This window comes from Megalops cyprinoides, chromosome 17 (genome assembly GCF_013368585.1).
Source record: "Megalops cyprinoides isolate fMegCyp1 chromosome 17, fMegCyp1.pri, whole genome shotgun sequence".
Taxonomy (NCBI): domain Eukaryota; kingdom Metazoa; phylum Chordata; class Actinopteri; order Elopiformes; family Megalopidae; genus Megalops; species Megalops cyprinoides.
Window position 1 is genome coordinate 5,973,413 of NC_050599.1, and position 144,179 is coordinate 6,117,591.

At 40.5% G+C, this 144,179-nt stretch overlaps 2 protein-coding genes across 2 annotated transcripts in view; both read right to left on the reverse strand.

Moving 5' to 3' along the window:
* The window catches only part of LOC118792375 (1-phosphatidylinositol 4,5-bisphosphate phosphodiesterase beta-1-like), a 72,681-nt gene extending 37,619 nt beyond the window's left edge, over positions 1–35,062 (reverse strand). The window contains exons 1-13 of the mRNA XM_036550212.1: positions 35,021–35,062; positions 24,457–24,597; positions 21,317–21,396; positions 19,096–19,149; positions 18,073–18,148; positions 15,082–15,182; positions 13,812–13,978; positions 10,606–10,752; positions 7,304–7,461; positions 5,339–5,421; positions 4,692–4,776; positions 2,218–2,392; positions 1,265–1,351 (exon numbers count right to left, since the gene is read on the reverse strand). Of these exons, the coding sequence (XP_036406105.1) occupies positions 1,265–1,351; positions 2,218–2,392; positions 4,692–4,776; positions 5,339–5,421; positions 7,304–7,461; positions 10,606–10,752; positions 13,812–13,978; positions 15,082–15,182; positions 18,073–18,148; positions 19,096–19,149; positions 21,317–21,396; positions 24,457–24,597; positions 35,021–35,062 (1,396 nt within the window). The remainder of the gene's footprint in view (positions 1–1,264; positions 1,352–2,217; positions 2,393–4,691; positions 4,777–5,338; positions 5,422–7,303; positions 7,462–10,605; positions 10,753–13,811; positions 13,979–15,081; positions 15,183–18,072; positions 18,149–19,095; positions 19,150–21,316; positions 21,397–24,456; positions 24,598–35,020) is intronic.
* Positions 35,063–57,966: 22,904 nt separating this feature from the next.
* On the reverse strand, positions 57,967–115,527 carry LOC118792376 (1-phosphatidylinositol 4,5-bisphosphate phosphodiesterase beta-1-like). Its single transcript, XM_036550213.1, has 4 exons — positions 115,167–115,527; positions 111,095–111,172; positions 62,175–62,243; positions 57,967–58,005 (listed from the first exon to the last, which is right to left on the reverse strand). Exons 1-4 carry the CDS (start codon positions 115,263–115,265, stop codon positions 57,967–57,969), a joined length of 285 nt encoding a protein of 94 aa, XP_036406106.1. The 5' UTR covers positions 115,266–115,527.
* Between the last annotated feature and the right edge of the window lie 28,652 nt (positions 115,528–144,179).

The window sequence follows — 144,179 nt, forward strand, 5'->3', positions numbered from 1 at the left end:
CTAAACACACCACAATAACAAACCACACAAATAGTTGACAGCATCAGAGCAGTGAGCAGCACAGCTAAGATGAATGAACAACAACCACTGGTAGAGGGGATTACATTAGCCTATGGGTTATGGGTTATTGAGTGGAGAATAAGCTGAAAAAACAAACTTGTCTTTGTGGTGTTCTAGGTAGAACCACTGCTTCACTTAACTTCACTTAAAAACAGGGGGATTGTAATTACCTTTGTCTATGATGGATGGAAGTTCATTTCACTTCACAAACGTCATAAATATGAATACACCCCACGTGTATTGCAGAAAGAACACCTATTTAAATTCTGCAGCTGTTCTAATATGTACCACAAAAAAGATGAGAACAGAAACAAAAACCGGATACATCTGAAATTGAAATTAATTCCCAGATGCCATTCATTGAAATGGCTAAAAGATTGATCTCAGGGAAAAACAAAACAAAAAACCACAACGTTATGCACACCGCTTGACAATTTTCCCCCAAAGCAATTCATCAATGGAGCCATTTTCCTGCATCCTGATTGGCTGTGCCCAGACAGTCAATCAATCTCATGTATAAATATTCTCACACCTGAACTTTCTAGCTAACGGCACAACGATATGAAAATCATTACATGCTGTAGTGCAGATTAATGAATCATCTGTCTCAACACCGGCATTTGATTTTTTATTGATTGTGTCATGACTGCTTATATAAATGAAAGGAGAATGTTATCACTTATTTGAGTATGGATTGATTCTTATTTTTGACAATCAATTTCAGCACCTCTTTGATGCAGTGCAATATGAAAGGAAGCACAGGACCTGAGACCAATTGGTCCTGGTTTATTTGTTTTGCATGTATGCTTTTTGATAATCTTTTATACACAATCATAAGTTCTACATTTAGTCACTACAATACCGTGCACAGAAAAGGATGCAGATGAACACAAATTAAATCCAAACAGAGAAACAAATAATGATGGAAAAAAGCAGTTTCTTAAGAGGTTTAGGAGAAATTATTCAAAAGTGAGTCCAACCAGCTGAGTTTACAACTATATAAGGATTACGACCCAGCTAACACAACGGTGTCCCTTTAACTGCAGACACTACTAGTCAAAACATTGTTCATTAAAAATGTATTAACCACCATAAATCATTAAATCAAACATAATAAAATGCTTCAGACAGATTTACTTTATGTTTTTGATAAATGTTTTTAAATGGACGGTTTATATTGATTGGTTTATAAGGTCTGTCTCACCTATAGACTTGCGTCCATGGGGTTTGAGGTCATTGCCCTCCTGAGAAGACTGTTGTGGGGCATCTGGGATCTCCAGATTGGCGGATCCTGTGTGATGTAAGAAACAACCCCGCCCCCCATTGCCATTCAGCTCCACCCACTCCTCATTCATGGAGTTCATGTCCCAAACATTCTGAAAGCACATCACCATCTGAAACCATCATGAGTCTACATATGGCCAGGCACAGGCATCACATGAGGGGATTATTGCTACAACTTGTGCAATCTAACTGCAAGATCCTTTGCCCTGAACAACAGTTTTAGGTACAAAATTTGTTCATTTGTTAAAAAATCATACATGTGATCTTGACTGTCGTTAAAATGAAAAGCTATCAAAGACAAAACAACAGCAAGACAAGCTGCAATGAGTAAGAGAATGGGAAACAGTAGAACAATATTAAATAGTGGTTATAGACAACTCTTCAGAACCCACAGTAGACATGTATAAATGAACATCAACACCAGGGGGCACTGTAAAATAAAGAACAGTCACAGCTCTGTGATGACTGAACCATTTACTTCTGCTCCAGTGATTGATGGTCTGGTAATTCTGTGTGAAGGCACACGCTAAAAGTATTGATTATATGCCCTTCTGTCATTTAGCTGGAAACGCTATGAAAGAAAATGGCTGATGACAGAAAAAAAACAGACTGCTTCATTCATTACCTAAAAATATTTAATCACAGGTATGTTATTTCTGTCATGATCATACATCTATTGTTCACTAGTATACTGTATTGAATGCCGTACACACCTACATTTATGGTTGCAAAGACTGTGCAGTGTACACGTTCAATTCTTTTGATCATAATCAAAATCAATATCTCACGATTGTACACACACACACACACACATACAATGTGCAGACAATCTCACACACTGACTGAATACATTTGTAGCACCCTGTCATGTACCTGCACTGGGGGAGGAGGGCTCGAAGACGCTGGAGGTGTCGCTGCAGGTGTTGGATGCTTGCTCCGAGAGCTTCTTCTTCGTGCTGCCATCTGACTTGGGTGACTTCTTCTTGTTTTTGATAAGGATTTTCCCCATCAGGTCCTGGGGACTGGGTAACGGCACGCCGGCCTCCAGCTGGCGGGGGACAAAAAAGGGTGACTGTGTGAGTGTGTGTGTGAGAGAGAGAGAGAGAGAGAGAGAGAGAGAGAGAGGAATAAAAAGCGAGAGAGAGAGAGAGATGGAGAGAAGAGAGAGAGAGAAAGCGATAGAGAGAGGAGAGAAAGAGGAGAGAGAGAGAGGGGGGAATAAAAAGTGTGTGAGAGAGAGAGAAAGAGAGAGAGAGAAAGAGAGATGGAGAGAGGAGAAAAAAGGGAGAGATGGAGAGAAGAGAGAGGGAAAGCGATAGAGAGAGAGGAGAGAGAGAAAGAGGAGAGAGAGAGAGAGAGAGAGAGATGGAGAGAAGAGAGAGAGAGAAAGCAATAGAGAGAGAGGAGAGAGAGAGAGAGGAGAGAGAGAGAGAGAGAGAGATGGAGAGAAGAGAGAGAGAGAAAGCAATAGAGAGAGAGGAGAGAGAGAGAGAGGAATAAAAAGCGAGAGAGAGAGATGGAGAGAGAGAGAGAGAGAGAGAGAGAGAGGAGTAAAAGGCGAGAGAGAGAGGGAGAGATGGAGAGAAGAGAGGGAGAGAAAGCGATAGAGAGAGAGGAGAGAGAAAGAGGAGAGAGAGAGAGAGAGAGAGAGAGGGGAATAAAAAGTGTGTGAGAGAGAGAGAAAGAGAGAGAGAGAAAGAGAGATGGAGAGAGGAGAAAAAAGGGAGAGATGGAGAGAAGAGAGAGGGAGAGAAAGCGAGAGAGAGGAGAGAGAGAAGGAGGAGAGAGAGAGGGGGCAGAGAGAGGAGAGAGAGTGCGAGAGAGAGATGGAGAGAGTAGGGAGAGAGGAGAGAGAGAGATTGTGTGTGTGTGTGTGTGTGTGTGTGTGTGTGTGTGTGTGTGTGCGTATGTGTCTGTGTCCCTTGGACAGCCAAATGGGCCAAATGGACTTATTTCCCTAAATAACTTCTGACTACCTTCAATCCCACTGATACTTGATTACAGTACAGATTTCCCTGATAAACATTTTCCAAAACTGGAGCGCAGACAAAGTGTTAACAGCTTTGCATGAGGGAAACACTTAATCAGGTTGGCAATTTCCACAAGCAAGTGTCTGGATTGCAATTCACAGTTAAAACACAAAGACCATCAGTGAGACCGAACAGGGGAATACCCCTCGGGAACCTCGCATGACCCTTCGGTTCAAATCTACAAGATACACTCCACACTCTACAGAAAATGTCACTGCGTACACTATGCATGAACATGTCTTTATACCAAAAGGGCCTGCGAGCACTTCCAGTCAGGCAAAGCCTTCTGGTAATGCCCGCTCACTCTCCTCTCAGCAGCGGATATTGAATTTCTCAGAATATTTCTTCTCTTGAGGCGGGGCTGATAAGAATCCGACTTCAAAGGACAAACGAGTGAATTAAACTCTGGCTCGTTCTGGCAGCCTCCGTACTCTTAACTTTACTACTTGCTTACACTGCGATAATCCGGGCGTCAGAGAGCGCTGAGAGAGCGTTCCATTACAAAGGTAAACAGGTTCCAGTCCGAGATTAGGGCGTCTGACGCAAGAAGTGAGAGGCAGAAATGCGGAAACGGGGTGAAATAATAAAGTCCCTCAAACACAAGAAGGCCCTGCTGCTCCAAGCGGGCAGCTCGGAAAAGTTCCTTCACTCGGACACAATGCGAGCTTTTCACTGGTAGCCATGGAAACTAGGAAGCCAGATAAAGGCTTGCCAAGAAGTGGCGTTTAGATTACTCTGTACCAAATTTCCATTTAATTTGACATAGGAGACTGCCCTGCTGTAATTTATGGAGATAAACATATGACGGGTAAAACATTTTTTCCCACGAAGCTGGAAAGTGAGTGTGGTGAAAGGTGAAATGGTTACAAGGGCAGAGTAAGGAAATGTCATAAATTACTGCAGGCTAAGCAGTTCAAACAGACATGAGGGAGTGACTGATGGGCTCTGATGAATGACGGACACATTTCATTTTTTTGACTGTACACGCGTGTATGTCCATATGTGTACATTCATATGTGTATGCCTGGCTTGTGTGTATGTGCACGAGCGTGTATGTGTATCAGTGTGCTCGTGTGTATGTGAATGGGTGTGATTATGTTTGCATGTGTATGAGTGTGCTTGTGCCTGTATGTGCATGTGTTTACATTTGTACGAGTGTGCTTGCGTCTGTATGTATATGTTTATGAGTGCATGTGTATGAGTATATGTGTATGTGTATGTGTTTATGTGTGTGTATGAATGTGCTTGTGTCAGCAAAGGGACCTTTTAGCCATGCATTATATTTGCTTTCATACCACTGTGACATTATTTACTTACAGGGTATTTCTCCAGTGGTTCAGTTAGTAACGCATCGCCAAATATTGATCTGCAATATTCTGCCATCTTGGCTTGCTGCTTTGGCCTGGGATACAAGACAAACAGACACAGTGAAGTGGATTACGACGGCCACACAATTAAGCGCATTTGTTTATACAGATGTTCAGCGTATTAGCGTCGCCATGAAGTGCCGTTATCCAGTAATGAGTGTAATTCTCACTCCAGCTGTTTTTTTCAATTTAGCTAAGCGCCACGTCACCCATGGTTTTAGCTTGTACGTACAGTGCGCTTATGGGTACTGCAGTGTGCCACCGGCTTGTTAATGATCCCGTCCCAAAGTGTCTTAAATGTCTCCGCAGCGTGTACAGAACAAGCCCATCTGCTACCACCCAGCCTAATAAAAAGCCGGCAGCACAATCTGCAACACCTGTGTGTGCCTCCTCAATAACCCTGCAGTACAATAATGATGGAGGAGAAATTATGCATGATACGATCCAGTCTAATCTTTCCACTTCTTGTTGCTATAGCGGCCATTGGCCGGCGGGCGGGAGCGCTCCGGCGCTTGCAAGGAAACAGGTTTTTGCCGACCCCGCTGCCACCGCCGCTGCCGCTGAGCGCCAAACACCAAATGCCGTGCTTTCACTCACGAGTCCACGTGGTTCTCGAAGGACAGGATGACGGGGAAGGGCGACGTTTTGAACGCGCACTCGGCGATCGCCTCGATGACCTCCTGCAGGAACAAACAGAGAAAAACACGTGGTTTTAAACGCCTCTTTGCCAACCCCTCTCAAGGAAAAATAAAGCTACGCCAGCTAACATGACATAGCTTTTGACTTGTGTTTGACCTGCAGGGTCCATTTCAGTGGAAACATTTCCCATAAGTATGCCTGAAATATCTGAAATAACCAGGCATTCCACTGATTCCTGATGACTGGACAACAGGTTCTCTGTAGCTTATGATAACGCATGTAATACCTGACATACAATATCAATTAATATTTGCGATGCAGCAAAGAGAAAAATTGAATCAGTAGAGATGAAGACATCAGTAGATATGACACCTTTAGCAGTGTAACTTGTGTGGAAGTGAACATGGTGGATATGTTCTCTAATGAGCAGTCTGACCTTCTTGTGCAGCATAAAAGAGCTACAAATAAATGCCTCTCTCTGTCTTCCCCTCTCGCCCTCTTTCGTACTCTCCCTCTCAGTTCAGTTCAATTCAGTTTGCTTTACTGACCTGACAAACATATTGACAAAGTGTCGCTAAAGCTTGTACAAACTGTAACTAACAAGTGGACCCACTCCTACACAGTGGCACAACAATACAATGATAATTTCTTTTAATTTACTAGAAAGTGATAATTAGACCTTAAAAACACAATTGATTAAAAATAAAGTACAAATAGGAAAAAAAAGTATGTGCTATCACTCAAGGATTCAGGGATTGAAAGGATTAAATGGTGGAAAGCCACCTTTCCCCAAAATAATTTGAACTACAATCAATGAACAATAAACAGTATTGACAAAAACTGACTCTCCCTTTCCCTCAATCCCTCTCTCTCTCTCACCCACCTTCTCCTGCTCCCTCTTTCAGATCAGCTCTCCCCCTTTCTCCCTCTCCCTCTCTCCCTCTCCTATTCTCTCATTCTCTCAATTTTTCTCTCCTTCCCTCTCAATTCAATTTAATTCAGTTCAGTACAATTCAATTCAATTCAATTCATCTTGCTTAATTGGCATGAAAAACACATCTGTGTTGCCAGAGCATGTACACAGCAAATAAAAGGAGCAATAATAATGCAATAGCACAAGAAAACATCTCTCTCCTCTCTCTCTATCTCTCTGTCTGTGTCTATCTCTCTTTCCCCCCCCTCTGTCTGTCCCTCCTTCCCTCTCTCCCTTACTTCCTACTCGTCCGCCTCTCCCTCTCTCTCTCTCCTCTCTCTCTGTCTCTGTCTGTCTCTTTTCTCTCCCTCTGTCTCCCTCCTTCTCTCTCTCTCTCTCTGTCTCTTTTCTTCCCATCTCTGTCCCTCCTTCCCTCTCTCCCTCCCTCTCTCTCTGTCACTGTCTGTCTCTTTTCTCTCCCTGTCTCCATCCCTCCTTCCCTCTCTCCCTTGCTCCCTCCCTCTCTCTCTGTCTGCGTCTGTCTCTTTTCTCTCCCTCTGTCTCCATCCTTCTTTCCCTCTCTCCCTCACTCCCTCCCCATCCCTCTTCTTCTTTCTATCCTCTCTCTGTCTCTTTTCTTTCCCTCTGTCTCTCTCCTTCTTTCCCTCTCTCCCTCACTCCATCCCCATCCATCTGTCTCCCTCCCTCCCTCCCTTCCTCTCTCTCTGTCTGTGTCTATCTGCCTCTTTTCGCTCCCTCTGTCTCTGTCCCTCCTTCCCTCTTTCCCTCACTTCCTCCCCATCCCTCTCTCTCTCTCTCTCTCCCTTCTCCCTCTCTCTGTCTCTGTCTGTGCCTGTCTCGTTTCCATCTGTCCCCCCCCCTCTCTCTCTCCATCTCTCTCTGACTGCATCTGTCTCTTTTCTCTCTCTCTGTCTCCGTCCCTCCTTCCCTCTCCCCCTCCCCACCCCTCCGCCTCTCTCCCCTTTCTCAGCGGCAGAGAGGTGTTTTACCTTGAAGGAGATTTCGGTTGTCATAGTGAAGCCGTGTGTGATGACGGGCTCCTCCTCGGCGGTGCGGCCCTTCCAGCAGTCCAGCTCCACACAGCGGCAGCCGGAGAGCAGAACCTGCCGGTACATCTCCACAGACGAATTTCCCGCCAACTGGCCCGCTGTGGAGACACGGCGACACACAGGGGCTCAACGGGGGCTGCTAACGGAGCTCTGCGTCCGCGCATGACATTACATTACATTACATTATTGGCATTTAGCAGACGCTCTTATCCAGAGTGACTTACATCGGTAACCGAGTGTCTGTCTAAACCACCACCGGCCCTGTCTTTACATACAATCTCCTCAGATAAGAATCCCTTCAATCTAAACGCCATGGCGACCCATTCAGACAGGAAAGTGTTACAAGAAAGTGGTGACGGAGCGTTCAATTTAAATCAACATGGTGCTTTCTAACAAATCCAAACAAGCGTTTCCTTTTTTTCCTGCTCTTTTTTTTTCCAGCATTATGATGATTATGAAAAATACTTCGTAGGGATTAAAAAAATGATGGTAATTACTTAAAATTCTCATTAAAATTTCAGGACAAAGCCACACAGTAGTCAGACTGATTGTGCTCTCATACTTACTTGAGCAATTACCATGTATTTTTTATGAGTATTATGTGGCCTGTTCAATGTCTCTAAATGTTTGGCATTAAATATGCTTTGGTGTTTTCCTGGAGCAGTTCTGGAGGTGCACCAATAGGAGCTGCAGCTTGATCGACGGTACACTTTGTGATTATGAAAACCCAGTATTCTTGCATTAATATGCTAAATGTAGTTTGCTTTCCTTTACATTTTACTTTTACATTTACACCTTCATATTATTCAGTTCCAATATACTTGTCCCCTTGTAAATAGGATAGAGCAGGTATGCCAAACAGCCAAGCTACATTGGTCATCAGACAGCGACTGTATGACCGAGGTACTTGTACGTACAGATTTTCATAACAACTGGCCACTTTGTCTTCAGGTTAAATTAATTCTTGGCATTGTAAAAATCTATTGGGTTTTTACACCAACCTGGATTCTGCAAAACATGCCCATGAATGTTCAGCTCTCATGAAAATCACTAAGATTCCCCATTCTTGCACATTTCAGGTGCAGCTTGCTCTTGGAATCTGCAAATTTTTCATAAAACACTCGATAGATGTGTCATTCATAACCACTAATCCATGCTATTCCCTAACTTCCACTGTCTATCATTTCTCGTTTGCATTCTCTGAGTTGTACTTGCTCGTTAGCCATACTATTCCAATGATTCTCGTTTTCAGCAAACAGAAAATCAGACATATAAATTATATGATTTTCCAATGGAATGTCAACCAATGTTTCCTCAATTCTTTCATGTAGTCCTATTTTAAAACACATTTTACTGCACAAATCTGTACAGACAGTCTCATGGAGAATAAGCCAGTTGTACCAATGTATGACTGGAACTTGTATTAACTTTGATTATAATAATAATTGAAACAGATAAGACCTTACCATCCTTGCACCCTGAAAACCTTTTTGTAGAGATAATATTGTAACCAATATTGTGCTCAATTATTATACCTTTGGAGCGCTACATATCGTAAACCTTTGGGCTACAATGTTATTGCCACGGTGTTCTATAACAAATTCAAAGGATACTGAAGACTTCCTCAGAAGAGAAAATGAGATAAATGGAAAATGCCTTTTAGTATCAACTAGCCAAAACTCATCTTTCTTTTATTTCTCACTGATGCAGCTCAAAGACATTTCCACCTGACTTACAAAAACCTTGAATTTGGATGAGGGAGATGACGCTGAAGGTAGAATCTTTCAAGTTTCCAGTTTCCAGTTAATTCAACTTTAATGCATGCACTGTAACTTGTTAATGCAAATATTTAACTATAGTGGCTGTATTTATGTATATGTACATTTTCTAACACATTTAAAGTAGTTGCACGAGTCGCCATCATGATTTCTCTTACAGGCGGCCTAGTGACCGTTTTAGTGTACCAGGTAGGTAGCATCATAGCCAAGGAAATATTTCTGTCATCATATTTCTCTGCAAGTTTTGGAAAGCTGTTACCAGAGACATTATGTTCAGAGATAGCACAGTCTCTTAACTTTACATTGAAATTTCTGTCCCTTTGATCTCAGAAGCAAAAGACTGATGACAGACACTTAGGAGCGATAACTTGCTGTGATGGAAGGGCGAGGCAACATGAACTCTACCGTGATTGAAGCAATTGTCTGCTGTCAATCACCGACTTGAAAGAAACAATTATGATTGGCTCAGATTGGTGAGTCATTGAAAGAATATTATAGCTCAGACCTCTCTCTGTTATCTCTAAAAATACCCACTCTCATTTTGCTTTGGATTTGAATCACCGCAGGTATGTGCAAAACATTTGTATGTGACAGCCAATCACACAATATTAGCTACAGACCTGCCTACCTATGATTATTCATTAAAAAAAATAGATCTGTTTTTCCTGGAAGTCTTTGGCTCAGACCAGAACCCTTTTAGCAGAGACAGAGCATGCTATATCCTGTTACAGGAAATCATTTAGAATGTCTTGGCTGTAGAAATTAACTCAATGTTTTGGGAAAGAGGTTGGCTAGCTAAAGAAGTTTGACTCATATGTTGTTCCTCAGTTACAAAAGAGCAGTAACTGCGATCACAGGGTTCCACATTATCATACTCACTAATTTCACTTAAGCAAAATATCTGTAGTATCAATTAGTTAACAATCTCGAAAAAAATAACTATTGAGATGCATCTTTTCTTTGAAATCTACCTAGGTAGTCACAGAATGAAAGGTTTATCAAAAAAAGGAGAGGTTGTATTGCATTATCAGTGCTGGTACAGCTAAGGACAAACCCAGGAATATTCAGCCCCATTTACTGGAGTACAACACATACTACTGTGCTTAACTGCTTTTATCAAACACATTCACATGGCTTCAGTAGGTACACTTTTGCTGTCTATCAGGGACATTGACAGATTGTGTAACCATACAGTATTATATATATTTTCTTCAATTTAGAATGATGCACAACAGAAAGCTTTTGCCTACCAGCATCATTGCTTAAGCACCGTACCTGGATAACCGGGCAGGTTCAGTGTGACTCTGCACGGTCTCACAGCTCGGTCCTGTGGTGAGGTAGGTGTTGTGAAAGGAGTTGAAAAAATGATAGATGGGGGCAGGGTTATGTGACTAATCCTGTGAGATAGGTGTTATGGGAGGAGTTAATGAAATGATTGGACAGGAACAGGGTCACATGACTAACCTGTGAGGTAGGTATTGTGGGAGGAGTTTATGAAATAATGGGAGAGGGGCAGCGTCATGTCTTCGCTCTGGTCAAGCTTCTCCGGTGGAATGACGCCATTCTCCTCTCCGCTGAGATATCGGGCAAACCCCTCCACCGAAATCTGTCCTGTAACAGAACCATAACACACATATCAAATCAATTAATCAATCAATCATGTTTTATTTGATTCACTAAACTTTGAATGGTCAATGAGTATTTCAGTGAAATTAAGGATAAATGATGGCCTTTGCTTCAGTAATAGAATTTCAGTTAGAAATTCAGTTAGAAACACATTCCACTTGGAGAAGATGACAGTGTACTTCCAAGTTTTAATTGCTTCCCTCATATCAGGTCATCTAACAATAAATTGAGCCACTGGACCTTATGATTTGGCCTGATTCGTTGCAGTGAAATTAAAGTTCCACTTACTACGATAAGACTGCAAGGCAGAACTGACAGAAAGTGGGCCTAATTGACCTCCTGAAACAAATGTGTAGGGAATGACGCTTGACAAGCTTTTAATGAATCACACACATCTTTCAATCTGTGATAAAAAGATAAACGATTGTACAAAAATAACACAATGCAATAAAAAAAATAAAGGCCAGAAAACTCTGAGGGCGGTAATGATCATCTCGGGAAAGCACAGGCATCTCGCAAAACAGACTGTCTCATCCGGAAAAATGAATACGGTCTCCCTGTGTTCGCCTTTCACCGCTAGATCATTACATTCCAACCAGGAGCCGCGCTACGAGTCGCTCAGAAGAAATCCCTCGGCAACGAATTCCCCTGGCCGATTCATACTAATTAATGCAGTCCTTTTTCTCTGAAGAATTTCAAACCTAATTAACACCAGCCCTTTTTTGACAACTGTGCATTGTTGGGTAATGACTCCGCCGAGGATAACTTTGATCTCTCAGATTGTTTCACCTCTGCCATGCTGCGCCTTTGTTCCAATGACATAAAGGACACCCGCATTACCATCACAGGGGTGGCCCGGTGCATCATGGGTAAACTGGGCAACACTAAGACCAAAACAAGTTGCTTACTGTCTGGACGGAGGGAGCAGTGGAGCGGATAAGATTCAATGAGCAGCGAACTCGAATGAAGCAAGGCGCCCAGATTTCAAAAATAGGAAACACAAATGGCAGCTTGTGCTAGGTCAAACAGGGTAAAGATCCCTCTCAAGCAGGACTCATGAGCTGTTCACCCTACAGAAACATCCCGTGTGACCACTGGCAGCCCAACATAATCCAACATGTATTGAGCCTATTCAACAGGAGACAAGACAACAGAAAACCTGCTGTATTCGAAACTCCAACAAATACAAACACAACAAATACATAACAAAGTGCACTGGCTCTATAGCACTTTTCATTAAGACAACTACCCTGAAATAACTTCAGGAACAAAACAATAAGTCAAGAAAATATTTTCTACGTCCCTTGCTAAATTATTGATGCGCTCTGTCAGAACTGATGTGAACAACACCTCATACATGCACTTCTATCTCTGGTGAGTAAGCACAATCCTCTGCAGAGCAGATGGCTACATTTCCCAAAGCAAAATAAATATTGCACACCAGTAAATATCACGATCTGCCTGTGAAGGATTAGACTCCTCGCAAGGTGGTGGGTGTGTTGAATACTCTAGCTCGTACGGCATAAAGCAGATGTTAACGCGTTCAGGTCATTCTCCCTGTCTTGCGGTTTGTCCACGTCATGTAAGCTGACGTTATGAAGCAACCGCGTTCCATCAATCACTTTGTACAGCCAGTCACTCAAGACAAATGAAAGTGGTAACTCATCCTCTTTCCGAAGGCAGAGGCTGTGAGGTTTATTGAGGTGACACGCTGAATTGTGACATCACTTAAGAAGGCTCTGGAAGGGTGCTGTGTGAGGCCTGTCTTCTAAATGGGGAGGGTGGGGGTGTGGCCACGGGGGAAGGCCTAACACCCATGTAATGAATCTCAAGGGATGACTGACAGTGGAGCACACCAATGCTGAAGCTTGTGGGGATGACTGACACCGGTAACATGGTAACTCTGGTGATAACTGAAACTTCCATCAACCCTTGAATTTTCATTAGCAACTGCCATCTCACTCACCCGGGGTCTGTGTACATAAGTACACCCATGTGGTGTAAATGCAATTCCGAAGAGCAGAAACACACATATATCCATGGAGAGATTAATGGACTCATGAAAACACATTGCTTTTAATCTAGATTTGGCATATTCAACACTTACTGCCGTTGATTGATACCAAAAATGAGGCATATTTATTCATTCATTTGCTCCTGATTTGAGCAAGGCCAGGTCTTTTAAACAATACATTGTGACAAGAAAAAATCCGGAAGGCTTCTGATTGCCTTTGTGTTGATACAATAAAAGCCAGGGGTCCACTCTGGTCGAAGTGGCTAAGGAGAACTTTAATCAGCCTAAGTGCGAAGGCCTGTTCTTGGCAAACGCAAACTTGGCCGGCCCGCATCCTGCCCCCTTTCCCTAAAATCTGCAGGGTGTGCCTGCAAGGCCGCATTTAAGTGAGACTGCCACCCCCCCCAACATGGCTCCAGACCTGAGGGCTCCAGATTCTGTTCCTGGACGTGGTCACCATGGTGATGACCCCACCAAGCTTCCGACAGAGACGAGGGGCACGTTCCCCTCATTCCTATGAGAATGTGCTGGAGTTTTTACACTAGCCGTATTCCCACAGTAATAATCATGACGAGGTCCATATAACAAGTGCACGTTGCACATGTTGGTGATTTACAGAAGAGGCACAGTGCAAGACCTACCTATGTTACATAAAATTTGACATGTCTGTGAGTTGAATTTCGCTTTCCTCTCGAAAACCAGTTTGGTTGAAGTGCTAGGCTGTCCCCATTAGGTACAGCAGAATGTTCTGCCTGACTCAGCCCACAGAGTGTGGAAGGCCAGACAAGCCCTGCATTTACAGTTATGGTCACTGAGAACCTGTTCATTCAAACCTCAGAGGAATGTGAAAATCATTGACATATTTTTAAAAATAATAACATGGGTAATGGGAGACGTATGTTCCCTAGACAACATTTCAAACGGGGGGGGGGGGAATATTCCTCGTGGGTGGTTGGGGGGGTGTTGGGCATGTGTCGGGGGGCCGGGCATTCCTGCACTTGAGAAAACACCGGCCTCGTCGGGGGCTGACCTCTCTGCGCCAGGTTGGTGTTGGGTTCATATTTCTCGATGAGCAGCTGCACTTGCTCAGCCTTCAGCGGCGGGTAGAGGATCTCGTTCAGACGCGGGTCCCGCTGCTTGTTGTTGATGAAGTCGGTCAGCTGCTCCAGGGTGAGGTACGGCCGGCTCTTGGCCCCGCTGATAAGCGCGGGACGAAGGAGGTAAGGAGAGCGGAGGGAGGAAGGTGGGAGAGGGGAGTCGGATGAGTTTCGCTCACTCACATTCAGTCTAGCTCCACATTTTCTTCCAGTGCATGTTTTGAGAAACCTAACTTGTGTTTAGCAAAACTAACCAAATCCCCAAAGCAGCATTACTGTATAAAGTGTCAGCTGTTACGCTTCTCAGCTTCTCTGTTTAATATACTTGCAGGGAATGGCGGTAACATTCTCTTTCTTCGTCTCTGTCTTCCCGGGATATTGTAAAACTATCTAATTTAGCAGAAAGAACTCTAACTAAAGCCAAATTATAATTCTATTACTGCTACTGCAAGTAATGCATCAATAATTATGTTATGATGCCATGAACTTACAGTAACTCATGAAAACGGAAACAAGTAAAACGTTTCATCTAATAAACATATACAATGTAATTTTAAACCTTTTTTCATTTCCTCCATCTTCTCCCTTACCTTCCCTTAGGCTAATCCCGCTAGTATTTACTTTAATGGCACTAACAAACCCATTTATTAGCATCGTTTACTAATTTCATTTGTCCTGATTGCATTAACATACAGCCCATCTCCACACAGTAATATTGTACACTAGCAGTCCAATCCCACTTAGAGCGCTTTCACACACTTTCATCTGGCTTTCACAAACGGGTTGCACTCTTCACAGGAGGTGCAAATTGTAGTGATAATATGGGCATTTGCCAAAGCTGTAGGATACACAACTGAATTTCCCTTTGTATATGAAACACAGCAATAATGTATATGAAACACAGCAATAATGTCAATAGACTCTCCCTTAAAAAGTCCCATGTTCTGCTGTGAGTGTTAGGGGACAGATAGGAACAGATAGATGGATTTAACATCACATTACATTACATTACATGCATTCAGTGGATGCTTTTATCCACAGTGACTTCCATCACAATAAAACAGAATAGAGCATAACACTATTCAAGCCCTACCACAAGTTACCTTGAGCACTCTGACAAAAGCCATGACAACAGAGAACCTTTAGTGTGATTCATTGACATCATAGAATGCTGATCTCAAAGACCAAAAAGGGCAGTCTTACAATTCTGAGAAGATGTGGTCTATCTCTGGTCTCGGGCAAATGCTGCCGATGAAAGCTCTGAATATCTCGGGGGTGAAGTCCTCCTGTGGGATGGAATCATTCTGTGGAAGAAAGCCAATCAGACGAGGGTCAGTAACAGCAACCATCTTTGCAGATCTAGGTAAAATTATATCGCTATGTGTAATGCCACTGATGCATTTGTTATGCTCAAATACATTAGCAATTTCCACTGTTTGCTGTGATGTATCACTTTGTGCCAGGGTTAATGATCAGAATAACACCACTGTTTTTTTCCCCTTATTATTGTCATTTATTTCACTGACACATCTACAAAGGCTGTTTTCCTATGCACTCCTCTGTTGATTTACCCAGGAATCTTGCAGAAAACTTCTTCCAGCTTTCCTTGTTTAGTAGTAAGGTCAGCTACAGCCAAGTATGAACTTACTATATTTGTCCATTTTGATACAACACAATCTCAACTCGCATATTTTCGGATCTTCCATGTAACTCAATACTGTGTTTTCATACTAAAAAAAAAAAGTTTTATCCTTTATCTAAAAACAACATTTTTGATGAGTAAATGCATGGGGAATGTAAGATGAATGTAAGGGAGAAGAAGAAAAGTAATATTAAAAAATCCAAGTTTGGGCATTTAATGTGTGGCTGTGTGAGACCACATTCAGATTCTGCTTGTTTAAATCATGTTAGATGGCACCGAAGTTAATGGCTGTAATGAGTCAGACCTCAAGGTCACCGTGGTTATTTCTGTGTGGTTACACCACAGACAGGCCTAACTGTCTGTGCCCCAGAGGTATGAGTTGAGCCCCACCATTTGCGTTAAAAACCAGTTATTAACAAAGCCGCCCCACTGGTCAGTGTTTCTCCCACATCTTCAACTGCCACTCTCCACGGCAACAGGCACTCGTAATGTCCACCTGGACAGCTCAGAGTGAAAGGTCACGCCGAGCTTTGAGGACGATTTACTTTTTTGTAGGCACTGCCGAATGAGGCATGGACACCGAGACGTGGCGAGACGCTTTTTGAGTCATTTAAGGAAAACAAGACTGTGGCAACACTAGCGCTAACATTTATTTTTAATTAATTGCGCATCCCGACAACAACAAATTCCCCCCAGACCTTAAAAAAAGCAATAGATTTTTTTTTAGCCTCATTAACTGCCTGTGGTGTGTGTATGGGTTCCCAGCCTGTAAAGCATACTAATTGGAAGCAATGCTGCACAATCCCATTTGTGATGAGGACCAAATTATTAACATTGCACAGTATTTATCCCAGTTTTCCCCCCACTAACATCACGCCTCACAGAATATGGTTTTGTTTTGCTCTTTCATTATGTTTTTTGTGGCTCATTAATATTAGTTTTGCTTAATAGCTGGCCCTGATGGAGAGGTGTGGGGGGGGGGGGGGGGGGTGGGTAAATTCACAAGGACAATGAGCAGTTAGTTTTAGACAGCTGTCACGGTCAATGAATCAACATGGCGGACAGGGATGAAACATTCCCCTTCTCTAATTGGACCCCATAGCACTTCTGGAACCCTCCGGTGGAATCAGTGGAACACGGAGGATTAACTCGTAGCTGCCCGCCTCCGGTGTGTTTTGGGGTCGATTGAACACGACTTAAACAGAGACCTTAACAATTTCGGTTTAAGCTGGACTCTCCAGCGTGGCGATGATGCAGCCTTCAGTTCTTCCGAGCAGTTATCTGTCAAGGGAACTTCAACCGTATTAACCGGGCCAGCTCCTTCTAGTTTGAACGGAGCTCCCGAGCAGAACTCTAGCACCATACCAAAACACCTGTTAGGCGGGCACAGGTGTCGGGTTCTTCTAAGGACTAAGCGTGACAACTTCTGCCCAGGGATCAGCGCAAGATCCGAGCCCATCTGGCGGCGACACTTCCGCGGTGACAATGACCTACCCTCTCCCAGCAGCTGCTGGTGAAATGGGAGCACCTCCAGAAACAACAGCAGGACAGGTGTCCTCTTATCTCCCCGCATGCACAGTAAGCATCTACCACTTTGTAGGACCGCCGCAGGACTCCCTCTCATAAGGGGCAGCTGCACCTCGGAGCACCTGCACTTCACTTTCCCGCGGCCAGGATCAGTGCCTCTCAGGGGGTGCGGGGGTTTTGAGCAGAGTGCTGGAACGGGCGGCGCTCCTGCCAGCTGATCCTCTTGCACAGGCACGCCTGGAACCGATGTGGCCGGCAGTGAGGCGTGCGGTTAAAAGGCTGCTGCCGCCGTGACTCACGTCCGGTGAAGCGGGACAGATACAGCAGCACTCCCCCCCGCCCCTCCCCCCCGCCAGACAGCGGGACAGCATGACCCAGCTGCTGCATCTGGGAAAGCACTGCGCCCCCTCCGAAAATGTAGCACGGAAACTATTCGAAACTGAAACTGTGCCCAGCAGAAGTCAGAAGTCAGCCAGAGTCTCGATGTCAGTGTCAGCGGAGACCCCTGAGCCTGAAACTCGCCTATTAACTGCTGATTTAATCAGTCAGGTGGGCGATCCTTATTTAAATTGTTGCTGAAAAATGATCAAAAAAAACATCCTGGACAACTTGCGGATGAAACGTTCTTAGGCTCCATGAGCCTTCTCTGGAGACTATAGACATCCAAACATCGTCCCAATGGCTTTTACTAAGCTCTGACCAATGGAGCTCTATGTGTTAAAACTATCGACTGGACGGTTTGATGAGAACAGCTACATCAATTGCATGCCCTGTGTCAATACGCCTCTGTATCTGGGATTTTTGGCATTGTCACCGCTGAAATTAGTCAAAACCTACCTTCAGTCATCGTAAGGGAAAGTTCTATTCAGCGGGAATATCGCACCTTTCCAGAACAACCCAGAAAGAAAAAAAAAATCATCGCCGTAAAGAATAAATCGCCGTAAAGAATAAAGTGAATGAAGACAACTGTGACGGCAAAAGCAATGAGAAAATTATGCCTGGAAAAAAGAACAACTAATCCTCACCCTGCCTGAAGGCAGATTGCAGTTCTCCAGGGCTGTCTCCACACGCTTTCTGTCTGCCGAAAACATCCGGAAAATGCTGCAAACAGACCACAATTTAAAACACGGCACAAACCACCACGGCATAATGATAAATGACACCGTATTAACTTTTAACATTAACATTAAACATTTAACATTAAACATTAAACATTCAACATTCAACATTCGTCACTTAATATGTCATCATTTTCATGGTGGTGCACTGACAAATTAGAATTCAGAGAGGAATTGTGTTATGTTGATCTGATTTAAGTAAGCAGTTTATTTGCGTGAAATTTAAGCAAGATTGTGAATACACATTGAAATCATGTGTTCAGCCAATACTCGTGTGTTAAAAAGTGACACGTATTTGTGAACTCTTCAGTCCACGAGTCCATGATGGATTTGCCTTCGTTAGTTCAGGTCCAGCCCAGTCACACACACAGTATGTGGATATGTTATCTCTTATGAGTGCGTCATTCAGTCCTGATAAAATAATGTGCTGGAGAGCTTGTGCATGCTGAAGATGGCCCCTCTTTGTTTACAAGGCTGTGTCGGGGTTTACAGTTGTAACCTTCTGGCTAGTGAGCAGATCGTGACTCACGCTCTAACACTGCAAGCAAAAGTTCTGCACTCACATTCCTATTTATTTTGGAGAGTTCAAGTTTAGCTGTCTGTGTGTTTTACCTATATTCATGACAGTATCAGTGCTGTAGTTTGCACTGTTTTTTTTTTTTGAACATTACTAGACACCTAGAAAACATCGTTACTTTGCAAAGTAAGATCCAGTCTTGATCCAGATTCTTTGTTGTAGTGCAGCGATGCGCACTTCTTACCCTACTGAAGTGGATAAATGGCCAAATACTGTGCCAGCACGACTCTACTCTTCTTCTCATGTCAAACACGTGCAGATGAGGCAGTGCAACTTAATTTTCCCACGAGAGCTTGAGCATTGCCAGGCAGAGGTCACCCGTGCACGCTGTTTAAATGTGCGTTTCGACTCACTTCTTTACAGGAATGCGTCCCTCCGGGTTCAGCTGCAGCTTCAGCCTTGTATACCTGTTAATTTGAAATAACATGACAATGACACGTCAAGGTATGGCATTAATGCGAGGGCTCAGACAAGGTTTTAGGTGTCTATGCATATGTGAGCTTGTGAATGTCCATATGTTGTATATACGTATTTGTGTGAATGTGTACACACACTGTACACACACACACACACACGCACACACATGTGAGTGTGTGTGTGTGTACACCTGTGCGTATGTGTGTGTGTGTACACCTGTGCGTGTGTGTGTGTGTGTGTGTACACCTGTGCGTATGTGCGTGTGTGTGTGTACACCTGTGTGTATGTGTGTGTGTGTGTACACCTGTGCGTATGTGTGTGTGTGTACACCTGTGTGTGTGTGTGTGTGTGTGTGTGTGTGTATGTGTAAGTGCGTGTGTGTGTGTAAGTGTGTGTTTGGGTGTATGCCTGCGTGTGTGTGTGTGTAAGTGTGTGTACACCTGTGCGTATGTGTGTGTGTGTACACCTGGGTGTATGTGTATGTGTGTGTGTGTAAGTGCGTGTGTGTGTGTAAGTTGTGTGTTTGGGTGTATGCCTGCGTGTGTGTGTGTGTGTGTGTGTGTGTGCGCGTGTGTATGTGTAAGTGCGTGTGTATGTGTAAGTGCGTGTGTGTGTGTAAGTTGTGTGTTTGGGTGTATGCCTGCGTGTGTGTATGTGTGTGTGTGTGTGTGTACACCTGTGCGTATGTGTAAGTGCGTGTGTGTGTAAGTTGTGTGTTTGGGTGTATGCCTGCGTGTGTGTATGTGTGTGTGTGTGTGTGTACACCTGTGCGTATGTGTAAGTGCGTGTGTGTGTAAGTTGTGTGTTTGGGTGTATGCCTGCGCGCGTGTGTGTGCGCGTCTGTGCTTTGCATATGTTTATTTTTTCTGGCAGGTGTCACACAGACCCTGAATGTTTTACACGGCCATTAAGGGCAGCAGCAGACACAATGACAAAACTAAAAATAGCTCCTGCAATACGAGCTTGCATGGAGCACTCGGTGATAAGTGGCTTTTCACAAATAATTAATGCTCATTATACGCTCCACCTCCGAACTGTTTTGTCTGCTCGGAGCAAAGTCAAAACAGTAATGGTTAACTGAACTACGACGACTGCTTTCTCTGCCATGCTGAAGCTATTCTAACCTCAACGGACACAGGCCTGAACACAGAGCGGCGGAAATCCTGGCTGAATACACCGCGGTTAATACACCATTACAGTCACTCCTTTCAGCTTTCGAAAATAAAGACGATTGACATATTTTCCATTTTGGAAAGGTGCATTAAGCAAAAACTAGCTGGCAAAAGTCAGTAAGTAAAAAGAAAAACCCGTTCTGAGACAGTAGACACGCGACATCACGGCAGCATTCTGCAGAGACAGCTCTGTACGTCAGCGCAGCTCTCAGCAGAAATGAACTGGCGCATGTTTACCCAAGCCTTTGCCATACTCTCTGCAGATGTGCAGGGTGTCGCTGACGTCAAAGGCTTCTGCTAAAAAGAGGTCGCCTAAAAGTGCTGCCATGTTCAAGGAACAAGGCTTCCCACATGATTCAGTATATCCATGATTCAAAAAAATTTGGTAAACAGGAGCGGTTTATTGCAGCTCTCTGTTACGCTTAATACCACTTTATGTTCCTTTCTTGGCGGCAGATAAGAATCAAACTGCTGGGGGTCGGGGGGGGGGGGTGTCAAAGATGGATCAACCAATGTTTGTATTGAGGAATCCCTATATGGTAAGGAGAAACTATCAATGCACAACAACATGACTAGCTACAGTACTGATTAATCATTCAGTTTGATTTTTTAATGGGAAGAAATAAAAAAAAACATGCTGGCAGCAAAAGGAGAAAAAAATTACATCAGTACAGCCGATGCAGAGAAATCCCATCAACCTAGAGTGCAGGGCTGTTGAGTGGCCTCCTCCAACGCACAATTCCCCCCGGCTTTGAGCGGAGAGACCGCGACCCTGAACCGAGAGATTAAATCATGGTAGTAAGAGCTAGCGAAAGCCGCTGATCTGAACCCATCTGACCTTTTGGCCCCTGCCTGCCCTGTGGCATAAAAATGGTGTGAAAAAAATCGCTTTCCGGCCCCTGCCTGGGATCTCTCTTGGCTTACATTTGGTGGCTGTCGCGTGCAGTGAATCGCTCTGTCGGGCAGGCTGAGGTACTGTACTTACACTTTCTCTAGACAGGCCTCCCTGGACATGTTCTGTGCGAGCAGGTTGGACGCCAGACTGAACAGCTCATCGGCCCACTCCTGAACAAGGACGTGAAGACGGACAAACAGAAGCGGTTTGACGAGAAGTTTGGGAGAGGAGCAGGGGCGGCTGTGCATTTCAGCTACAGACAGAACTGGGTTACGGCTACACACTGAGACTGGCAGCTTGATGGATTCTGCGGAAAATACATTTACAACGCTTATTCTTCAGGTCTGAAACCTGCAAAAAAAGGTTTAAAAATCAATTCTGAACAACAAAGAACATAAAATATCCACTTAACCTTTCCTGTATCAATGTTGACAGACATTGTGATTGATGAGAGGCGAGTCTTAATAGGTAAGAGCTGTGATCCATACCACCATTCTTTGGGTTCCTCCCGGCAATTTCCCAATGATGTCAAATGCTTGAACAATTTATGACAGATAAAATTAACATATCCTTTACTGTTAATAAAAAGGTAGCAGTATGCTTTTTTCCCACTCAGCAGAAAGCAAAAGGCAGGGCAAACTGAACCATGGATTGGAAGAATTACGCCAGAGAACAGCTTGAAAGACCCTAAGGCACAGCTACTGGGGCATGTTTTGAAGGGACTGGCAGTTGCCAATTATGTGGAATCGATATTTACAAATGATTACACAAATAGCCTTGGGAAGGCAGTTTTTTATATGATGTAATAAATTCATAAATTCATTTTCAAAATTGTTCATGGACACTGGAGCCACTAGACGTGGCAAAAATGTACAACAGAAAGATGCAGCCTCCACCAGAAACAAACATGTCAATAAGCGGGTTCAACTTTGACAGCTCAAAGGTTTGTATTCTCCATGCCTTGACTATCATGGAAAGGTCATTATCCTCTGTGTTTGGATTAGTGTCATTATCCTCTGTGTTTGGATTAGTATAGAAAGGTCTGCATTCACTACTCCTGATACACAGAATATGGAAAGGAAAGGACAGGAAAGGAAGAAAAAGTGACTATGTCTGGCAATAGCATGGAGAATGGCCAGTCCGACCTTATTACTACAGACACAATGGCAGGAGCTACAGCGGAAACGTGGAAAATAATTCTAACAAGTGTTACAATATATAATGCTGACCCTTTGATCAAGGCGGAGGAAATGACTGCATCCACTCTGGGAACTGCAGCCGCTTTCAGAGAATGCACTGCTGCTCGGAAGTAGGGCTGAAGTTCAGGCAGCTTTTGTGCGCATTCTAAATGGCTGGTGAGAAACTGGCTTTTGTGAATGCTTTCTGGCTTGGTGGTGTCAGTGTGAAATGGCAGGGTGCTGAAAGCAGGTTCTGAACAGTAGATTTTGTGAGAGAGAGAGTGTGTGTGTGTGTGTGTGTGTGTGTGTGTGTGTGGTGTGTGTGCTCCTGCTGCTCAAGGAAGCCAATTCTTGTATGAGGTTCACTGAAACAAAATGCTTTAGGTTCAGTTCATTTTTTCATGCTTCTGTGGTTACATTAAGTTATGTTTCAATGGTTGGGTTGAGGTCTCTATGGTTCTGTGGTTTGGTAGGAGATTTCCATATATAAACAAAAGAGGGAGCAAATTATCAAAGGAATGAAGTTTGCTGAGACTTTTTTGGTTGCTGAGACTTTTGCATGGCGGTGTACAAAAGCAGTATGTGTTTTCAAAGATCTGGTAGATACAACAGAGAAGTATCTGGCATATTGAAAGATGGCTGAAATAATGTTTTAAGAAAATACACCTGTTTCAAAAACAGCACTACTGTTTGGATGTGTAAAACATTACAAATCATTCTCCTTACATATTGTCAGTTTTTTAAGTGACAGGCTGGCTGCAGCCAATATATATTTCATGTGGTTGCATATTAAGGTTTCTTAATCTATACAGAAATTCCAAAAAAGTTTTGAGAAAATAATCGTATTATATATGTTGTTGATGTGGGATAATTTCTGGCTCTGAAAAACTGTTTCCCGCTCTAGTCCACTGTAAATTTGTAAACACATATGGTACTGTATACATTGTAACATTTCTATTTGTGTCACATTGCTATCACAATGACAACTGGCATCACACATAATTGCCACATTAGCTGGTTAGCTGGCAAAGCCTGTTTTCTTTGCCTCTCAATAGTCAAGATTAGCAAAAGCAGAATGTTCTTCTGTATGTCTGCAAAGTACCGAGTTGATTCCAGTTAGCTGCATCTGTTGAGATCAATGCTAAGTAAGTCTTATAACTGAGCTGCCTCTTTATACATAAATGAATTGTTACACCCCCCTACTAAAGTCAGTTTTTAAAATGGTGCTAAGGAAGACTGAAGATATTGCAATTTTAATGGCTACATGTAACCAAGTCTTTGCTTTTTGAGTGTTTTCAGCAGTAAATACAATGAAATATTTTCAAAACAAAACTAATTTATCATCAAAATCCTCTGTATTACCAGACTTGCAACCAAATGGGGGGGGGGGGGGGGGGCACAGATCAGTAATTAGAATTCAGAAACACTGCAGGCATCAAAGATCAGCTTAAAATCACATTCCTTGAGATTACATGTCAAAAAATATGACTAAACATGATTGGACACATCTAAGTTTAGACCAGGTTGATCTGCCACTCAGAGCTGCCTTTTCACTCAGTGCTGACCTTTACTAATTTCACAGCATGACAGCGATTTTTATGTAAGCAAATGACCTGCATCAGAAAGGATGCCCTTAGAAGACCTTTAGTGGGTGACAGATCTACTCTTTTTTGGTATGAAATGACCTGATTCTGTTGAAAATCTTTACATAGTTGTTTGAGAAATCACAAGAACATTTTGTAAAGACACTATATGATATTAGGCAAAAATGTGTATTTAGCTTCTCCATTTTCACATATTAAGCAACTTCTTTTCTATTAATGGCACTGGCGTTTACCAATGAAAGAAAGTTTGTTTATTATATGTTGCATTAATAACCCTTAATATTTGCATGTTGACAAACGCCTTGAAATTCATTGTCAATGCAAGGATTAGTCTACATTCAGAAATGTTGTTTTTCCAGTGCTTTCCTTTAAACCTGCAAAGAAATGGCATTTAAACTAAAGCTGGTCTCGCTGCCAGCGCCTGCAGTGAAAAGCGTACTGGCCGTACCTTGGCGACTTCCTCCTGAAATGCCATGAAGTTCAAATAGGCGATGTTGACCATGTCCGGACCGCTGACCACGGTCAGCAGTTTATTCTCTATCCTGCCGACCATGTTCCCCACATCCAGCAGCTCTCGCAGCTTGGCTTCCTGGAAAACGGGCAGAGAGCACTCCCTCACGGTTCCAGCAAAAAAAAAAGGTATTTACATCCCATAATATTCCCCCCTACATCCCATAATATTCCCCCTACATCCCATAATATTCCCATACACCACATGAAACAATTTCAATTAAAAAAAAAACACAACATATGTAACACAATAAAACACAATGCACAGTAATAATAATAATAATAAAAAAAACAATTTAACAAATGTAGGAAACAAGCTTGCTTTGGCCTCCTGGCACTACAACAGAGAGGCAGCCCTCTTCAACAAGAGCAACAATCCCACCCATCCAGGGTCTCTGTAAATAATAAAACACTGAGCTCCTTGAACACATAGTCACTTGTGTTCATCCAGCCACTTGTTGAGCCAATAAATGAATTACTGGTTTGGACAGACTAACTCTCTGGCACTCTGAGAGCAGGGGCGCCCAGCCCTGTACTGAGTTATGGGATAACAGTAGGAACATAATGGTAGGTTGCATTCACATGCATCATCTGTTTGTACTGTAGATATTATCAGAGAGGGGACATCTTCCTGGCCATGGGCTTGTCACTCTTCTCTCTTCTGCCAGGTGCAAATATAGAAAATATAAGAATGCAGAATAACAGGGCATCCATCATAAACTCAAAATCCCTTCTAATCCAGACAAGAAAGCTGATAACTCTTATCATGAAATACCCAAACTTTTTACTTTTTAGTCCTGTGCATTTGGCTTTCCAGAGCTCCTGAGAAGATACCCCCAATTTGTAAATGTTCAATAATTTATACCCTTAAATTATCGTGATCCTGTTAATTGCTAATTTAAGCCACTGAATCACTCGTAATTGGACCTCCAAAAGGAGTAATTCAGACCTTCAGTTAACACTCTTATTTCACACCCCAAAATTACCTCAAATTACTTAAACTTACCCTCAAAATGGTCTGAACGGGTTAATGATTAAGCTGAACCTCACTTTAATTAATATTCTATTCCATTCTCTGTGCGTGTAATGTGTGCATGTAACTCCCAGTCCTAGTCAAAGGACCTCACTGTGAATGCTGGGATAGGTGTTACCTGAGCTCCCCATTGATTAAGCTTGATTGAGCAGTTAATTAAATCCTGATCTGGGTTTGACATCTTGAGAGTTATCTTCCATAAATCCTCAGTGGAAGCAATTTGTAGCAAGAGGTATATTTGTGTTATAATATGACAAAAGAGAAGATACTTCTTTTAGTTATTTTGCTAGTATGTGCCCATTAAACAAACATAGCATAATTTGTGTACTAATATAGTATAATTAAATATAATTAGTTGATGCTGGTGTAGGGCTACATGCAAATTACACACTTATTATCAATGCACTCTTGTAATGTAGCCTCTTTAAATATGTCAATATGAAACATAATATTCATGAAATATTCATAATATTCATGAAACAATGTTAATCATGAAACAACATGTTAATCTTTCCCCAAAAAGACCTCTTTGAATGTATTTATGAAATCCAAATGATACTGACTCACAGAATGGACCAAAATATCTTGATTAAAATATGGAAACAATTTTTACTATAGACTTAAAAATCCATTCAAAATTGAATTCGAAAGTCATTTTCAAAAGTTCATAAGAACAGTAACAGTTTGTACGTTTTAAAAGTTTGGGCCAACAGTTTGGGCCAACACTGAAACTGTTTCAAAAATTACTGCATAAATCAGGTTTTTACAATAACAGTATTTGTCATCTCTTCCAACAGGATTCACACATAGTGTACACAGAAATGAACAAACACTCGGTGGGTAGTTTCCGCTGTGCGTGTAATGCATAATAATGATCTTTTCTTTTGACTGTTTAAACGTCTATGTGGTGTACAAAACAACTCTTCCAGTCTAATTAACACAGCAAAAAGCTGCCAAGGATTTTGCGGTGAAAGCAAATTAGCTCCCACTAATTTTCTCCATCAAACAATGAGGTGTTCTGTGCTGTGTACTGCTGATAAATGTCCTCCTCTCAACTCCCTTCCTCCCCATCAGATGAAACCGCTCGCTATTGTCTGGCTGAACTCCGCTGTTTTATTCTGGACCTCTTTTTTGGCACGGCCCAAACTAGCAGCAGAGTGCTCTATCCTTCACTTTGAGTTTCAAACAGTTCTTACACAGCACAATGAGTTCAATGAACACAGAAGTGAACCAAAAATTACTATAACAGCTTAAAACAAATTAAAGTTTGCTTAAATTTGTTTCTCAAAGGTAAACACATCCTACCCGCTACATTCAAACTAAAAACCTCACTTTGTATGTTACCAACAAATGCCGTTACAGCAAAAAATCTGTTCCTGTGACGTGTAATTAATATGCTATATGGTTTGGAGGCCTAATGTACTTCAGTACGGTCGATATGTAATTAACCAAATACACTCTTTATCAATTTATGCCAGAGTCTCCCATTTGACTCCAGTCCAATGACTCAAGTCAGTCTACATCAATAAGCTCCGCCTGAGATATGCCTGATATGAGTAGGCAAATCAACAATCTTCAGCTGAGGAAGATGGACAGAGAGGAAATCCAGAATAAAACCTTGGGAAGTGTGGACATGTAAATGGCATGCAATTAAGCTGCACTCAAATTGTCAAAATGCAATTTCCTCAATAGCACCACCATTAAAACTAGAAGAAAATACCTCTAATTTGTCACAACAAGATGCCAGAGCCCTTCATTTTGAATTGATATTTGCGTCCTTTCTAACAACGATCAAATACAGCATGTTTTATCTTTGACTTGATATTGGTATGCAAAACAAAATCCAAACAATTTTGACCGCTGACTTTGCAATTAAAGACATGAACGAGACTGGAAAATTCCCATGAAATTTGACACCTTGAAAATACCCAGCAAGGACATTTTTAATCACGGTGATGTTACACTTGCCTCTTTCTTTTTTTGGCCAACTCATGCTATCTATGCGTAATTCTAGCCATTTAAAAGATGAGACGCCAAATCCAATCACAATGACAAAGCCAATCACAGCTGTGAATGGACTGAGCTGCCAGCAAGGCCTTTGTTCAATCTAACTGTAATGCTTTTAGTTCTTAAAGGACCACTTTGCCAAAAAATGAAAATGTGGACATACTGCTACATGTCTTTATGCTCTTACTTTGTTGTAATAGCGAAGAACACGTGATAATTGTAACATGCTTCCTGGTTTTACAATCTGATTCGGACTATCAAGCCCACACACAAAGCAGAGAATGGACAGCTACAGCTATCCTTCTTCTGTGGATTGTAGAAATTTACATTTGCAGATCGCGTCGCTGTCTTCTTCTTAAATAAAAGCTTTTCTTGATCACTAAAACATGCGGTAAATCCCAAATGCTTAGCTAAGATGATGATACGATTCACTCTTTGTACAATGAGTTCTTATGTATTTGTATGCATATTCATTTTAGCAGGGCACTGGCCCTACGCTAACAAATAGAAGGAGTGTAACCTGCCTCACAGCTTATTCTAGGGACTGGAAGCAGATGGGAAGGAAGTGAGATGGCACCTGTTGTTTCGACTAACAATTATCAGCATTTCAATTAAAGACAAAATGTCCTCGGTGTTCACACATTGAGAGTTTCTATGGAGACTGGAAAGTATGGTGCTTTGCAAGGGATTAGAAACCAGGTGTCCATTCATAGATCATTTATTAAAGAGGGGGGAAAGGTCACATACTGACCTCAAATTGTGTAAGAGAAAGGAGGTTTCCCCCTGGTGATATCAGTTCTGTGTTTTTCAGCATGCACATCTGCTGATATCTCTCTCATATTTCTGTTGATCTGCAATAGCAGCGCCCCACCTGGGAGTCAAAATTCTATAATATAAGTCCAGTTTCATGACTAGAGGGGACTCTATATTTAAATAAAAAAGAACTTCTGAAGTGCTGTGTCAAGGTGTACAATCCTCTTAGTCATTTTAAATATTATTGCAACGGGTCCATCCATCAAGGAAGGAATTAGAACAAGTAGTGTAGTGGTTTGACCTCACTCTACATCATCAGTCACCCACATGGGACCATTCACACTCCTGGTTAAGTGCAATTCCCTGACCATCATACCACACAACTGTCAGGCACTGACAAAGGGTTACTTAACCACAGCAGGGAATGGAAAACAAGGTTGTTTTCCACTAATCGTGTGACCAAGTTGTTATCCTTTGAAATCTGCTTTTCAGCAATTTATCGTGGAAAAACAGCTCCTGGCCCATGATATGAATTACGCGTGCAGGATTACCACAGCAGAACAAACAAGACGAGAACTCGCCTGCAGTGGACAGACAGGAATTCTGCTGGAAGAGCATAACTTGCGATCTGTCTTTGATCTTACAGAAGGCCGTGCCCCCAACAGATAGCAGTTGTGTTTTCAGAGAGATATAACTCATACTTTCCCTTAGGGCTGTGAATCCCCTGTCTTGTCTCCTGGTGACGTCAGACAGGAACAGGAAACCAGTTTATGATGGTCTCTATGTCTGATGCACGGTGAATAGTATGCCCTGTTTAGTGTCGGACTTCACTTGGTTTCAGTAGTAAGAGTGCACGTGTGTGTCTCTTTCTGGGAAATCATAAATTATGATTAGGAAATTAGGATCAGAAGATAGTGAAATATCAATTCTAACTGTCCCCGTCACCTGATGACTTTAATCCTCCAGTACATAGTAAATACCTGGTTTTCTGTGCTTTTCTTCCATGTTTTTTTCTCTATTCTATGCTTTTGTTCTGAGTACTGCCACTTCCTCAGAAATCAGTCAAAACTGAATGATTTTATACTTTATTCTTCCTTTCACCTGTCCACGTTCTTCATTCTTCTTTTCTCAGGAAAACATAGCGTTTGGATGGCTGTTACAACAGTGACCCTCCGCAGTGACGTTTCAGTCGGGTTCAGTCAGCACGCGCAGGTATAATATTACACAAGAGCTCAGCGCGGGGTAGCAGAGCTTCCTGCTCCTGACCTGTTGTGGTGAGGTTTTGACATTAAGAGAAAGCGTCTCAATGTGCTCACATGACGCACAGCTCAGCCAAGGACGGATAATCTCTGTCCCGGGGGGCGGGGGGGGGGGGGGGGGGGGGGGGGGGGTGGGTGCTCCGACCTTCACCTGAGCCATCCTGACGTACAGCGCCCTGCCAGTTCCCTTTGAAGTTTTCTAACAGGCCCCTGCAGTCTGCCTCTGGGCCTACACTGTGTGCGGCTTCGGCAAGAGGTGCCGAGATACACGACTCCCGGCCCGGTGCGGCCCTGGAGGTGGGGTTTAATTAGGCCGCCCGTGTGCATGTGGAGAGCGGTCGGAGGAGAGCCCCGAGGCCACTGTCGCTGGGTGCAGGGAGGCGGGAGCCGAACGACGTCCGCCATCGGGGTTCACAGCTCTGCCGGGACCCTGTAAGGTGCCACCGACTGCTCTGTGCACAGCAAATAAATAAATACTGTGCATACGCCGGCCTAGGAGATGGATGCAGTGCCTGGGCTGTTTCACATGCTGTCAGTGAGAGCAGTCACCTGCGGACCCGGTGTGCTAATCCATTTCACATCATCCCACACGCGGCAAGCGGGGCTGGCCCGAGCGAGTTCTCCGCAGAGAAAATCTATTAATTCTGCTAACCCCTGCGTGAGGCCTGGGTTGTAAAGCCTTCACACTCTGAGTGAAATGAGATGAGATCAGATAAGATAATGCTCTCGTGTCTAGAGAAATTTGCTTTACTTTGAATCATTGCTCCATCTTAAACAGCAGTGCTGTAAGGAAAAAAAAAAAACAGCAGACATATCCCTTGTATGCATACAGACACATGCAGACAAAAATACAACTGAACACGTGGAATATAAACAGCGTACGACAGAAGGTTGCTTTCCTAAGGCTGTGTTGTTGTGTGCTGTTTATCTGCTGATCTGCTTTTTGGGTTCAGTTCAAACTGATGTAAGACTTATGGTGGGTAATAGAGATAGTCCTGGGAGCTCTGCCAGTTTGTAGTATTACAATCTCCACGAAATGATACAACTACAAGCCAGAATTCAAATGAATTAATAAAGATATGAATCCAATACAAACCCTAATGCTTTCACCTTAATTTGTATTTAATTTGCATAGGTAATACAGTTTCTCAGTGATATTGAAATACCCTAATTTATACAAAGGTGTCACTGGACTTGGTAATTGCCTCCAAATATACTCACCATTTCAACTTCTCTTTTGCTCAAAGAACATTACAAACCAAATAAAAGTGACTAAAACATTCAGAGACGCGCTCTTCTGGATGCAATTTTCAGTCTTTATCCGGCTTTTTCCAAGCAGGCAAACTGGATGAATTGATAAAAGTGTCCCATTGCTGCTTCAGATTATCCAAATTTAGTAGTCTGAGAGTGATTAAAAAGACATATTGAGCCTTGGGCTCTCAAGGGATTATGGGTAATAATTTGCAATGGTATGAGGAACGCCAGGAGGAATGTATGCGTTCAACAGCTCTGCAAGGAAAGGAATATTCAAGGAATATTCAAGACAGTTAAAAGGCTTCCGACAAACATTTTTAAACTTTGTGTACGCACACAGCAATTCACAAGCCTGAAAATACCCAATAAAGCCTGTGCCTGATCTAATTATAGAATCCTTGAAATGTCTGCAAGCAAACCATATGTAGAAAGTCATTTGGTTCAATGTGCAGTGTAATTAGTCTAACAGTCGATATAAACTCATGAGCTGTTACTTCAAACTAGAACTCAGTATAAATGGAAAACTACATTCTAATAGTAGTTGGTCCCAATAGCGTCTGGATGTATAGCATTAAATTGTGAATGCCACAAACCAGCTGGCTAGCTAGGTAACAAATCTCATGTCCAGAAATGAAAGAAACACCACAGATCTGTACATTTGGCTGCTTTTTCTTACCTCAGTTGTTCCCATGTGGCAACAGTTCTTTTTCATTTAAACAGGTTCAAGAAATAAAACTCACTGTAAATATCTTGTGTACTTTTTTCATCCATGTACTTATCTCATGATATTCATGCATGAAGTTCATTAATATACATTTCAGTGTACATTTTAAAGCTAGACCAAACCAACACAGACAAGCACACAGACATCTGCTTTGTACCAATATGAGTTTTTTTTTATAGTTTAATGACTTGGCACTTAACACTTTGTTATTCTGAGGACCCTGACCTTTTGGCTATTTGGGAGTAAGAAAAGTACCTGTTTGTTTAAAAAAACCCAGCAGATCCAGACTATCCATTTTCCACACTCCATATGAGGAATTGTATTCTTAGCACTGTGAATCAGACTGTAACAATTTGCATTCCCCAATGAAAGAGTTATTTATATGACAGCTCATTCGACTCCCCCATAATTTTAAACAAATACTGATGGAATTAAATGCCTCATAACAGCCACCTATCAAAACCTCTGCACAACTTGCTGAGTTTTAGCCTGAAAGTTGACAGGCAATAAGGGGTCGCTGTAACCCTGCTGTTTGACCTTCAGATACATTAATTGTTAGGTTTGATAAACTATTTTTGTGATGGAGGTATGGAGCCAGGCATACAGAATGACACCCTAGCCTTAGAAATTATTTTTTAGAATGAATTCAATATTCACTGTTGAACTGAGATGTAAGACATGTGTCCTCTGGGCCAGATGACGATTACAACTTGGCCTTCCACATCCATTCAAGAAAAACAATCTCATTCATTTTGTCTGAATAATTACACACTATGTGATGTGGATATCTTACAATATGAGCTGGGTGACAAAAACATTGCGCCATAATACTGCACCTCAATGCTAATATTATTGATTATTGATGACAATTCCATATGTCACAGGGAAAAGGAAAATATGACACGTGTGCACATGTTTACAAATGAGTTGAAGCGGAACACAGCAAGGAACTGTTACAGCATGCAAATATGGTACTGTAAACATGGCATTGTAGTGAAATATTTCACAAACAAAGCTGTGATAACCTGCGGATATTTTTGCCTTTTTACAAGACACTTCAAAAAGCAGACCTGCCAGGTGTGACTACGCGACTCAAGCTTCACACAGATTCTGTTTTAGTATTAAGATAATAACTGAGTGCGCCACAGAAAGGAAGAGAATGGCGGTTATTAGAAATAATGATTTTCCTTGGTCACACAGCAGAGATCGGTATAGAGGTACGGTATGTAAGCACACCATGTTGCTGTACCTCCCCTTTGTGACGGAGTGTGCATGGCATTTGCTAAATGCATCGGCGTGCATTTGGGAGCAGCTGGTGAAGCCGTTTACTCCGCTTTCTTGCCATAAATCAACACAACGGCTCCGGCGGCGATAAGTGGAAAAGGCAATCAGTCACACGCAGAGGCCACTTATATGGCAACCTGGAAAGGTCAGGGTTTTTATTGGGCAGCTTTCAAACAATGCATCACTAGGTGGGGGAAGGGAAACGGAGTGGGTGGGGGTTTCAAACTGAAACACGGGTGCAATGAAGCTGAGGCAGCCTTAACGAGCGCTCGTTTAAAATCTTCAATTAGTGAGTTTAATTAACCCTGTATCAATGTACTCTGCCTAAGGACCACAGGGCATTCTATTCTTATTAGCACTATATAAGTATGAGGAATGCCCCATCAACCTGTAACTAGGCAGATGTCTATATATAATTGTGTGTGTGTGTGTGTGTGTTTTTTTTCCATCAAAACAGACCACAGTTTTTACTGTGATGTATTTTACTGTGAGATTTCTACTTTTCACTACAGGCCAAGGAAATGGATTTTGCTGTTGTTCTTCTCTGTTCTTTAATAACCAAAATAAGAAAAAGATCCACGAGTGAAATGTACTTAACATTTTACATTACGTAGTCCAAGAGAGCATACTGTAGACTTGTCTGATAAAGTATTTACTGCAGTTAATCTGGCCCTGCCCCTGAAAATATTGCAAGTAAAAAAATACATAAAATCATATTTTGTTGTTACAGTTTATTCTCCCTATACACAAGAAACGGCCTCCTTTTAGCTCCTTTCATATTTTCATGAGTGTTTATCCTTTGACTCGTGCCTTACTCCTGCATCTGGAGGGTCTGCTTCACTGTCAAACACATCGTCAATCCCATAATCCCCTTCATGTCAGAAGTGGCTCTGTCGGAAGGCTAGCCCCAGTACACGGAGAGCCAAATGATTTCATGTGCAGCATGCCTTGGGAATAAAATCCTTCACATCTCGTTCAGGGCTCACTGACATAAAAAAGGAAACGCGTTCCGGAGCAGAAAACTGGAGAGAAGCCGACAGCTTTCGACCGAAATCTCAACTGTCCCCTAAATCTTCCCATATAACTGTCAGCCCTGTCACAATGCATCTTCCACAAAGTATCATTTTCCTCTTATTAAACTCAACATTTTTCTTCATATTTTCATGAAATGTCTGGAGGCAGCATCACTGAACTGTATTTCCTTGGTTGCAGGCTGAAAGTGCCCTTACCCTTTGGAAATAATAATAATAACAAAAAAATGAAGCGCCAACCAGCTTGCCGTTTTGCTACTTGGTTTTCAGCCATGTGAGGCCTCTCTGGTAGGAACCCAGTTTTAGTACTTGACACTGGTGCAGGATCAGAGTGAAATGTGATAGGTTTGTGTAAACAGCACAAGTGTTTGGTGATTGTTAGAAAATAACCAGGGATTGAAATGTGTCTCGCATTTAGATCCAGCTGCTTTAAAATTAGAGATGGTGTGTCAGCTGGGTCAAATAACTTCAACAGGACCATTAAAATAAAAATAATGATAATGATAACGGAGAACACTTAAACCATTAAATGTAAGTGAAACAATATTATGTGAGCAACATTATGTCCATACCAGTGATAAAAAATGGCAGTGCAAAACCAAAAAGTCACAGAGGACGACTGGGGACTGTTCTTACCGCAATGAACAAAGCAGGATGGCAACGGCCGCACCAAACTTGGAGCAAAGCTTTATTGGTTTCAACTTATGTTGCTGCTAGCACTGCAGGGTTGATTGGAAGATAGAACAACGAAACTTAATTCTGGAATAGAAAAATGTTTGGTCGCCTAGCAACCAGATAAAGCTCATTCTCCACCGAAGATTCTGAGCCATCCCCCTGAGCGTGTGGAACGGAAGTGTCGTTACATTACATTACGTCATTTAGCAGACGCTCTTACCCGGAGCGACTTCCAATCAAGGGCAACACAATGATAAATGTAAACTAGAGTGTAGACTGCTTTTTAAAATAGAAAATAGGGATAGATGGGATAGATAGAGAGGAAGGTAGACTAGAGATAAAGCTTGAAGAGATGAGTTTTCAGCTTTTTCTTGAAGGCACCCAGGGAGTTTGTTCTACGAATCTCAGCAGGAGGCTCATTCCACCAGTGTGGAGCCAGTACTGAGAAGAGGCGGGTCCCGTCGTCGATGATGTCAGCATACCTCGATGTCGATGATGCATGTCACACGGACGCCCACAAGCATGGCTTATCGTTGACGCCATGCTAAACCAAGTCTTTTAGACAAAGTCTAAAAATCCTTTTCAACTTGAATGGACGAACTTCCAGCTCTCCCATTGTGCTGGAAGTCGCTCTGGATAAGACCGTCTGCCAAACAGATTTAATGTAACGTAATGCAACTTAATGTAGCCCTGATGTCCTTAAGGTGAAAACAGCCTATACACATTTGCACAGACCCTCACTAGCCGCACTGATTCATAGACCAGAGCTCAGGTGATGGCAACTCAAAGCTGAGCCAGTCTATGACCTTTTTTGGTCTGATAGCTTAATTTTTCACATCTGTTTTTCAGACTTTCAAAACAACAGGCATCAAATTATGCATCAAAACAGCAATTTCACCATGATTTTTTATTCAGCACAGGGTTTATGTAACAATAACAGCGTCGCTTTGGAATAGCGCTTGTTGAGTTTGCATGAATTGGCCCCAAATTGTTTCGCGTAATGGCCTCATTTTGATATCAACAACTTAAACGGCAGACCAATCTTTGCAAGTGTTTGTACTGATTTTGAAAGTGAATGAAATGAATTCAATACCCGTGAATAAACTTGCCATTCCCCTTCATGCAACCCTGTTTGGGAGTCACCAATTCCACACCTCACCGCAACCATCTCCGCACCTGTGCAGGAGCCCTGAAGCCAGACAAATGCAACATCCCTATACACTTGCATGCAAACCAATGGCTGTTTTACACACTCCAAGACCTAAAGCACATCGCACCGAAGCAGATGCCGATTGGAGCGTACATAAGGCACATCTCAACTGATGTTACACAGTGATTTTGTGTTGTTTTTGAATAAAAATAAACATTAGACCATTCCTTCCCAACAGTGTTTGGGAATCCACTCGCATTAGCATAGTGATGCACTTATTTGTAAGTCGCTCTGGGTTAGAGCGTCTGCTAAATGATGTAATGTAATGCAATGTAATTTGTTAGGTTACTGTAATGTATTGCGTATGTATGTGTCTTCATGTAAAATCGCTTGAAAGGGTCTCCAAGAGCACAGGGTGGCAGCACACTTTAACCCTTTGCACACTTTAACTTCTGATTTCTCTACACCAGTATTAGTGTTTCATTGGTCAATGACATCAGAGAACAAAATGCATTCACATTTTTTGTTGCATTTCTATTTTGTGAATACAAAAAAAAACACCCTCTGGCCTGTACCACTACTCCTTATGGGTTATGCCACACACAGTGCTTTGAATGATTCAACTAGATGTCGAGTTTGTTTTTATAAACTTCATCTGTGGTCAAAAACATTTTGCTGCGCTGTGCTGATGAGGTTTTTACTGAAAGATGGCAGATGTCAGATCATCAGCACTCCCTTTAAAAATCTGGTTTGTGCTTCTGTAGTACTTCTGTATGTGAAATACATACTTAGTTACAAACACATTTTTATATATACAATGCAAGGAGAAGATTTCAGAGTACAACACGTGAGAGTACACACTGATTCTGTACACACTATTCTTCTTATTTTTTAAAATGTATTTTGTTCTATATTAGAGGACTTCAGCCAATGTAATTTCTCAGTTAAATAAGGAAACACACATTGAAATCACAGTGGAGCTGTGTCTGTCAGCTGGCTATGGGCACTTTGTATGTCTGCAGTGACACCCCCCTGGAGTCCTTACAAGAGAGAAATTAGGTCCCCATATGAGGGACCTATCTTTGGGGTCTCTTCTTGGGAGATGTGCCATGTGCTGGCAAAGCATGAGGGTTCTTTCAAAGACTAATATGGGGCCGGAGACCTGATGTGGAGGCTAACAGACCTGACACAATGAAAGCCAGTTGCATGATGGGATAGAAGCAGTCTAAAACCTGTCATCTTCACTAATCAGTTGCTCGTTATTTCCACAGTCAGAGTCAGAGAAAAGCAGCTTCCTTCCCCTTCTTTTAACCTGTAATTACGGGCACATCAGCCTGGAATTGATGGCCATTGGCCTGGAGGAAAAGCCAGAAAGTAAACCCTCGAAAATTTAAACAGTATCACAAATCTCTAATAAGTAAAGATAGTGCACACCTTACTACATGAATTTTGGTGTTTGGTGTTCAGACTTAAACAAAAGGCATGTATATGTAAAAATGGGAAGTACAATGTCTTGTGCTCTTAATAAATTTCTTTCACCCTGGAAAACCACATTTCCTTTCCTAGAGCCTGGTGGTCAATAAACATTTTCACAGAGTTCCATTAGAGCCACCTGTCCTTGCTTCAGAACTCAGTTCCACTCACAGCTTTAATCATGAAAGCGGAGCAGACATTTCCCAAAAATTAAAGCATTTCTGGAACTGAGATGTGCCTTTTCAGGGATTATGCCTGAAATGGAAACAGTTAAAATGTCAATATCAAATACGGCATCTTAGTAGCTGGCTACAAGCAGCTAACTAATTTGTCTAAACAGCTAGCTGAGTGGTCTGTATCACAGACCTCAAAATGTACTCCTTCAGCACTGATGGTTGTGAGACACTGACATCCCTGGACATTCACTGGAACTTCCTCGGGACCAAAGCCAAAAGTGAGCACGGGTTATTTCCAGCATAACCGAGATGGCAGCGATCTAATTTATGCGGCTTTCCACGTCTTCAAACAAAAGCCAGCATAAATTGACGCAGTGTTCCGCTAAAAGCACTTGACACACCCACTGCCTGTAAACCCAGTAACACGTCAGTGCATCCTGCAGATCCAGTCAAGCCTCATCTAGCTCCTAGCTGTGTCCCAGTTCTGTTGTCTCCGCCACTCCCTCACAACCACAACATGTAGCACAGGACACATGCTAATTTATCACAGTACCGTATGAAAGAGAGCATTGTTTGAGGTTATTTATATATGTGTGTTGTGGCACATATGACCCACGAGCACATATTTTGGTAGTAAAATTAACTGATCCCACTGGTTGAGTTGTTCTTTGCATATTCATGGAGGTTCATCGGGTGTATCTCATTAATGCATATCATCTGCCATCTGTGGCCACATGTTTCAGACCTGAGAGAGAATGTGATGTCACGTTTAAAGAAAGCATACACTCAAAACTGTGTTGACTGTTGTGCCGGACTATCAAATGTGGTTATAGTTGCAACATTTATCAAATTAAAAACTCAGTTTTCTATTTTTATTTTAACTGCATGTAGCCTGTCTGATTATAAAGAATGTTGATGTTACACAGGATTGTGACCGTGGTGTGGTTTTTATTCCACCTTTTCATGATCTTTAGGGTCACAGAAAAAAAAACTCTTGACAAATGCCTAGCCAGAATGTACATATCCCCATAATAAATGAGACATACCCTCATTTTGGGTAACAACTCTGCCCCCAACACAAATCTCCCACATTGGCTACTGAAGTTCCCATGTCATAATTCACGTTGTGGAAATAAAGATGTGGATCTCTTCTGGGAAGCATTTAACTTCACATGCATGTATCTCGAGTCTGAGCTGGCCCCATAGTCTAAACAGTAACAGTAATACTGTATCTATCTGAATTGACACTTATAAAAAATGGTGGTGGGAGTGGGGAGGGGGTAATATATGTTAAGTGAAGCCCAACAAGAATGTAAATATCAACACCGGCTCCAGCTTTGGCCTTTGCCTTTCTTCTGTCCCTCATCTACTTCTTCATGTCATCAACTTGAAAGATGGACAGTTATCACCTAATTGCAGAGAAAGGTGGGACCACAACCTCAGCACACCTCAAATGTTAATTACCTGTTATCATAAGCATTTATGCCACTTGGCCCAACATCATTAAAATTTAAATGAGTGGTTATAAGAGAAAGACATGTCCTTTGGACTAGGTGAGAACAGGAGGCCTTTATCTCATTCCAGTAAATGTTAATTTGTCTCAGAAAATGTTAGTTTCAATGTGCCAAAATTTTACTCCTTAAATATGAATGGCATTTTTTGACAAATTTCATTTCTTTTTACAAAGGCCAGCAAACAATGACAGGATTATTTTAATTTTACAAATGGCCAGACAGAAGCAGAGAGATATGCTGATGCTTGGCAGTCCAAATGCATTTAGTTAACAGCCCTTGTGAAAACAGTTATAAAAATGACTTTTGCATTAATCATTTTCCATTTCAGAATTTACTCCAGACATTTAAAATGTAACTTTATCCAACTCGTTTTAAATTTGGGTTTGTTCAAATATTTTTAAAGCTTGACACTGAAATTATGTTTGTTTCAGTTTTGTTGGAAATTTCATGTTTTGCCTGGTATGTTTTGATGTACAGTCTTTTTTTCTAAGCAGTGACCAATAAAAATTTATCATTGCGGCAATTCATTAAGTGAACACTGCTAGAGCAAATACCAAACAGCGCTGTACTATATAACACTGTTTCATTTAATATTAAAATATTGCTAAGGTATTATTTTGGGGTAATTTATTTCCCCTTTTCCGCAGTTACCTCTCAGCTATCCCACATTTCCATATAGCAAAGCTTTGCTACTTGTTCTGAGAGGCAAATCAAGAGGCAACACAGCTTTGCAGCAGCTAAACTGGGCAAAAAGGCCCTGCGTGTTCCTCTCTCTGAGAAGCAGGAGCCAGAAATGCTGACAGCTATGTTCCTGTAAAGAAGCCCAGGGGTTTCCTGGAATGGGCCCAGAGCTTTGATTGCTGGGGTCATAATTCCAAACCTTAGCTGGGGCCTGCTTAAAGTCACACGGGACCAGCCAGTCACTTTGGACACGCTAACTCTTAGCGTACAGTTCCTGCTTGGCCACTTTCCACTACCTGGGGGCCATAAAGAGTTGCCCTGTGGCTAGCTGATGACAATTACATTACATGAACGTATTCATCACTGGGGAGCAGCGGGAAGCAGACACCAGCAGCGGTGCAATGTGTACTGTATATCTGTTAGCCGAGAGGGACATACAGCACCGTTTTTCCCTCAGTCGTTCTACATAACTTCTCACCCCCAAAACACGCTGATACGGACATAAATATGTTCGTGAGCGGAAGATAATAAAATGAACAGTCAAGACTCAAGCCAGAAGCTTTTTTTTTTTAAATAATAAAAAAAAAAAACTCTTAACTGAACAAATTGGTTTTGTCCGTAGAGCCATTCCAGAGAGGATAGGGAAGCACATTTCTGCACAATGAGCTCTAAACAGACAGCTGAGAGCTGGAATAATCTTTGGCGGCGTTCATCTGCAAAGCGCTGGGTGTCTGTGTCTTGATGGGAAAATGAAACATCTTAATGAAACATGTGTGATTGACTGCTTTGTTTGTAAACGTTTCCTGGAAAGAAGACAGAAATATGGTATAACAACTGCAGATGGAGTGCAGACCAAAAATAAATGAGAACTACACAAAAGCATGTTTCCTTGGATGGACAACTTGGGAAAAGATGCCAGCGACAAAAAAAAAAGATGTTGCACCAATCAGCTACCAAGCATCCAACAACACCAAACCAGCCTGAACACTTAAAGATACAGTGCATCATTAATTTTCCCAGAGGGGCTTCTGGGTAACGTATACCTAATTGCAGCCACAAATGCTTCATCCTCAACACCTGTCCATCACCTAGCAGCTGGGTGACACTTTTTCACGGGTGGTTACATTTTCTGTTTGAATCGTATCAAGACACACTGCTGGGAGATCCCTTTGAGAGAAGAAGCCCGATAATTAACGCCGCTGTTAAGGTATCTAATCACACAGCCTGTTGACATCCCACTCAGGAGGCTAGTGTGGTCTCTGAAGATCCACCACCACACTTCTGAATATACGCAGTCATTAACCTTTGCCTGAAGACATCTGTGAGGCTATGGTCTCAGCCATTTTTTTCCCATTTTGTACACACAGCATTATGAGGCCCGGGTCACAAGTGCAGGACTCTCACCGGAAATTCTGCTTACCCACCAGTGAGTTGGACTAAAATGCTGTTTAGCTCATTCTAAATCCAGCACAGCCACCAACCTCTGGTTATATGTACATTACATTACATTGTTGTCATTTAGCAGATGCTCTTATCCAGAGTGACTTACATACAGCAGGTTACAATTTTATCCATTTATAGAGCTGGATATTTACTGAGGCAATTGTGGGTTAAGTACCTTGCAGAGGGTACAACAGCAGTGTCCTAGTGAGGAATCAAACCAGCAACTTTGTGGTTATGAGCTCTGCTCCTTACCACTACACCACACTGCTGTCCTGATTCTTATGTAAGGATCAAACAACATCTGGCAGGATGGAGTAATTGTTTAAAGCAAACAACATTTCTGCATTGGAGAAACAATTGCCCTTTCTGGCAGATGTGTTTAGGTTTAGACACTGGGTCATTTGATTAGCTCACAGCAAGAACATTTTTTTTCGAAGCAGCTCTATTTCAGTGAAATCAGAGAGGAGAGTTTGCTGCCTTTAGCCGAAGGTCCGCATGCCATTAAAGAGTGTCCCCTTCTCACTTACTCTCATCACTCAAATGTACAGGCTTGAGTTTCTGGCATGCTTCACTTGACCTGTCTTGCCACGGCAGTTTGTTTCATTCCCTGACAGCCTTAAGTCTGCCTGGATGAGAACGTCAGACAAATAAACACATAAATTAAAAATAATCTTTTCATTTAAGTGCAAACTGATGACAGGAAGAAAACTGTGCATCTGCAGGTCCTGTTTTGGAAATATGCCAAAATATTGTGTGGAATTTTTTTTTTTTTTTTATGGTTGCTGTCATTGCAATTTAAGAAATCTGAAAGAAAACTTGAAAGAAGGAGTGCGCTATGATGCAGGAAGCCAGATCTTGCAGCCAGAATGACTGCAAGATACCATAGATATCATCCCATACCATATATTGCAATACCATAGATTGCATCCCACTGGACATGCAGCAGTCCCTGCCCTTTTGAACTTGAGTGTTGGTTGGATTGTAACTATATTGTAAACATATTTTTGTGCATACTGCAGTGCAGACAGGAAACAAAATTACATGTTGAAATAAAGTGTTATGTTTACTATACATGCAGTGTCAAAACAATGCATATTTTTGTGTTCACCCATATTTAGTTGTAAGAGTCATAAAAACTCAAATAATAAATGTTGAAACAGCGCATATAAAATATATCCATTTGAATTTGACAGGTAGATTGGGCTAAAATACAAATTGGCTTGCCACATATAAGCCTGACATTGCTTGAGTAAGCCGGACATCGCTATGTCATAACTGGGGCATTGTTTATATTGACTCATTAAATTTACCAGGCGGCCTTGCCAGTCTAAACTACTGGAGTGAAATGTTGTAAAAATTTTGACATTTGACATACTGTGGATAGAAATCAGTGTGGCAGCTTTTCCACAACTTATTGAATATTCTGTCATATCAACGGCTCAGCCGTCTTTCATTTATTCTCTCCTGATTCATTTCTGTGAGACAACACATTTTGCATGACTTTACTCAGACCTCTGTTTTGACCTTCTAAACTCCAGAAGATAAAGCCGTGTCAACAGGCCTTACTCTTAAGCTGCCGATCAATTCTGTGCAAATGCAGACTCGTATCTGCTCGGCCACTGGTCACTGCAGTGACATTTATTATTATTTTAATACCTCTTCTTTATATAAATATCCAGCACAGCAATACACTTGTACATGTGCTCAGAATCTATATGTATAGTGAGCTTACAAATGTGAAGTGTGCACATCTATGTGTATACATTTTACTGTTTTGTTCTTTCATTCACAAGAAAGCCTGTGGAACTAGTGGGGGAGAGAGGACACTTCTCCACAGCCCTTTACACTAAATAGATGTTCTCTTAAAATGACATGTAACTAGGTATAAAAAAAAAACAAGAAAGACAAAACTGTGTCATTCAACAAGTCACTTAAAGCTACTGTTTCTTTCAACGTTTTCAATAACAGCAAGTCTTGCACTCGAAAAGTTTTGTTTTTACATTCACAATTAGAGACCTTATGAAGCTGTCATATCATGTGAGTGTAGAGTGGCCAGCAATCCAGAATTCCAGAGTCCTTTTGGTCGCAGCCTTTAAGCTTGTTTGCCAAGCCTTGATTTGTGGCCGACGACAAAGATTTGACTGGAAGACTTGATAATCATCTTAGAAGGATGAAAAGAAATAACTGCAAGAGATTAAGCGAGGATTTTTTATTTCAATTTGCTGCCACTTTTGATGTTTCTGATTAAAAAGTAATTAAAAATAAAAACCACTATGACCACATTTTGGCAGCAAGTCTTCAATTTAACCACTTGCCTACAGTTCCGTTGTGAATAACGTAGCCATAGTCGTGGAAAATTAGTCTACTTAATTATACAATATACAAACAAAAAAGTCCACCTGTACTAGCGTGTGCAAATAATATGATGACAAATACACCCAGGTACAAAAAAATGTTTATGTTTATGTGCTATTCATGTTACATTTGTTCCGGTCCTATTCCATTCACATGAAAGCAGTACTGTGTCTTGCTGGTATAGTACCGTTTTTTTTCACATGTGCTGGGTTGTCATCTGTGATAAACTTCCAGACGACTATTTTTTTCCTCACAAGAATATCCATTAATGACTATTCATGACTACTGCACTGACCTCGTACCCCTTGTAACATGAATTAGATGCCACTGTAGTTAATTTGAGGTAGCATGTTCACAGCTGATGTGAAATTCATAGGCAGTTATTTGAATCACAGTATGCATATCTACACAGTAATACATTTAAACAGTGACACCTAAAACTGGGCAGCAGCCTTGTGCTATAGGAGCCGGGTTTGTAACCGGAACAGTGTAAGCTTGATTTCAAAGTGGGTCACTGCTGTTGCACCCTTGAGTAAGGCACTTAACCTGCTTCAGCTATATAATTTGAGAGAATGTAAGCTGAATAAATCATGCTGGATAAGCGCATCAGCTAGGCAAATAAATAATAATAATAATAATAATAATAATAATAAAAATGGTATCGACCAGAATAAGGAGATCAATATTCATCTCTCTCAAAGTATGCAGACACATAATTAAGTCCATTGATTTTATTTTTCTTCTGTACATCACCTAGCACACAATCTATGACTCATTGGAAAAAAAATCCACAGAAAGCACATTAATGCACCTTTTTTTAAACTAAGACAGTGGTACGGCTTCTGATGTGGGCAGGATATATAATTTAACATTTCAATTTAAGTGTAGCTTTCATGTTTCCTCATGTAACCCCCCCCCCCCCCCCCCCCCGAGTGTTCTTCTAAAGAACCTTTATTCACCCATTCACAGTGATCTGATTGGTCAGTAAATTTATGTGGCATGTATTCATGTATTCATTATCCCATTTGTTATCAAATTTATGTGGCATGTATTCATGTATTCATTATCCCATTTGTTATCATTTGTAACCATCACTTCAATATCATGGAACGGCTTTGCTCATTGGATTCACTGATGCGGAGACAACGTACAGTCAGGTGTGGTGGTGATTTTGCGAAAAAAAAAAAAAAAACAGTAATAGCATCATTTACATAAGGCCACTGGTATGATCTGATCTAGTTACCACTCAGCTCCATAATTTGCTCAGTGGCCAAACAGTACCTCCCATGCAAAAACATACCTACAAAAATTTCTTGAGAATTCAATGGTCGTGAGGTCACACTGCAAACATGCAGCACAAATCTCTCCAACATGAAATGACATGCAACGTGGAGCACAGTCCAACGATGTAATCATTTCTGTGAGCGATACAATCTGCCGCCTTAACGATATTCCTAATTACAACAGCTATTTCAGAAATTTCCACAACACCAATATTTGCGGAGTCGGGTCTATTCAGACCGCTTCTAACGGCCTCATTCTCTGCGTGCCGTTGCCTTTTCTCAGCGGCTAGCTCTGAAATCAGATGTCTTTCTCTTCGTTGCTAAATAGATATTTCCTATCCCTGCTGTCCAGCCACAGCCTCTCCATCTACTGAGACACGCCATGCCAGCCAAGACACTCACAGGAACTCTAAGCTCCATCCCTAAAGAAGCCCCAATTTTTCACACAGCCACTGCTCAGCGATTCGGTTTTCCCTTATAAATCCAGTTAATAAAGCAACCCGGCCGTTTCACTGAAAGTCAACGATGCAGTTTTACAGCGGTCGCTTGTTACTCATGCAAACTGTTTAATGTGCTAATAATGTGCTTTTATGTGACGTTCCTGTAATTATGCACAGGACTGCACGGAACAAACAGAAACGATTGTAGCTGATGTGGGGTTCTGCTCGCGGCATGTGGGTGTGGTCCTGGGGGGGTGGGGGGTGGGGGGGGGGGGGGTGCGTGGAGGCTCGCAACGCAACTTCAGACTTCACACTTTAGCCATACCGGGGCATGGGGTGGGCTGCCGAGCGTGAACGCTCACAACCAAGAGCATCAAAGGGATATTACTGTACAGTTAGCATAATGAATTCGTACAGCATGAACATGCTGTTGTCATGCTAATGTAATGGTGATTTGTTAGAACAACGCGGGCTGACAGCAAAGCATATTCAAATACTTTAGAATGGGAAATCCAAGAATGTTCACATTTGTGCATATTGGAAGCAAAACATGCATACAAACAGAAACATGAATAAATCAGCATTAATGATTTAACACTTGCCTGAGCATTACTACACTTACTCAGTAGGAAAAAACAGACAGTTATAGTTAGACTTGTATTGACAGGTTCTCTCACATCCTGTTAGACATTAATGCTACAGGTACACACATAGATGTCTGTGGACATTATCATCACTGTTAATGTTCTCGTCACAACAGATCAGGGCATTGAACTAAAGGTTTTGTCCAGAATAAATGTGGAATCACCTTAAATGTGAATTTCTTAAACCCACGTTAATTGTGGAAAGAAAAAGGACAACAGAAAATCCCAAAGAAAAAAGAAAAATGTTCTCCATTAACCACACTGTATCCAGGTTGAACAGGAAACATCAAGTCTTTGCTAAGCATTTTCTGATTTCCTTTCTGAGTCTATTTCTAGTTTCTAGTGCTAACAGTCCCACTCTCATGAACTGAGATCAGGACTATACATACCCAGTATGACATCACAATGCAGACTGCAAAAATACATAAATGTGATAAAGTCACAACTAGTTGTCTTTGCTTCTAATGGCGACATAAAAAACAGAAGTGCAGAAAACAGAAGAAGAAAACCTGTAACTGTGTAAATACATTATTTACAGGTAAAAAAAAAAATGAAGCATCAAAGCCAAACGTGAACCAGAGACTTTTTTTGGAAGTGACTGTTACCCGCTCAGTTCTTCCAACATGGTGTCATTACCCAAACCCAAGTTTCCATCTCACTAGCTCCAGTACAGTAAAGGTAGGTGACAAGTGGTAGGCATGTCAGCAATGAAAGGCATGCTTTGTAAACAAAATGACTTCAGATGTCCCTGAAATAGTTACTGAAATAGTAACTGAAATGTTGCCTTAAATAATCTGAAATGTTCATGCCTGTCTTTCAGTGGATAGTAATATAACCCCACCTTATATGAGTGCTGTTAATACACTTAAAAACGCAGCCAAAATGGTACATATGCATAATCCTAAATAATATTCAAATCAGGGTGGATTATGAAAAATAACCTTTTTGAAATCGCAAGAGAATTAAAAGACTACAGAAGTGCACCAGTTTTAAAGGAAACCATGAACTGCTTCTGAACTGCTTCCCTGAAATGTCCTCTTGATATTCTGAATTAGTTAATAATCATATATGTTTAGGGAGAACTATTATAGGCATTAGTACATTATTTAGTTGTTTTTCCCAGTGCAAAGTCAGATAAATTTTATCCATCTTACCAGTTTATGAGTCCATATAATGTAAGCAACCAGCTCTTCAAAAGAACGATGCTCATGTTTAATCAGGCAATTCAAAGCTGTTGACTATTCATGACCATTAAACGTTTGATAATTACTGCACTTCAACTGAAAATTATTTTTGCCTTGCGGACACATATGTTCAGTGAATGCACAAGTCAAGATCATATTTATGGTTCAAAAACTGACAGGCATTAGAAAAATAGGGCAGTAAACACACTTAATTCATAGGTTTTTAAAATGTCCCTTTTCGTGCTTGATATACTGAGGGTTACAGCGAGTTTAACTGCACTTAGAGCAAAAAAAAAAAAAAATCAGCACCCATGCAAAAAAATCAAATAATTAGTACATTTCAATCTTCTGAACATAAAATGACTTTTATTAGTCTTGAATATGCAATACATAGACATCTGCGAGGCTTGATACCACCCTTTGTGTGGCCCAACCAATCAGAATGCTTATATGAATATCATATCTACCTGACTGCAGTTTAGAGGCAGCTGATGCGGAAAAACCAAAGCCATAAAGCACACAGAGGCACCTCCAAGCAAAAATGGACTGAGGCCTTCATGTAACATTTAACCTGACATCTGGGTAATCAGCCATCCTGATTGTGAACTTATACAACAGTGTGAGGAGATGCTGAGCTTCCCTGTCATTTAATTGTCAGTTAATCACCTGCAAACTGTCATTAGAGATCTGACGGGATGACAGGTCTGACAGGTTAATTGACATTTTTTGTGCAAATGATAGATGTCGTTTGTGGGCACTCCACTTCTAATATTGACACAGTTTTATGCAGTCAACCTAGATTATAAAAAATGAGTCAAGAAATGTAAATACACTGTATGAATGTTGGTGAAGGAAATGAGTCTGATGCAGGTAACAAGAAAAAGCGATGACAAATCCAATACACTGTACCAGGGGAAAAGGCACAATGCAGGATATTTAATACACCATATATTACATAGTGCACATACTTCAGAGTCTCTGCCTCTTGCACAGTAGCTCCTTATGAAAGCGTTCCAGTTCCAGCTCAAATTTAATTTCACTCTTGAAAGTATTTTTTTTGCCGTTATAAGTAATCAGTCCATGGTGAATGCCCTCCTTCTAAATCCAATGTTTAACAGAGAAAAAAAAAAAACAGATTCAGACAACAGTAGTCTTAAAGACGTTTACACATTTAAGACTGTGCGAACAGGAAAAATAAAACAACAACTTTATTTTACATTAAAAAACATTGCTTTGGACCCTGTCCCTGAGGGTGAGCAGCAGGACTGAATAGGACCGTGGGAATATTTCAATACTCAGCTTTAGATGATTGGATGAAGGCACAATCAGCAGACATCAGAGATACTTACTAGCACCTAGCAACCGCGAGTCCCCCGCCCCGGGCTACCTTTGCTCAATTTGCCCAGCACGCAGCGACGTTCCATCTCTTCTGGTAGCTGGAGCGTGTCAAACGATGAGGGATCGGAGATTTGTGCGAACAGCTGAGAAGCTGTCCGGCAGCTCTCTGCTGCTCAGACCTCAGGCTGTTAAAATTAGACACATTTCCATCCTTTGGTGTGAATATGGAAATGAGTAGCATATGCAGGGGGAATGGACTGTCCTGGACATTCTGATTCAGAAGGAAGGTTTTAGTGTTTCGGGTTGATTTCGGCTTCCGTCAGAAACAAACGCATACTTATGTAAATATCTCTTTAAGAATGTCTGTGAATGAAACAGGAGGATTCCACAAAATTTTGCATTTGAAATATCATGCAGTTAATTGATCATAATATTGCAAAAATGAAACACTGAACTGGTCTACTGCTACAATCTAATGTTTGCAATGTGCACTGGAAGCTTCTCCTCATTCCCAGCTGCCACATTACTGTTGTGTTGATAATCACAGCAACACACACCTTCGAGTGCATTATTGCTTTCTTGTGATACTGATGATACTGAATTTGATTCAATTTTTTTGCACTATATGGACTCAAAAATGACTTGGTAATAAAAAAGAAAAGGGCAAGGGCACACTCGATTTAAAACGTCTTGTTTCTGTGTGCGATGCACCTGGACAGATTGAAGCCCCCTCTCTCCCCCTCTCTCCCCGCGATGCTCATGAGCACTGAACTGAAAAAATAATTGCTTTTTGGCGATAACAGCAAACTTCATCACCCAATTTTATTCTTCTGTTGACATGTTTTCTCTCGCTGAGTAAGGAGCTGTATTTCCTCCTGCCTGGCGGAGGTATTCATTCTGAACTGCTCGCGACCACCCGCCTCGCCCTCACAGAATCAACAGCAGAGCTTCTGACAAGCAAGGACGCACATGGAAACGTAAAATAAGTCTCACGGAGTGCAAGTCTCACTCAACATTCCATTACAAATAAATTACCAATTAGAATAGCGACGGCCCTAGAGAGAAAACAAGCAAAGCACGAGAGCCTTGTGCGGTCTACAATAACGGAAATAAATGTTGAATATCGCACCATTAACTGTAACAATATGATCCATGCAGTTTTTAAAGTATTGCTTCTCTGCAAAACAGAGGAAAGCAAACTACCCCTGGAATATAGCTGGACCTTTTACTAGTTTAACAACACCTGCTTGAGTATGGAGTTCCAAACTAACCTGAAAGAGCTCATATTGAAGACAGTCAAATGGCAATAATGACAGTCAAATCCTTCCTCTGGAGTTTTCAACAGCAGAAGTTGTTTCCACAAAGTGTGCTTCTAGGCAGACCCTTTGTTTTGGGAAACTGTTTTGCCATGTTAACAGTACATTAGGACAAAGATCACATGATTGGTCACAAAGTCACTCCTTTAGCTACTAAAAGGATGCCCTTCAAAGAAAAGCTGAGAACATATTTTTGAGAATTTCTTTTAATCGCAATCAATATACTGAAAATATGTAAATGATTGCTGCTTTAGTATACTTAAATATATTTCTGCTTTGCATTGGTATATTTTAAACATATTTTTGGGCTGAAGAACATATTTCTCAATTTATTTGCAATATATTTAATTTTTGTATGGGTGCATACATGAATATGACTTCACATACAGAACAGACAGCCAATTGGGTAATAGCAGTAATAAACCAATAGCGTGCAGGAGCAACTTGTCACACTTGATTCTTCATTGACACAGGTGACTTTGTGTCATCCAGTGCCTTTTATTTTTCCTAATCTATCGCTTGTGGTTGTAAAACGGGAATGCACATGTCATATTCATATTGTATTTTTGTCTAAAACACTGATAACCATCTAATGACTGATGAACACAAATTGCTAGACTGATTATTGCAGTTTGTACAGATGGTCGAATTAATTAGACAATGTTACGAGCCATGCAAGACAGATAATCTCCTAATTGTTTTCTGTTTCATAACAACTGGCTGGTGATTGCATTTATTTCAGATTTTTAATTCCTGGAGGGTTTTTTTTCCCCAACAACCGATGTTGTCTTAGAAATGATTAACATTTTCAAGTCAAACACAGCAAGCCTGGTCCTGCTGGGATTTAGACTGATTTTTAGATTAGAAATGTGTATACAGAAATAGATAAAATTTTCTGTATACATCAATGAGCCAAAACATTATGACCACACACAGGTGAACTGAATAAAATTACTCATCTCCAAACAAGGACACATGTCAAGGTCTGTGTAGATTAGATGGTAAGTGAACAATCAGTTCTCGTAGTCAACGTGTTGGATGCAGGAGAAATGGGCAGCAGTAAAGACCTGAACAACTTTGACAAGGGCCAAATTGTTATGGCCAGACGACTGGGTCAGAGTATCTCTGAAATGGCAAGGCTTGTGGGGTGCTCCCGGTCAGCAGTGGTGAGTACCTACCGACAATGGTCTGAGGAGGGACAAACCACAAACCGGTGACAGGGTGTTGGGCGGCCAAGGGTCATCGATGCATGAGGGCAACAAAGGCTATCCCCTCTGGTCTGAACCGACAGTAGGTCTGCTGTGGCACAAGTCACAGAAAATTTTAATGATGGTCACGGGAGGAATGTGTCACGACCACTGTCGAAAGCGCCTACAATGGGCACGCGAGCATTGTAACTGGACCTTGGAGCAGTGGAAGAAGGTCGCCTCAGTGGTCGAAGGTGGTCATAATGTTTTGGCTCATCGGTGTATGCTCAGTGAGGTCACACCATCTTAAAAGAAATTAAAAATACTGTACTAGCACCAAACTGCTATTAGCTGGAACGTAAGGTGGTCTGTATATTATAAACATGCCTCAAAAAGGAGTTGGCTCAAATGAAATTTTCAGTTTGAGAGAATCCCTCAGAAAAATGTTTGAAATGGATGAAGAAGGATAAATGGAACCGGAATGAGAAAACAGAGGACAAAGCGCTTTCTAGCTCATCATCTTGAAAACAAGAATGAGGGGGAAAAAAAAACTAATTCCACCTCTTCATCACTCTGGTCTTTTGTGCCGACAGATTTCGTCTTGGAGCTTGGTGGTTTCTAGGCAGCGGAGCTAGGTGTCTGTTCCCTTTCCCAGACTCTCTTGTGAGATTTACTATCAGAAACCAATTAAAGCCACAATGTGCGGGTGCATTCGTTTCAGCTCGATGGAACAGATAAAGTTGGAACTACTCTCACCCTACCAAAAAATGTATGCTGAATATACCACAATGTATTGAATCGCTGCTGGATCAGATCATATCATAGAAAAAAATGAACCTGAAGAACACCACAGAGGTGAGTCTGAAGGCTTATGTAGTATTGTGTATGCACTCGGTTTCCATAGCATGGAGATATTCACATAAAAAAATGCAATACTATAAAATGTACCTAAATTTAAACATAATAATAAAAATCCCTCCTCTTCTTATTAAAAACCAATCCTCTCAACTGCGGGATAAACAGGCCCTTCCGGGCTGTGTAAGAGAATATTTTCTTATCGCTTACCAGACGGTCTCACTCTGTACCAGACTATATAGGTTGTCATGATTAAATAATGACAATCTGCTATCACTGACCTCCTGTAGATAAACAATTTAGTATCAAATGACGAGAATGTATTGCACAGGTTCCTTCAGAACCAGTCAGCAGTGGAGCGGACCACCAACGCACAGAATTTAACGTGTTGATAAACCAGGTGAAGTAACTTCCCGTTTGGAGTGATTCTGATAACCCCTCCCTCCTCGTTAGCTCCTTACTTAACGTCTAATCACAGACAGGGCCTCTTCTTTTCAAGGTTCCTATGGCAACGATCCACCGCGGTTTCCCTGGGGGTGACGGCAGCTTTTTGCCTGATTTCCCCATATGTACCTCCGAAGCATGGTCTTCATATCACTCCTGCAGTCTTCAGCCCCAGCCTTGACTCTGGAGGGCCCTCTCTCTCTCTCTCTCTTTCTCGTTAACTGTGTGCTGACATGAGCTGGATTTTTCTAAAAATAGGATGTACCTTGGCTGGAGGTGGAATCCTGCTTTTTTAAAATAAAACCCTGAATCTTGAAATGAAACTGAAAAGATCAAGGCAAATGTACAGTGGAGTGCTTATGGTGAGCTGACATACTGTCTGTGGCAAAGACATAATGTCCATTTGCAAAAATGGAACAAACGGCACCAAACCGCTTTATAAACGGGCATTCTAGAATGACGTTCTTTAAATGCAGGTACTTAAAAATGGAATTCTCATTAAGGGATTGATGGAACAGACATTCTCATCAAAATGCTTCCTTCACTTTAAAGCACAAGGAAGATGTTTTTGAGTTTTGATTCTTTGATAGAATAGGTATTTCCTGTAAAAGGTTAGCAACTCAAAAGCACAGTGATTTTAACGAGATATATCATTGAATTAATAGATTATTTAGAAGTTTGTCTGTTTGGTGCCTATTTTGAAAAGCTAATGCTTTACAAAATAATTGGAGTGACCTTGGAGAACACAGACCTTTTCATGTGAGGTGGTGTTTATTTGGGCTAATCAAAACTTTTCCACAGTAGTGGGTTCTGTCTCCAAAATAAAATCAAAATTGTTTCTTTGTTAATAAGTAGATGATAAACTGCTTGAGAATGTAGGCAGTGGGGTCAAACCTTTAGATCAGAATAAAATCCAAGTACACAGTCTCATTTTATAGGGCTTCATATCTAAGAACAGCAGATTTATAGTTTTAAACCAACTTCTTTAGCTACTAAATTAAGCTGTTAAATATTTTATTTCATTACATTATTTTCATTTAGCAGATACTCTTATCCAGAGTGACTTACATAGGTTACAGTTGTTATCCACTTATACAGCTGGATATTTATAGTGGGGAATTGAACCACCAACCAGGAATTTACAACAGAGAACTGAAGCAGCAACCTTTCCATTACAAGCATTGCGCCTTACCAAAATGCCACACTGCCACCATTTCATAACCAATATTTTACCTGTCATTTTTATTTTCAGTTGCATATATTTGTGTCAGGGCTCCGCCCCCTTAGCCGCGGTGTTCTCGTTTGTTTCCCCTGTGTTTTAGCCCCGCCCCGCTGCCTGTCTGCTCACCTGTATTCTATCACCTCGTCATCCCTGCCCTATATCTCCTCTGCGTGTCCCTGTCTGTTTGCTTGTTCGTTGCAGTGAGTTTTTTCCTGTCTCGTCCCCGCTTTAAGCTAACCTGACGTTTTTGACTACTGTTCTCGGATTCCTGCCTGATTCTCGACTTCGCCCTTCGCCTGCCGTTTTGGTTTCGTCTGCCTGATTCGTGATCTCCTGGTTACCGACTCTGCCTGCCCCGACTCCTGATCCTGGATCTGCCCCCGGACTGCCTTCCCGTGTCTCTGAACCCTGCCTGCCCCTGGATTACGAACTGCCTGACGATTTGCAATAAACGCTTGATTTCGCTTACCCGGTGGTCCGCGCTTGTGTCCCGATCCCCAGCCCTGACAATTTGAGAATTTGATTTTAGCTGGATTTTTCAGCTGGATCAAGCTAGATTAATTTGTCCTTTTAAGAAATGTTAAATGTATTGTATAGTGCACCGACCCATTAAACATTGGAACTCTTTTGATTAATTAACCCTATCTGAACCCACCAAATCAATGGTAAGTTGCAGCTGTAATTATAATTGTAATTAAAACTGTTTTATGAATCTATATTAATGAAACTTCTGTTACATGTGTCATATTTCCATACTTTTAGTCTTTACAGGAACACATGTTTGGCATGTTAGAGTATTAAGTTACTGTAACACTTCCTTGTCACAAAAAACAAGATACTCAGTGAAAAACAAGTAGACTGTAACAAAAGGGATGAATGTGTGAGATGTCTTTTTGTCACTCTTCTCAAATCTCACTGAACCCCTAAAAGATTCAAGTACACTGCAGACAGCTGCTGTCATATTAGCAGCAATACCATTGTGTTAAAATAATAACACGCACACAAAAGCCACTGGTAAAACTTGCAGAGCAACATCAAATCCCTAACTCTCCTGCAGCAGTATGTATATTGTCCACAAAAGACTGTCTTTTTCAAAGCCTTGACTGAATACCTCCACCGAATTACATGTACAATAAATCAGACTGGAAATGGACACTAAAATTTGGTGTCTTGGACCCAAAGTCATCCAAATCCATCCATAACCTTTTTAAGTAACCTGTACATATGACCTGGTCAACAGGTGATAGCTTTGTAAGGTTTTTGAGGATACAACCTCCATACATTTACAGATCATTTCTTTTTTTTTTTTTTTTAGATTCACTTACCACTATACATACACATTCATTCTGCTTGTTATTTTGGCAGACGTTTCTCAGTGGCAGTAAGTTTGTTCATGTTTTCAAAAACTTTTTAATGCAAGATAAGATCCATAATTTTCAATAAAAACATATTTTATATGGATCAATTTTTGAATCTTGACAAGGTCTGCAAAACTAGATTCACCTTGGATGAAAACCTTGTCCAGAGAGCACAGCCAAAATAAATTGGTTTTGGAAGTGGACAGCGTGCTGACATTTAGTTCTGTGATATACTTCTTTTGGTTCAGCACCTGAAACATGGGATGTGTGAATGAATATCTTCTTTGTATTGCAAAACTACTTCACTTTCTCTTCATTAACCCTGAGCCACGCAAACAAATGCTCTTTGATTTAGCTGAAATATTTTTCAGTTACTGCTGGTTTTTTCATCATTGCCCTAAGAGCAGCGGACCATTATAAATTACTATTAGTAAATACGAACTATAGATATTGGGGTTTGTGTTTAGAAACACCTATTTGCTCAGAAAATTGCCACAGGTTTATTTCATGTTTATCAAGATCTCTACATTTGGGGTGGCAGAGGGTGCAATGCTTGAATTATGCTGAATTCTACTGTTTGTAGTGGGGCATGTTCCTAAGTTTGCGTTTATTGTCTTATGTTTTTGTGCATAAGGGTGAAAGCTCTGAGAGTTTGTCAAAAAGCATTGTGTACATAGATTGCACAGTACACATTCGTAAATTTTTTGTCCACAATACCGTGCAAAATAACTACTGTATAAGATTAAAATCGACTGCTGAAGCGCACACCGTGCCCCCAGGACATTTTTGGATGAGTAATAACTTGTGTTGACTGATAATGGGCATCTAACAAGCTGAAGGGAGACTCTTCAGGCAGGTCTGATTGCGCTGTGCTGGACCCACTGTTCTGTAACACCACTGCTGGGCAGACAGCTGAATTAAAAAGAGACGTGAGAGTGGATAACAGGCCAGGCAGAACAGGGAAACTTCTGTGTTCCTCAGGAGTTGAGTTGAGCTTTCCCCCCCGTTTCAGTGTGAAGATAAGCATCACAGGTGTCCGATATCTCCTCTATTCAATCTAACCACAATGCACATTCTCCTTAAAGGGGTTAAGCCATTGTCGTTTCTACCTCTCCGTTACATTTGCTGTTAATTCCAGGAATTTGTGGCTGCAAAAGCACTAGAAATAAACAGAAGAGGGAAAATGATCCCTTCCTTAAATGTTTGACTCAAAAATTAAGGACAAATTGTACTCCTGTTAGATTGAATAGAGGTCAATTTTTTTCTCTCTTTCTGGGTTATGTATGGTGTGAGATCACAACTGTTTTTTAAAGACCCTTGACCCCCTCCAAACTAGCTCCTTGACATCAGTTACTGCCTCTTATTTTTCAACCATTCGTAACGCCATGGCCACATTGTATTGTGTGTTACTTGCAGAGTGGTTTTGTAAAATGGCACCCGGACGTGGATCTTAGGCTATCAAGTTCATAACACTGCTTTCACGTCAGTCTCCAGAGAACAGGGGATAAAAGATTAGGCATTTGTCTGTCTCTCTCTCTCTTCCTCTCCCCTTTCCTCCCTCCCTTCCTGCTCTTCCTTTCTTATCCCTCACCCACCCTCTGTCTCTCTTTTCTCTCCCTCCCTCTATCCCTTTGTGTCTTTTCTATCCCCCTCTCTTTTCTTCCCCCTTCCTTCTCTTCTTCTTCACCCTCCCTTCCTCTGTCTCTGTCTCTGTCTCTTTTCCCTGCAATAAACCCCCTCTCTCTCCCTGCCTTCTTGTTTCACACACACACACTCTTTCATTTGATAGCTGCCAATAAGTTATAATACAAGAAATGCTGACTGTCTATGCGCCAGATTTGTCTAGCAATTTCATCTTTCTGTTTCAGACTTACTTGTAACCATGCCAACGCGACAGACGCACAATCGTACCTGTGTTTTCTGAAACCTTCTGGGGTGAAATAATTTCAGTGATGAACAACAGGAGACTTAAACTTGAGAATGCAATTCTTCTGTAACAGCATCACAGGGCAGTAATTAGGGTTCCAGGCCCAAGTCTGCCAAGTCTGTTTTTTTTTCTACTCACTCACAAAATGCCTACACACTGTTTCATGAATCTAGGCACTTACCAACACAAAGGACAGCTTTCATGGTTTACAAAAAAAAAAAATCACATCAACTGAGCACCACAGAGGAGGAGTGTAGTGTTAAAAGCCTTTATCAGCATGCAGTGAACCCCAGGCTGGTGTTAATTCCCGTGAACAACTAATTCTGTTGATTCAGATTTAAACTAAATATGATCTGAATTAAACAATACATGCTTGTATCATGCTTTTCAACTGAAAAAAAAATCTTGTGTCATTTTCAGTAATGCTTGGTGTGCACAGGAATTAAGAAGACCACAGCAACACCATGACATTCCACACTTTAACTTCAATTACTGTAGCACCTGAAATCTAAAAAAGGTTATAAACAACTGTGATGTAGAAATGTTTGGCATTATTAGTGTTTCTGTTGTATACTAGCAATATGCTAGAATAATTCAATTAAGTGCCTTACATAGAGTCACAAAAATGCACATCTAAAGTCATGTGGGTATGCATTTTTATAAACATGGCTTTCATGTTGTAACCTTGGAACTGCTACAGCCACAGGGGAGGGGGGGCTGTTAGAGTCTGAGCCAGAAATACTTTTAAACGCATGTAAGCAAAAGTCACAATTTTTGTGTTAGTGTTACCAGCTGTCTTGAAATTCTTACATTGTTAATCTTGGCAGCAGTTTCAGCTGTTAAGGCTGAAAGCACTCGAAGCCACTGGTGGGTCTTAAATAAGGGGGAAAGATGGGCCTTGCCCTCTGTAGGTCCAAAATTGCAAAACAAGTGTCCCAGAAGAATGCCCCAATTGTATTGTTCTGTCTCTGACTGGAACAGGAAGATGATTAGCCTCTACTCGTTGCTAGACACCCGTAGAGGTCAGTTTATTTTGGGAAAGTCAGTGGAAGATGGGGCATCAAAGGCAGAAAAAAAAAGCTAGAAAATTGTAATCAGTGTAATTTATGGGATGTTGAGGACAAATGGTAATTAACCTGACTGACCTGGAAAACGTTCACTTTGTTTTTCTCCCCCTCCCCTTTTTTTTTTTTTTTTAGCTGCGGGAGTCTATGAATCAAAAATTCTGCCCAGGCACAGGGTCCAAAGGCCTGCAGGCCACAGCCTCCATCTGGGTTATACATGACCACTACAGAGATGAGACAAGCTGCTAGCCGTGGCCTTTGCATTCTAATGCAAGCCCGGGCAGCTGCCGGTGTTGTTGGGAGGTTAGCTACAACTGAGCAGGAGGCTAACAAACAGCTCCGGTAGGGCTGCAGCATATGTGCACATGTTATTTTTAACAGCGGTCAACTTCCAAGTTCCTGTAGCCAGATTTCTGGAAGGTACAAAAGGCCCAGTAAATATGGCACAACACAGAAATAGACAGGGTGCTTCCATGCAGGGAACGAGGGTAGATTCAAAACACGAACAAGCAGCCGCTACATTTGCTTTTAGGTCAAGAGAATATCAAAACTGATTTTATTTGGTGGAGCCCTTCCACTGAAACCCTTCAGCCCTTCTGAAACATTTGACCAGGTACCAAATATGACTAATAAATCCAAATTCACAACATTTATATGATAACCCATTTATTTTATTTTATTATATCTAAATTCCTGACTCCTTTCTCTTTAAAACAGTATGATCACACTGAAGGCAAACATGGCTATCACCCCACATACTATAAACTCTCATCCAGCTTCACCACCATCTCAGTTTATTCAGCTGACAATCAGCAGGCGAGTCCATCTTCTGGGAACACCCTAAACCCAAAAACAAACTGAGAAATCTTTTGACTCCATGTGTATGGTATGAACATGGTGATGCAATATATTACATTACATTACTGGCATTTATCAGATGCTCTTATCCAGAAGGAATTACATAGGTTACAGTTTTCTTCATGTTATCCATTTATACAGCTGGATATCTACTGCAGCAATTCTGAGATAAGTACCTCGCCCAGGCATAAAACAGCAGTGCCCCAGCCGGGAATTGAACCAGTAAACTTTTGGTTAGGAGTCGTGCTCCTTACCACTATGCTACACCTCTGTCCCTCATATATGCAGTGTCCACGTCTGTTTTCATTAAATATTAATGACAAAAAGGAAAACTACAGAGCATTCTTTAAAAGAATGTGAAACACTGATCAATGGAGCATGGTTTGCCTTTATGCAGTGCAGTGATTTCATACCCTTGGTGTAGCTGCAGTGTCTCAGTGCTAATGTGAGACTTATTAATTGAGAGAGCTCTTTGTTCTGTAGTTAGAAAACAGGCATGGGAAAAAATCCTAACAGTTTATTTCATATTCAAACAGCTTTCTGTAGAATCACATTTCTGTCAAGTGTGATCTGTCAAAGACTTGCTGCTTCTTTGATATTTTCAACTGCTGCAGTGCAGCTCAGAGTAAACTTCATATGCACAAGAGGAACTTCTATATGATTGTTCTCCAGTTCAAAATAATTTTTTATTAAGGCCTCTGTTCAAGTCAGCTACTAAGGGCTTTGTCCTTTGAGTGAAGTATTTAATCTAATGGGCCCTATGGTACTGTCAGCGATTTCTGACTAATTTGATCTATCTTTGCTCAGAGATGCCTCAGCCAATCACATTCTTTCAAAGTTGCTTGGTTTGCTGCAGTTGTTGACACTGTAATGCAATTGGAATCTTGCATCTAATTCAGTCCAAGCCAAAGTTACATCCAAAGGAATGAACTCCCCATGTTGAAAAGTGAGCACCCAGACACAGGTGTGAGAGGAGACAGATTCGGTGCCTGGAGTGCATTTTTGGCAGGAGAATTTTGCGGTCATATCTCAGAGAACAGATCCTGGTTGTCTTGAGATGTCTGAAATAACTCAAAAAGGTTTCTAAAAAGCCTCCCAAAAAAGGCTGTCAGTAAAAAGAAAAATACACCTGCTGAGAGGACTTTACACCTTGTCTGTTTCCCACCAGTTACAAGGGAGTTAGCTCAAGAGGAGCTCCTGTGATCAGCAACTTTTCAAAGGAAAGATTGGAGCTGAAGCTTTGCACTGGCAATGTAATGTAATATATGACACAAATAATATAGCTACTGATGATTGAAAGAAATCACATCTTTTTCATGCAGTACCTTTTGAAAAAGATGAGATATACAGAAAGCTCACACCTTTAGCTCTCACTGTAGTCTTTGGCATTTCTGAAAAATAAAATGTATTTCTATATGTATATTTTTTCCCAAATTGATTTGAATTGACTCAGTTCTGAGTTTATCTCAGATTACATCCTTTTACTGTAGTTATTTATTCTGTAGTTTGTTTTGATTTTATATTTAAGATATTGTTTAGCTGATCAGCTTGTGTTTGCCATAATTATTGGCAGTAAATTTTGCCATAATTTTATATTATAATTAATGTTTATGCCCCTGCTGCCTTTACCCCACAAAGGGGACTGCTGATGGCCAAAGTACTTTATGAGTCCTTGTATCAAATTGGCTTCCCATTCTACTGTTTATGCTGATGGACACTATGTGTAGTCCCAGATCCATTGTGTACGGTTATAAGGAGTGGTATGTAACAAAGAAACAGGAGTGAAAAATGAGCAGACCACTGTTACCCTCAGGGTCCCAGAGGTTAAAGTAGTGGTTGCATATTGTGGGTTGCTGATGGTGTTATTTTTCTCAGAACATTCTGTTCATTTGGTGATAGCTGGCCTCATAATTAGCTAAGAGAAATTTAAATAGGAAAATTCCTTACTTAAAGTTAATGAACTGTCAAACGGTTGGAGAAAACACAGCGCCTCATCTCATATTAATTAAACGAAATGAAAGAATCCAGTGAGAAAAAACCACAAAGGTGGGGGGGGGGGGCATTTCTGTTACTTTCTCTTGTACAAAAAGCAAAACTAAAAACATACGGTGGTTTGAGATTCCCCTTCAAAACAGGACGGCACTGTGGTGCTGGCCTATTCTGCATGCTGCCATGAGGTTTTTCCAATTAGGGATGTTATCATTTTTCACACTGCCTCCCCTTAGCCTTTTCTCCTCAAAAAGTACAATCTGCTCTGTGTAATGGTATGGACAACATGTTTAACTCGAGTTGCCTCTGGCTGTTATATCCTGTCAAGGCAAACACTACTCAAAATTCACAGCCTTTTTCTAATCAGTGAGTGCACATGGTTTGAATACATTATTTTAGGTATCTGCTGTAAAGGATTACCAACACAATTTTTTATCCATAATTAAGTTAATAATATAATGAAATTAATAAGCAAGTCAGTTAATTATTAAGCTAATAAGATAGACAGTCGTGGTTGCTATAAACTGTTATAAATGTGTTATAATCAAGACTGCAAATAGACTAATGGACTTAGCATATTCAAATTGACTAATCTGAATAATTCAGAGAAAGGTCATTACTCTCAGTGATGGTACATAATAACGCAATTATGAATGTGTCACCCACATTTTTTCTTTCAAAGTGAGCACCTCAAAGACTCCCCCCCTTTGAAACTCTGAATGATCATAAATGTCACGCACTTTATTCTTCCTTACTCAAAGCCAAATCGCTGTGTCAACTACACCTGGACAGACCCAGAGATCAGTAATGCTTTCCTAAGCATGAAGGGGAAAAAGTACTGAGAGAGGATTCTGCAACATTCTGACTGCGGAATCTGGAACACATGGGCAGGAAGCTTGCATAGCTGCAGAACATATTCTACCAGGGGGACTCCATGGAACATAGAACATTGCCCAGGAGGCTTCCACATTCTTGCAGCTGCATCATTCAGTTGAACTCTACACCCTGCTAATGAGACCCTCACCCAGGCCAGGGGGTGACATAGTCATGTGAATACAGCAGCAGCAAAGAAGCCTTTGAGAGTCCTCAGTGACTACTCAGTGCCACAGGCAAGAGAGGATGCAAGGAGTCCACCTGCATCCCATCGCAATAATAAGGAAAGATGCAACATGTGTAGTAGTACTCTCTCCTTGTAGAGAGGCCCTGCCAGCGTGCAATGCTTGTCCTTGTTTCACAAGCACATTCCCACCAGCTGCTGGCACTCTGGGGCTAAGTGCAGAGGTGGAATTTCTCCAAAACAAGTGAAGCAGCCTCTGTCACCAGCTCCTGTCTCAGAGGGAGTTTGTCTGGCAGTGGCACCAGTAGCTACCTGCGTACTGTGATCAGTGCAGTATCATAGATTTATCCGCTATGGTATGTGTGGTGACAAAATCTGTGATAGCCGACTGACAGAATAAGACCAAAAGAGGTGATGTATGCAGGAGGACTGAAGGCTAGCCGTGTCATTCTCCAATCCTGCTTGATGTACTCTTCTTAGACGTTAGACATTAGATTCAAGGTGAGCCAACAACCACAGCTTGCAAGCCAGATATCAGACAGATGACAGATGACACTCCAATTCTTCCTTGGAGGCAGCAGCATACCAATACTAGCAATAAGACTGGAAGAGTAGCTGCCATTCAGAACAGTTTGTTTGTGATGGGCACAACTATAATACTTTCACTGTGAAACATACCTTTGGCGTTTTTGTGTATTTCCCACTCCTGGCATCCTTGATATAAGCGATGTCCAGAAGGTCAGTCTCCTGTAATAAAACAGATGGAATATGTTGTCTTACAAAGAGGTGTCACTGAACATTTCATATCTTTGAAAACATGTTTATTACAAATAAGGAGAGGAGAAGGTCAGGGCAGTGAAGAAGACTTGACATGAGATGGTAGTGTGATGTGATTGGTAGGGAAATTGACCTGTAACCAGGAGGTTACAGGTTAAAGTCCCTGGCAGAGCGCTGTTGTGCCCTGTGTGTGTGTGTGTGTGTGTGTGTGTGTGTGCGTAAGCTTTTTTTCTTAATAACAACTCATACAGTTAAATGTTTGCAAACGTACAGAAATTCCACGTAAACCTGAACTATCTTCCTTTCATATTTTTAGACGCTGTCAGAAATGTTGAGGCCAGCGGTCAAAACCCATCAGCCTCAGGGCGGTGGGCGCTTTCAGTGACCTGATGGAAGACTGCTGACTTAGCTGGAGAGCCAGCCAGGGAGTGCAGAACAGGGAGCAGAACAGAGAGTACAGAAACATAGCTAAGACACGCACCTCAGCATCACCAGTCAGAAACCTTGACAGCACACATAATCCCCCTGTGTTATGGAATAGTACCTTGGCGGGAAAAAAGGTCATTCCTACACGACCTCACTCGCAACCAGTAGCAACCACACAGAATGCTTTCTAATTTATCTCATCTGATGACTGAAAACAAAAAAAACCAAACACATACATGGCTGTTGGCTGTTTCTGCTTACATTAAATAACGTGTCAAATAACTGTGGCTTTACTCTGGCTAACATATAGGCTGAATAAGATATGTTGCTAGAATGCCCATGTATTTACCAAAAGTAGTCAGATTGTCAGAATAACTGTCTAGCTAGCCATGACGACAGCGTTAGCTGTGTAACAGCGTTAGCTGTCATGATTAATATTAAGCTGTACAGTAACAGCTATCCGATGTAGTTGTCTGATAGGTGTAGCAATCTGTCTCCCTCACTGACCAAATCCACAGTGCTCCTGTCATAATTTTTATCCTGTCTGTGGACAAAGCCAATGTGAGTAATATTATCAACTGCTTTGTTGCTAACCATCATTTTATGCAGAAATAAGTCAAATTAGTTTTGTATTTATTAAATTACTTCTTAAAGTATGATTTGTTTAAGCATCTTTACCTTTTTGTATAATGATTCTTTACGGTACATACGCATTATCATGTCATGTAGACACAACTAAAGGACAGCTAAAGGCAGACTGAGATCCCATTAGGCATAAGACTTTATGCATTTTGGATTCTGTAACCTCTACATTTTGTAACCTCGTCGTATTTTAAAATGAAAGTGAGATTTGTACTGAATTGGTTCGAGTAAATGCCAGTGGAACAATATTTTGATTTAATATAGAACATATTTGATTAGTATAAAGCATTACACACTGAAGCTACAATGAATACCGTGTGGGTTGAAAGACAGTGAATGCAATATTTTGGCTTCTGTTGTACCACCATGTCAGCAAAACCATATAAAAATGACACCACAGAAAGAAAAAGAGAAGCTGCCCCAGAAAGCATTGTATCATGAACAATCATTTCCTCCTGGATTCAATCAAAATTGCTTAAGTAACCGTAAGGCAGAGAGTCATTCAATCAAAAAGAAAAACCCACACCCAAAACCTCCCACATTAATCCTTCACTGCATGACAATAAAGTGATTGTTCTGCTTACAATGACTTGGTGGTATTCACTGAATCCAGGCGGTTACATTATGGTGATACAGTGTTGGTTTAATCAGTTTTCTTCTTCACTGAACAGCATTTTTCCTTAAGTTGACTTTTGATCGAATCCAGAGGTTAGTCTACTGTAAATAACAGTCTCTTCTGCACAACCTCTATGTCTCTATAGCTACCGGCCCTTACAGTAACATAATATCCATGTATGAGGCCACAGAGAGTACAGTACTGCGTTGCATCATCTGAAGCAGGACCTGCCACATAAACTATTAAGTGCTGCTATTTTTAGCCTGCATGCAAACTTAGCATACTGCTGCCGCTACCCACAGGTAGTGTGTCTTTTTGAAGTACCCGTATTTCATGATGAAGTTGTCACAGCTGTTCTATTAATACTTCTTATGTCAGCTGGTAACTTTCAAAAGGAAAAACTTTCTCAAGCACGAACTCACCGCTGTGACAATGCTAACTTTTAGCGCCTCATTGCTCATTGACCACGGGCACCTTCTTGAAGTCCATTAAAAATTTCTTTCCCTGTATTTGAGTGACTGAACTAATTTGGCATTGCTGTTATACGCACCTTGATACATTGTTATTTCCCAATTTAATCTTTTCGTATCAAAAAAAGCCTCAGACACAGATATGTGACACATGCGAAAGCTGCAGTCTAATGCATCTTTTATTGTATATGTACATATAATAATAATAATTCATTGCCACTATGCACAAATATTCAGAATGTTGTTTTTCCTTGGCAGCCTCCAACAGTGATAAATACAATAAGTAATAATAATGTTATTATGTTGTTTCCTTGCATCATAAGGTTTTGCATTGCAAACTAATGATTATGAATGAATTCAGGAATTCATTCAGCTGTGCAACTCACTTCTGAGATGCAGACCATATTTACTTGCTGTTGACTGACATATAGACTGATACTGACTTAAAACCAGACTAGCAAACAATTTGATGGTACATTTATTGACTAAGGCCAAGTGTTATTAAAATATTCATCAAAAAGAATACTTTTAAATTATTTACCATAAAAAAATATTTCTGAATCATAAAATCACACAAACAGGTGATGTGTTGTGATTTTTAAAAAGTGTTTAAGAGTGCTAACACTTTTTTAAAAGTGTTAAGTTTTGACAATTACTTGCTCTACAGTACTTCAGCATCAAATATCTTAAGCACCGTCTACAGAACCATCAGCTACTTTACCAGTTTTTCTTTTCCTTCTTTTGGTGACTTTTTACTAAATGTGAAAGGTGTCGACAGTATTAGCTTTAGTGTCTTAATGGAAACATAATTATTGAAGCGTATTATCACCCTGACTCGGATAAGCTGCTTTGGAATAATGGACAGAGGGTTTGAAAGCATAGTAATGAGATTTAAATCTGAGAGCACAATGAAAGTAGGACAAACTTATAATGATTTAAAGAGTATTCAAGTTGCATTACGCTCTTGATAGCACATCTTAGCATACCGCAGACTCCCCAGAGGAAAAAACCTAGATCATAAGTGCCTCGAAGAATTCATTATTGATAAAAGTGTGGCGCGAGAGATTCTGTAATGCACTGGAAGTACAATGGTGAAGCTAAGTAAATACTAAGTCTTTGGAGCAAAGAGTTTAGCAGCACGCTGTTAACAGGTTGGCTACAGGATGCCTTGTCCAATATCACAATGCAACTCGTCATTGCGGAGTATACATACATATGTACACACACATAATTTTTTTTTTTCCACAATAGCAGAACCATTAATTAGAAATAAATATCGACCTGTCTTTTCATGGTCTAGCCTGCCTAGTGGTATTTATCTGCGGTAGCTTCAATTTCAGTAAAATGAAATAATATATATCTAAAATATGAGTAGCTCTATGAATCATTTTGTAAATAATGTAACTCTCAGGAATTTACTGGAGGGCAAACATGTAAGTGCAGGATGAATATGCTGGCCTATATTCTTTCTTTCATATATACATTATATTTCACATACTGAATATATTTATATTCTATATTTCCCCACAACCTTTCATGTTGAAAACCACCTGTCCATCCAGGTAAGTGAATGAACCATTCATATAAAACATGTTTTAACATTTGTAGTTTTTAATACAACACTGCAAAAAAGGAAAACATCTGCACACCTAATAAAAACTGCACGGGTGTGCAGAAACAGACATGTACTACTAGAAATGAATGACATTTCTGCCCACTGTGGCCTCTGAAAATCTTATTTAATAAGATGAGATCTCAGTTACTGTCTGTTCAAAAGAATATCAAGCCTACCATAAACATGCAATGAGAAAGGGTATAACCTCACTGGTGAATACTCAAAATTGAATGACACAGGAACCATCAGTCATCAAGGCCACAACACCAATAATATACAAAGGTCCACTATTTACAAAGCTTTTGTGACACTGAAAACCTGCTACAGAATGAATTTCTAATTTCAAAAGTATTTATTATTAAAAGTATTTATTAACCACACATCAAATGTATGTTAGATCAGGAATGCATTGCCCTTTTCATAACATATTTAGGAAAATTAACAAATGGGCAGCTACCTGTCTCAGCAGCAGACTGATATAAATTTTAAAAAATGAATGCCGTTGAATTGACAAACTGTTGTACTGTTCTAACACAAATAACTGAATACGGAAAGTATTTCTGGTGTCAAGCAGGTTAGGATTTTACAGGTTGCAGAATGGAGCACAGCAAAATAGCAATCTGCATAATAATCTTCCTGTCCAAATATAAGAAATACATTTTCCAATTCAACCTATGAAGTATGTGGGAGGCTGGATACTCGGTTCAAGGAAATAAATCATTCAGAGACTGCAGGGTTTATTTTAGCCATTTCCAAGTAGTTTAACTTTAGAGTGTAGCTTCATAAGGCCTTCATAAAGAATACATGAACTAGAGGAGCATGACCTTACCACTTTATAAAGCAGTTACAAACAAATGTGCTTCATGATGGCTGACATAGACAGATACACCAACTATATGTAACAACATGGTTTCATTTTTTACATAAACTATACTGTGTAATTCTGTGTTAGCCATTATAAAACGCTGCAGTGTTTATGAATGATTTACGTTATGAAGTAACAATGCCATGCCCATACATGCATTATGTGTGCATAATGAAGACTTTATGAGATTACACATAATTTAGACTAAGATCAAAAGTGGGGACACACTTGCCATCCTGAAATGTTCTGGTTCGACAGAAGCCATAATTGTACATGAAAAGTGACAAGAAATTGCTCTTTCTGTAAAATTGCAAAATGGGGGCATTTGTGTGCATCAGGTGCAGCCTGAATCGCTCCGTTCATAAAAATAACTGGGTTTCTCTGAGCTCAGCGTCTGTGTGCGCATTACAGGCATTCAGACATTCGTCATCAGACGAGCCTCCCCGGAGCTGTTAAGAGCGAGATGGCTGAACCACGCTGGCCACTCCACAATGCATCCGCCTCTCCCAAGAGGCACGGATCAACCACCTGTTTAATAGCAGGTAAAGGCCAACTGGGGTATCAATACGGATAGTCAATCTGATGACTCATATTTCAGGATGAGTGGCGAGGCTAAAAAAAGGTGCGAAAGCTCAACGACCTGCCATTTTATAACTGCTCTTCACCACGGGCATCCATTCAGTGAAGCCAGCTAAATGAATGGGTGGACACAATGGCTGCTCCTCACACGGCAAGAGATGCTGTCAAAGTGCTTTCCAGCTAAAATATGTGAACTTAAACCTTATCAGCAAAACGCACATTTTCCACAGTTTGTAGCCTTCATATGTGTTCCTACATTTAAAGTAGTTATGTGCTTCTTAAGAATGGCAAAAGCATTTATTTCACAGAGAGGGCAAACTGTGACAACTTGCAGTAACAGCTAGACAGTGGGTGATGTTTTACTGCTACTTATTTCTTCCTGCAAGACTACTATTTTGCTTTTCTAATGAGCAGTGGGCAATTTTATGTGACAAACCAGATAAATCAACAATAAAATACCTCATATTATAATAAAACTAGAAAAAGATATTTCTCCCAAAGTACTTATTTTCTTTTATGTTTTTGTGCCAGTAGACAGTCTTCCATATTTCTGGTGAACACTGATGCATCTCAGTTTTGCCAGACTGGCTGGAATATTTTCAGATTTTCTGCTATCTTTGGACCACTTTGACTACTGTGCACTGTTCTCTAAAGGTATGCAACTGTCTCTTCTCCGTAGATGTTGTATACTGTATTAGCACACCTGGACAAATTACACTACAAATTCCATGATTGGTTAGATAAACAGAACAATTGAGGATTTCCTTAAAAAAAACAGAACTTACATATTTATAGAGCTGATAGTGACATTCTTACTAATATAAAAATGATAACACACGTTGTGTCAACTTTTAGATCCGGAATGTATGGCATCTCCATGCAGGAAAATACTTCCTTTATGCTGCAAGTGTAACTGGGCAATACAGATGTTTGTCTAATCAAAAACCGAACAGAGACACAGGACCAAAGCCTCCCTGTGTGTCAGCTCGGACACGTGGTCTGATATGGTCAGCTCTCATTGCCTGCGGCCACCTCCGTGCTGAGGCCGTCATTCATCATCGGGAAAGGCAGCAGAGCAAGGCAGTACGTAGCAACCGCATCAGCCGTTTGTCACAGAGACGGCCGTTTCGCGGAGTCGCCACCCACAAGGCGAAGTACGCCGTGGCGGTGCTGTCATCTGCGGCGTGCTGCTTTTCACACCCCCACCGAGAACAGCGGAGTGGTACCTCTGATCTCAGAGACAGTCGCTACGACTGGATCTGATCTTTAAAACCCACGAAAACCGTTTAGAAAAAAACGGCCACCCCTGGTCCTTTGTTGGATGTAAACATAAAAACAGGCTGGAAATTAAAGGTATAATTCCATCTGAGAGGCCAGTAATTGAGTACATGATGTGGAAAATTAACCTGACAGAACTCCGCATTGAGGGCCATCAGTCAGGAGATTAAGAAATAAATCCCCCCGTGGCCGCTCCACGCCTTTTTTCACTTTTTTTTTGATAAAATTCATTACTCAGAGTTGAGTACAAAGCATTACAGTGGCTTGATGAAACGCTCCCCCCCACCTTTGTGCTGGTGTATGTTCACATCCGTCTCACAGCCCCCTGCATACTGCACCCCGAAATTCTAAACCCCGAGACCCTCACCCCCTCTACGTGGCTGTGTCCCTCTGTCAGAAATAACTTACCTCTACATGGCTTAAATAGATACAGTAAGTATGGAGCATGCAAGCTGATGTGAATTTTGACACTGTCAGTGTGCTCATAATTGGTATTTTATACTTTATGCTATACAAAACACGCTCTGTCTCTCTCTCTCTCCGTCTCTCTTTCTCTCTCTCATAAACTGATATAACATAGATACCACATGTTTCTTCTCTTTCTTGTCTGTATGATTGTGAGTAAAAAAATGAAATGGCATACATTCATTTCACTCATTCCTATCATTCACAGGATTCAAGTTTACATGCATGTTTGCTTTGAAAATAGTTTATTCTCTTGCCTTCAAGATCACTGGCATATGTGTACAGCTGCAGTTCACTTCAAAGGAGATGCGGGGAAAATGCATTTCACGCAGAAGTGGGCTTACAATTCAGACACAACTTTCCCCCTCCCCTTCTTGTCTGGGCAAAGAATTGAGAGCCTGTGCTCTCATGGTAAATGGAGAGGGAGTGTAAGTTTTGCATTTGTTTATGTTGTACCAAGACTAAGGAATTACAACTGGTTCAGTTTCGCTTGATTCCTCTCACCGTTGAGAGCAGCAAAACATAAAACAACCAACCACAGCTGCTTGAGCATTATGTTGGACTGCATTGATATGCTTTTTTCAAGCACTGGAGGTCAGGCCAAGGAGGTTTACAGATGAAGAGAGCTCGGCATTAAACCCCCAAAGAGTTCTTTTGTTACCACCCCCAGCATTTCATTGTTTCTCATATGCGATAGCCCGTCTTTGATTGATATGCTGGTTTCAGGCATTCCCACAATGTTCAAATTCAATTTAACCATCTTGGACCATCTGAGACCTTCACAGACTCTGACATAACTATCAGTCTCTGTCCTGGGGAGGTGGTTCTCTCAGATTTGTATTATCCACTCACACCGTGAATGTCAAGCAGAGGTAGAGAACCAGATCTATACAAGGAGCAGTTTTCACACCTTGCCTTGTTTTGAAAGCATTATACTCTGAGGACACAGTAGAGGAAGGAGGCTTACAGAAGAGCACGCAAACATCCATTCAGACTTCCACACACACACACATCTGTGGCAGTGTGGTGTAGTGGTATTTAGTAGGGCTCATAACCAAAAAAGGTTGCCAGTTCAATTCCCTGCTGGCCTACTGCCATTGTACCCTTGGGCAAGGTAATTAACCAAAAAAAAAATTGGCCCAGTAAATATCCAGCTGTATGAATGGATAATATGTAAATGTGTAACCTAAGTCTCTCTGGATAAGTCTGCTAAATGACAATAATGTAATGTAATGTAGGTGTGTAAATTACACATCCACTATGAGGTGTGTTTTTGCTTTGATGGATAGACTAATGTAGTGTGTAGTGTTTTCAATATACTGCTGGCTTTATACTGACTGCTGGCTTGTCAAATTCTGTTCTCGCCTTTTCACCCTGAAATCAATTCAACAGTGGCTGCTCAGGAGGGAGACCCCTGGTTCCAAAGGTTAACTTATTTTAGCCCTACTGTAAAAGCCTCCCTTTGAAGTCCCTTTAAAGTGTCAGCGCACCACTGTGATCAGTGGAACTGCAGACAGAGGAGAGACCTGCTACTGAGAGCCCACAACTAGATTAATCAGACCTTCATCAGTGTCTGTGTTTGCAGTCTTCTCTCTGTATCATAGGCCAACAATGATTCAGATACTAAAGCAATAAAATGGAGTAAAACACTAAAGCATATGGCAGAATATTTACATTATTACATTACATTATTGGCATTAAGCAGACGCTTTCATCCAAAGCGACTTACATAGGTTAAAATTTTTCTGTGTTTCCCATTTATACAGCTGGATATTTACTGAGGCAATTGTGGGTTACGTACCTTGTCCAAGGGTACAACAGCAGTCCCCAAGTGGGGACTCGAACCAGCAACCTTTCAGTTACAAGTCCTGCTTCTTACCACTATGCTACACTGCCACCCCCACTGTGGAGGGGCAGGCAGAGGTGATCAGAGGTGATTTACTATTCCTGTGTCTGGTATTCATGCTTTTATTCATGTATTTTTCAGACAACTGCAGAGCATTACTATGAACAGTAAGTGCAAACATCAGCACAAAGTACAAATGCAAAATGAATGCAAAGTGCAATTGCAATTAGTAGGCCTGAAAGTAGGTTACAGTAATGCAGTCTCATTGCTTCAGTTCAAATAAACTTCAGTTCAGGACAGAGCCAGGTTTGGAGACCCCAGACAGCGTCTTAAGAGATCAGATCAGAGGCATTCATATTCTTCAAGTTCAAGTCTTCATAGGTCAGAACCACAGAAACTACGGTTTTGAGGACATTCATGGAAAATCAGTTCTGGCCACATATTTGATAGATGACCTTTTTTCTGAGCATTTCTGATTCATTGCCCCTGGAAATAATCATTGTGATAATTTATTTGATTAAAGCAATCCAGTTTAAGTACTTTGCTAAAAGATATAATGGAACTGTCCCACCTGGTGATTTTAACCTCCGTCCTCAAGCACTTCCTTGACCAACACAGACCGCATTTGGATCAAAGGGATGTGGGAAATTCCCTCACGGTGAATTTAGGGCTAAGGCCAGTTATTCAGCTCCTGAGTACTGAAGGTGTGTGTGTAGCACCAGCTAAATTTATCTGGAAAAAGTACAACACAATGGCATTGCTCCTCCCCTCTTTGTGTTTCAGAATAATTCCTGGCCATCATACACTGGTCTCCTGGCTGCTCTCCATGATGAGAGCATTGTCCACATGGGAAAACTCCCCTTCTGCACACACTTAGATGATATAGTATATTGTGCTGTGTGTATATTCATTGTATTTTGTACCTTCATCCTTTATGGCTGCATGTGATGCCACAAGAAGAGTTTTCTCATGCAAAAATAATACTCTATATATATATATATATATATATATATACTATGCACTGGTAACACTGTAATGGAAGATTTGCAGAAGCACATATAAATTAATGGTCTTTTTAAAACATCAGGATAATGCCACACAGATACACACACCCATGACCTCTCTGGGCAAAGTGCTAAATTGATCCATTTTTTTGTATTTTTTGGATAAAAATAACTTTGTCCTTGTCACAATGCACGTGACATATCCAATTTTAAGAGCTTTGCAAAAGCGCAGTTATTTCGTATGGGGGTATCGACACTGAAAACCACCCTCTGTGTGTCTAATGCTGACGCCTGCCTGAAACCGCAATTGTCTGACAAAAAAAATACCATGGAAAAACAATCTGTTGGATTACCATTCTCAGTAAGGACATGCTGCCCTCTGCTCTTTGCAGCATTCTGGACCATGAGCTATACTCCTGTTCCCCATTATATTAGATGGCCTCTTTTTTATTATTCCACCACTGTCCTTTCAGGAGTGGCAAAACAATCACAGAAACCCGTTCCAAGCACCAGCGGTCGCTTTGTGAAACACTTTTGTGTGTCAAGTGTTGACAGATAGCGACAAGAGTCATTGCCGATGTCACTCCATGCCCCTTTAGACCAAGCTGTCAGCCCAGATCCAGACGAACAGGGGCGCCCCTGACGATGGCTGCCTGTCTGACTTGTGGGATTAGCTGATAATCGCTATCAGCCTCGTCCACACGTTGCGCCAGCCCCGAACTGCATGATAAGATATTAAACGAGTTCCCACTTTCTTAGCAGTAATCCAGCATGATTTAACATCCCTTTATTTCAGGCATTGTGAGTCTGAGGGACTGTGGAGTCCTGATCCCAGAGCTTGCTGTTTTTGCTCCAGGTTTCCTCCTTTCAGGCTTGAGAATATAAATTCTATGTCTGTGAATTCAGATGCCTTGTTTAATGCCAGGATATTACAATGACAAAACACATGAGGAATCAGTTCACAGTAGGCTACATAAAAATCCTGCTTCCCTGATCCCCTAATTTGAAGACAGGCTGGTAAAGGTTACTTGCTGGTTTGTAGAGGAGAGACTCTTATATAAATCTGCCCTCCAATATTTGTGTTCCAGAATTCTGCTCACAATGTTTCCTCTCATTTAAAGGAAACTTGTTTTCTGCCTGGAACCGGGACTGGTCTCTCCAAACTACACCTGCTTTATGCTTGATCTATCTGCAGCCTTAGATCCTGCAGACCCAGTAGATCCCAAAGAATAGATCACGTTGTTCTTCTCTGCTCCTGACAGTCTGGGATTCAGTGAAAGTGGTGATGGCTGCTTCTCTTATGCTTGTTTGTAGTAGCGATTATTAGATTATCCATACATGTCACCGTGAGATCACTAATCCATTACATGGATTACGAATCAAATGCTTGTTAATGCTTGTTAATTAGCTGAATCCAAGAAAATCTGACAAAATCCATTTTTTATTCCCCGATATTTGAGGAACATCGTAAGAACCCTGTGCTTCAAAGTGTATCCTTTATAATTTTATTCTAATCATTTTTGTGTGCAATCAACTAAGAGAAAATGGCTGTAGCAAAAGTAATGTCCACTTCATGCAATTTATAATTATCAATAAATCACACTGACATTTGATCGGTTATGGCTGCATATTTATTGTGCCTGTGCTTATTGGATGACATTGTGAACTTTCCACTGGAAGACAAATTATATTCATTTACTTATATCATTTTGTGATTCCAAAAAAAAAAGGACCACTTTACAAATGAACATGAGATCATTTTGTATAGATCTGAGTGTTGTGTTTTGCTGTTTTGAAAAAATGGAAATGTTTCATGAAATGTACGGAAGTAAGCAAGTAACTGTTACCACTGTAAGAATGCCTGTCTGTTAAAGGTATGCGTTAAAGGCTGCTGGTGCTTTCGTAAACCAAGCTGAGCTGACTCATTCACTACTGCACACGCACGCCAGAGGCTACTGCTTATCGTCTGACCCATTGACGATTTAAAAAAACAAAAAACAAAAAACAAAATACACCACTGAGAATGTGTGGGCTTAGACACCTCAAATACAATACCATTCATAACAAATTCCTCATGTATCCCAATCCCAATAACATGAATTTAGACATGTTGCCTCACTGGACATTCAGAATAGTATCAAAAGTGTCCCTGTGCAGATGCATACTGTGTGTTCCCAAAGGGAATCTGTAGCAGAAATCCTGTAGCGAGCCAGATATCTGCACATCAAAACCTTCAATCTATTACATCTATTAAAATAGATCTATTCAATGTATTAAAATTGATATTAAACATTTGATATGGGTCTGTTCATTCTGAGCTTGAGAAGTCTAATAGCGACTTTACTATGAAAAGGTTGGTAATTTTTTATCCATCATCACAGTCAGCACAAAGTCTGTGATGTCTGGTGATGAGGAATGCGGACAAGAACTCATCTGTGACTGCCAGCAGGTAAGCATTTATGCTATATGTTCTCCGGTCCCCTCTTTCCACTTTGGAAATTTGGCTTCTCCACCAAGATCAAGAGTTCCTTTGATGTTGGGACAAAGCAGATCACAAGACAGCCAAGAAATGCATTCTTCATTCTAGGGGCAAATCTTTTTTTTTTTTTTTTCTCTCTTTTCTGCGTATACTCTGGGGAGGGAAAGCTGCACTGAAACCCAGCGGGCTTACAGTCATTTTCAAAAGGCTTTCTTCTTCCCTGTATAAAGAGTCAGATACACAAGAACTGAACACAAAAAGAGCAAAGGAGAGAGAAACAGACTGTTTGCACAGTGTGCATTTCAAACAAATCAATTGTCCTGTACATTTATATGACGCCTAGCCTGTAAAAACAGCCAAAGGGAAGCTCTTGGTGACATCACTATAGTTTTACACCAAGGCTTCCGTGATTGTTGATTGGTTAGACAGAAATCTAATTCAGCTGTCAATGCATTGTGACAACTGTGGCAGAACATGTCACAACACAAGTTAACTGCCACTCTGACAGGCTCTTGACATCACTTCGCTCAGACGAAGACTCGGCACAGTCCTTGCAACAGAGTGGGAAAAAGGAGAGTGAAGCAGCACATCTTTGAAATAATGTTCCGTGAGTTTGCTGCCCAGGAGTTACCCTTGAGAGTGACTTGAGATGGCTTACTCCATACAGGTGGTTGTTTAATGTAGCAGTTCAGGAAAGTGTCCTCTGTCATCCTGGATTTGAACCCACGACTGCCTGGGTAACCACTGTATGCTCTGTCACCTTGGATTTGAACCCACAACTGTCTGGGTAACCACCGTGTGCTCTGTCACCCTGGATTTGAACCCACAACTGTCTGGGTAACCACCGTGTGCTCTGTCACCCTGGATTTGAACCCACAACTGTCTGGGCTCCACTGAGTCATACACGTGTTCCCTTGGTCTACTGCAGGCTCCAGCAGGCTTCCACATGTGTGTGACATTGGAGGTCCATACGATACAAATAAAGCTGTCTTGAAAAACAAGCACAAAAGAAAGACTTGTGTTTAAGTAATACCATGAAGGACATAGTCACCACAAAGCTTGGTTACATGCCACAGTGTGGAACCTGGAACAGAATAATTGATCTGTGTATCTTAGAGCGATAAATAAATATAAATAAAATAATCATGATAAAAATTTACTTAACATTACTTCGGTGACCTCGGTGAAATATTTGTGATGCATCAGAAATATGTGGAAATATGTCCATACATGGTCCATTTTACCCAGACATCAGTTTCTAACCTTGTCTCATTTCCCTCTTATCTGCAGATCCAGAAGTTCACATATTTGACGAGGGGAACCTTACTTCTCTCTTGTGGAACATCCTCAAAGGAGCACTGGCATTTTAAGTATGACAGACTCCGTGCTTTGAGCTTGCCCAAAGCACAGCAGAGCTGTTAAAATTTGATTTCTTCTTATCATTTTACCAAATTGACTGAGCTTCAGAAAAAAAGGACACATGCCCCACATTTCTGACATACTTAAGTAATAGAGCAGAAATGGGACATTGGGATCATGGAAATCCAAGAAAACTTATGTATGCATTACTTTTTCTTTTTAAACTCCAATTTACTGGGAAACTGTCTGTCCTTCACAATGCTACTCAAAGACCCAGGATGACCACCATGTTGACTTTTGAGTATGACAACCCAGTCTCCAGGCAAAAATGTAGCTATGATATAAATATTCCTTTTATTTACATTTTAATCTTTGCTGGAAGAGCAATAACAATATACATTTACAATAGATTTCTACCCTGAGATATTTACTTTCTTAAGTTAATCATAATGATCATATCCTGACTTCATATTCACATTTATGATACTGTCAGTGTTGTTGCCTTCACACTTAACGAAACAGAACTCTGCCAGGCCGTGCTGCAGTTCTGTTACCCATTGGCATAATACCCTTCCTTTTTTGTCTACACCTTCTTTGTTTTTCTTCTTGTATCACAACAGGAAATTCACCACTTAACGGAAATGACTACCTGATTACAACACTAGCTAGCTCAATTTACATTCAAAATCCATCAGCATTGCTTCATTGTTTTTTTTTAAAGCTAGTATCCTCTACTTTGTACATTGTTTTTTCACCCATTACAATGAACCATATGCCAGTCACTAGATATGTCAATCACTCACTGAAGTAATAAAAAATACTCTTCATGGCCAAGCACTGCTGTTGGTTCAAACGGTGTATGACAGCATGTTGCTCTACCCAATTTTGGTTCATGAAACCTCACACTTTACTGTTCCTAACACCAGTATCACTCATCAGTATTTTCAACACAACTCTTAACACAAAACTCCCCCCTGCTCAAAATGTGTCATTAGCCGGTGGAACTTCAGATTTAAATACAGTCCACTAATTCAACACATCAGCTACAAAGGCATAAGGTATGAAAGATGCCTTAATAAATGTAAATAAATGTAAATATAAATTCAGTTTATATGCATCATAATCATGAGCATGATTATAACTGTGTAAGAAGAAAGCTATGTTTATTTCTGTCTGACAATTATGGACTTCATGAGCCTCTCTATTTAAACACATCTCTTAAGAAATGTTTATCTTATATTGTTTTAATGTTTACACTGCCTGAATTGTGTCATATTTACACACTGGTATTTAGACACCTATTGAGTAATTGAAAATATATATTAAAAATCCTGTCACTATCAGTGCAAACATTTTCCCAGCATGCATTTTTTTCTGAGGATAAGCTGCATGCTTTGGCACATATTGTGAGCACATTCACACTAGTGGCAGTCACGTATAGTGTTGCTTATTAAGGCAAGACAAGAGTCTGGACAGTTACAAAAAGGCCTCATAACAAATTGCTTGTTATGTTTCTAACAATTCTGATTAAATACCTCACCACTAATCTCTAAAAAGGTTTGCCTTGCTATGTTTGTGTATAGTGTGATATAGATGTGTGCTGTAGTATTCCCCAGCATAAAGGTCAAATCCATGAACAACCATTCACGCAGTTTAATATGAACAAATTAGATCCTGTCAACATGATCAACACCTCAGATGAACACATTAAAGTCACACATCTTTCCATAATTTCCATTTTTCTCAGCATCATGAGGGAAATGTGTGAAATTACATAATGTTTATCTGATTGCTTTTGAGGCTTCTCTAACGATTCAGAAAAACCTAGTATTCCTAATCAAAATATGATGCTTCATAATTGCCACAACACCATTATTGTAAAATGTACATAAAAATGGTTAATGGTAAAGGATGTTGCACCTCTGAAACAACCTACTACTACTAAACTCATAGTCATTCCTTCAGGTAATGTGCTAAGACTTAATAATCCATGACACAAGACACCGGTTTTCGTGTGGTACCCATCATAGATGGAAAGCAGGTCAGATTTTTCAAACAATGAGTGAATGTCTTTTTTCCATAATGACAGTGATTCTCTTCAATGGAAGCTAATTAGGCTCTTCTTGCACATTATTACTTCTTATAATTATTATTTGTTTTGCATAAGTGCTTATCCAGAGTGCCTTACAAGGACATAATGGCATGATATATACAGTAAAATACCTATCAAAGGAGCAGCAAGAATAATGACAGCACAGGTACAACCATAAAGACACCAGCAAGTAGACACCAAACTAAAGTACAAGTAATTAGCATTCCTGCAAAAGATGCACTTTCTAAGGGTTAACCGTGAACCAGACTCACAGGGGAGAAAAGTTTACATCACAGCACACATTATTGTCATTTAGCAGACGCTCTTATCCTGAGCAACACACATAGGTTACAATTTTACATATTATCCATTTATACAGCTGAATTTTTACTAAGGCAAGTGTGGGTTAAGTACCTTCCCCAAAGGTACAGCAGCAGTTCTCCAGCAGGGAATCAAGTCCTGCTCCTTACCACTACACCACACTGCTGCCGGGACAGCAGCACCGAGGCTGAACATCTGATTATTGCAATATTCGACCACAAGTTGTTTTAGGGTTTCAGTTTTTCCTTATCAATATTTGGGCAGGGGAACCTATGAAACAAGAATATTATCCTGCTTGAAAATGTGACTGCAGATCTCTGCTATGTGCCATTATTCACACTAAAGAATTGTAATTGGGGAAAGGCACAGGATTTGATTATTCAAATGTGCAATGAGCTATAGAATATTTGAAAGTCAAATTGTAATTTACACGCCTAGCTTATAGAGATCAGTTTTTTTTTAGTCAGCCAGTGGTTCTACAATATGTTGAACAGAACCTCTTCATAATGGACAATACAACTGTGAATGTTATTTGGGCATTACTCAGTCTCACCCCCAACCCCAACACGACCGCAACCCCCGAATTCCAAATCTATCCACTACGTGGTCCCTTCTCATCTTTGCATGAGGAATTTAAGCACAGCATTTTCTTAACGTCTTAACATGCGCAAATGGTTTCCTTATTAGCTGTACTTTCTTCTTTTTTCTTTGTAATTCGCTCTAGATTCCAGTATCTGCTAAATGAAAAAAATACATATATATAAATGTGAACATCATTCAACAAAACATGGTGAAGAATTAGTAGAAAGCTTAAAAACACTTGCTCAGATATGCTGCTCAACGTTAAAGGCACTAGAGATGGAGGACAGACTGAATCCATGGCCATGGTAAAGATAGCTAGTGCAAAAACACAGTTTGTCTGGGTGCACGGAGGTAGTGGAGAAGTGTACGTAACATGAAAGTAGACTCCAGTATCACAGGCAAGGATACTTTCCTTAAACATCCATGCACATCAGACATGATAAGGTAATATCTCAGGCCCCGGTTACCACACTAGCAGATCTGTTTTCTATTGCAGTCAACCTGCCTATTTGCCACTGTTGCTTTTATGAGCTCCGGCATATTTCAATAGAATTCATAACAAGCTTGTAACCCATGACAACCACATAAACACCTCCAGAGCAGCAGCCCGTGGAAGGCTCTTTCATAGTGGATGTTAAGCGCATTGAAATAATCATAATAATGACAGGAAGGAGGCATTCTAAGAACACAAAGTTCTAATTAAGTCTTTTGTGTGGAATTATGGAGAAACCATACAGTTAGTAGCCAATTTTTTATATATTTTTTTATTCTGATTATCAGTACAACAAGATAACACTGAAGAAGGGAAAATGGCAAAGGGGTCTATTGAGTGGTGGCATTTCCTAAATGTACCTGGGCACATAATTACAGGAGCTCTAAATCTAAAAGAGCAACAAGTGCTATGGTAGCACTGCTTTTTATAATCTCAGTCACTGATAAATTATAATAAAAACTACCACAGACATGAAGCGCGTTCACTGGTAACTGGCCATTTTTGTGCAACCTAAAACCTAAGACTGAAGTAAAGCCCTGGCCAGTGCAAAGTGTATTTCTTCGTCTTCATAAGCCAACAGCCTGTAGAGCGAGAGTGTTGTACTTTGAAAGAAACTGGGCCATTAGTATTCCGGAGATACGGTGCGACAGATCTACAGAGACAATGCGCTCTGATGACACGGCATTTTAAAGCCATTTGCAAATGTGTTCAGAGTCTCTCCACAATGACCTCCTTTCAAGAACTTGACTAACCTTCATAAAAATGTTAAACAGGTTTTGTGCTTGTCACTCAGGGATATGCAGGGAAGTAGAATTGTTTTTCTCACTGTAGCTACCTCTGGAGATATATTAGAATGATTCAGATAAGGTTTGTACAGTCAATGAGCCACAACAGAACATTAACACGGAGCACATTTCACTGTCATTAGTGAAATATTAGAGATCGGAGGCGCCGATCTTTGAACTAAGCCACTGAGACTGGGACACAATAATGTTGATACTGAGCGTGTCCAGGTTTAGCACTCAGGACAGCTGCACATAGCTGCTCCACTCTCTGTGGGACAAGCCCTTCCCAGATGTTTCCTGCAGGAAGGAAAATCCAAATAAAACGTCAGGCGGCGAGTGGAGAAAGTTCAACAACGTAATTTGTTTTCCCCTCCCCTCACTTTCCATCTCAACAGCGCTCTGTGTTTTACATCAAGAGCCCCGTCCCTACCTGTGAGCTGTTAGGAGGGTGTGTGTGTGTGTGTGTGTGTATGTGTGTGCGTGTGTGAGCCTGTGTGTTTGAGTGTGAATGCCTGTGATTGTGTACCTGTGAGCTGTTAGGAGGGTGTGTGTGTGCGTGTGTGTGTGTATGTGTGTGCATGTGTAAGCGTGTGTGTTTGAGTGTGAATGCCTGTGATTGTGTACCTGTGAGCTGTTAGGAGGGTGTGCGTGTGTGCGCGCGCGTGTGTGTGTGTGTGTATGTATGTGTATGTGTGTATGTGTGTTTGAATGTGAATGCCTGTGATTGTGTACCTGTGAGCTGTTAGGAGGGTGTGTGTGTGTGTGTGTGTGTGCGCACATGCTTATGAGTGTGAATGTTTGTGATTGTGTGAATGTTTGTGATTATGTTCACCTGTGAGTGTGGGTGAGCAGGCACGTGAGTGCATTTGGATATGTGTGTGTTCAGGTGCGTACGTGTTTGAGTATAGCACTGTACAGGTCACAGGAGCATCAGAGTTCTTCAGATATTTGTTACTGCTCAGTTTGACCATTGACGGTTGCTAAGGAAGTGATATGGTTATTTGGTTGATTCATGTCCAAGAGTTTTTTTTTTCTTCATTTCCAAGATGAACTGCAAAGTAAATGAACCAGGATTAGGAACTTAGGCAGCGCCGGGACAGGAGTTCTAAGGTATCAGTACGCTGTGTTGAAGTGACTTTTCAACACACCTCTCTCCGAAAAAGGTCATGTTGTTTATATTAAATGTCACTGAAACCAAATGATAGGCGAAAATCAAGCCTGTCTAATTGACTCGTTTGTTTATGAGCCAAAATAGATATGGAAGGAACCTTAGAAATAAAGATGGGCAAAGTTTTTTTGTTAATCCTAGAAGGTTGCTTTTTATCCACAAAGTTACACAGTACACAGTGGAAGTAAATTATTAACCAGCCTGCATCACGTTGCCCCACTCAGAGGGTAAATGGTCTCCACTCAGTGACTGACAGATATTCTCATGCCGCTTTTGCCCATCCAACAAAATATTTTACAGAATTCAAGCAAAAACACATATACTGTACCTCTTTCCAGCTATTTGTCAGTTTGTCAGAAATAAAACAATCAGTTTAACACTTCACATTATTATTCACTTTTATTTGACTAACAGATGCCAAAAGACATGATTTTGTCTACCCTGAGCACATTAACTACTATTCTTTCCATCCAATGAGCACATTAACTACTATTCTTTCCATCCAATTTTCAGAATCTAAAGCGGCTTGCAGTTATAACCATTTCAACATTTAGTTAGCTAGCAATACAACAGACTACCAGATATATCCAACACTCCCCAGATATTTACCACCTGAGTTTTGCAACTGATTAAGCTCATTAACCCAAGTCTCCCTAAAAATGGCCGAAAATGACTAAAACCATCACAAAACACCCAAACCATTTTTAATATTAATATAAAACATTCTGTTGAGTAACATAAGCACTTCTTAATACCATTGCAATGTCATATTTTCACATTCTGCTGAATACAGGACAGGGGGGTGGTGTTGCAGATAGGGCATTAACTCATAACCACAGGACTGCGGGGTGAAATTTCAGATGGGGGACAGCTCTTGCACCCTTGAGCAAGGTATGTAACCTGAATTGCTTCTGTGAATACCCACCTGTTTATGTGGATCATAATGCAAAAAAAGGTAAGCTGTGGGGATAAGGGTTGTCTTCCGAATAAGATTTAACACCACCGTCTAATGAGAGCCTGAAGAAGAATCGCTGCACCGCTAAGAAAGAACTCCATCAGCGGATAAAGAATTACACACTTTCACCTGTAAGGCAATCTGTAAATAGTAGGTGGCAGCTCTTGGGTTGGTGTAGACTGTCCCGAAGTACTACCTTCACAGACAAATCAATCAAAATGACAAGTCACCTTATAGAGAAAAGGAAGCAAACCATCTGACTGATGAGGCAGGCAACATTCCGGTGTAATTAATGCAACGCTTCCAACAGAAACCGTGGCGAGGATGGTAATTGATATCAAGCTGAGATCACGCCAAAGGCACACTAACGCAAGACTGAACAATGCCGTTAACTACAGAACGTTCGTGGCCCAGAAGGCTGCAGTATAGGGTTGCATGAAAACAGAAGGTTCATTCACAAAATTCTTAAAAGGCCTATTCAGTCACTTAAAAAAAACTGGTATTATGTGAAATGAATCACATAATTCAAGACATCAACAATTTTTTTAATCAACAATGTGTAATTATTAATTATACGTCAATACTCAACTTACTTAATATTTTAGGTGTATATAGATTTCTGATAGTAACAAAACATAACAGATGCCAGTATCTGTGAGGTCAGGTAAGGTTTAATTGAAAATCAACATGCACAAATACTGCACCCCCCCCCCCCCCCCCCCCAACCCTACAAAGAAAGAAGGGGTGGTGACAGCCTTCATTATAAAACACAAATCCACAGACAGACCACAGCAAATGCGTAGATATCGTCATGGCAACCAGGAGAGTGACTGAGGCTGCTGAACGGCTGGCTGCTCGTTTTTGATTGTGAATCTGCACCGTCAGCGAGTGCCGGGCTCCCTCTGCTACCTGTTGAAAAGCCGCTGAGACTTGCCTACCCTTTCCTCAATATCCAGGGCCGCTGTTTTACGTGTAAACCGAATTGAGCATTAAAACATGAACACATTTAGACGTGCATTTATACATTCACAGCATTAATAAGGACTGCATGTCCATAAAGGTCAATCCTTTTGTGATAAACATTCACTGCAGCGCAATAAAGTAAACAAACCAATAAGAATCTTTTGTGTTTCCAACAAAAGTGCCATTCGTCACAGATTAGGGGTTATTCAAGGGGTCAATGCAATCTATTTCCAGCGTTATCTCTCGTCTGACTGCTTATTACAGGTTCTGCACAGTCAAGTTCCCCTGTGACACTAAAAACAGAGCTCTTCGTCAACTGTGACCTCACTTCCTATTGCGATTGCCCTTTGACCTGCTCCAGCTGCCATCCTAACTGACACAGACATAAAACCCAGCTGTCAGGATGGGTGACCAGCCACAGGCTCAGAAAAATCAAAAGGTATTTATTGTTTTCACGCATCATTAAAAATGCCCTTGTTGAATTAGATGTAACAACCAGTCGGTGCGAGTTAGGTAACCGTATCCTGTTTGTATTGATGACAGCCGAATGAGTGGCGCTACTGCTTGTTCACCGGTCATTACATAATCCACAGGCTGATAGCGAGCGGCTGGTTTTCTATCGAGAATCGATGTCGCTGAATACGCAAGGTAGGTCTCAGTCAGTGCTGCTCACCACCAGCTCCTCTGCACACAATAATCATTTAATCTCATTTTAGAGACAAAAATAGAATTCATTTCCAGCCCGTGCCGACCGCTAACCATAAAGTCACTGGTAGTATGTAACAATTTTCAGCAAACAATAGTCTTTTTTACATATTGATCAACATTTATTCTCTTACTTCTACTCCGTTTTCAGTGAAAACAACTGGTTAACAGTTTTAACGGCTGCTTTATTTTTATGACCAAATTGAGCGTGGCATTGCGGATTTCTGTGGTTAAACCCCCTTTTTAAGGGAAAGTATTGAGTGGAGCAAGTGCAAAGCCTATCGCACAAGTTTAATCATGTCTACAACTAACCATGCCAATTAGCAAAGCCAAGAAAACCAAATTGAATCAGCTCCCTCTTTGCCAGCTGCTACAGCTTCAGTCGCATCTTCTTTGCTTAATGGAGCAATTTAGGGGATTGACAAATTACCTTTGCCAGACACTATTACTCTCTCTGGAGGAAATTAACTTGTTTCTGACTGACAGTGCAGCGATGTGACGAGGAAGCATATTCGTGACCGCAACGTCCTTATTAAACATTGAGCCAAAGCAGATTTCTCCTGTCGACTCGCGAGTGCCAGTGTCATACCTAAGCGAAAAAAAAAAAAAAACCCTTCAAGTCAAGGGATAATGTAGCTTTCATAACGTGCTGAGCTCTTCATAAAATTCAATTCAATCAGGGTATAGGATGTGTTCTGAATATGGTATGGAGGCCTCGGGGAAGGGCGAACACGACCTGGTACAGCGTCATAACCCACTTTAGGATGGTGCGACATATGTGTACTGCTGGCTGGACGTCCCTTGACATGTAGCAGGAAAAGGGAGGTCACAGACAGGAATGCTGGCGCTCTAAAATTTGCATCTACTGTAGCCTTCTGTTAACAGACCATGACCCTTATTATACATGGGTGAAATGTAGGACGTTAGCGTACACTGCATAGTGTTACCGTTGAGGGTTGACAGGAAAAACCAGGAGCAATTACCAGATAGCCGTTCACAATGCCTCAGCTTTGAACTCTGCTACTACCAACTCTGCCCACTTACCTGTGGGAGGGGCACTGCAGGTCGAGCGCTCATGCATATGCAAATCAGAAACCATGTTTCTTAAAGGTACAGATCTAAAATCAGCTCTCAGTCAGACAAGCTGAGGGAAGCACACTCAAAAGCTTTGCCCTTCTCCTCTTTGGTGAATTTAGTGCTGAGTGGTAAACGGCTGTATACCACCTACTGGGCTAGAGTTGAGGCCATAAAAAACCACCAGAATCCTTATCATCAAAATCCCCTAAAACTCCCAATCAGAACAGGTTTGGCACGGGAAGGTAGTTGACATGGCACTTTGTAATTCATCTAAGCATGCCAACTTTAACTTTTTCAATTTTAGCAGCACATGAGCCAATTCAACCAGCAGAGGAATGATTTAAAAGGTCCTCCACACCATCTCAAAGCCCAGCCTTGGAGTATGTCCAATCCTTTCAACACTGTTTGCACAGCAGAACTGTATACCATACACCTAAGTCAAACTAGAGTGGATCGGTGAATAATTAGTCTCACTTGCCAGGGGTGCATTTATGAGAGTATTCTCGGTGCCCTCATCTAACAACAAAAAAGACGAAGAACAAAAAATACATTGAGCAATCAACAAATTAAAAAGCACTGAACCGTCCCTTCAGCCAACCAATGCATAACAGGTGTCCCTCTAGAAAAGGTAATAGTTATTGATTGGTAATTACCAGGAAAAAACACCACAAAAACTGTTTTTTCTGCTGGTCTTAAAATCCATTTATTTACCTTAAAACCAGTGATTGTGAAACCCAAATGGAGATCTCCAGAGGATTCCAGTTCAATCAATGAAGAACATATGACTCATTCCTCTTAAATCGTTTGTCACAAACAGTGAGACATCTTTGCGGACAACTTACTTGTCACGCACTGCGACACACTGCAATGTTTGCAGTTAGCTAGCTAGCCAATCACGTAGCTGTGGTCTGTATTGAAGCAAGGTTGCCATCATAGCTGCCCAGCTTGTCTTACTTTCCAGGCATGTCTCTGTGACATTATTTACATCTATCTACAATAAGCAGATGTAGCTAAAGGCTGAATGTGATGAACTAAGCTATCCAGACCAAACAGACTAATGGTTAGAAGTATTATTAGGGGGTACTGGAGGACCTGTGATGATGTAATGCAGTAGGGAACAGAAGACTGAGAAAAGGCAGGAGATGGTGAAAAACAAAAACAAGTACACTCTCTACACACACACACACACACACACAACACACTAATATACACACACACACACACACACACACACACACACACAACACACTAATATACACACACACTCATACAACCACACACACAACACACACATACACACACACACACACACACACACACACTCATATACACACATACACACACGCGCACACACACACACATGCACACACACACACAGAGCACACACGCGCACGCACACACACACAGCACACACACTCTCATACACAGAATCCACTACTACCCCAATATCCCCATACACCAACAATATTTCAAGCTGATGGATAAAAATAACTTGCACCTTCAACACTGTCATAACACCATTACCAAGATTGTAGTATTTTGTTTTGACATTTTAGATCTGCCAATTGGGCTTGGCCAGGCAGAAAATTTTATAGTTGACATTAGTGGCTTCGTTTTTTCAAGTGTTTTCTACCAAAAACAAATACTATGTCAAAGAATCAATGCCCAGTTCATTGAATATGTTGTGGAAGAAAGTGAAGAGGGGTCATAATCTATAACAACAAAAAAAGCAGAGAAAAACTGTTTTTTTTTTCCCCTTGGGGACAGAAAGTACATGTATCTGTTGACCCAGGCTGAACGCATTAGTGGCTGTAACAGCATGCATGTTCCCCTCTGTGGATCCCCTGGTTTCCTTTGTATTGGGTTTTTGCACAGTGCTCTCCATTCAGGCCTTTTTAGTTTAATTTGACGTTATTACTGTTTGGAAATAAACTAGCTTGCACAGCTGCTGCAGTTCTCTTTGACCTATTTTACCATTTTTTTATTACTATTACATTATTTAGCATATGCTATTTCAGTCTGTTTAATTCAATGAACTAACAGAAGCAGGTTTTAGACTGCTGCAGATCTTTTGTGGGTAATGTTTGTTTTGGAAATACCTTTACGGCACATTTTGGGATTTTAGTCTTAAAAACTTTTGTCTTTTTTTTAATCTTTGATTATATGCTCATATATTTTACAGACATAATGATGAAGTTACATGTAGAGAACCCCGATACCAACCCGCAACACCCACCACTACCACCGCCCCCCCAACACTTTATTCAGTGTGGAGTGACAGAGTATGTAAAAAAAACTATTACTAATTTTTAACAAGCAGATATAGGTGCACCAGTAAGTCAGGAAGTGAAGCAGAAAATATTATTCAAACAAATACCTACATGTAAATGTACACAGACAGAAAACCAAATAGATAGATAGACATTAGAATGGGAAACAGGGGGAAAGGAGAGGGTGTGATAATGCCAGATTGGCGGCTGAAAGTTGAGAATATCTGACCTGAGCCTCGCTCTGCTCTTTAATTTAAAGCAGAAAAACAGGAAAGTCTTGACACCATTTTGAGATAGTAGGTAAACAAAACATTACTTACAAAGGATGACTTGTTGTTGTCCCTGATGAAATGTATAGTAGAGGTCTCTCCATTTCACACCCAAAAGTACACATGATTCAATATGCAGTAAACTAATACATCATTTTCTTTGAATAGGGCTTTTATGCTCACATTATTCCCATCTGATACCATAACTGACATTTTGATGATAACCATCTACAGTGGGCTCAAATTAGACCAGCTAGTTGTAATGGGATACTTGTACTTTATTTAGAACTACAAATCCCAAGAGCTCTTACAGGGAGTCAGTCACAAGAAGTAAAACAGAGAAAGAAAACATCAGGGAAGAACACGGAGGGTCTGACTCACCAACTAGGCATTACAAACATCAGAGGAAATCTAAACACACAGGGCAACAAGGTAGGTGGGGGAACAACACACACATGGATGTGCACATACCCCCCCCCCCCCCCCCCCCCCACACACACACGCACGCACGCATACACACACACACACACACACTTTCTCTCTCTCTCACACATACGCACAGACGCGCGCACAACACACACACATACAGTCTTTCTCTCTCTCTCACACATGCGCACGCATGCGCACGCATGCGCACACACACACACACACACACACACACACACACACACACACACACACAAAATCCAATCTCATTGCCAATTCTAAAACCATCCTCCCAAAAACAGAACAATGTGCCAATTGGCACAAAGCCTTACAGGAGCTGTCACCCGGTCTCTTATCAGGAGGGTGGGGACGTTATGCTTCCCAACGCGCAGAAAACGGCTAACTGCTCATCAGTACCGTAAACGGCTGTAATCCTGTTCTGTAACACACCACGATAAAACAAACTATATCCTGCGTAACAGGTCTCACTCGCAGTTTTGTTAAGGCTATGCAAAGTGTGAGCCGTTCCTGAAACAGTTTTCCCCCTGATGAGACAGAAGAGACTTGAGCTTTTGCGCAGAAGAATCAGACGTTTCGTGGAGAAATGACTGTAGCTTGTTGCATCTTCTCGGGCAGAGCCACAGATTATGTGCAGGGTGGCTGTGTAGCACAGTAGTAAGGAGCAAAGCTCATGACCGAAAGGTTGCCGGTTTGATTCCCCGCTGGGACACTGCTGCTGCGCCCTTGGGCAAGGTCCATAACTGAGGTGCCTCAGTAAATATCCAACTGTATAAATGGAAAACATGTAAAAAGTGTAAACTATGTCAGTTGTTCTGGATAAGAGTGTTTGCTAAATGACAATAATGTAATGCAACCATCCCGTTTATATCAGCGGCTGAGTTGGGGAGAAAAATGAATAACCTACACTGATCTCCTTTACAATTCAGTTGGCTACAAGCCGCTGTGCTATTCACAGCAGAGGAGCTTGTTATACTTGACCTAAGCAACAGTTTCACCATGGACAGCCACACCGAAGCACCAGTTCTGAAGAACATCGATTGAAATACCTGAGCTTTATGAAAACTGCCCAGCATCTCTAAATTAATAAAATTAATGGAAATCAAATCTCACAAGTGTAATATAAATACACTGGATAAACACTAATGCATCTTTGTGCTCTTGCTTTGCACATGTTGTTTTGGCCAAAAGATATTTCTAATTGGTTTTTAACATTTAGGGGAGAGTACAGCACAAACCTGGGATGGGTGATGATTTGTCACAGAGTTCATCTGCTTCGCATCTTTGAGTGGTAGTACCATCATATGAACACAGACGTCACATGCAAATGTATAACTGACAACAAGATAAACCGTATTTCATAGCCATGGTAATTTGAATGTAGTAAAATCGTGTCTCACTTTTGATGATAATAGAGCACAATCATTGTGAGTCCTCTCAAATACAGAATGTCTTATATAAGAAAAGGATAAAAAGATGCGTGTTTAATCCAATGTAGGTAAACCCAGGAGGAAAAAAACACATTTTTTACGAGATTAAATGGTATCCTATTAAAAGGTGTTTGCTACTGATACCAAAACAGACATCCTTTATCTACCTGAGACCTGACTTAAACCAGAAGACAGTGGGATGGTATTCATAAACTCTATAGTATCTGGTCACACATTTTCATGTACTGCTATGCTACAGTATTTGCGCTTCTGTCGTGCTTTGTACATCGACTGTGTGGAACTCACAAAAGCCATGCATTGCTTCATTTAAGCTACAGGTCTTCAATATGCTGCATCACACATTTGACTGTTTACGCGCCATCAGCACTATACGTGTCATTTCAGGTAGAATCTCGGCTGACAGTTTACAACAGGTGTGTCGACAGCAAAAGTGATCTTTTAAATTGTCTTCTCTATCAATTTTAATTCAATAGGTTTTGATAAAGTTTAATGAAACTGATCAATCAAACCTTGGAGCCATGTCTCATTGTGAGTACATTTTTTTTTTGGTGTTCCAACAGTTCACACTATCAAAGTTTCCCATTGCTGAGAGATAATGGTCTGAACCACACAAGACTGCAGTCCCTCTTTGATGTACAGCTATGTCTGGTTGCATGGCCTTACTTGCTAACAGCTCTAATGCATTTCTACACAATACTCTTTTTATAGCTACCCCACCTAAGGTAAAAATGTCATTCATAAAAGGCCTGCACCCTGGCAGAGAAAACAAATGCACTGTACTCAAGCCTTCCTTCTGCAGACTGGCCACTAGACCTACTAGACTGGAAGGCTTCTCTCTCTCGTTCTCTCTCTCTCTCTCTCTCTCTCTCTCTCTCACTCACACACACACACACACACACACACACACACACACACACACACACACACACACAGACATACACACACACACATTTACTTTCGCCAGTCAATTAGGGCTAATATATACCACATTTTATTAATTTCCATTAACGTTTGTTTTAAAAAGTGTGGTTCACTGGAGCCTTCTGAGATGTCATCCATGCATAACAATTAAACAGGGCACACTGACATCAACCTTAGAACATCACAGACTGCACTGTACTGCAGCCGCCCCCCTCCCCCCCCCACCCACCCACCACCACCACCACCAAAAGAAACAACCTATCAACAGCCACATATTCACACAACAGACATGTGCCTAATAGGTACTGACAATGCAATGAATGCATTTTTTAAAACACACATTATTGACTTTACAGCTGCCAGATCTTGGGCTTTGTTACGTTGGAAGTTTCATCATCTTTCCCAGTATTCGTTAGCTATTACTTCTCCTGGGTTACCTCCACTCTGCATACCTCTGATCCACAGAGATTCTTAACAGCACCACGTTCCGAGTGCATTGTTTTTATACCTGAAAATCCTGCCACAAGGGGTTCTACAGCCCCTGATAAGGAAACAGAACACAGGTGAACTGGAACACAGGACGTCGTTCTTTTTCGAAACACGGAGCCCTTTGCAGGCTGCTCAGTGGCCTTGTGGTTAGCGTGCTTGCTCTGATACCTGAGTGTTCTGGATTCCAACTGGACCATACCAAAGATGCTAACAACGAAATGCATTACCTCTCTGATTTGCACTCAGAATCAAAGGAGATGGGTTTGGAGTAATGTCCCAGTGATAGGAACGCATCCTATCCAGGGAGTGCGCTTACACATCAAGCTGTTTCACGACAAAGAAGTCAGAGCAAGCTCCAAGACTACGAGCTACCCAGGCCTGGTCAAAGCACCTTAACCTAGGTTTCATAAATCTTAAAATGGGTGGAGCAACAGCACACATGTTAATGTTTTCAACCAATAATAATTTTTTGAGGTAGTGAGTTCAATCTTTTTGTTGGTTCCAACAAGTGACTGGCAGTTCATTGTAACTCCCGCCATTACAGGGTTCATTACCGCTTCACTCTCTCATCCTTCTAAAGAACTATGTTCTATATTGCTTTTTATGACTACTGTAACTGTGTGATTGTTTTCAAAATAAAAGTCGTCAGTCAACAGTCATCATCACACATTCTTTCACCATTGCCTTTATTAATAGGACTCGTACAAAAGCAAAAAAGATAATAAACTAATAAACACATTACTAAATACATTTGGAAATATTTAAAATAAGTCCCAAGGTAAGAAGCAGATAACATGTTTAATCTACTTTCATCTTTTTATGATCTAGTTATTTGGTTTTATACCGGAAAATCACAGCAAAATCCCGTTTTATTAGCCGCGAAACAATAAGCAGTGCATTCAGCAGTACACAATACAGGGCTGCCCTGCACAGAATCAGCAGCTTAAATGCTCTTCTGTGCTCTGGATACAGGGTGTTCTGCAGAGATAAAAACTAATCTGCCTTTTCTAGCATGAATGACCAGAATGTCGGACATCAAAGTTTCATCAAGCTGTGGCTTTGGGACCGGAAAATGCATTCATAAATCATTTAGAGCATTCAGTCGGCCACACACAGTGACTGGAGTGCTCTTCCTGGATTGGAGCAGTTATCTGGGATACTCTACAATTGTTAAAACGTTTGAAAAAATGTAATTTTAATTTGCAGTTCAACTATAACTTGAGTGTCTAATTTTGCTGCACAATTCATTCATTGAGCATATGTTGGACCAGCAGTCACTGTTGATAATTATTATAGTTATTTTGATTGAGTATGATTGAGTATACTCAAATATATCTTTTTTATATTTGCTTAGCAGATGCCATATTCTAGGGCAACTTGCATAGCTTGCATTGTTATATTTATCCATTTATACAGCCAGTTATTTCCTAGAAAATTATCTTGCTGAAGCAGACAACAGCAAAAAGCCCACCTGGGATTTCAGCTCAGCTCCCTAATCATTTCTCCACACTCAGGTCTAGGAGCAGAAAGGCTGTTAGTTGTCCAATCAGATATCCAATTAATACCACTCTGCAAAAGGAATATATTAACAGGCGTGATCACCCACAGGAGAACACTGGTGCCCAATCCTGATCCCAAAGAGTTCCAGTCCATATTTTTATACATTCCAGCAACTGCTGGATTCACACAAGCACTGCTGAACTGAACTAAACCTTTCCTTCTCAATATGAAACTTACTTAAACTCACTTAAAGAAAGCTGAAAAACAGGACTGGATTTCATTCTTGCATGGCCAGGATTTGTCAGGACTTCCTAAATTTCTCTGTGAGACAAAATCATTTGTATAATTTTTGAGAGGCAAAAAAGAATACACCAGATTTGTTAAAAAGCTTACTTACAGCAGATACCAAAGAGAGCCTGATGAAATAGACTAAATGTACCAGTTAAAGTGCTCATTCATAATTACAGAACCCTTCAGCTTCTCTGGGTCTCATGACTTCGTAAACCACATTGCTAGTGAAGAAAATTAGGTCTGATTGTTTGGAGATAATCTATTTCCCACAACACCTTGCTTCCATCCTGAAAAACCACTTTCTTTTGGTTCGCTGAGCTTCCTCTACAATTTAAAGTTCCGCTGTCACTTTGCAAACAGTATGTGACAAGTCATTAGCTGAGTCACGTCCCACAGCACCAATGACTCATTTGGCCTTTTAAAAGACAAGCAGTTTCCCAAAGAGTGAGGGCCACTCATTTAAAGAGAGGCATAACGTCTCAGATCATTAAGGGAGAAAATGCATTATTCGCTTTGCCACACTGACTGCTGTCCTTGGTGTCATAATTTAATTATTTACATCGTCTTGATACCCATCATTGAGAAGTAATTTAATATTTACACATTGCAGTTGGGTTGAAACACCCTTCCCGGCTCATAATTCATACGTGAAGGCACTGCAGGTTTTCCAAGATTCCAGGGGCTTCTTTTGCAAGCTGTTTGCTTACACACATTTCATCTGACACTGTGCTTAAGACTGTTGTTATCCACAGTAGGCAATTCACCAACAACAACAATACAAAATCCGGAGAGTGTTCCTACATTGACACAATTTCTAGACCGTGCACTAGAACATTTTCTGGTGACTGAATAAAGGCAGGTGACAGGTGCAACTTCTAATGTTTTTGGACATTGTCAGGTATGTAAATGTCAGAGCACTACATTTACACTGACAATTCAAGAAAAGTAGAATTACGAATAATAAAAAAAAAACTAAATAACAAATGTGGCATTACTAATTCTGATACAGATGTATATATAGCTAAAACATCTCCAAATTACATAAATATTTGTCAATTGTTAATAATCAAGTAACACAACCAGCATACAGTCTTTAAAAAATAAAAAAAGAATTTCATTAAAATGACAAGCTGGGCTAAAGCAATTTCAAGCAGCATGATAACAGCTGATCTTGTGCTTTTGGAAGATTTGGCTTACATAGCATTCAGGTGACAGATTTAAATTCTCATAAATCTGCGCAATGACTTAGATCCCCTATTAATGAGACCAACCTGCAACAGTCACGCTATCCTGATACCCACACAAATACTGCAAACTCTCCACATTTTGTCCACAGGCACCTTACAGTGACAGCTTGCAGAAATATGGGATCCCTACACAGCCAGGACACATGAGGGGAAATATCCTACTGCAAGAAAAGGTACCTGTAAATCCTCAGAGTGAGAACCAATTCTAAAAAGGAAATAAAGTAGTTCCATTCACAGGTTGCTAAATGACACCTCACTGCAGGACAGATGATCAACCACCAGGGGTGTCTGTGAGTGTAAAATAACACACACTAATCATGGTTTTTCAAGCGTGCGATTTCACATGAATTTATGATCTGCCCAAACATATTCTGAATTGTCATCATCCATATGATACCAGTGCTGTTGCTTTCATGCCATGACACAATTACACAGGGACACATTGTAATATAAATGTACAGTACATGACATTCTTTTCAATTTGCCTAGTGGGAAAAAGTGACAAAAAAAAAGTTACATTTTTTACTCTCATGCACCTGCAGTAGATATTTCAGGTGTGCAGATGTTATTTTCTTGAATTCGGGATAAATTGAGGACTATTTCATGCCATGACACAATTACACAGGGACACATTGTAATATAAACATACAGTACATGAGATACTTTTCAATTTGCCTAGTGGGAAAAAGTGAAAAAAAAAGTTACATCAGTGTCTGCAGAAAAAGGTGATGGACGCATTTTTACGTCAGAGGGCCTTGACATGTACAAACAATGTAAAACAACAGCATGCACACTTAATTTGTGTTTTCTTCTTCAGTCTGAAAATATCGCAGAGAAACGAACAGCAGTTTGCTTGATTATTCCTCTGTAGGCATACTGCCGGCTTCCGATCACACCTTCATAGAGCCTTCAAGTTTAATTCGTTACCCACAAGGCTTTGCAAGATAAAGGAAGCTTCAAATTTGAATGGGAAACACTAAAAAATGCAGTCAGTGAGAAATTCAGATGAAATTTAGGCTACCTAACCAAATATTGATAGCCTAAATAATATCCTTCTGTTAGCTATTTTTACACCTCATGAGAACATCAATAGTTCATAATTGTTTATAAGCAAATAGTGGCATGCACATAATTCCAACACAGTGCTGTGTACCATATTTCACAGAAACCAGTTTTATCTGCACAGGTTTTCTTATCTTAACATTGCATTTTATTTTATTTTCCCAGGACTTCCTTTAGTTCCCCTGTATTGTTATCACCATAACATACCGAGCTGACCGCAAAGAGAATGAATAATTGCTGACCACACATTCTGTCTCAGCTGGCAGGAACACAGTGCAAAATCCCTTGTCCAGAAGTGTTTTAAACACCATGGTAAAGGAATCGGTTGTAAAGACCAATGAATTGATTTGCACTTGCTATGTCCCACTAAACAGGTCTCCTGAGATTGCATTTCTTTTCACGTATTGACTGCTACTACAGAACTGAAAATTTATTTCAATATCCAGTTAGATAAACATACTAAAATATAACTGTAAGGTAACGTACTGATATATTCGTACTGCACTGAATCTCCTTCGATGGTCATGCATTACATACTGAACAACTGATCAATACTAATGAAGTCCAAAAGTCTATCTTGTCAGTTATCCTGTGCAAACATTATGAATTAAATGATTACCTCACTAAAAAAATACCAGATCTACTTGTAATGCGATTCATGTAAGTAAGTGGTATGATATTCAAAGATAGCATGACCACATCAAATATGTTTGTCAAAAATCCTTAGTTTCTTATTTACTAGATTTTAAATTATGCCTCATTACTGTAAGAACAAACTAAAACCAAAAGTATATACATTATCTTAACACCTGAGAGTCAGTACAGTGGAATAAATAGATTGTTTTGTAGTTAAGAATGCCTGGACTTCTGGCATAGAACAGTCATACTTAAGAGTTTGCCAACAGCCCGTATAAATAGCTGGTCTCTTCTCATGGAAACACTTTAATAGGACATTTTTAATATGACACATATTGCAGCTCATACGGTCTCCATCCCAGGTAATGTCAGTTACATGTGATTACATGTGATCAACATGCCAGTTCATTGTGGAGGGCAGCCCCTACATGTTTTGGCCCAGGGCCCTACTGAATGCCAAATAACTCACGGAAGTCATGTCTGGTCTCTCGTTAGCTTCAGGTCCTGCAGACACGAGAGCTGAGTCATATTCAGGAAGGGAGCCGGACACTTTTTCCATAACAATGTCCTGTATTTCAGCTGCCATCACACTAAAGCAAACCTCTCTGCCATAAACACTCAGTGATTCAGCTGTACCCGCTGTGTTCTATCAGCGTGTCAATTTCAATTTATAAAAAAAAAAAAAAAACAGAAAAAAAGAAACACAGGGTTCTAAGTCTTGTGGAACAGGTGAATAATCAACACTTTTACGACTATGCAAATTTTTTCTTTGAATGGGATCCAGAAGTGACAGTGAATTACCCGGTCTATTATTCTGAGGAAAATGGCACTCATATAAATGCAAGGAAGAGAGCCTGGGTAGTTCTCACCAAACAGTGCTGTTAAAGTTACTGCTGAAAGCCGATTCCTGTGCAGTTTCATGTTTCCTCTTTGACGTCTAACACACAACATTCGAGACTTTCTGCTTTCACTGTCCTCCACAAGTCTGTCCTCTGAGATGTGAATGTCTGTATGCATTATATTCTGAATATTCTATATATTCTATATATATATAATATAATGTGTGTTATATTCTAAAAACAAAAATGTACCTACAGACAGAACATCATATCAAAACATTTTCAAAATTATATTTTTTTTAGTTTTTAGTTTTCCTTATACTCCAAGTGGTACCATGGTACATACAGTAAAGTCCCATCTTTATAATGCAGGCCTATAACTGCATAATGTCTAGCAGAGCCTGTCCCCACTCTAAAAAAACAGCATAGAAATACAAGAAGTGCCAAAGGACAGATCATGTGACTTTCAGCCAAAGAGAAGCAAATTCTTCTAAGGTTCTGGATATACCCAACAGACTTGAGTATTTAAATGTGAAAAATATGCACTTTATATTCAGCTGTTGTATATAAATGTGGAACATATTTTTTGGCTCAAATAAAATAGCCCATATCTGCTGGCCTTATTTGACAGAGTTTGCGGAAAAATCGAACTTGACAACTTCTTATATTGTCAATTTGGACATAAATTTAGTTATAAAAGAGCTCAGTATGTAAGACATATGATAGTAAGTGGCGTGAGTCATTTTTCATCATTTCCTTTAAGAAAATGAAATGGCAATAATGTCACAGTTTTCTGGAATTCAGAATAGAGAATCTACATCAAGACCAAACTTCAATCTTTGCCCATAACTTTGAGACATTTTCTCAGGTCTTATGCAGCATCGTGTGCTCTACACACAGATGCTGCTACATAGAGTAGCAACATAGCAGCTGTAAAATCTTCTCTCCATCCAGTAGTTAAACTCACTGACCAGCCAATCAGATGAAAGCTTGGCTTCTGAAGTGGCTGACATTCTACCAAGAACCATGCAGAGGCTTAGGGGTAGCTGATATTTTAATGCAAGCTGCCTATATCTGAGCAGCACTGGGCGGCAGTGTAGCATAGTGGTTAAGGAGCAGGACTCGTAACCGAAAGGTTGCCGGTTCAATCCCCGCTGGGACACTGCTGTTGTACCCTTGGGAAGGTACTTAACCCACAGTTGCCTCAGTAAATATCCAGCTGTATAAATGGATAACATTGTAAAGAACTGTAACCTATGTAAGTCGCTTTGGATAAAAGTGTCTGCCAAATGAATAAATGTGAATGTATATCTCACTAGCATATTTATCCAACTTGCTATTTCCTACCACAACAACAACAAATTTAGAAAACAATTTCAGAAAAAACAATTTTAGAAAAGAAAACTAACAAGCAATATGGCTCATAACACATAGGTTGTTGATGGTATCAGGATACCACTGGAAAGTTTTTGTGTTTTTTGAATTTTATTTTTGTATGATAACGAAGCCCAAAGGTATAGTTTTTTTTTTTCTGTGGGCAGCACAGAATGTTGTTCGAAGTTCATAACAACATGCTGAACACTTGGTTAGCTGGCTAGACCACCAAGCCCGCTGCATTTACATCATCACCGCCACTGTTTTGGTTACAGGCATAAACAAACATTTAGAATATATTTTTTGCGCGTCTGTACAGCTTAGGTTTATCAGATTCTAACAAACCAATTTGCTTTGGTACAAATGTCCCTTGATATATGTAGTAGCATCATAATGAAGGCAGAAATTTGCTTAGAATACCTTTGAGCATGGATGGCGCCAGGGAGGGGTTTGGGGGTGCTGTAGCTACCCCGTGGATAGCCAAAGCACCCCCCCAGCACCCCCAAGAAATTTCTGTGGTTTATTTAGAATTTTTAATTTTTAATGAATGGCATTGTAAGCTGTCACGGAGCGGGTACTACCTATGTGCGCGCGTGGGTGTATGCGTGTCGGGGGTGTTGCAGTAAAGATTAAATTGTGGCGACCGGCATATTAATGGGAAACCCTAAATTTCAGAGCACCCTCGCTGAAAAGCCAAGCAACCCCATAGCACCAGCAAAAGAAAATCTCTGGTGCCGCCCCTGCCTTTGGGTAATATCAATATTTCCATTCCTTATTTAACAGCCACCTGAACATTCTTTTGAAGGCTCCTATGGAGAAAAGCAAACTACTGATTAGCTGAAGGGAGTTAAAGGTCTGTTCATTGCTCATGCATTAGAGTGGGCAGATATCATGTTCTGACATCAAAGTGTGAAAAAAGCTGTGCAGTAAGGTAAGGATCATCATGTTTAAATTTAGATTAAAGTTAAAGAACTTTTAAAATGCATTCCTCGATATTAAGGTTCAAAACCCCATTGTGGTTACACCGAATAATGTGCATAAATCAAGTGCTTTGGCAGACTCTCTACCACGTTTCTAAGTCCAGGAAGGTCAAACACACCTCAGATGAAGCTGACGTTGTGAGAGGCCATTTTAATTCGGTGTAATTGAAGGTTAGCATTACAGACGGATTTTTATGCTGGACTTGATTATCTCTCACTTTCGGTGACAGACCTCCCAGCGGAGAGAACGGTGAGGCCATTACACATTGTTTGTTTTATTATACACGGAATTTCATAATGACATGGTCTCACCCTCTCTTAATTTCCATTGCACCCTTCGGATAATGATGTTCTTCATACAAATCAGCTCACGGAGAGCAATAATAAGCGGGGAAATAACAGATGGAGGTCCTGGTCATGGAAATTAGCACTGCAAGACTTTTTTCACAGTTCATTTGCTGAACAGAGCCCGAACATTCTGCTCCAGGTTCATATGTTCCCCGCTCCACAGTGTATTTTTATTAAGACTAAATAAAGTGACCAGTTTAGTGTCGCTACCTGCATTCTTTTTTTTTTTTTTTTTTTTTACTTAATCTTGCGTCAAATATTGTAATCATATAATGTCTCTTCTTCCATACAAAACACAGAACCGAGAAAGTAGCATTAACGTTACAACAGCTCCCGGGTTATGAGTGACAGAGCAAACAAGGAAGTGATGTTTGATCCAGACAGTTTTCTGCCTGACTGATGGTGAGAAATGAATACTCCCTTTCCAGATGGTATTTTTTTTCATTGCAGCAACAAGTGTCCAAGCAATTGGAATGTAAGAGGTTTGTCTTTCCTGATAAAGTACACAGTCTAAATATGCAATCATGCACACAACAGATCCATGGTCCCGGTTTGTTCCAAATATCAGACTCACCGGAGTTAATTTTTCAGTTTGGATTTCCACTATCTTAACTGGCTGTATGGCAGTCCTGCCAGAGGAGTTGAAAGGCCTCCTTTTTAAAAGAGCACAGACTGTAAACATGCAGTAAAAGTGAGGAAATTGTTGGTAGTAATACAGATGTTTGACACAAAGGATCCACAGAGGCCCTTTCACAACAGCAATTTCCTATTGCTCTTATCAACTCTCACTGCTTTATTTAAACCAATGTGTCATATATCTAAATTCTCATTTTGATAAACTTCAGCTTAGTTTTGGCTTGGTATTCTTGCATGATATGCAGGTGAATAATCAAATAGTGACTGACTGAATTATCATGCATTTTCCTTTCATTGTCAATAATTATATTAAATAATTGCATTACATTACATTACATTAAATGGTCACCCATTTAATATTTGGAATTGGTTTGTATAAGCAATGTGAATGACATTCTCTGCAGAAGCAATATATTTGTATATAAAATTGGTTTGTGTTTCAATACGAAGAAGTTACAGGACTTTTATGATTATTTTTCATTTTGGTGGTTCAACTAGTATACAAAGGACTCTGGTGGCACCTAAATCCTCAAGATTCATTCATAACTCATCTACTTCCTTAAAATATATTTTTTTAACAATTCAAACCAATAAGCTGTCAAGCACACTAAACCAGCACATATTTATTTTTGATCGGCCTTCACTATTTTTATGTTTCTTTGTGTGCACTCCACAAAGGCTCATTAACTCAGTATTGATCTTTTCACAAAAATCCCATCAACTCAGATGTGTGATTAATAAAAAGGTCTGATAATAATGACAAGCTTAGGTAATGACACAACGGTAAAGTCAATAGCAATCAAAGCAAACTTCCCCCCTTTCCATCAGTGCAACAGAATATGAGAGTAGTACCAAAAAAAAAAAAAAGATTCCTTTAACAAATGGTATAACATCCGGACATTCATCTAACATACCTGGCAAAAAAAAAAAAAAATTTACACCATAAACAAAACTGTAAATGAAGCTGGCTCAGTCCTCAACCTCCCAGCGAAATAAAAATGGGCATATATCTTTCCCCCCACCGCGCTGGCAAACAGCCGCGGTGCTCTCAATAAAAGTGCAGAGGGCTGCGACTTGGCACACTCCACACTGCAGTTTCTGTAGATGGCTGAGGATTTACACATTTGTGCACTCCAATAATGCTGACCGAGGAGCTAAAGCCCTTCTCAGCACAAAGGGAACGGCTTCATAGGCTGGCTGAGGGCGTTAAAGGCAAGGAGGGGGGGACGACACTGCACCATTTCTGAGAACACCGCACATATGACGAAAAAAAAAAAGCCGGAACGGTATAAATGCAAATAACAAGTGGGAAATTAAAGGTCAAATTAAAATTGGATCTTAATGTATCAACAAATGCCATCGGCATTGTTATTGTTTGTTTGCTTAGCAGAGACCTTTATACGGAGGGAAATTACGTCAGCTCACATTTTGTATGTTATCCATTACATTTACATTTTACATTTATTCATTTAGCAGACACTTTTATCCAAAGCAACTTACAGGTGAGGTAGAGTACAACATAGCCGTATGAGGAGTCAACATTATTAGAAGCACTGCATAACCAAGTTTCCAACAGTTGACCGATAGTTGGCCAGGCAAGGTACATGCTAGCTAGTTACCTAGTGCATGAAACCATAGATTAGAATTTTTTTGAGGAAAACAATGCTTAAAACATAAAGTATTTCTTTAGGTGGTAGTGTTCCAGGTATTCAGGTGAGTGCGGAAGAGCTGTGTTTTCAGAGGTTTCTTGAAGATAGTGAGGGACTCAGCAGATCGGATGTGCAAGAAAGTTCTGGATGGTGATTTTGTGCCATGATGTGACAGGACCACCAGACACCATTCGGTAGCAGAGCATAGTCGTCGGGGGGGGGGACACATAGGTTTGTAGTACTGAGAATATATCCAGGCACACTTTTCACTTAAGCAAATCAATTCAAGTACCTTACTTATGGATACAACAGCAGTGTCCCAGCCAGGATGGTAAAGATGAGGTCAGCATATTTCCTACAGTACGTGATGGAGTCCATATCTGTACACTGATAGACGCTACAGGCCACTCCATCAGTCACCAGCCACATGTCACACTCGCATTTATCAATGCAAAGGAAATGGCCACGGTTAATCCACTGTGCGCCCTGGCATGGCACCTGCTCAGGTGAGCGGGTCTTCCATCCACCCACATCGTGTAAACACACTTCACTCAGTCCGTCAGCTCTCTCAGGAGGCGGGACCAGCAACGGAAGACTACAAGGCAGTTCAGGTTTGAAGGAGAACTACAGTGAAAATATCTCAATTTGACAATTTACAATAAATACGGTAAGTACTTGCAATATATATGACTGATCATTCTAGAATTTCTGTGCAATTTCCTGGAATTACCACCATGCAAAGGCACAACCTGATGTGTTTAGGAGACGCTTTTCGACATAATTCTCGGTGTCTTTCAGTGATCTGGGAGCTGTTGATAGAAAAGCAGCTGTTTTATGACAGGGCTTTGCATTGTCATACAGCCTTCCTGTGTCATCACCTGAAGGATTATTGGGTTCTAGGCTTACAGGGCACAAGTTGTTTGTACATATTATAAATTTCACTAATATACACATTTTAAAGTTTTGCTTCAGCTACCAAAACATGCAAAGAAAAAACGAAGCACAGATCAGGACACAGAAAAAGAAAAAGATCCAGAAGGAGAGCGAGACCGGAGCACTCCACCTGGGAACCAGGTGTTCTGATGCAGCACGCGGTTTACTCACGGCACTGACAGACACTGATTTACTTCTGACACTGACAGACTGCTCCCGTGTGCGGGAGTCAGAGTGCTTCTCCCATGCAGTCAGCTTTCTGGTCCGCTTCCCGAAATCGATTCCGGAGGTGACAAATTGGTACGATTTCCTTTCAGAGCAGGAAATCCAACTACGCCAAAATTCAGGTGCAGGCAACGTGATACATGGCCTCAACCTTAAGGGGTTGGGCAGACCACAATGACAGCTATAAAAATGACTTCGATAACAACAGTTGTTGCTGGCATCACTTTCAGAGCAATTTTTATATAGTGTTCTAATGATAAAGCATCTAACCAATCAGATATAAAAAATAACCATGATGCAGAGGTGGTGACAGAGATGGAGCACTCGAATTAAATGACTGTTTGAAAGAGGAAATGTCCACTTGTAAAACTGCTGGTAAACGGTCACCATCATTGTGGTTCTCTGTTGAGTGTGGCTGATACAATAACCCCTTTGTTATGATGGTGAATGCATACACACAGTGAGGTGGCAGATCACTGTGTGTATTTGGCCAGGGCAGTCTGGCTTTCTGTCTTTCTGTGACAGACAATATATTGTATTTATGTCCATGTCGAGCAAAAACTAAAAAAAAGAAAAAAAAAAAAATCTGTTGGTTGTCTAATTGCATTATAACAGCCTGTGTTCCCTTTTTGCAGTGTGCAGGCTCAGCAGTCAGATATCCTCTGATATTTATCCCAGCAAGCTGATTTTGCTGGTTCTGCGAGCACAGTCTTAGCAAAGGCCAAGGTATGGAAAATGTCCAACTGCAAGGTTTTTGGCAAAGAAGAAGAACGAGAAGCAACATTCTATTCAAGGGAAATCAATGACACACACCTTAATTTCATGCTTGTGGCGCCCATGAAAAGTGCAGGTGAAAGGAACGCACGGGCTGATTTTAAACGCGGTGTTATGTGGCTACTGACGAAGGAGACCATTAAACAGGTGAAATACACACTTAACCACATCAGTGAACTATGACCAAACCTTAATGCTCCAGTGAGAATTCACTGCGCTAAGATAATGCTCTGAGATGAAAAGGTGAGGAGCCCATAGATTAAATTACATAATTTATTGGATTACAGGACACTCTTATCCCGGGCTGCTTGGTGTGTATTTCACCCCCGCAACCCCCTCCACCTCAGTCCCCATCCCCTTTAGCTAAAGTTAATGAATAATTACCAGCCTCGTTTGAATAACCACTCAGGACTTGTAATCATGGTAATTACATTATCATTTATTTTCTTGGAAGGCAGCCTTATCCAGGGCACTTTGGACAGTTTACATTTTTACATCTTATCCATTTACAGAGCTGGATATTTACTGCTTAGTCAATTTAGTTCAGGATCAATGACTTGTTTCAGTACAACTGCAGTGCCTCGACCTTGATTTGAACCTGAAACCTGCTTGTTACAGTAAAGACTAATTCCTTAACCAGAATCCACACTGTCTTCTCAAGTAAAAGAACACCAAGGTGATTTAAGAAATACAGATCCTTCTAGGTTGTGCAGTGTCACCATCCACATTTTGAATCGCGTCTATGGTTAAAACAAACTCTCAACATTTGCAATCAGGCCATTGATAATATCAGCCAATTTGCTACAAAAATATTAGACCAGAGCCCTGGATGGTGTGAAATTACATCTCTCACTCGTAGCAGCACATACCCAGTTCTGTCAAGGACAAAAAAGGAGAAATGTCCCAATATTTTGCACCCTGTTTTTAATAAGAATGATAATAGTTCTCAGACATCAGAGAGCAGTAAGAAAAGAAAGATTAATTCTGAGGCTTTAGGCAAATCTACAAAAGCGAACGAGTGAGCGCCTCTGCATGTGCATTCCTAGAGAAAATTAAGAGTGAAAATCATGAATAAAGAAATACCAATGGCTAATTCAAAGCCAAAAACTCATTCAAGGGCTTTGACGCAAAGAGCAAAAGTGTAGGGATATCCTTAGTGTTTATCATTCTTTGACTAAGAGCAGCATCTTCACCCGGTTTATGGCTTCATTACTCTTTTCACGGAACTGATTACAGACTTCCTAAACGCATATCCGCTTGACTTATCCTGACTGTATTTACAGAAGCACTGCATACGAATGTTCAGGGGGAACCAATGGCGACGCATCGTCCGCCACACCCAATCGCGGGACTGGAAGTCCCCGGCAGGGACCCTCATTGTTCCCTCCCCACAGCATGGTCTGAGGCCGCGGTGTGTAACACGATCCCCCCCCCCCCCCCGCCCTGAGAGACGAGACGCCTCCGAACAGCGCAGCTTGCCGGTGGAATCCGCGGAATGCTGCTCCTCAGGCACAGTGTCGCTCGCTTCACAACAGAGCGTGACTCCAGCGAAGACAATCTGGCCGTGTTTTTTTTTTTTTCCCGCTCTGATATTTACTCATATAAGGGAGCCTCAGCCTGGCCTCTGCTCCTGTGGGCTGAAGCTGCCGCGCCTGGCCCGCCGCGCGCGCGCCGTTTGGCGATGTCACGCAATGAGGCTCATCTTTCGCAATGACCTCCGCTTCCTGTGCTGTCATTTTACGGCAGCTCTAATGATGAGTGGAGGGCAGCCGGCCCCCGGTTCAGTCTCTCCCAGGTTCACTCTCTGAAGTCTCCAGCTGAGTGCGCCAAACACATTCCAGGTGACAAACATAGCCATTGGCACTGCCAGCTGGAAGCACAAGCGCGCAAACAAACCCACACACACACACACACACACACACACACACACACACACAAGCACGCACACACATGCACTCACACACACAAGCATGCGCACACACACAAACGTACAAATATGAATGCCTGCCACATGTGAACTCTGATACACGGATAGACATGTACACACAAATATCCACATCCGCACATACCCACAGCTCTTGCTGGACAGCAGTGTGAGGAAGGGGTGACGCTTCAGGACCGGGAACAAAATCCCAAACCAAATCTCATAAACCCAATTTACTTATGAGCTCAGCATCTGAATAATAACGACGGTCTTGCGTGCTTCCTTTGTGATTGTCTCACTTCAGAAATTTCAGCATGCAGTCAGCACTCATATCCCACAGCCATGCCAAAGCAATGCTAAATCCTTCAGAATTGTCCTACATATAATTAATGAGACTGCAGTGCTGGCATTTTATTACAGTGCCTACAAATGCTGCAGTCATGCATCCTCTATATATTAACACCCTCCTCTTCACATAAATAAGTGTTTGGTTTGACAGATAAAGCATTTCAAATCCTACCTTCTAAGGACATTAACATGATGTGTGCTTGGTACTGTATGTTCAACTGAGAACTTTCCCCGGAGAAAGGTTCTGCTTTCTCATTGGCCTCTTCAGAAGATGTTATTCATATTGAGTTCCAATCAGATGCGCACGATAACAAGTATCATTATTAGTTCTGATTATGACCTCCACACACAAGTGTTTTATTTCCAAGTGTATTCTGAGTGTGCCTGTTTTTCCTGGGTGTTTAACGGTCTTGTTTAGTTCCTTAAACTGCAGCTGCCCTTTAATTCAATAGGCTTAAAAAGAACAGTTCATCTCTCCTTTCTTGTAAGAAAAGATGAACAGGATTTTTAATAGTTTCAGGATAAGAAGACCTTGTTGTGCCACAGACTGAATGACTGTAAAACATCAAGGAGAATAACAGGAAAGCGTAATCACTCAGTGAACGGCACTGCTTTTCAGCACACTCCCTTCCATTTCACAAATCCATTTCCCTTCACACCCTCACGATCTCTTTTCATTCGACACCGCCACAATTTGAACGTACGGAGGATTTGTTCCAAAATTAAAAAGAAAATGCAAATGAAAGAAAATGTAAATGATAATGATAAAAAAAGAGCAAATACAAACGGGAACGTTGAAATGATGAGAAAAAAAATTAAAAGGAGACCAGAAAAATGCTAATGAGAAAAAGATAAACGTTATTTACATTTATTTGTCCCGTTTTGTGTTTTCTTTTTTTCTCGGCGGAATTTTGTAATTTCCTTTTATTTTTCGCGTTTGTATTGACTTTCTCTCACTTCATTTTCATTTGTACATTTACATACTCTCTCTTGGCAATACCCTGTTCTTCATGTCTATATATATATATATAAATAGCTAGACGCTACTTGCCCAGGGGGTTGTTAGACTCATTTCCATGCTCCTCCCTGACTGGTCCCTATCAGGTCATCTGTTTGTCTTTACTCAAGTTCCCTTCTGTACTTTCCCCTCACACAAAGCTGAATAGTCATATTCTTCTTTTATTCTGCGGCACAAATGGGGCGTTAACAATATGAATGAGGTAAATATATAAAAAGTAAATAATTATAGTGAAACCAAAAAAAAAAAAAAAAAAATCAACGGTTCATTGTATTCCATCACATTATTCACCAAATCTATTCATTCAGAAAAATCATTTGCAATAATTCACACAGTTTGAAATCAGCTCACGATTATTAGAAAAAGCTATACAGCCGTTCACACTTCCAAGTTAATATACATTGTTTACCAACTCAGAGGTCTATACTGGAAAAACCTTGGTATTATACTGCCTTCACTCCAGTCAACAGAAATTAAGATTTTTCTCAATGGGTTATACATAATCTCCTTTAATTCTTGAAGTACTAAGTACTGGATCTATACTGCCAGGACCTGCTGATTTATTTGTCTTGAGTTTGTAAGTTCCCAGTACTATGAAGTCCCTCATTTCAATATTATCTAATACTTCCTGGGTATAACTGTAGGCAAATATGGAAAACCCCTCGCCATCAGGGTTCTCAGCAAAGTAACTGCTGAGCGTATCTGCAATATCTGATTGTTAAAAAGCAAACCCTTTGTTTAGATTTGATACACCTTACCCCTTCTGTCTTTCCCTCTTCTACTACAATACTAAAATGGCTTATGACATTTTTGTGATTGTTACCAACTTCTGTCCCAAAGAGTTTTTTGAATACTCTTATTTCTTTTTAACATTATTTTTAGCATTATTATTGTATGTTTTGCAATACATCTGTATTTTCTTTCTAAATTAAACTCCCCCGCAAGGATATATTTATCACTTCCTCAACTTATTTGTCATTAATTTTGGAATAAATTTCTACAGCATGTTGAGAATATTTTTTTTAATACTGCACTTATTCTCATTTACAGTCGAGAAATTGCACACGGTCGATGTAGCATAAATTTTCTAGCATCTTATTAAAATTGGCTTGGCTCAAATTAAAAATCCTACAATTAGAGAAGGTGGCTTTAACATACCAACATATATCAAATGTGACTTATGCTGTGTTCACTTGAACCCAGCAGCTCAAATTTAAAATCCTGTGTCCTGATTCTGCACCACAAATTCTACAAATTATTACAAAAAAGGTCTACCTGAATTTGCCACTAGTATGGGGAGGTTGCATATCACACTAAAATCAACCACACAGAACATCCAAGACTTTCTGCTCAAAGTTTCCAAGGCATGACACATTTCCCCAATGTACCCAGGAGAAATGACCCCTTACAAACGTCTCTCCTTCCTGACATGCTTCCTTGATATTGTCATATGCCATTGTGTTAAGGACATAGTCTGATCCCATGGGGATGATAAGTTATTCCTACACTAAGGAACATCATGTCCCTTCATTAATTTAGCTCAAATACCTTTGGATTTACTATGTCGATTTTTTACACATTCAGTTTATACTAAAGCCCTAAAGCTCATCATGCCTACTCTCAAGAGTCACGGTCCAGGTCATCTTTCTGCAATGGATGGACATAGTTGGACAATGACAGTTTCCAGAGAAACTGGCCCCTATCTTATTAGATAACTCTCCTTGGAGTTGTCTGGGGTACAACCAAGACATAGACATCAAGTCTACAGTGAAAACATTAGTTATCTAGATAGTTAGCCGCTAGCCGACTAAATTTGAATCACTCCTGTCAGCAAAGGAAAACAATAATACACACACCAGGCAAGAGCTAGAAGGGGTACATCAACCCATACTAAGGCGGCTTTGTTGATTTTCAGCATCTTGACACGTCAGTATTTTCTCACTGACTCTATCTCATCAGGATGGTAAAACACAATTTTTAGTCATATTTAGCCAGGGGTTAAACAGTACTGACTTTATGTGATGTCAGGCATTCTCCATGATGCTGATACTAAAGGTTAGCAAAACAATCTGTTTAAGTTGTCTAACTAGCAGGTAAGTACAAAATATAGTGTCTCCAGTAAAATTTAGATTTTAGATCTAAATTTAGATTTCTCTCAGTAATATAGCAAGCTCATTTTATTACTTATTAAAAAATAAGGGGTCTTCTGTGAGGATTCCTATCACAGCAGAGGCAAGCCAAAATATACACATTTATAAAACTGTGGTGGTATTCTACAGAAACTGCTAAATCATGACAGATTGATTTTTGTGAACATCTTCCATGTGCTGCCTTTTGTCCACAAAGAGGACATCCCAAATGATCAGTGATCTTCACTGACAGTTGCCTGTCCATACAGAATAGAAGGAAGGATCGGGCATCTAACCTTATCTGGCAAAGTAGCTTGCTGGCGCAATAGCTGAATGTACGCAATACAGGATCCGCCACAGACATAATGACATTCCTTTATGAATAAAACATGACTATAATTCGATGTTGTCGTAATGTATCACCGATGTAGTCAAATCTGCCTAATTCCTTGCAAAAATTGATCAAATCGCATATTAGAACAGAATGGAAAACATTTACAGAGAATGACCCAAAGGCATGAACACTGAAAAAGCCCTTTACAAACCATTTGTGGCTGATGTGCAATACAACGGAGCACACGCCCAAAATACAGTATCTCAGAACTCTCACCAAGGTCAGGATTGGTTAAGGCTTGTGCGTCTCATCAATCTTACCCACGCGTGGCGTGACAGACTGAGAGATGTAGACCTGAGGCAGAAACACGGGGCCGGTGATTGAGCATGACGAGGCTCTCTGGTCCTGGTGCCGTCCGAACATGATCTCCACGGCGACAGAGCCGCCGCGCTGTCAACACCATTTTCCCCTCAGATGCTGCGCTTCTGAGCCCTCTGTATTTGTAACCGTCTGTGAGGTGAGACAAGGACAGCGGGACCAGCGGACAAAAACCCCAGCAGTCCACCGTGAAGATCCCACACTGGTGATCATAATCCACTAAACCCCCACAGGGACGAGACTCAGACAAATCCCTGTTTTATACCGGCCATGCCGTTTCGGAAAACTGTCACTGACATCACTGACGGACACTGCAGCAGACCAGACAGAGGCTGGTCAAACAAGGAGCCAAGCTTGTGCACAATTCCTTTGAACATGACAGTCCATTATAGTGCAGCATACGCCCTCATTTCCTTTAAGAGATGATATCACATAATCTATTTAGAGACAAAAAAAAGATGCATATAATCTATTTAGGGAGAGGGAAACAGAAACTCAAATGAGATGGAATTCAGATGTCATAATTCCCAATTCATACTCAGTTGAAACGGTAAAGAGCATGGAGAGAGAGCGCTACTATGGGTACTTTGTTTCCCGTCTTGTAAAACAAGGCACTTTTGACGGAGACGACCAAAACAAAGATCATTAACTCATCGACAGAGTGACGTTTCGTTAGATCATCTTTTCGGCCCAGCAGACAGCGAATGCTGGCAAAGAAACGTGCAGATCTCACTGTTGAGGAATGCAAACCGCTAAGTGCGTTAAAGACTGTTCAAAGAGACATGGCACCGCTGTCTGTTTATCCAAACAAATCCTGTGAACACAGACACTGACCGAAGGTTTAGACAGGATCTGGTCTCTGTCAGCCCCTTACATCTGAAATGACTGCGGTTTCACGTCACGTCTTCTGCAGTGCATGATGACCTTCCATTTTTAGATCTCCGAAAGCTGGAAGCAAACAATCAACTTCCGTTGCGTGCTCTGATGAAAATCAATGACTGAAAAGTTTGTAGCTTATTAGAGTGGAGGACAGAATTTCAGTTTGCTGAAGTCATCTTTTCTCTACTTAAAATTGCTGTGTATTTCCAATGCAACTGAGTGGTGTGAGGTGTCAAAATACACCAATTCCGAGTGATGATCTGTTTCTTGTCATAACACTACGTGTACAGTGATGTAACTGGATTATACGGTATTAAAGCACACAATGTATCCTTTTAACGTAGTCTGTTCCAGTATCATGTTAGATCTGCCACCATTAGTATTAGCTGATCTCTAAATCAATGCTGGTGAATTTTCTGTTGACTTACCACCACCTCTGCAATGGCCGAGAAACTGGAAATCTTTTCCATAAATATAAAACTGTTCATTGTTGCCTGAAAATATTCTTTTTTTCCACCCTTAACTTTTTAAATGTTCAGACCTCTATTGTGTTCATCTCGTTTATGTGAATCACGCTGTCACACACTGTTTTTATCAGTCACACCTCATTCATATCTCTTCAGTACAGGAAGCGGAGGAGTTGCATGTTGTTCTGATCTGCCCAGTAAAGGAAGCAGTTCGGTCTTACCTTGTTTTGATCCGTCCAATACAGGAAGTAGCCCTGTGGGTCCACACGCAAGGTCACAGGGGTCACAGCTGTTGAATCCTGGTGGCAGAGAGAGGGTACTTCCTGTTAAATCCAGCGTCTGCCTGCATGTGCACAAAGGCCTCTATGACACTCCCTCAGAAAGACATCAGGAGTCGTTTTGGCTTGCGATTTTGGCTTTTTGTTGGATCCGAGCATGCTCTTATATAAGCCTCGCCCTGACATTAAAAAACCATCCATATCTTTTCATCACTGATTTCGTTTTGTTGAAACGATGCAATGTTTTGTATTTGCTCTGCCAACATGTGAACATATACATTTTCTTCCACTGAGACAAAACCATGGTTGGAATATGTGACATTTTACTCACATTTAAACATTTTTTTAAAAATTACAATCATTTTACAATGCTTTTATTAATTGTGTTCATGTTCACCATGTCAAGGTTTTAACATTGATTCATGCTTTGCATGCAATGTGTTGTTTCTCTGTAGTCTTCACTCTGGCCCTGAATAATTTCACACTAGGGACTACATGTCCCTTTTTTCACATGGATCTGCTATTGATTTTGTTCTATTTTGGATCTTCCAATCTACAGCAACACAGCATTGTAATGCTGGACCAGGGGACATGCCTTAGTTAATGTAAAGGAGGGGAAAAGGAAGAGGTGCAAAGTGTGTTGCTGTGGTTGCCATGGTAACATATTGTCAGGGTAATTGTTATTCATGAATAAGCTCTAAATTTTCTACATTTTAAATGAAGATTACAAGAAAGTCATCAGAGGTTCTGATCCCTTACCAAAGACTGTCAGAGTTGCTGACAGACAGGTCCTTGGCTTCCTTTTGCTAGGACATGCCACCAAAAATTAAAGTTTTCAAATTCAGCTGTAAAAAGTAGCCCAGAACCATTCTAGGGCTGAATGCATACAAAGCCCTATACTATTTCACGTCTGATCACACACAAAGTCCTAAATCATTTTAGGTCTGATTACACACAAAGCCCTAATCAATTTCAGGTCAGAACACACACAAAGCCCTGCACCATTTCAGGACTGATCGCACACAAACCCCTAAACCATTTCAGGTCTGATCACACACAAACCTCTAAACCATTTCAAGTCTTAACACATACAAAAGACAGGAATGGGATGGCAAGGGGCATCTGTGACATATAGGTTCCAGCAGACAAGCCATGGGGATGAGAATCTGCCATGTGTGACGTGGCTATATATCGGTGCAGATACAATCAATATGATTTTCACGTCCGCCCAGGTCAGAGGCTGGTGAGCTGCTCTTGTATACAGTGCCTGGTCAGTTGCCATGGCCACTTCAGCAGGGATACTGGCTCATCTCTCCTGAAGCTAGCCATCTTTTTGTAGAGAAATGTTGTGGAGCCTTTGTTGCCCTGAACTTCCGCAGTCCGTTTCAGAATCCCAAAGAACAAAAACTGGAACAGTCATAGCCATCTGTATGCATCATGCATCAGTCAGCATCAAGCCATCCTGTAACATGTCTTCTCAGTCTACTATTTATTTGCTTGGTGCTAATCCTTATTCAAGGCATCTTGCTTTGCTTGCATTTTATATATGATCTATTTCTACAGCTGAATACTCACTGGGGTCATTCAGGGTAAGTACTTTACTCGTGGGCACAACAGCAGTGTCCTATCCAAGATCCCAATCTGAAACTTTACAGGGACAAACTCGTTTCCCTTGACTACTGTGCCAGACCCATTTGAATTTGAAAGCCCCGGGCGAAAATGTCAAAAGAATGGGCTCCGCAGCAAGCACAGAAACTCAGGAAAACACTGACGACTGTTAAACCTGGCCAGAGTCCAGCCCATATCTGCCTCCACCGACATGCATGAAAGAACACAGACCCAGGGAGGGAAATGGAACAAGAACTAAACTTCTGACAGCAGTGAAACGTCTTGACAGCACAGCCTGTAGAAAACACAGAGTGAAACCTCCAAAACAGGATTGGGAGTTGAGTGCAGTGAAAAGGCTGACTGAGAGCACTAAACTAAATTGTTTTATACACACGCTAGATGTACGCTATGATGAAATCATACGCACTTGCTTTGAATCCAGCGGTCAGGTCTTTCAAACCCTTTAAACCGGAAAACTGTTAACTTGGATGAACAAAAACATTTAAACATCAGCCTCATAAAGCCCACCTTATTGTTTCTTTCTTTGTCCAGGAAACAAAGCAACACCCATCATACATTTTTAGGATGTTTGTAGGTACATAAGAATGGCTGGTTGTTCTCATGGCAACTGTATGTGCATTTCCTCTACAGGACATTAGCTACCAGTAGCATATTTTGGTCCATTTCACAAATAAATATCTCGCATTCATATTAACAATAATGCAATTTGCATTTAATTTATAAATGGAAGCAGTACTACTTGGCACTGTTGCTGTAACCATATTCTTTTCAACAAAGTATTTAGATATTGGGTTGTGTAGAACAGACAGTGATGTAGCTTATGTAATTCTACTTATTTGTTTATATCAGGGCCTGGAGCTACAACATTGTAAATGGTGTCAAATGCAGTGAAAAGCTGTGTGTGCACATACATTAACTTTAGAGGGACACACTCACTCAAGATACAGACTTAACAGATTATAATATCAAAAGCAGCCTTCTCAATTTACAGTCGATGAATGCCACAATTTGAGAATGTAGGGCTGAGATTGAACAACGGTAAGGAGGTTCAACGGTAACGGAGGAATAATGAAGGCGGGTCAGCTGTATTACTAATTATCTACAATAAAAACAAGCACAAAAGATGCCAAGTAAAGGCTTTCGATAACAGCTTCCCTCTTTTAGAGTTTTTTTTTTTTTTTTTACACGTCGTCCCTCTATAAACCAAACTGTTTATAGGTGAATCTCTTTTCTTCAGACCCTCTACACCTGGGGATCGCGAATTTGTGACTCTGCCAAGAGGGTGACTAGGCAGCACTATTTGGTGTCACAACAACCTAGAGTACAGGTGGCAAAAGTACATTTTCTCTCCAAAAACAAAGCGTGATTCTGCTGTATCCCTGACTAGAGGGACACCGAATCTGTCCAGCTCCAACAGTGATGCCAGGCTCCTACAAACACTAACCAAAAACAGCCATGGTTGTAAAGATTGTAGCTGCATGTTCCTTGTAGCAAGTCTTCTCTTTGAAGTCGGATTTCGACAACGAATAAACACTTGCAGGAGACAGTACGGCACTGGCACTGGCACTGGCAAAACTGCGTTTGAGCTTTAATCATTATTTATAACATGAGAAGATATCGGTAAAACCATTCGTAAAAGCATTACCGTGTTAACTTTCAAAAGTAACATGAAGCGTTTCTAAAATGACGAAGAAGAGGTAGTCAAAAATCAATCTACACGAATACTAAGTAAAAGTCCTCTATTTAAATTTCCCATGAGGCAACGTCCTGTCTGAGCGATGCCTGGTACCGCCATCAGATCAGCTGTGCAGGCAACAATATAAAAAGTGGATGTCACCCATAATCCAACTGTATCTGTATTCAACCCCTTCACCGTATTTATTATTGACAGTCGCAGGCATTACTTGCGGTAAAATCAATTCACTCTTTCATTACGCAGACTCATGGTTAAGGTAATATCCCGTGTATTAACCTTTTATTAAAGAAGTCCACAGCTGATCGAATTATAACTGAAAACATCGATTTAGGCGTAGAATAAAAACGAAACCCGTTTTGTAAATCTGCAGTACACTTAAACACTTTAAACATCTAACGATTTTGGCCCATTCTCTCGATGACAAACGTTACATCTTGTCTGGCAACATATGAGACCCTTTCACGTGTATATATGCATGGATATAATGAATATCCAAACTGAGTACAAACCAAGACTTTACTGAAGACTGGCTCAGATTGCTGTATTTTAATTTCTTTCACTGGCGACTTTCTACGGTAACAATTCTGCTGCAACATTTGTTTCGCCAACTAGCAGTTAGAGTGGGCTATAAAATCAAACAAACAAACATAAAAATAATAACAGACAACGTATATTGACATTCATACTTACATCATCCCATTTCATGAATTTGTTGCCTTTCCTCAGACTCTCTGAAACAGAGACGGGTTTGAGCTGCAGTGCATGAACTCCAGGCTGTGCCCCAGCCATTTACGCCTGTACTCTTCTCAGCCGACAGCAGAACAAATTCTATTTTCTTTTTCTTTTATTCAAAGACCAGATGAAGCTTGTTGTCGTTTTTGTTGAACGCAGTGACGGGGCGAAAGGCAGCCACTTTATCTTGCTAACGTTTCATCCCGAGACGTTGGTTAACTGTTTCTGCTTTGAAGATCCCGAACCAAAGCCAGATAAAGCTGGGAGCGAAAGGCAAGCTTTGCGGCGCAGTATCGATGGGTGAAACAGGGGAAGAATAGAGAGCGAGTCTCCGCACTGACTCATTCGCGGCGCTCAGCTATAAGAGCGACCGGCTTTACTAGGATTCAGCGCCTCCCCGTGTTTAACGCAATATACAGACACTCCGCATTGTTATGAAATGTCAGTCAACAACCAATTTCAATACAGAGCAGGTCCAGCGGTAAATCTAGATATTCAATATTCAGAAGCCGTTTTTCGCGGTATGTTTTAGTTGCACCAGAATGTAGATATTAAGGTACAGATATATGTTTACACTGTGGTCAGGGCATGGATGTCTTTCAGTTCGTTGGTTTATAGAATTAGTGATTTGCAGTAATGCAACAAAGACTACAATATATACACGCTAGTGGTCTTACAACAGTGAGATTGAGCGCTATTCAACAATCCCTGTGAAGAATATAGGAAACTTTTCGATCTTGACTTGTTTTTGTTTTATCTCGGTTGTCAGTGGGTGTAAAATGATCATATATGATAGTGTGGGCACAGTTAAGAGTCTAGACCCTAGGTCAGTAGTCATACAGAGAGGAGCATTTGATTAAAAAAAAAAAAAAAGCTAAACCTTAATAAAAAGCAAAACCGCATCATTCAATTCCTCAAAAACGTTTATGTACACTGTATCTAATGAGGAACCGTATGTTACATAAATATATGCAAAAGTCATTACCACAGATGAAAATTATTACCACACTTGACCTATAGGCAAAACCCCTGGTTATTTCTGCATGAAAAATGATTTTGAGGTTGCAGTTTGTAAAGAATTACTACATGGGTCTGAGAACTGCTTGTTCAGTGGCCACATTTGAAATTAAACACCCCCATCCCCCACCCCCCCACCATACATTCACTTACCCAGTGTCATCTTGCAGAGTAATTTGCATTTTACACGGTTCACAATTTACATACCATACAGCAAGATGTTAATTGAGGTTATGCAGTTACTCAATGCTTTGCTTAAAGGTACAACAGCAGCCACCTCCTGGGAATCAGACCATTACAGCTTTCACGTTACAAAATCATACCTCCCACTGGAGACTTCCAGGCATCTAATGAGATAAGTATTATACTTTTTCATCTCTATTTTTTCCCCCACAATAATCCACAGCCTGACACATGAGGACAGGTTTAGACTCTTAGCAAAATGAGTTGAGAAAATGACCTCATGATCAATAAAAGAACCCCAAAGAGCCAGGGAGCTGAAGGTAGGCTGTATTAACCACCACTTGATGGCTCAATCCATTCATATTTTGCCTCCTGTCCAAATGCTGGTGGTACTCATTTGATCTCGTATGACTCCTCAGGCCTGCCAAATGCAAGATACAGAACAGATTTTACTTTTCCCTTCAGTCCATTGCTGTAATTTACCAAGATGTTTTGTCAGTGACTTACATAGATTTTTTTTTAGCTGTCATTGCGCAAGTTTTGTGGATGAAAAAAGCAAAATTATGCCTCAGTGATGGAAATTCACCATCCTGGGGGACCTGTGAGAAGGAAGCATTAGGATCCAGCATTCTGATGAGGAAAACCCAGTGTTCAAGTATTCACCTGACTGACCAAATGTTGCTTTCCAGATGAATTTTTCAAGGTCCTTCAGCTACATTTCTGCTTAAGCTTGTGTCTTTCCATGCAAAAATAAGGTTAGATTATATGACAATCACAACGCTATAGGACAAGAGGCTTGTTGCTCAAATTCAAAGTCCTTAGCGGTACATACTCTCCCCATTGGTAGTCTAAACTCGTATAAGAGTAGAACCTCCAACAGATGACCAGTCATTATCTGGCCAGAAAATTTACCCAATCTGGTTTGCGATTTCTACTTATTACACAGAGATCATTTCCATTCGGCTTACATTATGATAAAGGCTCATTTTAGGCAAAGGAAAGGATATTAGTGCAGAGTGGTTGCCATTAATTTATGCAGAGCAATACTGAAACAAAAGAATGGCCACAAATCTGTATAAGCAGAGTAGATCAACTTCCACAGATCAAAAAAAAAAAAACAGATCACAAAACACTCTTCTTGCAGAATTCACCTTCCATGTGCTTACAGACCTGAACTCATAATCTACCCATCGGGCTGCTGAAAGATGTCATTTTAAGCCTCTGTAAATGTTGTGGTTCTGGAAACAGTTAGCAAATTGGTCTGTTCTAAAATTGCTGTGTGAATCCAGTCCAGCATCTAAAACCTCTACAAATGGTGACAAATTCTTCCAGATCCTTGGGCCTCTGCTCTGTTCTCCCACTATAATTTTGTCTTTGCGGTTTTGGAAAGTTCACAACTGCCACCTTCTTGGGGACAGGGAAGTGAGCTGGGATACATAGACTAAGATCCTCTTGATGATGTGTCTGCCTTCTGAAACAATAAAGTGTACTGAACAATGTATCATATGACTTTTTTTTAAAAGGCAGGTTCGACTGGAAAACATTTTCATGGATTTTCTCTGGCCAATATCAGGCCATCCCAGTGCTGTATCTCACTGGTATCCCTTGTGGCAATTAGACAATTAGTTCAAAAAATGACCACTCTGTGGTCTTCAATGGCTCCTGGTAGAGGATGCCTGGTAAGTCCATTCCCCTGGGCTCACTGGCCCAATTAGTTCATTAGCAATATACATTTACAGATGCACAGTTCAAACAAGGGTCTGTATTCTAAATGCAAGCCATCATATTCCAGTGCTATCTTCAGGTATAATTTATCATATGAAAATGTAACAAGATATGCTGGAAAAGGGATTTGGGTAAATACTAATACATATTACAAGATGAATATTGGATTAAATGCAAATTTACATATGCATTGAGACTGACAACTCTGATGTTGATTGTTGCTAATATTGTTATGTCTTCATATGTGCTAAGATAGGTGATGCAAGAAACATAGACCACAATATTATGTTCAACAAGCAGTTCTTTGTTGGCTGTATAAGATATTGTTTGTTTGGTTTTTTACATCACCACCAACTCTCTCAGGTAACGTTAATGTACAACAAGATGCACATTCAGAAATTATTGAGAGAGGTGGATCATATACAGTATAAGATCATAGAGATATTACAGTCATTCTGATTAAACCAACACTGAGGAATAGGGCTCGTAACCCTGCGGGTTGCTGGTTCAATTCCTTGGTAGGGCACTGCCTTCATACTCTTGAGCAGGGTTCACAGCTCACAATACCAGTTGTTTCAGTTACCCTGTCTTCTATTCAAATAAATAATGCCTTTGTTATTACTGAAATTCTACTCTCTGTGAGAATCTTTTGAAGTGGTAAATACGCAGATTGTTACCGCAGTGGTCATTAGTATCTAATGGTAAAAGACATGGTGGAGCAGAAATTCTTTTCCTGGTCAAAGCAGCAGCAATATTTTTAAAGGAGAGGCACTGATGTCTCCAGCACAAGCACTCAAATGAGATCAAGTCATTAGGGCTAAAGCTCCAAGCACTAAATGGAGAGAAACCTCAGGGGGCTTATTTGTAATGTTCCGTCAGGCGGCCACAGACTGTATAATGCCGAGGTGTTTCAAGGGTATCATCATAGATGCATTTCAGATTCATGCTGGGTTGTGTTCTGTGATGTGCTGGATATTCGATCATTAAATGGTATGTGATCAAAGAATAGGGTACAGAATACAAAAAGAGAATTATTTTTTTTTCTGTTTTAAATAGGATTCACTTAATTTGTTTTTATTTTGTCCGTGAGGTAATTTAATTTATGCAAATTAAATCATAAAACACAAAACAGAGATGAGTCTTCAAAACAATGGTTCATTACCATTTATGGATCAACATTGCTTGAAACAAACCCCCCATATCTGATTAAGACAAGAGTGGAAAAAAAGATCGCATGTTTTTAGATCTGCATTACTAAAACAGCATCTTACTGAACTAAAAGTCCATGTTTAAGCGTTCTTTTCTTAATGAACAAACAGCATTACAACAAACACTGGATACTGTTATCTATTAGATGACAGCAAAAAGCCCTTACAGTAGAAATAACATGGAAAGACAGATGCATTATGAAATAAAATGCTATTACTATGCATGTGTGTTTGTGATGACACCAGCAAGACAACACTGAAAAAGCCATTTGACTACAAAAATGCGTCCATTGACTCACCAGGGTTCCCTGCTTATTGTAAGGCATTCAAAATAAAAGCAATAATCTAAGAGAGTAGAAGCAACTGTAACCCTGACTATAAGATTATTAAAGGCTGTATAAAGCTATAACAAGGTTACACAAGACTGAATGAAGCAATAAAAGGCCATTTAAAGCTACTATATGTAAAGCTACCCATGACCATATATGATTAAATAAGTCAGTGTAAGACTTCATAGTCTGCAGTCTTAAGGTCTCTGCACTAATATCCTTTCCTTTGCCCAAAATTCTGTAATACTCCAGTCTAGAGCCAGAAAAAAATAATACTCAGCAAATATGTTACGTAAAGCCAGTGTTGGTCAGTGTTAAATGTTTATGAATCCCAAAAGCCTACCAATATTGTATGGTTCACTCAGATAATTCTAAACTAACCAGATATGCAGAACTGTCATGTATTTGACTATTAAAAAAAAACAAACAAACAAAAACCCCCAAAACAAAACAATAATCCCCATCATAAAATGTGATCACAGGCCACAGTTCCTCTCTGCTTTGCCTCAAGTCCTTTTCCTTTTCAAAATGTTTTCCCTGAGAGATCCAGGGGAAAAGTGGCCTTTATGACACAATGAAACATGAAACAAGAAGAGATAAGCAGGAAAAGAGGAAGACTTTGCAGTGCAAATTCCTTGAAGGTGGCTACAGTATACAAAAGTGACACCCTGCTAAACGGGGAAATTAGCTGCAGTAATGTTCACTATTTAATATTTTTTCTAACATTTGGGGATGGGGAATATTTCAGATATTAGTACAATTTGGTCTAGTTTATCTTTCCACCACCTCTGTGTTCAGACCATCAGCGAGGAAGATGTTTGTTAATGTACTCATCTGAAAAAGGAAAATAAGCTATGTGCTCTGCCCGTCCTCCAAAACTAGCTTGGTTAACACTGCCACAGACTTGATAAAGTCTTGCCATATAGAGGAGAATTGTGGCAGGAGGCCTTCCTTGGCCCCTCCTCAGTATTTATGGACTCCACCGGTGGTGGGGTCACCTCTCACTGCTTCGCTTCTCAGGGTAGAGACCCCCATTTCTGACAAATCCGTGACATCTTTGATCTCCATTAGCTTTTGGCCTCTACCTTCCTTTGGAGGAGGGAGTGTCGGTAACGTTCATTGCGGGGGCGGCTGTTGTTGTTGGCTTGTTGCTAGGCATTAACTGAGACTGTGTGGCATCTCTTCTGGGCTCCTGGCTCATTCTGAGCCTAACACCGCGACCGTGTCCCGTTTCAGTGTGGTGTCAGAGCGTTCTCTTCGGGATACGCCTCATGGACACACATAATTCCGGCTCTCCTCTTGCATTAATGGGCCTGGAGGATGCTCTGCGCCTATCCCGTGCAGCCTAAATAGCCGACACTTCTGTAATTGAACCACAAAGCCTCTGAAAGCTTGACGTTTAATGGAAGAAACATTGCCTGACCTCAGCTGCTATTTAGCTAATTAGGTTGCCACAAAGCTATCCCGCAACACTCAACAATGCACTTCAGTGTGAATGAAATTAAACTTGAGTGGGAAGCATTGCTGTTGTGTTTATGCATAAAGAACGGGTCATCCTTCATCCCTCTTTTTCCTAAGATTGGCTGGGTGATAGGAAAGATATAAAATACAATATTATAAAGGAACATCTGTTTCCAGCTCGCTAGCATTAGCTAATTTCACCCTGTTACTTAAGGGTTGACAAAGATGCAATAGAAAACCTTGAAACTGATGACCCAGGTGAGAAAGCCCACTCTTACAAGCTTCCAATTGGCCAAAAGCTGGACTTGTGTGTCTTGTAATATAGGTGGCAGTTAGCTATATTTAACTGTCGCAGTAACAGCTTGCAGTTTTACAATTATAACCTACGACTGCCTTTTTGGCCTACAACACCATATTGATGTAGCCAGCAATTTAGGAAACAGACCTGAACCAACAGGTGGCAGTCTAATTCATTTTCATGCCATTAGTGGTCCCCACAGTTATGCTCAAAACTAGACATGGATTCTTCTTCAGAGGATTTATGACAAGTGCAGATACTGTATTTCCACCTACCATGCAGCAGTTTGGATGTAGCAGCAAGAATATTAACCTATCCGCTTCTCCTGATTTGTTTCAGTTTTACCCTAACATACTTCTGTTGTGCATCTTAGGAAAGAACCGCACCAATTCTGTGAGTATTACTGTGAGAATTATTAATGGAATGGTAGCACCCCCCCCCCCCCCCCCATTTAAATCTCAGATTGCCTTAATCATAAACACTCAAACATTTGAAGATCGTATAATTACACCAATTTATATTAAAATACATTTGACAAACAGCATATTCTGCATTGCATAATTGATATTAGTATATCCAGCACTGTTGACAGATGAATCAAATGTGTCTTTCTCAAATGGTACACCCACAATATCAGCTTACTTTCCCTTTTTTTAGTCAGCCTTGAGTTGTACCGGTTTTGTTGTTTCTTTTGGCATATTTACATTTACGTTTAGCCACTTGGCAGATGGTCATATCTAAAACTGCATATGAAGGACACACAGACTGCTAGATTCCCTGCGGAAGCATTACTGCTATTCAGACTGCCCTGGCTACCTCAGGGGATCTGCAGAGTAATGGCAGTCCATATCAGACTCAGGGTTTTTTTGTTGATGATTTTTGCTGCCTGTTTAACAGCGGGCTGGTGTTTCGTGGCACTGGTTGTGGCAAGGTAAATTGCTAGTTTGCGCTTCGTGAAACTCAAAATGAGTGGAGCCGTCGTGTTGTCTGTAATGGTTTGCTATAGGAAGCAGACTCCTGAGTCGTGTGTCTGTGATTGACAGCACTCTGTGGCTCCGCCCCTTATTGGGTTCATGAAGTCTCACTCTCCCATTACTAGTTCCTAGACCTCTAGGGCTCCGTTCAGCTCCTCCATACCCAGCATCCTTTGCAAATACTACACTATGTCATGCGTTCATGTCCACTATACTTTAACTGAATTGTTGAATTCACTGAAGTAATGTTTTTTTGGCTTTTTGGATTTTTTTTGGCAACTTTATAAAAATGCAGTTTCTCACTCACTGAGTGACTCAAGGACAGAGTGACCCACACATGGTGAGAGGGTCATGTCATAATGAGACTTTACCTCTGGAGGCACAAGATGGTAAAAGGACCAGCACAGAGGGTGCAGCCATCATGAAACAGGGCTCTGTTTTGCTTTTCGTATTGTTTTGAAGTACACTAATTAAGACTGCAATGCTTCATTTTTTTCATGTAAATACATGTAAATGTGTGCATGTCCTTGTGAAAAAAATAAAATAATGGACTGATAAATTTGTTGAATGAATTATTAAACTGCTGTCTTTTATGCACATATGGAATTGTATGTGTCTTAATATTGATATGTTGAAATGAGTTACTGCAGAAACTATGCAGAGGAAATTAGTACAAAATGTTGGATTAAAACATACAATAAACTGCATATGGGCCAACACAGATAAAAACAATAACTGAAAAAGGGGTAATAAAAAAAACTAAATTTGAAATAACCATCACATTGCGTGGGCACATGGAGAGAGGTATGTCTAAATGTTCTGCTCAGCCCACCAAGAAGAGCTTACATTTCCCTTCCAAATTAAAACCTGCAAAAATATGAAAGGATTGTCTTTGATTTATGGGGCCAAAAACAAGAGCATGTGTTTCTCTGATGGACTTTGTGTGCTTGGGAGAACTTATGGCTCTCATTAACTTAAGTCCTAAACACACTCTTAAGAAAAATTCCGCCACAAGGTGGCGACAGAGGACTACAGCAAGGAAAAGGGTTATGGGTAATTTAACCTTTGTGCGTGTGCGTGTGCGTGTGTATCCTGGGAATTACATGTGTACACATACATTCCATTTCCCATCAGTGTGGCTGAGGACATTGAGTACTGAATAACTATTTTCAGAGGAGATGCACACTGTCCACCTAGTTAAGGCAGCACATGATCCATTAAATACAGATGTGTCTTCACCCCCCCCCCCCCCCCCCAATGTAAATGAATGGATAAAAATACAAACAGCATCAAATTGCTAATTTGTTCAGTTTCCAAAGTGTGTGTGTGTGTGTGTGTAGCTATTTTATTCAAGGGAATTCAGCTCTTATTTTAGTGGACACTGACAAGACTTGGTACTCTGAAAGAAACAATGATGCTGTAGCATTCCATCAATGCTGGGTCAACACTGCATGCAAACAAAAGGAACACATCTGTATGTAACATTACTACTAATTACAGAATAGACAGCTTGTTGAGGTAAAATTATCCTCTTTGAGGATATTGATATACTGTACACAATCAAAGCTTTGGCCTATATGCTGATCAATAGTCTTCAGTCTAGTTTTGGTGCCTCTTATTACTGGAGCAACACCTGTCAAAATTAGGATATAATCCATCTCAAAACTCTTGTGACCTTTCCCAGCTTTCAGGCCTGCTGGTATACAAACCACAAAGATATATAAATTATAATGAGAAGAGCAGGCCACTCAGCCCACATAGGGTTGTAATTTTTCCTATAATTACATGAGTAATAATATGAATATGTGCATTGTAATTACCATACACATCATCAGAAGTCAGTACACAGAACACTGCACAACAGAACAAATGGATAATTTTTGTTTGAAAACCAACAGTTCTGAAAAAATACAACCGCTACAACTACAACCACAACTAATAAGTACACCTTCATTTTGTAACCATTGACATTGTTTTCAGAGAGGGAAAAGTACAACACAGGGAAAAAAGCCGTAAATGATTACAAAACAGCAATTATCAAAGGTTAATGGGAACATTTTATTGGTTCTTCTGAGGAGAAATTGGGGTTGCCTGGGATAAAGGAGGATTAACGTAATGCAGAAAAAAAACGCACTGGAACAAAGTTTTAGATGCAATTAATTACATCTGGTACCTGAGGCTGAACAAACCTCCAGCTTGTTTGGAAGCTGGGAGTAAAACCCTACATCCGCAGCAGAGTTTTATGTATTTATGGAAACCGAAACCTCCCTCCAACCTGGGGAACCCGCGTCACCGATTAGCCTCAAAGATTAAATGGAACTGAAAACATTCGGCGGCATAACCGAAAATCCATCACAATATGGCATTCATATAGAAACACCTTCAGGTTTTTTTTTTTTTTTTTTTATGAATGTAACAAGAATTCTGCCGGCCCTGTTAGCGTCATTATGTAATTACTGACTTCCTCTTTTCATGAAGCCAGATGAATTAGTGCAACATGAATTGGAGCAACAAAGAAACCCTCTATTATAAAGTATATTTTTTAAAACAGAAGACAGATCCCCCCACCACCTCCTTATTTTTGCATTTTCACTCATGAGTTCTCCGTGTCAAAGTCGGAACACTTCAACCTTAAGGAGGACAGCTTTCTTGGCTTCACAATTCAGAGTTATGAAATTGCAACAGCATGCTATTGAACCAAGGATGTGGTATTCAAGGGAGTTCCTACATTAACCTCAAAACCAAGACTTTTTTTTCTTCCCCTTTTTTTTCCCCCCATCATCTTGTTTACCAATCTGAACTGAATTAGATTCCTGGCATATCAATTGTATTTCTCATTTAAGTAACGTGAAATACTCCAAGTTCTACCACAACCACCATCACAGCTAATAAGAAAAATAATTACAACAAGTTCCAGTTTCATTTAAAACTGAAATTCATGGTATGCCCCTTTTTTTTGGAACGGCCAGTTTTGAAACCCACGTTCCACATTCTCCAAAAAAGAAGGGAAAATGTGGACCTCATGGGGCTTACTGTGTGTGCCTACTGGGAGATACTTGTAGGCCCCACTCCGAAATGGGAAGGTGCTTCCCAATACACACACAGGTGCCTTCCAGTGTAGGTGTGATGCGTTTTGATAGGTGAGTGCTATAGGCATGAGTGTCTCTGGTTTTCACTAGAGTTCGGACCTCATTTGTAGGGACGGACTGTCTGCACCCCTGCCTCTCCCTATTAAAAAGACACTTCAGTCTTGAACTGCTTCTGCAGGCTGCACATGGGTGGTTTCCGCTGAATACTGAATGTATCAATCTCGAGATATCGAAACAAACACGGGTCTGTACTGCAGCACAGAACACAAGCCGGTTACACAGCTAAATTCAATAAATTAAGATGTAGAATATCCGGATACTGCTTCATGAAAATGGTAAAAAAACGAAGTGAATCTGATATGAATTTAGTTTATACATTTCACACTATACATTGAAAAAATATATAAATGACTTTCTTAAAACATTTTCATGGAAATTCATGCACACTGCATGTGCTCAACAGCTTCTCACTGTGAAAGAGCCCCTACATGCTGTATATGTACAGTATAAAAGACGTCTCTATTTCGGAAATTAAGTGTTTATTTATACGGGGGAAATGCATAGGTATGTCATAAAAATGCAACCCATGGCTTGTGGATGTTTCCATCAAAACCCATGAAATGTCAGCTACCATTCCAAGATCTGTGCTGTAAAAGCACATTAATACAAAAAAAGAGAAAAGTTTGAAAATAAGCATGCATTTTCAATTATCTGTGTTCACTCATAGATCTTAACTTTCCATTAAAAACAGCCAAGTTCCCTCTTTTTAACTTCCTGTCTTTGCTTGCATGGAAACATGTGATATAAATAAAAGGTTTAATTGTGTCAGGTCAGATAGCTGTAAATACAAAGCCCTGACGTGCATACAGAGGCCCGGGTCTGTATCTAAACATGAGACATAACAGCATTTGGAATTGTATGTTAGACATTTAAAATACTGCTGTTTTTTTTAAATCCCACAGACAAGACTGCCTACTGTAAAACAATTTTGATTAAGAGGAATCACTTGGCAGCAGGAGGTAGTGTTTTACCTACCTTGGGGGAACAATTAAGATTCAAATATTAAATAGATACAGAGTAATGGGCTTGTTCGTCTTGAGGGAGTTAATGTTATAAATAGAGGACACTCAACACTCAACGTAAACAAACATATGTAAGTCGAAAATTCTTATTAAGAGCTATTTATTTCACCAGGGATGTGTGCCAAGATTTTTTTTTTCCTTTGCGGAATATTTTCCTGTTAGCTATACATGCAGTATATTCTACATGAGCACTAGAGGGGATTCCTTTCATTAAATAAATGCCATATTTTGCAAACATTTAGGCAAGATCCACTACTGAGTTCCTTTTCAGTGTCAAGGGCAAGTCAGAGTTTGGACAGAGAGTTATAATCAAATGGTTCCTAATTTGGCATTGCCAAAGTAAAAAATGGCTTTTTAATCAGTAGAAATGCAAAGGAGCAGCGTAATACTGTTTTATAAATTTAGTGAGTGCCCGTACTAAACTTTTTAATTTTTGGATCCCTCTGGAAAAAAAATTCGGGTGGAAAAATGAAAATCTCGTTCTGTTCAAGTACTATAATTTACCTGGTGATGGCTGTCATTAAAGTATCGTTTGAAAAGCTGACTCTTTTCCCCCCGTTCCAGCCTCGGAAGCAGCAGGCCCTTAATTACAGCGTTGATGGAATTCTTGCGTCGAACCGCGGAGCGCGCGCGAGCCGCCGTAAGTAACAGAGTAACCACATGAAAGCCAACGGGGACGCGGCCGTAATGTCCTTTAATTGTCATCCCCGAGTTTACGCAGAAGTGACAATTAAACCCGATTACCGGGACCTCGGGTGGTGACATCCATCTTCATTTTCCCTTGAACTCGGAGGGGGGTTAAAAGGTGTGTAAACAAAGACGCGAGAGCTAAGAGCTGCTATTCACATTTTCAAAAAAGAAAGTGCAGGGGAAAATTGGGGTTACATTTTTATATGGAAAAGCAAAACAGCCAAGGATGACACTGAAAACTTATCAGTTGCAGAGGTAAGTGAGAGTTTTAATGGGAAATCGTGGTAATTGATAGGGACGTCTAGCAAGGAAGTAGCATTTAAGAAACAAAATAAAACATATGTAAACACATTTAAATGTATGCATTTAATTTAATATTTAGTAAATGAGTAGGTTAAACATCCACTACTCCTTCAATACATAACATAAAACTGACTATACTTTTAAAGTCAGTTAAAATCTGTAGTGTGGGAAGGCTTACCCTGGGCAGGGACTATGAAAGAATAATATTATTCAGCAGTATGGTAAGAGCAAATGAAAATACAACTGAAATTGGGAAGAACAGCTTAAAATAATTTCCTTTCATGGAAAAATACAAAGGGAAGACTATCAGTGCTAAGAGATAAAAAAAAAATACTGTATATACATTGACTTCTGTAAGCACTATGCACAATGACTTTCTACCACAGGGAGCCTATTAAAAATAAATGAGCAGAAGCCAGTTAGAGTGTAGAGTATGTTCAATACAAATGGGTACAGGAAGATAATGGTTATCTGGGTTCTAGAAAAGTATCCATAAAACTCAGTTTCACAACCTGATTGCATGAAGAGGAAATAAAGATTCACACCCAAGCTAAAAGCAAAACAATTACACAGTTACTTCTGGAGAAAATCTAGGTCCAACAGCTTTAAAACACAGTAAAACACTTTGCTTACAAGTACTTACTCACAGCTGGCCACCATAATTTGATTCTTATAAACAACTGATTCTCAAAAGAAGAATTATAAATGCACATATATAATGGATTCTTACATTTTAGAATATATCCTCATCGAGATAACTGATATAGCTCACTTTAGATAGATGGTACTATCCAGATAGGTGCTTAAGAAAGGCTACACAAGCAGGGCCCTCAGTTATTCTTGACCACGTGATCCACGGGGATTTAACCCCGTTTTCAATCGTTGTCCTCCAGGGGTCGCTGTAGACACTCAATTATTAGTCGTGTTGCTGTAGGAACCCAATTATTATTAGTGTTTATAAGCAATCTGTACAGTCATACGAGTAATTAATATATGTGGCGAACTGTGACATTCTTTAAAAAAAACACTTGACCAGGAGAGAGGAGGGAAGGGAAGGAGCCAATGACCGAACGTGAAGAACTTCCAGAAGAAACATCTTTGAGCGAAAGCAGATCAAGAATCCGATGTCATTCATGATTTCAAGGCGTTCCGAAGTGCAAATATTCCCTATGGGTCTCTTTGATCGAAGATGTTTAATCCCATCTGACTGACAAAAGCCGCACATTTGATTTCTGCAGTAGTTCCCGCCCATTAAAAGCTTTTGTGATGGTCCTCTGTTCAAGTTCATTCTTTTGTTTATGTCACAGACTTCGTATCTCCAGTTAAGGATTTCCATCATAAAACAGTCTGCAACACTAATCAACAGGTTACCTAAACTGTGCAGGAATATGGAGGACAATGATCAGATTACACCAGTGTTGCACCTGTGATGGACTCGATAGGCCTACGTTAAACTACTGCTACTACTGTATCATGCACACAGCACAAATGATGTCATTTCATGGACTTTTCAGAATGTCTTTTAAACTACCATTAATAGTCAGATATTGATGCTTTAACTGAATTGTGTACGTTTAAGAGACACACAAAATAAATGGTTTTGAATTAATTTATTGCTGTTGAACTATTGTATTATATTGCATGGTTTCTTGCGCGTTTTCGCTCGCGGAACTCATTTCCACATTCAAGGAACGCTGAAGACATGCCCTTACTGAAAAGAAAAATGATTATATAACATAGCAATACAGCGGGACTGCCACAGGTTTGTAAAATATATCTACATCATACTGTGTTTCCGGTGACAATTGATTTGATAGCAATGAAACGATGACTTGGTTACTTAAACGGCGGGCAAATGGTGGACAAACTTTAATAATGACAGTTTTCAACCCTGTCTGTCATTGTGGTGGATGACATTGTGGTGTCCTTTTGAAAAGTGGATAATCCCAATTTGCGTCATTTTGGACCAGAATGTAATAAACGGCGGGGCAATTCTTTTAACCAGCTGCTTTTGACAGAATTATCTTCCGTGATTTACAGCCGACATGGATAAAAACAAATTACAATAACTGATCAAAACTTCTTACCTTATGTCTACAGTCACGAATGAAATCAACAGATGGGAAAAACCTTTACATTTCACATATTTCATTTTTTCTGCAAGGAAAACCAATCACTCCCAGTCTGAAAGCCATCCTCGCTGACACACTGCACCTACCTTACTGCCGTGAATTCCTCAGCGATTGCATATGACATCAAGAAATGCGCACAAGATTTTAATGTACTGAACACATATAATATAACTAAGGCTTGTTGTCAATACGACCCTGAGCAACATTTCATACAGGCCTGCATTGTGCATGAGTTTAACTAGTGAGAATGAATTGAACACGTGACAGTGTAGGATCTAGCCATCGCTGTTATTTGTGCTTGACTGTTCGTAATTAATTCATCAGTTAGATGATTGGGGAGATGTAATCGGTTACTTGTTTGATAAGTGGCTTGGAAAAGGCTGTATCGACCTCTTGGTGTCGGAGGACTGAAGTACATGCAAGAAGACAAGTCGAGAAAAACTAAGGGCTCCGGCAATAAGATGAAATGTTACGTTAACTGTTTGGCTGCTGCGCAAAATGAAACAACAAAGAAACTGTTAAAATAATTATTCAGAGAAAGTGCTTGTCCAGATCATGTACCTTCTTCAGGTTTTAAAATAGCGTATCTGACTACCTAGCTTCCTTGATGAGATTGTGGCTGTCTGCTCACTCAAACCTTAACCATAACTTAACCTGCCAATACAAAGGTCTGCAACAGCAAGCAGGCAGAACAGTTGAAAGTACGGTTTCATAAAAAACATAAAATATATTTTCACTTCTGGATAAATGTTGTTTCCACGGTAGCTCTGCTTTGAAGCTCTGCTAAAACATTTCCGTGTGCTATGGCCCAGGACACAGATAGACTGCGTCTGACAGTCAGGAAGGGGCCTCAAGTCTAACGTCTGACATTGTTTTTTTTCCTCCACTTTTCCCCTTTAATATTTATTTGCAAGCAGGCCGTGAATGAAAGCTATTTTGCCTTTTTTTTTTCTTCTTTTGCAAACGTTGTAGCTACTGCCGGTATCAGAGGATGGATATGTATGTTACCTCTGGCAGGACCAGAGAAAAGCAGCGAGAGAGAGAGAGAGAGATGTTGAAAGTCGGGAAAGGTCACACAGACTCTCATGGGGTTCCTGCACCAACACTTTCCATGGCCCAGAGCTTCTGAATGGGTCCATTATGTGCGCTGACTCCACGCGGGAAAACAAACTTTGTCAGGACCCTGTTCATTAGCACCTCGTTCTTTGTTTGAACCTTGTTATTTAGCAGGGGCCTTGGAAGGGGAGAGAGGGAGAAAGAGAGAGAGAGAGAGAGAGAGAGAGAGAGAGGGAGCGCTTTCCGAAATGAAATGTACAGTATGTCACCCCCGCCCGTGGGGCCTTTCCACTCCACATTGCTCAAGAGCAAATTAAAATCTCCATGGTGCAATAAAAAAGTGGGGGGGGGGGGGGGGGGGGAGAGAAGAGGGGTGACTTTGAAAGCGGATGGGGATGGAAGACAGTGAATAAAGCGGTCAGGATCCCTTCAATTCAAAGACAAGACCCCACCACTGAAGTCACTGGCCTATTAAATCATTATTATACACATTATTATGATATGGCGCACAATGTAACTCAATATCCTCTTTTTTCATCACTGCTTAATTAGATTTTCTGAAACAAAGTAATCAATATCCATATTCATATTCATGGGGAATATGGGGGAATATTAATTTATAGAAGCATCTTAAGCTCTTTTTAATTTGTTTAATAAAATGGTTGCCATTATGTGGGTCTCCAGGCTGACGTTCACAGCGAAGCCAGCAATAATGTTCAGGATCAGTGCTGTTCCTTGAGGCAGCTTCTCCTTTAATAACCACAAAATATGATTTACGCAAGATCCAATCTGTTAATATTTTCAAACATCACCATGTTTGATCAGCAAATCAAAATAGTATTAGCAGATTAAAAAAAAAAAAAAAACATTGAAGAAACAAAAAACAGATGTGATGTCTCTTCTTAATGGTCTAAGTAACTAGAGTCTGCAGCCAAGCAAGAGCAGAGTTTGCTTATTATTTGCTACCAACATACAAACATGATGCATACTTTCCAATATTTTTCTAGCTACTTACAGCAGGTGGAGCCATTGGATTTATACTGCTTTAATTTGGGTCTCTAACAAAGACTCAAAAAGACTTCACACAGTGAAGGTATTTATTATTATAAGTTATTTGTTAGGTAGACTTTATAGGCAGGACATTTAAAGTATCAACTAATATGAATGACTTGATGGCATGAATGGAAATACACTGAAATCCAGATTCAACCACAATGGACTTTGCCCTTGGCAGTGAGTAATGTGTTGAGTCAGTGTTGAGTGTTTTTCAGATTCTTCCATAACCTTTTTTTTTTTAAAATGTGGCAGCTAATCTCAGTGTGTTAGTACTGAACAAAGCATCACTTTCTTAAAATTTGCTCTCAAACAACTGAACTGAACACAAAGCACATTAGGCTTAGATTGAATGTGGACCTAAGCAAGGTTTTGGTATGAACATGTGATATGTAAGGACATTTAATTTAAATTCTGACAGATAAAATTATGTTATATTATTCTGGGATGAAATGCTAAAAAAGGACTGTTGATGTTTTCACCATTAATGATATGAATGTAAAACACTTGGCAGAACACTCCTTCACAATACTACAATCATAATTGTACTTCTGTGTAAATGATTGTTTTCCATTCAACAAGCAGACACAGCATAGAGTAACAGTATAGTGCGTTACACCACAAAACAGAGATCCTTCATGATTATAAGTTACAATATTATTCGGGCACTTGGGCCGCGTGTCAAGTGGTCCAGCTGGCACGGCCAATGACACGACAGTTTCTGACATCATCAACATGTTCCTGGACCAGCGCCGCTGAGGAAAGGTAGCAACTGTGGAGCGGTTACATCATGATGGGCATGTTCCCAAGGCGTAGTGACATGGGGCCTTGGCCAAAGGCGGCAAAGCCTCGCAGAGGAGTCAAACATTATTAGAACGAGCAGGAAATGTGATGGTGCAGGAAACCTTGATTGCAACCATCTTTCATGCTTTTTTTTATTCCTTTTTTCCCCTCCTCTCGGGGGCCAGAGGAGGGTGAAGGCTGTGGGTTTGGGTAACCTTGAGTATTCCTAAGAGCTGCAGTTACGGTACTTTCGCAGCCAAACCCTAACCAAATCCCTTTTACACGTCCACGGCCTGGCATTTCAGGTTGGAATCCTGGGAGCACAGCTCCTAAAGGTACAAGTCAAACGAGTCTTCTCTTATACATCTCAGTAGTATATTGGTGGGGAATAAAAATTAATCAGCACTGTGCACATTTGGACTCAACAGCTACCCTCAGAGTTTTCGCTCTCATTTATGGTTCGGTCTCTATTTTTATTTCCCAAGGAATAGAGGTGACAATGGAATCCATGGAATCATAAAATGAAATAAATCTCCAAATGGCTACAGTCAAATCAGGATAACAGTATATGCTGGAGATGTGCTGTGATGTCATGCACTTAACCAGAATATGCACATGACCCAAGTAAATAAAGTAAGTGCAATTAAACCTGTATCTGCAATACTAATCTGCAATACTAATCCATATAACGGAACTTTATGCAATTGTACAATATGCAATAATAGGCTGAAAAAAAGGAGATTCGCAGGGTACACTGGCTCAGTGTCTGCACAATACAACTGCAGCTGCAGCTTTGCGGTTTAATGACACCTTTGGCAAAAAAAAAACCTTTGGCAAAAATGTCATCCAGGTTATCCTGCCTGTTTGTGACCCCACACGGCACTTGAAAGCAAAACGCTGCGCCGTTTTGAAAAAGCCGTCGCATTTTGAGCTGTGTAAATAAATGGCCTCATCCGCAGCGGCTCGGATCTGACACCGAGGCAGAGGCATGTCATAGCGACCGCAGGGCTTCAGGCGCGAGGCACGCCCTGCACCGGGCGCTGGCCGGCTGCTCGTGCCCAATGGAAAACCCAACCTTGAGCCATAAAGCTATGGAAACCTTCCAGAGTCTGGACTTCAAAAAAAAAAAAGAAAAGAAAAAGAAAAAAAAGGAAGCAAACCTGTCCATAGGGTTTCCCCCATCGGCCGCACGGAGATATATACCTTGAACTTTAGTGAAAATTCTTCTGATTAATTTACTACGACTGTGGTCTCCATGGAAAGGGGGCCTTGAAAGCACGTGAAATACGGAGGTGAATTTATGCCTTCCATAGGCAACAGAAAGGGAGCAGCGCAGATGCCAAGCTATCGCATTCTCTTTAGGTTCACACACACAGAGCAGAAAACTACAGGGAAGCTTTACTACTCTGCTGCTTTCACTTGGTTGTAAATTGACAATGTTTAAACGACTCCAAGGCTTGCACTACAAGAGCAAAAAATCCCGGGAAAAGTATTTGGTTGGACTGATCATTTTAATTGAGCACCGTGAGATTCTATTGTGTTTGCTTGGTGTGTCTTGGTAAACACTTTCCCCCCTGGCTTTATAAGGGCTTAAATTTCTCCAGAAAAATTCAAATTTGTTGCATATTCCAGACTCTGAATACCAATGAGGAACTTGCGTTCCAGAAAAGCACTCATCTTTTTTTGTGCTCCAGAAAAGCATTTATCACTGCCTGGTCATAATCATTCCGAGGTCAAGGTGGACTTGCAGCTGCATTTCAGAAAACATTTTGATCACATAAAACTGTAATGGTTTTTACCGTATGGACATCACAGATCCATCTTTGGTACATCTTAGACATTTCAAATCAATTTTCCTTTTTGCCTGACATAAGGAGAACAGAAGAAAAACAGATGTCATGGTGCTATGAAGATTCTACATCTATCAAAAATGGTGCCTTTGAAAGTGAATTTGCTAAGCATTGTACACACAGTGAAATAAGTATGCCTATTTTTATTTTCAAACTTTTTCAAACTTTTTCAAACAACAAGCCTTGAAAATGAACACCTGTAACGGAATAAACATTTTGGTTTATGTACTACATGGAGATCTTCATACAGTATCATTTTCAATTACTGTGAAAACACCATGTTCCATGGACTAACGTTAGTTATATGTTGTAACAATGTTCTGTAGTAACACTTCATCAATGCCCCCTTGTTAGTGTGAGGTGGATAAGTGTACTCATTCGCTTATTTTTGTCACCTTTCGGCAAATATCAAGGTCCAAATGTGTCATTTCTTTTTTTTACATGTGTTTGTTTTTTGGAACAAGTTTTGCTCCCGATGGTCAGAGAAAAGTGCTTTGTTAAGCAAAAAGTCCTGTCACTTTTACGGTTTGTGTAGGCGGCCCTATTTGCACATGCTCAGAGAAATTAGAACAGCAGCTGTGTGGTGCTGGCCAGCTTGGGTTGGGATGTTAAAAATAGGGTTTGGAAGACCCACAACTTAACTCCAAAAACGGTGTTTCTATTTCCGTGCACTGAATGGTTTATGATATTTTACCATCAGCATTCCCTCTAAGGCAAAACAAAAAAAAAAATCTCAGTAATTAGGACCCACCTTTTGCAGATGTTTCTAAAAGCTCTGAGAAAACAATTTGCGCATAAGGAAAATGTATTACAATACGGCGTTTGCATATATTACATATTACGATATTCAACTTACTTTAAGTTGGCAGCTATGCGACATCATAGTGGTTTCCTTTCCCCACATTGCCCATGTAATAAGAGGAAGTACGCCTACTTTGCCGTCCTGTTTATTTTCCGCTCTTGGTTATTGGTTAACTCTCACTGTGTCAGTATTGGCATGCTCCTATTGGTACATATTGTATCATCACATGTTTATAGGTCTGTTCTCATTGGTTGCTGAACGTTTTTGTTATAACTTGAGCTTCATTGTTGATGGGTATGGTGATGCTAAACTCATACTTATCCATTCAAAGGCCACCCTGGAATAGGCATGGCCAAAGTGTGTTGGTGGGGTTTTAAAACAAATGAAGACTTTTTACACATATATTAAATCTCCAAGGAATCTCATTACGTTATCATCATTTAACAGACGCTCTTATCCAGAACAACTTACATCGGTTTCATTTTTTTTACATGTTACCCATTTACATAGCTGGATATTTACTGACGCAATTCTGTGTTAAGTATCTTAACCCAGGGTACAGCAGCAGTGCCATAGCGGGGAATCGAACCGGCAACTTTTTGGTCAAAAGTCCTACTCTTTATCGCTATGCTACACTGCCACCCTCTCCAGAGGTTTTCTGATCAGTCTTGTAGTGTAAGTCTGCTGCTAGTTATTTTCCATACATGTGCTTTTCAGTACTCACATACAGTAGCACTGATATGACCCACATGGAACCGGGAACAGAACAAACTGTTCATAAACCTTCCACTCTTCACTGTTGCTGAACAGTTTTTGCCCTGTGCACAGCTACAAACCCCTGATCACTCAGATAACACTGCAGTCCCAGTCCATGAAAACATGGCAAAAAAACTGAACAGAATAGTCACTGTGCCAGTCGTAAAAAAAGTTGTTTCTGTGGGAGCTGCTCATTCACTTTGCCAGTGGAGTCAGTGAGGGATGTTACCACTTCTGGTGCTTCCTGTCACAGCCAAAATAACATGTTGCAAACTATACCAACATTACCACCCTTCTGTATTCGCATGATATGCACAGTTGCTGTAATTACATTTTGCCAAAGTCATTATACGCTTGCTGGCTAACGGTTCAGGGGAATGTGAATGCAGACAATAACTGGCTAGCTGTGTTAGAATCACATGCTATGAAATCTGAGAATGATTTCAGCTGGTAAGCACTGTCAAACAGTCATCTGGCTATGTAGCTCTTAATAAATGGATTTCTCTTAGTTTCCCCTTCCCTTAGTTTTTAGGCTGTCTAGTCAGGTTGCACAAGTTAACTTGTGGTAGGGCTTAAATAGTGTTGTGCTCATACTCACTGGTCTGGGAGTGTGGTTAGCTTGGTCTGACGCTGTTGCTCATTCAACTTGAATGGATACAGTTCTGTTCTTTTGTGCTTGAAGTTGCTCTGAATAAGAGCTTCAGCTAAATTAATGTAGTGCAATGTAAATATAATGCAATGATTTACTTGTATTATCATTCAAAATTCAGCCACTTACAATTTTTTCATCTTAATATTTTTAATTGTTTTTTCAACTTAAACTTATAAACCAATAAAACTGTAGCTGGTGAAAAGGCATGATATGACATTTATAACAATATAAATAAATAACAAAGTTTGAAATTAATACATATGATGTCTATCCAGAAACTCAAAAGCCCCTCATACGATAAATGATTCAGATATGCTGTAAATATTCTTTGTTATGTAACTGTCTGCAAAAATGACAGTGGTTGTGAAAGCTATCCAGCAGCTGAATCACAAAATGTTCAGATGTGCAGACTAATGTTTGGAGCTTTCTTCCGTTTCTTCTATTGTTTTGGGACTTGGTGTTTTTGGCCCTTTTTTTGCTCGAGACATATTCACTGGTACATAAGCGCTTAAAAAAAGTACTGTGAGTGGAATACTGGAGCTGTTCCCAACCTGAGAGCAGCTGGGACAGAGACAGAGGTGGCCTGTTCAGCTGAGGGTGAAGTCGCTCCTTCCCCTGGGTGAGCCCTCCAAGGCTGGTTCCCTTTTGGGACCCGGTAGTGTGGGTGATTTCCACAAAGTCCCTTGTTTTGTTTTCTTATCCTTACACACACACACACACACACACACACACACACACACACAAACACGCACACACACACAAACACACACACACACACACACACACACACAAACACGCGCACACACACACACACACACACACAAACACGCACACGTCTCCCATATTTTCCTGTACTTTGAGTGTGAAAGCAGGAGGTGTATGTGTCCCAATCACCTGTGATTCACAAAATATACAGCCGTTGTTCTTCTCTGGGAATCCCATTCTCCCCCCCCGCCCCACACACACACACACAAACACACAAACACACACACACACACACCATTCATTTGCTCTCACTTTTGGGATTATAGGATTATGCTGAATATCTGAATCGGGTGGGAGTGAGGTTGAGTTCGTACTTCGTAGTGCTAATATTTAAAGAAAATGCAAAGGATAAATATTTCAAGGGGGGAAAAAAAATCAAAGTTAACAAATGCTGTCACTGAACATTTCAGTCACTAGAAAACTGTCATCAGCGCTCAAGCCACTAGCACCTATTACCTCCTGTACTTATGGTAATTGTTGCCATATGAGAAGAGCACTTCAAATTAGAGAGCATGTGCCAGTGATAATTATGGACCACACAATCAAGGAGAGACTTTTGCCAATTGCCAATTAAATTTGAGCCAACCAAACTTTCATTAACATCATCCACACATCTGCATCGCACCTTGTATCACAGTGTATGTTTCCAAATCAGGATTCAGCTGGGACCATCAACTAAAAAACAGGCAAAAGAAAACACAAAGTTGCGCAATCTCTCTGATGTCATCATTAAGCATGGGAACAATGATCAGTATTTCCAAGGCAGGTCTCACTACTGAATATCACAAAACACAACTGCATGGCTGGATCCGTATGAAGATATAGTGGTACTGGCATCAGTTTAAGTAAAGCATCATCACCCTTCATCAAGTCAGAACATTGTAATATGGAACGTCAGAGACCCAGAATAAAGTCAACATTACAGGGCATCTGCGAATGAAATTATGGCTGCAAAGATTTCAGGAAAAAACAGCTGAGGCCAAGCACTGCAATATTCCCAGTGTTCTGACCCTGATTGTGTGGTATACATAATTATCATTGGCTCATGCCTTCTAATTAGGGGATAACATTCTCACGTGTGAACAATTACAACAAATAAACAATCAGGGCCAGTTACTCTTGCACTGAAACATTTGAACTCTTGAAAAGTTTTTTTTTTTTTTTCAGTTCAATCATGTTATTTTTTTGCCCTTTCCACCCTAAACTTGTATTTCTTGAATGTCCATTTGGAAGCAATAAATCTTTCAATTTTAAATGTAATTTAATTATAATATAAGACCAACCCATCACCTCAGAGCACAATACAGATCAGATCAACACGTGTTATTTAATGGCTTATGCCATATAACTTAAGTAGACTCCCTTTCACACATTGCCCATTTTAAAAGGTCAATAATTACTGACACGTTTCGGGTTTAGTACTTGGCTCAAGGGTACAACAGCAGCTTAAACCAAATGGAACATGATTAAGATTTTTTTTTCTTCCTACAGAAAAACCTAAAGTTACCTAAAATAGTTACCTAAAATAACTATGCCAAACATACCTGAACACCCATATGTTCAGGAACTTTACCCTACTGTAGACCATTAATGTAGACCACATGTCATCCAGCAGTTTCCATTTCAAGGCTGAAATGATGAAAAAAATTAAAGAAAGTTTTAATAATTTCATACAAGCTGTCTTCAATCTACAGACATAACTGAATCTATTTTTTCCAACATGTCAGTTCCAGTCATTAGAGTTGATTTGCTACTACTGACATGCTGTTAAGAAAATTAATTGTGGATAGTCAAGGGTTTACCAAGCTGGAGGTGTAGTGACTTATTATGCCATGACTTATTCAACAGTAAATTTCTATTACAGCAATGTCACATGAAGGATATTCCAGCCAGCGGTAGGAACCTTGGGTTACAGTATTGCTCATAGCCAGAGTTTGGGGGTTCCCCTAATGAGGTAAAGGCAGACATGACTTTCAGAGATGGGAATGGGGGCAGGAATCTTATGGAAAAAAATGTGTTTCCAGGGATTGCATTACAGGACTTTTAATGGCTTCTCTGTTCTCCAACTTTTTAGTTTTATCCTCTTTGAGTCTGTTATTGCATCATGCAGATTTGACCTACATCTTGAATTGGGCACTGCAGCAGCAGAAGTCCCCAAAAAATCTGAGTTACTCTTATATTCATAAAGTGTTTCAAGAGAGCAGCTTTGCCTTACCTCCTTGTCCCTCTGTCCTGCCGCTCTGTATATAACTACCCGGAGGTATTTACGGGGGCGAAAATTCCTCAGGTGGCGTAAGATCAGCTGCACTGGGGTAATAACGAATGCAGCAATGATAAACTGACTCGCACCACAAAACGCAGATGGAGCCATTGATCACGAGGAGCCCCTTTGAAACCCAAAACAGGCCAGCGGCTGCACAGAGGCAGTTAAAGCTCAATTCCAGCGCAGACAGATGACCTAATCCTTGAGCTGTTTGCTCAACGTGTCCCTGGAAAAGAGTGGTTAATTCCAGGGAAGGTAATCATTCTAACAGGGAGCACAGCTTTTTTTTTTTTTTTTTTAAGATGGTTACAGTTCGCAAAGGTGAGCAACTGAAATGGAGAGAAGAGAACTGGTTAGGACAAATAAATACTCTAACATCAGTTACCAGACTTTTATTTTCAGGCATTGATGTAGTGTGAATAATTATAAATGGTGTAGCTGTGTGTACAATGTAATTAATGGATGGATAAATCCATTGCATATCTGTAAAATGCTCTTTTATTTTCAAGGCTTTACACTCTGTTTCTTGGACATCCCTCTGTTGAACATAACAGGAACATACAATGTTATGCACTACATTTCCCTCTTACACACATTCCTGCACTCTCTCTCTCTCTCTCTCTCTCACACACACACACACATGCACACACACCTACTTACACTTACATGTACTCACTCTGTCCCTCTCACATTCACTCTCTTTAAAATTCATTTTCAGATATGCTTTACTGACCTGATCATAGATATATAGCACTTAAATTTTCACTACTAGATTCAAAACCTAAAATTAAAATTAGATGTAAAATTTATATAAGAGCTGCTGTAAGTGATGACTGGAAGATTATTAACAATTATTTAAAAAGAAATGAAAAATAAGACCCAAACCCAGACCATAGCGGAGACACATACCTGGGAGTTGGCCAGCACTATGCGCCTCCTCTCCCACTAGAATGGGGGATTTTACAGCAGTCTGAAGAAAACAATATTTGGGTATCAGGTTTGCAATTTTTTCATGTATGTCTCCCTTATTTTTCTGTACTTTGAGTGTGAAAGTAGGAGGTGTATCTGTCCCATTCACCTGTGGTTAGCAATATATACAGCTGTTGTTCTTCTCTGGGAATCCCTGACACTCTCTCCCCCCACACAGACACACACAGACAACACACACACACACACACACAATCATCTTACTGTCTCTCAGTATTGTGTTTCAGTAATGCATAGTGTAAGAATGCAATAGTTAAAACTAATAATGTAATTAAACACCTGAAACAAAATATGAAAATGAAAAAAAAAAACAACTATGTAACACAAAGCAGAATAGTTAACATTAAAAGACAATGCTTTCAGGGACCCATAGTGTTTAAGCTGTGAGATGTGAATTCTTTCATATCACTTGGTGTCCCTCAGGATGTATCTGGATGTAATAAGCTGAGCTGCAGGTATTGCACTCAGATTTTACAATGAAGTGCAAATCTCTGTCTTATGTAGTCATCAATGTGCACACAATCTGTTTTCTCTAAGTAGCCAGGTTTTCCTGTGTTGGCCAGTCTCAATTGCCATGCTGTGCTCACTGAGCCTGTACTTTCATGAGAACTTGTCTTTGCCTAATATCTTGCACTGTTGACAGGTGAATTGCCTATTATTGGGCAGAGTAGCATATTGCTGTGTGCTTTTGTGTGTGTGTGCCCCTACAGTGCAGTATAATTTTGTTCTGTTAGTATGTAATTTGGTTCACTCTAACTGCCTTTGTTGGGGTGTTGCTATGCTGAGCATGTATAGTGATGGTGGGGGGTCAGTACTGTGAGCTCCAGAATTAGTTGGCAGTTGGGACTCTTTTCTAGTCTATCCTCTTGGTATTACAGAGCCCCATGGTGTTGGATGTTAGCCTCACTTTTTAGGGTAGCTCCATTAATTAGATGTTAATTAATGATGGGTATTAGCCTTATTCTGCCCTACATTGTTGGTACTTCTCATACTTGTCTGTAGTAGTGGCATGTTTTTACAGAACTAAAAAAGCACTAAATTTCCATCATGTGTTTGTCTCATTTAGGGAGATCCCTCTCTGTGAGTGGACCCCACATATTGCTGCTGTTTTTTTTAAAACATAGACATACCTTCATGCACTCTCTTTCGCTTCATTCACCTCCAAGCAGAAGTTGCCTCTTGAGGCTATTTTCAGTCTCAGGTATGTGTGGTGTGTAGTATTCCAATGCTTTCTTTCCATATGTGAAACTGATTCAGATTCCCTGACCTTTGTGTTCCACATTCCAGAAGTACCACTTCAGAAAAGTACCATGGCAGCAGAGTAGCATAGTGGTAAGGGGCAGTTCTCATAACCAAAAGGTTGCTGGTTTGATTCCCCACAGGGGCACTGCCGTTGTGCTCCTGCGAAAGGTACTTAACCCACAATTGCCTTAGTAAATATCCAGCACGTATAAATGGATACCATGTAAAAACGGTAACCTATGTAAGTCACTCTGGATAAGAGCGTCTGCTAAATGACAGTAACGTAACGTAACGTAACTACCATACCTTGTGTGTTCTTCATATTTTTGCCAAGGTCTTACAATATTTTGCAGGCAAAGCCACGCTCTGCTAAGGTCCTTATTCCGTGAGCAACAGCAGGACCAGGTCATTTGCAGTTAGAAGTTGGAATTTCATTTGCAGTTAGAAGTTGGAATTTCATGAAGGGCAAAGCCAAGGTCTGTGACTAACTCACTGTTGTGGATTTTGAACTAAATCAGAATAAAGCTGTAGCCCTGTCTCACTCCATGCCCTCAGTGAATATGCCTCCTCTTTCCTGTCATTTTGTTGACCCCCGTGCGGCTTTGGAGAAATCTGTTTAATAAATTCTCTTTCTTTCTCCCCTTTTCTCTCCGTCTCTCTCTCCTCCCTCATTTGGCATGCTATGACAATTTCAACGCCAGAGCAGCATACAGTAAGTTCTCCCTTTAGACTAATTGTGGCTGGACATGATGAAATGCACTGTAATGAGAATTACAAGCAAACGTCACTTCTTGTGAATTGAGCCCTTTTTTCTGTCTATTGCAGCAACACTGACTCACTGTTTATTTGAATCAGAGAAGGGCTTCTAAATGTAAAATCCATTTACTATGTCAAAAGTTACATGACCGATGCGCTCGCCTGACCGATTTCACCGGAGTCCAATCACACCCACGGGTAAACTCTTGTGCACAGCTACTTGCTAACAATGCAGCCTTCCACAATGAACAGAGAGATAGCCAGTATCTGACCCTGCACACTGATCGGAGAGACAACAAGAACTAGTCAAGCTATATTTACTCCTCTGTGTCATTACTCAAACCCTTTTTACGAAAAATGTTAGCAATATTTTAGTTCAGCATTGAATTAAAATGTCAAGGTGGTATGTTTTGATAAAAACTGTCAGCAGCAGAAATACTTTCAAACCCTGAGTGGCATATCTTCCGCACATCTCTCACTGTTTCTGGCATCTAATTTCACGATCTGATTTCACTGTAATTTCAAGCATGATGTACATGATGAAACCAGCAGCTCCAATGTATCTAACAATGAGCATGTATCACCATACAGGGATTTACTGTGATAGCTGTATATACAGAGAGAGAGAGACAGAGAGAGAGAGAGAGAGAGAGAGAGAGAGAGAGAGAAAGAGAGAGACAGAGTGTGTGTGTGTGTGTGTGTGAGAGAGAGAGGGAGAGACAGAGAAAGAAAGAGAGAGAGAGAATGGCTAGCCTAGATGGACTGAATGGCCTTTTCTCATCCTTATACTTGCTTCTTCTTATGTTAAAAAATTATATCCAAAAAATAAGGAAATGTATATTTTAGTATCTGTCAAGATATCCCAAATGTGATAAGATATCAACTGTTTTTGTACATAATTGTATGCATATATTGTAAAATATATTCTACAAGAGACAAGCATTCTCATATTTTATAATGTACTCTTTGTATATTTTGTCATGAAAGGAAATATGTTTATTATGTTTTTGATTGCATATTTGATTAACACATCATTTTATCATAAGCTTCTGCTTTCATAACAAAAGAGCATCTGACTAGCAACAAGGTAGGCCATGCCACAAATGTGCTAATACTGTTTGGACAAAGAATATGGAAGGAGAAAAATAAGACAAGCTAAGAATTTTGGAAAAAGGAAAAGTAAAGAAAATGAAAAACATGGGGCCAATTCCTGTAAACAGAAGTTTAGCCGAAAACCCTGTAACTCTGGAAGAATCTGCTGCTACTGGCTTTAGTTTCTAACAAACAAATTCTTTGAGAATGAAACCAATCTGCCCTTATAAATCCTGTAAAAAATGTATCTTTGTCTTGGCTGCTGGTTTTAAGGGAATACTTCGCGGGCTTTATTTGCGGTTCGTGCTCCTGAAATGTATGAAACATTTGACGTTCACTAGCGTGGAGCTCATTTATGTTTTATTGTAATTTTCTCATGCTGTGGCAGTGTCTGACGCAGCCCAGTTGAGCTGCATGTTGTGG

Bases quoted from the DNA above. Each gene is read 5' to 3' on its own strand.
- LOC118792376 (XM_036550213.1), bottom strand. From the start codon at position 115,265: ATGGCTGGGGCACAGCCTGGAGTTCATGCACTGCAGCTCAAACCCGTC. The intron at 62,244-111,094 runs GTAAGACCGAAC...GTTTTATTACAG, and splicing joins ATTGGACGGATCAAAACAAG to GAGACTGACCTTCTGGACAT. The intron at 58,006-62,174 runs GTATGTTTCACA...TGTACCTTCCAG, and splicing joins AATACACAAAAACGCCAAAG to AAATCTGGCTACAGGAACTT.